The sequence below is a fragment of the Eublepharis macularius genome, chromosome 12 (assembly GCF_028583425.1).
Source record: "Eublepharis macularius isolate TG4126 chromosome 12, MPM_Emac_v1.0, whole genome shotgun sequence".
Taxonomy (NCBI): Eukaryota; Metazoa; Chordata; class Lepidosauria; order Squamata; family Eublepharidae; genus Eublepharis; species Eublepharis macularius.
Window position 1 is genome coordinate 77,714,645 of NC_072801.1, and position 107,052 is coordinate 77,821,696.

The 107,052-nt window shown below is 47.8% G+C and overlaps 11 protein-coding genes and 7 non-coding genes across 19 annotated transcripts; 8 read left to right on the plus strand and 10 right to left on the minus strand.

Moving 5' to 3' along the window:
- Window positions 1-8,547: 8,547 nt before the first annotated feature.
- On the plus strand, window positions 8,548-8,928 carry LOC129338865 (histone H2B 1/2/3/4/6-like). The gene has a single exon (XM_054993388.1). It carries the CDS (start codon window positions 8,548-8,550, stop codon window positions 8,926-8,928), a length of 381 nt encoding a protein of 126 aa, XP_054849363.1.
- A 1,909-nt stretch (window positions 8,929-10,837) lies between these two features.
- On the plus strand, window positions 10,838-11,202 carry LOC129340456 (histone H4). The gene has a single exon (XM_054995269.1). The coding sequence runs from the start codon at window positions 10,841-10,843 to the stop codon at window positions 11,150-11,152; it is 312 nt and encodes a 103-aa protein (XP_054851244.1). The 5' UTR covers window positions 10,838-10,840; the 3' UTR covers window positions 11,153-11,202.
- Window positions 11,203-11,573: 371 nt separating this feature from the next.
- On the plus strand, window positions 11,574-11,645 carry TRNAA-UGC (transfer RNA alanine (anticodon UGC)). The gene has a single exon. It is a non-coding gene; the product is annotated as a tRNA-Ala (tRNA).
- Window positions 11,646-16,473: 4,828 nt separating this feature from the next.
- LOC129340455 (histone H2B 1/2/3/4/6-like) lies at window positions 16,474-16,854 on the plus strand. Its single transcript, XM_054995268.1, has one exon. It carries the CDS (start codon window positions 16,474-16,476, stop codon window positions 16,852-16,854), a length of 381 nt encoding a protein of 126 aa, XP_054851243.1.
- A 1,261-nt stretch (window positions 16,855-18,115) lies between these two features.
- Window positions 18,116-93,509, minus strand: LOC129340448 (histone H3-like). 2 transcript variants are annotated; one of them, XM_054995261.1, is made up of 4 exons: window positions 92,947-93,509; window positions 87,233-87,247; window positions 57,460-57,485; window positions 18,116-18,529 (listed from the first exon to the last, which is right to left on the minus strand). In XM_054995261.1, the coding sequence occupies exons 1-4, from the start codon at window positions 93,230-93,232 to the stop codon at window positions 18,116-18,118; spliced, it is 741 nt and encodes a 246-aa protein (XP_054851236.1). In that variant the 5' UTR covers window positions 93,233-93,509. The 2 variants fall into 2 exon arrangements, with proteins under 2 accessions (XP_054851236.1, XP_054851237.1); XM_054995262.1 differs by lacking the exons at window positions 57,460-57,485; window positions 87,233-87,247; window positions 92,947-93,509 and adding an exon at window positions 18,843-18,866.
- TRNAL-AAG (transfer RNA leucine (anticodon AAG)) lies at window positions 19,156-19,237 on the plus strand. The gene has a single exon. It is a non-coding gene; the product is annotated as a tRNA-Leu (tRNA).
- Window positions 19,827-19,898, minus strand: TRNAD-GUC (transfer RNA aspartic acid (anticodon GUC)). Its single transcript has one exon. It is a non-coding gene; the product is annotated as a tRNA-Asp (tRNA).
- On the plus strand, window positions 20,620-21,180 carry LOC129340450 (histone H1-like). The gene has a single exon (XM_054995264.1). The coding sequence runs from the start codon at window positions 20,620-20,622 to the stop codon at window positions 21,178-21,180; it is 561 nt and encodes a 186-aa protein (XP_054851239.1).
- Window positions 22,369-22,441, minus strand: TRNAF-GAA (transfer RNA phenylalanine (anticodon GAA)). Its single transcript has one exon. It is a non-coding gene; the product is annotated as a tRNA-Phe (tRNA).
- On the minus strand, window positions 22,583-22,653 carry TRNAG-GCC (transfer RNA glycine (anticodon GCC)). Its single transcript has one exon. It is a non-coding gene; the product is annotated as a tRNA-Gly (tRNA).
- TRNAQ-UUG (transfer RNA glutamine (anticodon UUG)) lies at window positions 23,562-23,633 on the minus strand. Its single transcript has one exon. It is a non-coding gene; the product is annotated as a tRNA-Gln (tRNA).
- Window positions 25,494-30,335, minus strand: PDZD11 (PDZ domain containing 11). Its single transcript, XM_054995266.1, has 7 exons — window positions 30,260-30,335; window positions 29,761-29,911; window positions 28,592-28,675; window positions 27,772-27,828; window positions 27,259-27,357; window positions 26,978-27,038; window positions 25,494-26,431 (listed from the first exon to the last, which is right to left on the minus strand). The coding sequence occupies exons 2-7, from the start codon at window positions 29,857-29,859 to the stop codon at window positions 26,397-26,399; spliced, it is 435 nt and encodes a 144-aa protein (XP_054851241.1). The 5' UTR covers window positions 29,860-29,911; window positions 30,260-30,335; the 3' UTR covers window positions 25,494-26,396.
- KIF4A (kinesin family member 4A) lies at window positions 32,406-61,609 on the plus strand. The gene is made up of 31 exons (XM_054995258.1): window positions 32,406-32,477; window positions 34,947-35,081; window positions 35,722-35,836; window positions 38,192-38,382; window positions 38,996-39,088; window positions 41,473-41,636; window positions 41,969-42,063; window positions 42,395-42,514; window positions 42,657-42,832; window positions 43,016-43,077; window positions 43,999-44,131; window positions 44,565-44,623; window positions 44,988-45,093; window positions 45,383-45,439; window positions 47,162-47,347; window positions 48,586-48,689; window positions 48,803-48,947; window positions 50,993-51,103; window positions 51,603-51,686; window positions 52,026-52,139; window positions 52,334-52,489; window positions 52,762-52,847; window positions 53,769-53,898; window positions 54,414-54,584; window positions 57,550-57,657; window positions 58,248-58,325; window positions 58,435-58,536; window positions 59,062-59,214; window positions 59,933-60,052; window positions 60,448-60,570; window positions 61,301-61,609. Exons 2-31 carry the CDS (start codon window positions 34,959-34,961, stop codon window positions 61,487-61,489), a joined length of 3,654 nt encoding a protein of 1,217 aa, XP_054851233.1. The 5' UTR covers window positions 32,406-32,477; window positions 34,947-34,958; the 3' UTR covers window positions 61,490-61,609.
- Window positions 62,491-79,190, minus strand: LOC129340447 (transcription initiation factor TFIID subunit 9-like). Its single transcript, XM_054995259.1, has 7 exons — window positions 79,116-79,190; window positions 75,720-75,801; window positions 68,179-68,315; window positions 67,786-67,920; window positions 65,677-65,758; window positions 65,210-65,323; window positions 62,491-63,854 (listed from the first exon to the last, which is right to left on the minus strand). Exons 1-7 carry the CDS (start codon window positions 79,173-79,175, stop codon window positions 63,688-63,690), a joined length of 777 nt encoding a protein of 258 aa, XP_054851234.1. The 5' UTR covers window positions 79,176-79,190; the 3' UTR covers window positions 62,491-63,687.
- Window positions 79,838-79,908, minus strand: TRNAG-GCC (transfer RNA glycine (anticodon GCC)). Its single transcript has one exon. It is a non-coding gene; the product is annotated as a tRNA-Gly (tRNA).
- Window positions 93,510-95,030: 1,521 nt separating the features above from the next.
- On the minus strand, window positions 95,031-96,354 carry LOC129340451 (histone H4-like). Its single transcript, XM_054995265.1, has one exon. It carries the CDS (start codon window positions 96,352-96,354, stop codon window positions 95,914-95,916), a length of 441 nt encoding a protein of 146 aa, XP_054851240.1. The 3' UTR covers window positions 95,031-95,913.
- A 190-nt stretch (window positions 96,355-96,544) lies between these two features.
- On the plus strand, window positions 96,545-97,681 carry LOC129340453 (histone H3). Its single transcript, XM_054995267.1, has one exon. It carries the CDS (start codon window positions 96,559-96,561, stop codon window positions 96,967-96,969), a length of 411 nt encoding a protein of 136 aa, XP_054851242.1. The 5' UTR covers window positions 96,545-96,558; the 3' UTR covers window positions 96,970-97,681.
- Window positions 97,682-97,910: 229 nt separating this feature from the next.
- On the minus strand, window positions 97,911-98,680 carry LOC129340449 (histone H1-like). The gene has a single exon (XM_054995263.1). It carries the CDS (start codon window positions 98,660-98,662, stop codon window positions 97,982-97,984), a length of 681 nt encoding a protein of 226 aa, XP_054851238.1. The 5' UTR covers window positions 98,663-98,680; the 3' UTR covers window positions 97,911-97,981.
- Between the last annotated feature and the right edge of the window lie 8,372 nt (window positions 98,681-107,052).

A 107,052-nucleotide genomic window follows, 5' to 3' on the forward strand; every position in this document is an offset into this window, starting at 1 on the left:
GATGCTGGGGCTCTAGAACTCAGTTTCAATCAAAGCCCCACCTACCAATCAGTGAAATCCTGATAGGTCTGCTGCTTCCAGAAAAGCTGTTCTTGTCCAGGTACCGGCAGGTGTATTCTCCAGAGTTCACACCTGTGAGTGTCAGCCAGGCACTCCCGTTTAGATGAGGAACCCTGTTAGAGATCTGATTCCCTTCATGATCGAAAAACTGGTACTGCTTCACCTGGACGTCACTGGGAGCTGAGCAATGGAGGGTAACCTGCTCTCCTGGAAGAGACTCCTGAAGATCTGAGGAGAGGCTGGGAGCTGGAGGGGTGGGGGCTGAGAAATATCAAGGACAAAAAAAGAGAGAAAACATGAGGCCAGCCTCATTGGTGTGCCCAAGTTTGTGCATTTCTCATTAACCACCTTATGATGACCAAGTGCCATCTCTTTGACATGTGCCCCTGCCGGCATCCTTTTCTTTCACAAAACCCCACCTAACTGGGAAAGCTCTTCACTGTCCTTGTGGTGAGCACATCACAAGAATCTTCGGAGGAAGCTTTCCATAAGGTTTAGGAACCAAACATCTACGTTCATTTCTACTCTAAATTTCTACCTGGCTACACCACCATTATGTTGCCTTACATATTATCTATTGCTTTAAATATGTGCTCCTATACACTGTTTGTGCTTCATGTTGTCTAATGTCAGTCCTAGAATTTATGTTCTGTTTCAGCAATTCTTCAACCCCGTTTTGGATCCTTGCCAATACTATATCTTTGTAAACTTGTATTCTTTTACCCCATGACATTGTTTATGGAAATGTTCTTGACACTGTAATGGAAATACCTGCCCTTGTCCTTGCCGCTGATTGTACCAATCTCATACTATGTAATCCGCCTTGAGTCTCACCGAGAAAGGTGGACTATAAAGGACATAAATAAATAAATCAGTGCCAATGGTAAATGTGATGGCCAAATGCAGAAAAAGATTCGTTTTTAAATTAAAGAGAGAAACAATCTCCCTCCCCAAAAATACATGCTTACTGTCCTCCAGGAGCTGGGGAAAGCTGAAGGGAATCAAGAGTCAGGGTAAAAACAAAAATGGAAAACAGAGCAGGATGAGAACGTGAATCATTCTATGGGAAAGAGCTTGTACTGTTCTAGAGAGCAGGAGGCAGGCATTGCCCCCCATTTCCCACACACCCCAACTCTTCTACGCTGCACAAGGAGAAGTAGGAAATAGAATGTCATTCTCCCTGCGTTGCTTGGATCGAGGGCCAGAATGGCACCTTCCATGTTTTAACACCTGAAAGGGCATGGGGGTGGGGGAGAAGAGGTTCTGGGGCCACCGTGTGCACAATCCAGAACTGTCCCCATGCAATATTTAAAGACCCACAACCCCTTTTAAAATGGCACCGGTGGCCACGGGATGGACAAGTGTCAGCTGTCACTTGTAGTTTGGTCCTGTACAGTGTAAAAAACTGAAGTTGGGGTTTGGCGAGCAAGAAGAGAATAGAAGAGCAAGCAACAAGAAGGAGGGCAGAGAAGCCCTCAATTGTGTGTGTGTGTGTTGACCCCACCTATGTGCCCCCCCCCACTTTAAGAGTGAGTTAGCTTCGGAAAGGATGTCTTGCTTAATTCACAGCATCTCGGCATGAGGCCACTCCCTTGATATCCTTCTGAAGATACACAGATTACTATTTTGCCAATTGGTTTCCTTCCACATTTTGTTAAGAAACATGGAAGCATGAAGGATGGAAGCTCTGAGCTGAGGCTTCTGGCATCTTCCCTCTCACTTTGCCCTCACATTTATGGTCCCAGGTTCCATGATTCCCCTATGAAACAGATATGGGGGCACTGGGCACCTAACTGGTTTTGTTCCTTCCCATCCCTTTCTCCTTCCCTCTTCCTTTAGAATGAAGAGATAAACAAGGAACTAAAAGAACTGTAGGGAATGTACTTATCTGAAAGCAGGTTCTCGTTTTTCAGTATACATTGGAATTTTGTTGGCACGCTGGCTCGTGAACCAGACCAAGGTAATTTCCATACCAGCTATTTAGTCCAGACAGGGATATATTGGGAAGTAAGGGGTTTTCCTTACTTCCATCTGTCTTTGTGGGGCATCCATTCAGCTTCTGGTTTTTCCCTGGCTTTTCTGCGCAGCTGGCTGTCCCCTGCCCTTGCCAATGCAGCTGACCGGGCTGCTAGAATCTCAGTATAATTAGCACCAGATGCTAAATGGCACATCTGGCTTGGCCGCTGTTGGAAATACAATGATGCATTGGATGGATTGTTGGTGCGGCCCGGCAGAGTTCTTATTCGTGTTGTGGATATACTAAAAGGGAAGTTGGTAGCCACCCACCAGAAAGTGAATACAGGATGTGAACTCACCGTGCATGCTGATCCACACAGGATTGCTCTCTGAGAATGTGAAGTTTCGTCCATCGGGGGATTTCTTCCAGTACTTACAGCTGTACCTCCCCGAGTTCTTCACACTAAGCTGAGGCAACAGGTAACTTCTGCTTCTCTGTCCTAAAGCCTGGAAGGAGCTCAGTTCTGTCTCATCCTTGATGAAGATGAATCCATCCGCAGTGTGACTTGAAGACAAGGTGCACGTCAGAGTAACAGACTGTCCAGGGGTGTAATGGGAAGCGACTGGAGCCACAGTCAGCAGTGGAACTGGGAAGGCAGGAGTAAGGATTAGAAACATAGGGTGTTTTGGCTGGCAAGAGTGCTCTGGAAGGAAAAGTTATTAATAATTTTAAATAACAACAACAACAATATTCGATTTATATACTGCCCTTCAGGATGACTTAACACCCACTCAGAGCAGTTTACAAAGTATGTTATTATTATCCCCACAACAACAAACACCCTGTGAGGTGGGTGGGGCTGAGAGAGCTCTGAGAGAGCTGTGATGGACCCAAGGTCACCCAGCTGGATTCAAGTGGAGGAGTAGGGAATCAAACCCGGCTCTCCAGATTAGAGTCCCGCACTCTTAACCACTGCACCAAACTGGCTTCCTGCAGACCCTCTAACAGCTAACAAAGTTCTGATTGGATCTAATATACAGATAGCCCACCCAGACCAACTGCAGACCGGCATGGCTACCTACCTAATATTATACAGACCGTTGTAACTTTTTTGCTTACGCTTACAACGTTCTTACAATGTTGTGTTTTGCTTACAAACACAACATTCTGCATCAGTATCACCCCTGAATCACCCCTGGTCAAAATCTCTTTTAAAAAATCAGAAAGTGAAGGTGCAGGGGGAGACTGCATCTCTTGTTACAAGAATTGCTGCCTCATTTCTGGCTAGGTTCCTTGAGCTTTAGCTGATGAATAATAAATGAGAACCCCACAGGTAAAGATGTTCCTATTGCTGCATCTACATGCTGTGGAAAGTTTCACTTGTTACATTTCTACCTGTCGGGCAGCTGTGAAATGTGTAGGAGCCAAGCTAGGTGACCTCTGTAGCTGCACCCCCTGGAACGGGCCAGAACAATTGCATTTCAGCCTGAAGTGAGGTCCACCTTACCTGCCAAAGCTGATCGCCAGATGTGGATCTGGAGAAAGACTGAATGAATAGAATGGGGGGAAGAAAAAAGTGAGAAAGGCAGATGCTGTCTATGGCAAAAGCTGCATGAAGACTAGCCCCATGTGCAGTGGGCAGGAGGAACAAAAGAAGTCACAAACCTGTCAGCAAAACAACTGGCTGCATGCTGCGTCGGCATTCCTTGGAGGCCACAGCTTGGTCCTCAGCCCAGCCAATGATCTACGTTCTCTTCCAGGATAGGTGCTGAAGTGAAGTTCATAGTAAGGAGACTGACAGGAAGCCTGCACCACCCCCCAAACACTGCACCCACACCTCCAGCCAAGCACAATTAGAGTTTGGCAATACCACTTACTTTCTTTAAAGATACCAAAGGGCAGCTAACCACATCCGGCCTAACTGTGCCTTCTCCAGTCCGCTCTGGCAACCCAAACCTAAAGCAGTAGCAACGTGAGATGCTGGAGGCAAGACAGCAACGCAGCAAAGCAATTGTGGGCAACTGGCTGGAAGGGGCCAACTTACCTTGCCCATCATAGATTTGGTCTCGGCATAGAACACAGTCCATAGGGCTAGAAGAGGTTGTCATCAGCTCTAACATCCACCTCACAGGCCAAGTCAGGATCTACCTCAGCCCCCACAAAGTAACCCACATAGCAAAGACACAGAGGATGCCATAAATCGATTCGAATGGGGTAGACAGACTTGGTAGCTGGCATCCAGGTACTTGGAATGCAAGCGGTTCCAGATGACTAACGTGAGGTACTGACCAAGCAGCATGCACAAGGGGTGACACCGTATCTTCACCGTATCAGTGAAGATTTTCCTGTCACTGAATCTCCATGCAAACAAACCCTTCATTGGTTCTACTGCTGCCTCTCACACCTTTTAAATACACAGGAGTTGTGCACTGGAGTCATGCCTAGCTCTAGAGACCTGTTCCAAATCTATAGCATTTCAGCAAAAGTCAACTTTACCTTTAATGGAAGCACGCAACTGGAAGATCTGGAAGGAGACTGGAAGAAAAGAACAGGCGAGAAAGCCCATGAGAATTAGGAGCAGAAGATGTGGTTGCAAAAGACAGGTGGGGAGTTCATTTCCTGGAGGGGGCAGAGGTTCCTTACCTAGCAGCAAAGCCATGAGATCCATGCTGGATCCTTGAAGGTCCCGGCTGGGTTCTCAGCTGCACAGCCGTCCTGCTTTCGTGCCTGAGCGGGGTGAAGAAGTGGACCTACCAAGCTTTGTCATCTCACAACAGCAATCCAGGAAGTACAACATCAGGCTCACCGAAGATCAATCACATAAAGCACCTCTCAGGCCTTGGTGAAACCAATTGCCTTATTTAAAGCTACAAAGGGCAGCTAACCCCATCCGGCTTAGCTGCACCTTCTCCCATCCTATCAGTAACCAAAGCCTCTTACAAAACTAAAGAGCTGCAACATAGTCTTGGAGGTGAGAACGCACAGCCGCAAAGAAATTGATTGTGCCCGAGTTGGTAAATAAATCAAGTTTCCAAAGCCCACTGCAAAGGTATATCAGTATCATTATTTGGATCTTGGCTAGAACATTTTGCAGAGATCTGGAAGAGATCAGAAGTAGCCACAATGAATTTCTTTGATTTATGACTTATATCACAAAAACGATAACAGATAGAGGTGTTATGAATATTAGTTAGTTATTTGGTTTCCAACAGTGCTTTAACATTTGAAATTGGTCTCTTGGTTCATGAGTTGTAGTTTCAGTTAGAAAAGGTAGGAAAAACTGGCTTTGGCCATCTTGATGACAGTGTAAAAATCTTAAGCGACCAATCAGAATGGGTTATTACATCAAAACATAATATATAGACATACATTTTTCAGAAAAACATAAAGAGGTTTTGCCACCTTATCTGATACCACCTGGACTAGCCTATGAGCTATATATACTCTGGTTAGACCTTATCAGGGCTTTTTTCTGGGAAAAGAGGTGGTGGAACTCAGTGGGTTGCCCAGGGAGAAAATGGTCACATGGCTGGTGGCCCCACCCCCTGATCTCCAGACAGAGGGAGATCAGGGGGCGGGGCCACCAGCCATGTGACCATTTCCAAGAGGTGCCGGAACTCTGTTCCCCCGCGTTCCCCCTGAAAAAAAGCCCTGGACCTTATTTGAAGTACTGTGTTCAGTTTTGGGTACTGCAGTTTAAGAAGGATGCTGACAAGCCGGAACATGTCCAAAGGAGGGCAATAAAGATGGTAAGGGGTCTGGAAACGAAGTCCTATGAAGAAAGGTTGAAAGAGGTGCATACGCTTAGCTTGGAGAGGGGGCAACTGAGAGGTGATGTGATAGCCCTCTTCAAGCATTTGAAGAGCTGTCACGTAGAGGATGGGTTGCACCAGAACTAACATGTTAAAATTATAGCAAAAGAGTTTTCAGCTAAACTTTAAGAAGACTTTCTTGACGGTTCCAGCAGTTTCTCAGTGAAACAGGAGGGTTGGAAGGTTGTGGGCTTTCCTTCCGTGAAGGTATTTAAGAAGAGGCTAGATGGTCATCTGACAGCTATGATGATTCTCTGACTTAATGTGAATGTACACAGATCAGGAGAGGGTGGGCATGGAGGAATGTGCTGGTGCTATGCTCTCGTGGCCCTTTCTTACCTGCCCAAGGTAACACCGATCGCCACGTGGGGGTCAGGAATGAATTTTCCTCCCAGCCAGTTTGCCTGGGGATTCTGGAGGTTTTTTGCCTTCCTCTGGGCATAGAACAAGGGGCACTGGGGGAGGTGGGGGGGTAGATAGCTGTGAATTTCCTATGTTGTTCAAGGGGCTGGACTAGATGACCCTTGGGGAAAACTTCCAGCTCTGTTTTTGTTTCTATACCAGGTCCTCCACCAAAGAGCCATGGTCTCTCATAGAAGCCACAAGGTTCAGAGGGGAAGCCTTGACAATTGCACTCATGGAAGAAAGGTAACGGTTTGCAGCAGTGTTGGTTAGGTTTGCCAACCTCCAGGTGAGGCCTGGAGATCACCTAGAATTACTGCTGATCTCTAGACTACAGAGATCAGTTCCCCTGGAGGAAGTGGCTCCTTTGGAGGGTGGACTGTATGGCATTATACATCACTGAGGTCCCTCTCCAAGGCCCCACCTTCTAATCTCCCTTACCAAACTCCTCTCAGACCTTGATGAAACCAGCTGCTTTATTTAAAACTACAAAGGGCAGTTAACCCCATCCACCTTAGCTGCTCCTTCTCCCATCCTGTCAGTAACCAAAGCCTATTTACAAAACCAAAGAGCAGCAACGTGGGCCTGGAGGTGAGAATGCAGAGCCACAAAGAAATCAGGTATCCTCCAAATTGGTCAACAAATCAAGTTTCCAAAGCCCATTGCAACGTAAGTCATTATTTTGATCTTGGCTGGCTGGAACACATTTCACAGGACAGGGGTGGAAAAGTCTAGAGCTGACTATTATGGCCATCTGCTGAGAACTGCTCCAGGTGCCTCCGCCTTCTGAGATTGGGTAGGTGGCAATCCAGGAGAGTCTTCTTGGTCACGGTACCAAAAATCTAGAGTTCTGTCCCCAGAGAAACTGGCGCGTCCTCTCCCATTACCGTCTTCAGCCAGTGAGTGAGGACTTCTTTTATTTTGTCTGGAGTTCCTTCAATGGCCCCTCCCTCCTACTCTATGTTTCGTTGATTTTATGTTTCTGTATGTATATTTTAGTTTTGGTGTTTATTGGTATAATTATGTGACTGTTGGATTTAAAGATGTGTTTTTTATTATGTATTTTTTAAAATCAGCCACCTTGGTGATGGCAGAAAAGCAGGGTATAATTTTTGCAAACAAATCAATAGAGGCGGTGAAACTCCAACCCCCATCCCAAAGCAGGATCTATCTGACATCAATGGGCATTGCTTTAAAGCAACAGGCATGATCAACACGGCAACAGTGGTAATCAAATCCGGTGTCCTGTATCAAGGTTTTTGGAGGCTACATATGGCCAATGAACCAGCCATGCCAACATTGCTTGCAAGTATTTAACGTGCCACTTGAACCCTGTTTTATTTTGCAGCCACCTCTGAAATTACCCTCTCTTACTAACGTGACTGCATTATGCAGACTTTTCTCTTTCTGCAAATGGCAGAGCATTTGTCCAGCTAACCAAGAGAAGGTGGCAAACTTTTGTTTTGCTGTTATTTTTAATTCTTTTGTTTGTAGTGTATGGCCTATGGGCAGTTAAGTTGGAATAAACTGAACCAAAAAGAGATTGGAGAAGTCCCAGAGCCCTCAAAACAATACCCCTCAGAGAGCGACCCTGTTCGGTCCCATGCACGTTTACTTAGAAATAATCCTGCAACCTTCAGACTCCACCTAAACAGTCCCCTTCTGATATATGTCTTCTTCTCTCCCCTCTCTCCCCTCCTCTTCTGTATTTGACCAGTTTGTATCATGCATCTGAAGAAGAGAACTTGATTCTCGAAAGCTTATGCTACAATAAAATTGGTTAGTCTTAAAGGTGCTACTGGACTCTTTTTGATTTTGCACCTAAACAGTGATTCCCAAGGGAAGGTCAATAAAGCAAACTCCAGAGTCAGTGAACACAGCTGCCCCTGCCAGCTTGGAGGGCATTCAGCCTGGCATGGCTGCAAGAGTCATGCCAGGCGCCGAACGATTCCAAACAGGCAAACCCACAGCCGCGACGGCGAAGCAGCCCCGTAAGGGAGGGGAGATACAAACAGCTTGACTTCTTCCAACATTTCTCCTTCGGGTCTCGTAGCCGGCACTTCTGATTGGATAATTGTAGAATCCGGACCAATGAAAGCGAAGCCTCGTTTTAACCAATAAGAAGTCGACTTCACACTCTAGGGTGTCCGATTCCATCCCTTTATTTGCATATTTCCCGCCGTTTCGGGCGACCAATAGCGACTTGAGAATTTGAGTCCTCGCGCTCCTGGGGCTCCTATAAATATAAGAGCTCGCCCAGCCGCCTTTAATCGCAGTTTTGGATTCAGCGGAGAGTGATAGTTGCGACTTTTAACGATGCCGGAGCCTGCAAAGTCCGCGCCTGCTCCCAAGAAGGGTTCGAAGAAGGCGATCACCAAGACCCAGAAGAAGGGCGACAAGAAGCGCAAGAAGAGCCGCAAGGAGAGCTACTCCATCTACGTCTACAAGGTGCTGAAGCAGGTGCACCCGGACACGGGCATCTCCTCCAAGGCCATGAGCATCATGAACTCCTTCGTCAACGACATCTTCGAGCGCATCGCCGCCGAGGCTTCCCGCCTGGCCCATTACAACAAGCGCTCCACCATCACCTCCCGCGAGATCCAGACGGCCGTGCGCCTCCTGCTGCCCGGCGAGCTGGCCAAGCACGCCGTCTCCGAGGGCACCAAGGCCGTCACCAAGTACACCAGCTCCAAGTAACTGGGGCGGAATCCCCATGGAAACCCAAAGGCTCTTTTAAGAGCCGCCCACTTTGTCTCTGGAAAGAGCGTCATGCGCTTGCAATTCAATGCAATAAGTAGGGAACTATTAAATTGGGGTCGGCTCCAGGTCTTTCAATTCCCAATGTGTATGATGGAGGCCGTCATCAAGCACACCCATTCTAAGTAATCTAACCGTGAAATCCAAAAGAGTTGGCCCGTTGATTTCAAGGGTGTTAGACTGGGGGTAACTAGGGTTTCAGGAAAAAGACTCTCAAGCTATCTACTGTTTTCTTAGAGCTCTGAAGATTATGAAATTGCTTAGTTCCATTGCTTGACAGGGTTTTTTGTAATGTTGAAATTGTACACGGACAACACACTGCCTTGGTTTTATATCCACTTTAGTAATACATATAAGGCAACTCCCAAGTATTTTAGGAAGAAAGTGCTGCATTGACTTAAAAGTACAGTGAGTTAGAAACCCTGGAAATAATTCCTCATGTCTTAGTTACATAGCTTATTTATATTCCACTTATCTCATTTGTAGGGCCTCCTCTTTACCAGTGGACTGACTGCATGCTCAGAGAATTTCTGGATAATTGATTCGGTCCAGGGTTCCTTTTTAAACTGATAGGGGGTGAGGCTGAGGCCTGCCTTGGATTACCTTATTTCACTATGCTAAAGAGGAGTATCTGCATAGGACATGAATTCATTTCTGGGTTTTCCTTCTACCAAGACTGAATCCAGATTCCCCCCCCCCCCCAATGTCTTTTGCTGTGGCCTAAACTGTGAAACATTTGGGAATCCCAAAAACACTGGGCACAAGAAAAGCTGCTGTTCCATTTTGCATTTTACTGAAAACCAATTATCTTCCCAGTTTTATATTTCCTAGTGAAAAAAAGATGATGGAAAACATTGGTGGGGGGATATTTCCCCTCTTGCTGGGGAATCAAACCTAGTATTTTTGTGACAGGTGAAGATGATAAACTATCTTAAGAAAGAAGCTGTTAGATACCAATTAATACCCTTTTAAATCTTAATATAGTTAAAATGAGCAAATAACTATATGGCATGATCTTCTTTGCCCTAAATTACTACATCTGGACCCAAAAATGTTGGGTTTTTTTCAGTCAGTAGGAGTGGAAAGGATCTCAGCATCAACTGCTCTTATGTTGTGCTACTTAGTCCAGAAATAAATCCTGATATGAAGAACAGAAACCTGGTTTTAAGGGTTGCTCAAAAACTGAGCATTGCATGAAATATTACCTAAATTGCAGGGGGGGGGGAAGCCACTGGAACTAGACTTTCTGTAGCAAAAAAAAGGGGGCGGAGGGGGACTTGAATACCATCGCTCTTATATTATAGGCCACAATTAATCTAATCGTGCTTCAACCACCCCAAGAATTTGCAGTTTCTGTAAGGAGTAATCCAGTTTTAAACCAGTTTCCGGCAAACGCCTTCCAAAATCAGTAAAGGAGTAATCGCTAGCAGGTCTACTCAGAAGGAAGCTCCATATTATTCAATGGGACCTCTTTCCTGGAAAGGAGCCTTAGGATAGTTGCCTTTTGTGTCTAATTTCAGGTGACGCCGCCCCACTCCACGCTCCCCTCCTCCAGGAGTGCAGCCTTTTAAAAATACACCGAATTCATTTTTTTCTGAAACCTAGATGGACATTAACGGCCATTCGCGCGTTTTTCAAATAAATTCATTGGACAGTTCGCTCTTGTTGTTCATTGGTCCGGCCGCCCGTAGGCGTGGCATCCTGAAGAGGCGGGTTAGCTCCGGCTAGAAACGGCGGGAAACAGATACGTGCTAGTTTTCCCTGTGGTCCGCTCTACCTCTTTAAAAGCTCAGTCGCGTGGCTTTCACGTTACGTTGGTAAGGTGAAGCGCTAGTAGAATTGTCTTGCGAAAATGTCTGGCCGTGGCAAAGGCGGGAAGGGGCTCGGGAAAGGAGGCGCCAAGAGGCACCGCAAGGTGCTCCGCGACAACATCCAGGGCATCACCAAGCCCGCCATCCGCCGCCTGGCTCGCCGTGGGGGAGTCAAGCGCATTTCGGGGCTCATCTACGAGGAGACCCGCGGGGTGCTGAAGGTCTTCCTGGAGAACGTGATCCGCGACGCCGTGACCTACACCGAGCACGCCAAGAGGAAGACCGTCACCGCCATGGACGTGGTCTACGCCCTCAAGCGCCAGGGCCGCACGCTCTACGGCTTCGGCGGCTAGAAAGTCTCCCGTCGCAACACACCAAAGGCCCTTTTAAGGGCCACCCACGATTTCCGAGAAAGAGCTGTTAATCTTGTTTTCTTTCGCAGTAGAAAAAGAGTCTAGCAACATCTTTAACAAAGTTAGTGGTGGGGTATGAGCTTTCGTGAGCCACAGCTTACTTTTCCAGAATACCATAGCTTTTAAGATAGTTTTAATACACTTCAATCCTAGCGAGTTGGGTAAATTTTATGCGGCTGATACCGGAAATTTAGTAGCTTCCTTTAAGATCTTCGTTTTAGTTCCGTTTTCTAACTCTTAATGGCTGAAGCTGTTTTGGTCATAACGTGCCTTGGCTAATCGTATCTGCTGCAAAATATTTTTCGATGCTTTTTCTGCCGGTGTATGCAACAACATCTAATGAGACGGAGCTTAAACGGGCGGGGATGTAGCTCAGTGGTAGAGCGCATGCTTTGCATGTATGAGGCCCCGGGTTCGATCCCCGGCATCTCCATTAGTTTTTCCTTTTCTCTGTCAAAGTTGATTAGGGTTAAAAGCTGAGCAGCGTTATTTCCTAAAAACCTACCGCCAGAGTTTCTACAAACCCCTAATAACTTGGAAACAAGAGCATGCAGAGCCCGCTTGTCTCCGACGCTGCATTACCAGGAAATGTGATCCGTTCTTTAATAACATTTAAGCTAAAATTCCGTGCAAGTAAACAGCCGCAGAGCTCAGTGATACTTTGCCAAGTAACTGCATAGAGTTAGCGTTGAGCTAACCCGTTTCTCGACGCGGGGGCCGGGGGGTGGGGATGAGGAGAGTGAAACGTTTACAGAGAGAACCATAAGTAGGGCCCGCCAAGATCTTGTATCTTTTTGCCAGGCGTATGGTTGAGGCCAGCACGGGATCCATCTAATTAGCCGCCCTGCCGATCTCCTACCAGTGTGTGGTGGGGGGGAAGCATACTGTCCATCTGCATCCCCATGCTTGAGGATTTAGAGGTTCACCAACCCACACCTCCACCCTTTTCTTCCTTTGTGTGTGGTGGGCTGGGAGAGGGGGAAGGGTGCACCACCCGGGATGTTGAAATCCATGCTGGTACTAGTTGTATTTTATTGGTTTTATTTGTTGTAATTTATCTATGATGGTGACCCGCCCTGAGCCTGCTTAAGGGGAGGGCGGGCTAGAAATCCAATCAATCAATCAATCATAGAAAGCCAAAAGGGAGAGGGCAAAAATAAGAGCTGTGTGTAAGGGGGGGGGGGAGGCAGGGTTGGGTGCTCCTCCTCTCCCCCTCCCCTACTTTGAGAAACAGACCCACAAGAAAAAAATCAAAAAGAGTCCAGTAGCACCTTTAAGACTAACCAACTTTATTGTAGCATAAGCTTTCGAGGATCACAGTTCTCTTCCTCAGATGCATGGAGGGCAAGAAGAAGGTTGTTTTGGGTGGGTAGCCCTGTTGGTCTCCTTCAGAACAGCAAAATCTGAATCCAGTGGTATCTTAGAGAGCAACACGATTTACTTTAATCAGATACAAGTCGAAATGGAGATCCTTGGCCTCTATCCCAATCAGAAAGTGGGAGAGAGTCATGATGAAAAGGCACAATGCGAAATGTAGAACAAGATTAGAAACCAAAATGTAATCCACTTAATCAGATCAGGGAAGGAAAAGCAGAAAATATGCCTCTAAAGTGAGGGAACAGCAGGGATGGAGTCCAGTGGCGCCTTAGAGACAGACAAGATGTTCAGGGTATGAGCATTCAGGTCAGAGCTCTCTTCTCTAGATTCAGGGAAAGGGTTTTCGTTTGGACTTTTGGAAAAGGAATTTTGAATGCAGAGGTATAGCCAAACAGGGGAGAAAACAGAACACTCTGAACAGAGAAACGATCCAAACTAAAATGGCCCTCTCCCATGCTTGGTGTCTCGATCTATAACAGGAAATGTGCCTTCTAGATCTGAGAGTCTGCAGATAAAGTATCCCATTTATTAAAAGCTTGTGGCCTAGGTGGTCTTTTGGATGCTCTCTCTGGAAAGAACAGATGAGACTCAAAACTCACCCTTTCCTGTGCCCACTGGCTTATATGTACTGCTAATCTTAAAGAAAAATCTCCTAAAGAGTGACCTCCGCAAGTTTTATTGACCATTGTTTTGTAGCATCTGGAGGGGCTCATGGTTTGGGGTTGGGGGAGCGCTGAGGTTCTGATTGTTTTCTTTCCCGCTTCCCCCCTGTTTTCTTGGAAGAGCAACACAGCATACATCTTAATCTGGACACTGTAGTGAGTCTGCCCTGGATCTTAGAATCATAGAGACCATCCAATCATAGAGGCCATACAGACCATCTAGTCCAACCCCCTGCCCAGTGCAGGATCAGCCTAAAGCATCTCTGACAAGTATTCATCCAGCCTCTTCTTGAAAACTGCCAGTGAGGGGGAGCTCACCACCTCCCTAGGCAGCTGATTCCACTTTTGAACTACTCTGACCGTGAAAAAGTTTTTCCTAATATCTAGCCGGTACCTTTGTGCATGTAGTTTTAGCCCATTGCTTCGCGTCCTACCCTCTGCTGCCAACTGGAACAGCTCTTTGCCCTCCTCCAAATGACAGCCTTTCAAATATTTAAAGAGAGCAATCATGTCCCCCCTCAACCTCCTCTTCTCCAAACTAAACATTCCCAAGGCCCTCAGCCTTTCCTCGTAGGGCTCAGTCTCCAGACCCCTGATCATCCATATCACTCTCTTCTGCACCCTCTCGATTTTGTCCACATCCTTTTTGAAGTGGGGCCTCCAGAACTGCACACAATACTCCAGGTGCAGCCTGACCAAGGCAGTATAGAGAGGGGCTATGGCCTCCTGCAATTTCAACACTATGGCCCCTTTGATACAACCCAGGATTGAATTAGCCCTTTTTGCCACCGCATCACACTGACTGCTCCTATTTAGTTTATAGTCCACTGTTACCCCAAGATCCCTTTCACATATACTACTGCCCAGAAGTGTATCCCCCATCCAGTATTTGTGCTTCCCATTTTTGTGGCCCAGATGTAATACTGTGCACTTGTCTTTGTTGAATTGCATCCTATTTACAGCTGCCCACTTCTCCAGAGTATTCATGTCTTGTTGAATTTTAATTCTGTCTTCTTGGGTGTTTGCTACCCCTCCCAATTTGGTATCATCAGCAAATTTAATGAGCAGCCCTTCCACTCCTTCATCCAGATCATTGATAAAAATATTGAAAAGTACCGGGCCCAAAACTGAGCCCTGCGACACCCCACTGGACACCTCCCTCCAATCTGATGAAACGCCATTGACCACCACTCTTTGAGTGCGGTCCTCCAACCGGTTCCCTATCCAGCGAACTGTCCTATAGTCCACTCCACAGTCTTCCAGTTTGCCCATCAGAATGTCATGGGGGACCTTATCAAAAGCTTTACTGAAATCCAGATAAATCACGTCAACAGAGTTCCCCCGATCCAGTAAGCTGGTCACTCGACCAAAGAAGGAAACCAGGTTGGTCTGGCAAGATCTGTTAGGAACAAAACCATGTTGACTTCCCTGGATCACTGAGCGGTCCTTCAGATGCTTACAGATTGATCCATTTAAAATCTGTTCTAATATCTTCCCAGCAACAGAAGTCAGACTGACCGGCCTGTAGTTTCCTGGGTCATCCTTCTTCCCTTTCTTAAAGACTGGGAAAACATTTGCTCTTCTCCAATCTTGTGGCACATCCCCAGTCCTCCAGGAGGCCTTGAAGATGATGGACAGGGGTTCTGCAAGTTCTCTAGAAAGTTCTTTCAGCACTCTTGGGTGCACCCCATCTGGCCCAGGGGATTGTATTCATCCAGTGCAGCCAGATGCCTCTCCACAACCTCTCTGTCAATGCCAATTAGCCACTCAGGTGTCCTGCCACATTTTCTACTATCTCTAGATGTGCCCGAGTTCTTCAAGGAGAAAACAGAAGCAAAAAAGTCATTAAGCCTGTCTGCTTTTTCTCTGTCCTGCATCAGTTTCTCCATCTACTCCCAACAGCGGTCCAATTGCCTCCTTTACCTTGCGTTTGCTTCTCACGTATCTGTAGAAGTTTTTCTTATTGTAGCGAGCCCTCCTGGCCAGACCCAGCTTGTTCAGCTCGTCTGCCCTACAGGTAAGTGGGAAGGGCAAGTGCCTCGTTTTCCACTCCCAAATATTAATTGGTAGCACTTTCACTGAAGAAAGCAAGCCTGATATAAAATGGTGCAAGCTTTTGAGTTCTCCAGAACATTTCTTCAAGTTGGATGTTAAAAGAAAAAAAAAAGGGGGGGGATATTGATGTTTCAGTCCATGATCTTGAGGCCATACAACTGAACAAATTCTGGAAAACTCAGTCTAGCACTGTTTCTTATCATTTTACTTATCCTTAATAATAATTACTTGGATTGTCCCTCCCTTTAGACCAACCTAGCTTTACTTTCAATGTATTATATATAAGTTCTGCCCACAAAAGGGCTATCTCCTTTCCCTAAGAATTCCAGTTGGATAGTTGTAGTCTGCCGCTGGAAAATAAAACCTGGATCCAATGGCACCTTAGAGACTAACCACATTTAATCCACGATGAAAACATAAGTTAGCCTCTGAAGTGCCATTGAACACCCCCCCCCCTCTCCCCATTTTCTGACCTTATAAAGAACCTACCTGTTCTATTTAGAGCTACTGGAATAACTGCTGATTGTCAAAAGCAGAGCAGCCTTTGTTTAATTGTTCCAGTGTGGTTCGGTGTCACATGAAAAGTCCTTGTACTTAATCCGGATAGTTTAATTAGACGAATCTTTTATATTGCAGATGGGTCTGTAGGAGCATCAAGTCTCATCCCACCATTTATCATCTAACCTGAGAAAGAGTTCTGTGAAATTCGAAACTCAGCACACCAGATAATAAGAGTTGCTCTTTAGCAAGTACACATTGCAACCATTAGTTGGCCCGACCGGAAGAATCGCGCTACGGTTTCTCTGCTATTTTCTAAAAGACCCTACATTTTCTTATTAATTCAGCCGGCGGATTCAAATAGATAGTTTTGATTGGTCGATAATGAAACTATTTCTCAATATCCAATAAGATTTGAGCAGCTTGTCTAATTTAACTTCTAAACCAATGGGAAGGGTGATTTATTCTGACCAATAGAAAAATAGTATTTCAAGTCTCCTCGTTTGCATGCAGCTTTGCGGAGGAAGACGTCACTCCACTGAACAACCAATAGGTAAAGAAGCCCTCGGAGCCGCTATTTGCATATAGCTCGTATAAATAGGCGGCGGCGACGGTTGTTCTCTATTACTATTTTTGAGTGATAGTGAGTGAGTAGCTGCTTGCTTAACTATGCCGGAGCCTGCGAAGTCCGCGCCGGTGCCGAAGAAGGGCTCCAAGAAGGCGATCACCAAGACCCAGAAAAAGGGCGACAAGAAGCGCAAGAAGAGCCGCAAGGAGAGCTACTCCATCTACGTCTACAAGGTGCTGAAGCAGGTCCACCCGGACACGGGCATCTCCTCCAAGGCCATGAGCATCATGAACTCCTTCGTCAACGACATCTTCGAGCGCATCGCCGCCGAGGCTTCCCGCCTGGCCCATTACAACAAGCGCTCCACCATCACCTCCCGCGAGATCCAGACGGCCGTGCGCCTCCTGCTGCCCGGCGAGCTGGCCAAGCACGCCGTCTCCGAGGGCACCAAGGCCGTCACCAAGTACACGAGCTCCAAGTAACTGGGGCGGAATCCCCATGGAAACCCAAAGGCTCTTTTAAGAGCCGCCCACTTTGTCTCTGGAAAGAGCGTCATGCGCTTGCAACTCAACGCAATATAAAGGAAACTACGTGTTTATAGAGTTTGACTCTGGAGTTTTGCAATTTCACCGTTTAAACCCCAAATCTAGTAAAATAATCCTACTTTATGTGTTTGCAGGATCTGAGTGCAGTGGCACTTCAGAGACCAAGATTTTCAGGCTATGAGTTTAGGAGACTCTCAGCTCTCTTCAGATATGGGGAAGGGAGCTCTGACTCTCGGAAGCTTATACCTTTGGGAAAAAAATAACTCCCTGAGGTACTACTGGACTCAGATCCTGCTGTTCTGTTGCAGAGCATCACCGCTGTCTCCTCCCAAAACATTTTGTAATGTACCCTGAAGGACAAAGCTTTTTCAGAATGGCTCAGTTCTAGGTTGAGGCTATGATTATTGTCTTTAAGATTTGGAAATGTTATCTTGGTACGGGAGAAAAGAAAATTGCTCGGTTCTCTTCATATAGATAAAGCTATCGTGTACAAATTTTAATGAAAAGCTTTTCCCACTTTCAAGTTCTTGGGTAGTAAACAAATACACAAGGAATCGCACGACGCCCTGAAGTGGAGAGGGGTTGTATTCATTACCGGGAACAGCACAATGAAAGGTTAAATTTCATCAGAGTGGGTGTGGACGAAGCCCAGTTGCTGAGAGATTGGCAAAGCCGTGAACAATCTAAACCGGGGGAGTGGGTGGGTGGTGGTGAAATGAATACTTTTTGAAGTAATCCGTTGAGCCCAAATTTGCTCATGAATTCTTTTTATCGCCTTCGTTGTCTCCCTTTCGACATTTAAATCAAGCAAAATTACTAGGAAAAGATTTACACAAACACACTGGGTCTATTTATCAGGTGGGAGTGTTCCACATTGATTGAAACTGTTAGCGTTCTGCCTAGTAACAAATACCGCTTCTTGGATTGTGGGCTTTAAATCTCATTCTACACCCTCCCCTCCATTAAAAACTCTTTTACGGAATATTTTCCCTAACCTGTAAAGATTTTATGCGAGGGGATTATGATAGCACTCCCTGGCTTTATAACCAGTATCAGCTTTTCTAGTAGCAAACTAAAACAAAGTCAGCAATACTTTTGAGAACAACACGCGGAGTATGAACTTCTAGCTCTTTCCGAGAAATAGGTGGCGGCTCTTAAAAGAGCCTTTGGGATTCTAAGCGAGGGGTGAGGAGCGGCCTTAAGCCCTCTCCCCGCGGATGCGGCGGGCCAGCTGGATGTCCTTGGGCATGATGGTGACGCGCTTGGCGTGGATGGCGCACAGGTTGGTGTCCTCGAAGAGCCCCACCAGGTAGGCCTCGCTGGCCTCCTGCAGCGCCATCACGGCCGAGCTCTGGAAGCGCAGGTCGGTCTTGAAGTCCTGCGCGATCTCGCGCACCAGGCGCTGGAAGGGCAGCTTGCGGATCAGCAGCTCCGTCGACTTCTGGTAGCGGCGGATCTCCCGGAGGGCCACGGTCCCGGGCCGGTAGCGGTGGGGTTTCTTCACGCCCCCGGTGGCCGGAGCACTCTTGCGAGCGGCTTTAGTAGCCAGCTGCTTGCGAGGCGCCTTCCCGCCGGTGGACTTGCGAGCGGTCTGCTTGGTACGGGCCATGCTCTTGAGAACGCAGAACAGGAGTAACTACACTTTCCTTAACACCACTAATAACGGCTAGAGCCGGTGGAATGGGTATTTATGTTCTTTTCCCTCGGTTCTCATTGGCTGCCGGCAACAGCCAATCAATTGCCGAGTTTAAATTTGGCGCGCTGTGCAGTGATTGGATACAATTTTCCACGGAATGCAGCTGCGGACAGAATACATTCTCTGGATCAGCTGCTCGATGAATATGCAGTACTTAACGTCTCCCTCACCAAACACTTTAACCCATTTTTTTTAAAGACCTGAGCGTGTCTTCTCTCTTATAATCTACCCAGGCCATGAAGATATGACACAAGTACATTAAGGGGGTGGAGAGTTGATTCAGGGCATCATGAACAAGTCCCCGCTGCCTGTCTGATTTTCTGCCTTGCGTTTCTTAATTTTAAACATTTAATTCTGAAATGAACAAAGTGTTTTTTTTAAATGTCCCGCGCTGAGACTTGATTGGTCAGTATCGCAGACTCTCTTATTTAAATCCAATCCGTGAGAAGTAAATGTTTTCCTTTAAGAGACTACTAGGAGGTGTTTGAAAGCTAGCGAGGACATTAAAAAGAAATTGAGAAGATTTTTAAACCCTAGCAGTGGGTAGCGTGGCCGAGCGGTCTAAGGCGCTGGATTAAGGCTCCAGTCTCTTCGGGGGCGTGGGTTCGAATCCCACCGCTGCCATCTTTTAATATCACCACCAAAGTAGAAAACACTCTTTACAGTTTTTTCCTCTGGATTCTAAACACACGATAATGGCATTCTTATTGTACAAACCAGAAAGCCCAGAGGTGGTGAATTACAATGAACATAGCACAGAGACGAAGCCTTCTGTGTCAATAATCGTAGAAGAGCATAACTCTAGAAGTCTGCAATGGAGTGCAGAGACTGAAGTTGTAGACTTCATCAGGTGATGGTGCTAAATACCAGAGGATAGAGAGGCAAAATCTGGGGATCCCAAAGTGGTAGTTCGTTACACAAACGATGAAATAACTTATCTATGACAAATCTTCTGACAGTCTAGAGGAAAGGACAGATTTGGCAAACAAGCAAAAATAATAATTATGTGGGGCAGAAAACCTGAGAAGCCGGAACAGTGAACTAAAAACCGTCTATGCTTTACAACTATTCCATTTGGTATAAGTATCTTGTAGAATTTTTTGCAGTGGAAATGTTTAGATTGTCTTTATGAGAACGAAATGCAAACTGCCCAAATTTTTAGTTCAGATTCATTTTAGAAGAGATTAGGTAGATTTATACAAAAATAGACACTCTCCCCGTCGGGGAATCGAACCCCGGTCTCCCGCGTGACAGGCGGGGATACTTACCACTATACTAACGAGGATGTTGTTGGCAACGCTTTTGATTTTGGCCTATTTGTTGCTACAGTATTTCTGATATGCCATGCTCTACTTTTTAAAAATGTAACCCTTGTCCTGCGAGCTGAAATGGAACGCGCACCCCCTCTCCGCTTTATTTGGACTTCCCTTCTCCTTCCCTCTTTGCTGTGAAATTGCAACAGTAGCAATTTTGGTCAATGTGCAGACATTGTAACTTATTCCACCTCAATATCCTCAAGAATACATCGTGTAAATGAGTTTTTTTTTTAAAAAAAAACGAAGCACATAGCTTTAATAATGCGAATCATACCCAAAAATCGGATTCGTGTTTTGCTTCAAAAATAGTGACTTTGCTCCATTGTATCTCAGCATGCTGTGGGAACACCATGTCCACACCAGAGGTATTTTCGCCGTTTCTCCCCCCTTCATACACCTCCACCAGCTAGGCTGTGTTACGCATTTAAGGTCTGAATGGCTCGCTTGGCAACGTTTCTCTCATCGCAGGCTGTACATTTCCAAATTGCATGCCCCGAAAAGACAGCTCTGGCTCTTGGAGCAACGCTCCAATCAGAGCGCAGTACCCCCACTGACGCGCCAATCAGAGCGCAGTACCTCCACTGACGAGCCAATCACAGCGCAGTTCCTCTTCTATATAAATTAGCCTGCAGCTAAGCTCTGCGGTAGATGCTTGACGGGTGAGCAGCTGAGCGGGTATTTGTGTCGATGATGGCCGAGCAGGTGCCTGTTGCTCTTTCTAGGACCTCGGCAAAAGCGCCGCCTAAGAAGACCAAGAAGGTGGGCTCCGGGGCGGCCAAGGCGCGCAAGCCGGCGGGCCCCAGCGTGACGGAGCTGCTGACCCAGGCAGTGTCGGCCTCCAAGGAGCGCAGCGGCGTCTCGCTGGCCGCGCTCAAGAAGTCCCTGGCGGCCGCCGGCTACGACGTGGAGAAGAACAACAGCCGCATCAAGCTGGGCCTCAAGAGCCTGGTGACCAAGGGCACGCTGGTGCAGACCAAGGGCACGGGCGCCTCGGGCTCTTTCAAGCTCAACAAGAAGCAGGCCGAGGCCAAGGACAAGGCGGCCGCCAAGAAGAAGCCGGCCCCGGCGGCCGGCGCGGCCAAGAGCAAGAAGCCCGCCGCCAAGAAGGTCAAGCGGGCGGCCAAGAAGCCCCCCAGAGTGAAAGTGACCAAGCCCAAGAAAACGGCCAAGAGCCCCGCCAAGGCCTCCCAGCCGCGGGCTAAAGCCAAGCCGGAGGTCTCCAGAGGGAAGCGCCTTCCTAAGAAGCAGTGAATGCTCTCGGCCAAGGCTGCTTTCACGCCCCAAAGGCTCTTTTCAGAGCCACCTAAAAAGTTCATGGGAAGGGCTGGTTTTTCCCAAACTGCGCGTTCTTTTCCCTGCACGCTCCTGCAATGTAATAGCTGATGGCTGACGGCTCTTTCCCAGCCCAGGCTGTTTTCAGGGGTTGTAGGGCAAGACTCCAGTAGTACCTTAAGGCCAACTAGATTTCCAGAGTTCGAGCTTTTCAGAGTCTTGGATCTTGGAGAGAAAGGAAGATTATAAGTCATAATAGTGAAGTAGTGATGATAAAAAGTAGATCCCCATTTAGAAGAGGACAAAGAAAGAAGTTTTATTCCGCCAGAAGGTTGGGGTTCTTAAAGTAAGGGTGTAAAGTACAATTGTGTAATGAGCATGATAGAACAGGGGTGTGAAAAGCAGAAAGCAGCATCTGTAGCAAGAGAAGAATCCAATGTCCCTGTGAAGCCTTGAAGTCTACCCCTCCTGAAACTATCTTCCTGTGTGTGTAATGAGAGAAATACTATCATTATCTTATCTTGCTCATGTTTGCAATCATATCCTGTGGTTTTTTTTTTTACAAAAGGTATCTTGTCATATTTTGCAAAGAAATTAAAATTTGCCTCTTAACAAGAATGGGATTCGAACCCACGAGTGCAGAGCACAATAAATAAGCAATTCATCGTCTTAACCACTCGGCTATCTGATAAAGTAAAAGAAAAAGTGTTTTTTATTTTGCTACTGCCTAACATTATCCATGTGAAACAATTTCTATCTATATTTTCTTTAAAGAAAAGCGATAGATTTCCTAGGGGAGGGGACCTGAAACCAAACCAGGCTGTTATCAACTGTTCTTGTTTTCTACTGGAGTTTCTTCTCCACTTATGCAACTATTTCAAAGTGATCCGGATAAAAGTCAAGCAAAGATTATTTTAGGTAGATCCTCATGAAAATTGCATACACAAATCAAATGAGCAGCTCTTTCTTCCCCACCCACATATTCAGGCTTTCGTTTACTTGAAGCACGTATATTCACTATAAAAATATTCGCCCGAGGCAAAACTAATGCAGCTTCTACGTTGGACGAGGGGGAAGAGCAGAGAAACATACTGGATAGAATAACTAATTCGTTCAGTTATGTCAGTTTAACAGATTGTAACAAAACTGATCTATAAAAGACAATACTGCCGAAACCCGGGATCGAACCAGGGACCTTTAGATCTTCAGTCTAACGCTCTCCCAACTGAGCTATTTCGGCTTTTGGCTGTTTGCTTTTGATACTACTTAGCTGATCTTGCGGTTAGGATGCCAACTGTATCAGATTCATTTGTTTCTCCAAGCTCGTGAGTAGTATGGATTGTAAAAGGTACTCAAAGAAAGGCCCCCCAAAAGTCTAAGTTGCATTGGCCGGGAATCGAACCCGGGCCTCCCGCGTGGCAGGCGAGAATTCTACCACTGAACCACCAATGCGAAGTTACTTTAAGTTTTGACTCTGCTGTCTATGGACTGCCTTCCTTGAGCACTTTTTATGGGCTACAATTTGTTTTCCCCAGTTTCAGATTCCTTCCTCAGTCTCTTCCACAACATGCGTCTTGGTTTTATTTCCCGGCTTTCTGAGAACAAAAGCTGATTTCGGGAATCAAGGTCCTATGAACGATGCCTGCTTTAAGATTAAACAAAACCAAAATTAAAGGCATTCAGTACCTTTAGTATAATCATGGCCAATTCAAACATCCCGAAAACAAGCTTTGCTCACTTTTTAAAAATGCTTGGACCAGCGGCTACAACTGTCTTTAAGGCTGGATCTAACCTGTTCAATCTACTGCGCCCAGGGCGCCTGCCGGCAAGCAATGGCGAGCCGGCAGGCGTCTTGGGGCCCCCGGAAAGGACACTTCACTCTTGGAGCCTAGCAGAACCTTTCCACTCAAGCGGCCTCCAGTCACAGGAAAGTTTATGCACCAGTCAAAACTTGTGCGCCTTTCCCCTGCCAGCAACAGTAGGTTGCCAACCTCCAGGTGCTGGCTGGCCATCTGCAAACCAGAGCGGTCAGTTCCCCTGCAGAAAATGACAGCTGCGGAGGGTGGGCGTTATACCCCACAGAGGTCCCTCCCCTGCCCAAACCCAGCCCTTTTCAGGCTCCACCCTCCCCAAATCTCCAGCAATTTCCCTACCCACCCTCTGGGTGCAGAGAGCCCCCGAGTTTTCTCGTGGGCCACCCGACGCCTTGCAGATCTTCTCCACTCCCTAGCATACGCATCGTCAGCTACTTTTCTCAGCGGTGGCTTCGAAACAGAAAGTTGCCAAAGTGCTGGGGGCCTGTCCGGCCCCTTCGGAAACTTGAGCCCTCAGAGTTCTTGTTTGTCCCACCCAAAAAGACAAGGTTCCACCGAGATTTGAACTCGGATCGCTGGATTCAAAGTCCAGAGTGCTAACCATTACACCATGGAACCAATCACAAAATTCTTTCTGTGTTGTTACTATTTATCTCAGTTATGAAACATAGAGCTCTTCTAATAACACCCTACCCTGTTTCCTCCTGCTGACTAGATCTGGCAACCCAGAGAAGGAAGAGAGGAACAATCCGCACCTCTGGGACCTTGCCAAAGAGCTGGTTTATTTGGGCTTGACCCTCTTCCCAGTATGTATGAAGCAGGTTGGAAAAGAGAGCTAGTAACATGCCACTTCAGAATTTGTCAGGATGTTGGCTAGCCTCTCTGTTGCATGCAAATCCATCTTGGCTCCCTTCTTTAGTAGCTCATCAGCATTTGGGGGGGGGGGGGGGGTTGTTCACAATGCTGGCAGGAGCACTCTGCTGCCCCTCAACAGGAGGGGAGGATGTGATTGCACTCTGTCATAGGGATCTCTAGGAAAAGAGCAACATTCCAGTAGCACCTCTAAGACTAAGAAAATTGGTGGTAGCGTGTGAGCTTTTGTAAGTCACAGATATCTGAAGAAGTGAGCTGTGACTCACAAAAGCTCACACCCTACCACAAATTTTCTGGACTCTTGCTCTTTTCTACTGCTATAGACAGGCTAACACGGCTACGCATCTTGATTTAGCTATATGGATCTCTTGTCACATCCACAATCTGGAGAAGCTCTTGCTCCAGTGGCCAGTCTTTGCTCATGTTCATCCTCTCTGGCTGCACTGAGGCAGAATTATTGGCCTGACTACGATGGGGCTCCCTGCTTCCATCACAAGCAGTACACAAATGTGATAAGCAACACGTTCTTTGCTCTCAGACATCTAGGATGCTGCTTCTGAATGTGGAAGCTCTGTTTAGGGGGCTTGTGTGGCCAACAGCAAGCAACAGATTTATCAACAAACTGTTTTTGATTGAATGCCCCTCGCTTTGGGCAAGGGAGGCAAGAATACAGAGCACTTGACAATTGTTAAGGATTTATTTTGGAAGAAACTCAACTCTGATTATACAGGCAGTGGAGAAAGGGTCTTGCTAAAGATACACTCAGCATCTGCTTGAGAAGCCGCCCCCCCCCCCCCAATGGCTCTGGTATCACTTCTCCTGCATATGGCTCACCAAGAAAGAGGCAGTTTAAGGCCACGAGACACAGGAGCAGTAGACATCCACCTGCTTCCCACGCTGGAGCCCACCTCCCCATTGAATAAATACATCACCCCTATTGTAATACTCTGTGTAAAAGATGGAGGCTTCTCCAAAAGAGGGTTTCTTACAGCCAAATCTGTCCTAAATGGTGTCTCTAAGCCACCTGATTTGAGAACGAGGCAGGATCCCAACTAACAGCCTCAGTTTGCCCAGAAAGGAACAGGGACGGAAGCCTAGTTAGACGGCCTTCCCGTCTAGCCTTATGCAGATGAGCAACACCCAGCAGTCCTGAAGCAGGAGCAGCAGGTTCCTCTGGACTGGTTTCCTGGGAGGGGAGAAACCTACTTCCTTGCCTCCAGCAAGTGTGAGACTCAGACTCTTTAACCAAAGCAAGAGTGACTTCTTCCGTGGAACAGCAAGTAGAACAGGGGAATAAATCTTGCTGGGCTCAGCAGGAAAAGTAGGGGAGGTTTTGCACCAAGCTTCGGAGCAAGGACGTGGCTGGCTGAATTGCTAAGGCTTTATTTCCACCCCACCCCACCCCACCCCCCATTCTGCCCATCAAGTATTCTGGGTGCTGCAAAATCCTGACTACACTCAAGTCACAATTTTCCAGGCTAAGAAAGGAGGTTAGGATTGCGAATGTCGCCACAGCTCTGCTCGGGTGCAATCCCATCAAGGAGCAAAGCAGGTTTCTTCAAAAGTTTTCATTTAAAAAGAGTTTAATAGTAATTAGACTTTTGAGTGCGTGAAGTCTGAATTTTTATTTCGAATGGGGAGGGGGGGAGGGAAAATGTAACATTGGTAGGAAAATAAACATGGTCGAACTGGATTATTTTTTCAGAATAGATGCCTTATTCCCTGTAGAAGGTGTTTCGGATATCCAAACCTTTAGAAGAAGAGAGCCCAGTCAATTGCCTTAAGAATGAGGACTGGAAACTTCCTTCATAAAACAAACAACCCTCTCCCTGGACTCTCTGGCAGTTACTATTTCTGCCACCCCAGAGATATTCCAGGACCTGAAACTACCAATTCCAAAACTCCCAAGGTTTCATATAAATGGAGAAGGAGGGAAGTATTAAACCATCTAGAAGTTTCTCCAGCACAAGCTTCAGTAAACCGAATGTAAAAGCACCCCGTTCATTTCACTAAGCAGTGATGCAACTGTTCGCAGTAAGTTGTGTATATAAGGAACCCCAAAGACCCACTTCTTGCACAAAGGCGGTTCCAACTTAAAAACTCTGCATCGGCTTCTCCTGGTTTTTGCCTTCTGAATATTCTTCTTCTTTTAGGGGGAAAGGAAGCAGCCCTCCTTCGGCACGCAAGAAAACATCTGGATCTCTGCATTCTCGGTACATCCAAACCCTGTTCTTGGTTCCAGGAATGGCTTGAAACCTCAGTTCTGTTCCCTGTGCCACAGCACACTCACACAGCACAAAATGATGGGGGAAAGCCTGTCTCCTCGTCTGAAAGCGAGGGGCTTCAGTGCCCCCCACCCCAAGTTCAGCACCTGCTCCAAGTAGGAGCCTTGCACAGAATTAACAAAAGACAATGAGAGAGAGAGAGAGAGAGAGAGAATGTGTGTGTGTTCTGGTTGGAGGCTGGAGAACTTTATGCACAGAGAAGGCTGCTGCTGGGACGTGGCTTCTAATGAACTGTCCTTTCCTTCTGCCTCTGGTAATCTGGAAAGAGGACGGAAAAGCAGAGTGAATGGAAGAGCCCGGAGGGGTCTGCCCCAAGATCCTTCTAGCCAAACCTCCCATCCCCACAGAGGCCAGCCAGGTGCCTTTGAGAAGCCTCAACCAGGGTATGGAGGAAACAACCATCCCATTCATAGTTGTGCCACAGCAACTGGCATCCAGGGGTATACTGCCTCTGGACATAGAGGCTCAATTTAGCCATCACGGCAAAACCTTTTTAAAGGCTTCCACAAGAAACAGAGTGGCTCTTCCCCGGCATGGAAATGCATTAAGAACTCCATGTCATTATGATTACTGAGATTCATATGACAGATAAGAAAATATTGTATCATGCCTTAGCTCTGGATTTACGGCACAGCTTAGGGTACGCTATTCCCTCAGAGCCCTGAATGAATAACTGGGAACAGCAATGGCTGACCCTGCCAGGTTGTTTTAAGGGCAAACGGAGATTGTAAGCCAGTAGATGAACTGGCTAGCAAAGGGTTATAGATTTTGGAAAGATTAGCAGCAGAAGCAGAGGGTACTCACTATACGGGAAGAAACGGACTCTCATGATGATCTCCCGCGCAGTTTTCAAGATCTCCACTGCCTGGGGGAAGAAAGTACAAGGGAACCAATAAATTTCACACAGTCTCTCACTGGACCTTTAAGACCATTTCCTGAGGTTAGAGTCATGCAGGCCAGTGAATTGGTGTGTTGGCTAGAGAAATGCTTCAGACATCTGGCCAAGAGGCTTTAAAGATTTCAAATAAATAAATCCCCCACCACCACCCTGGGCAAGCTTTCCAGTAGAGGGGAGGATTCTTCACCTTGCTGTGCTCAATGTCCTGGAAGTCCACGTCATTCACCGCCAGGACCTGGTCCCCCTCCTGCAGACCTGCTCGGTGGGCGTCGGAATCTGGGATCACCTGGAAACAGGAGAGCACCGAGACCCGTCACACCAGGGCTAGCCCTGCAAACGCCACGGGTGCCATCAGTTCTCCTGGACATTGTGGGCACAGCGGTCCCATCCAGTTACACACCCCACCACCTTGCTAAGATCAGAAGCCAGATGAAGAAGAACCAAAGGAAAAGAGGCAAGAAAAGGGATGCTAACTGGGACTGGAAGGGACAGGGATACAGTTGGGCTTTGGGGGGAAAAGTTAAACCACGTGTCCATGACAGCCAGACAGGAATATGGCTAAATCCTTCATTTGTCCGGAGCTCTTGTGTCAAGGCAGGGTAGAATCATTAAAACTGAATGAATGAAACCTTCATTAATGGCTTGCTAAGGAGATAGCCGGACTAGCCAGACACATCTCTGAGTCAAGAAATCCACAAACCTTTGAGATAAATATCCCCAGCTGAGAAGCCTTTCCTCCTCGGATGTTAAAGCCCAACTAGAAAAGAATCAGAGAATAGGTGAAGCTGGCATGTAACAATTGTGGATTCTCAGTTGTGAAACTCTCATGTTTCAGAAATCTTCCAGAAGATACTCGCTGCTACTCCCCTCTCCCAATTCTTAAATCATTCAGGCCTGCTTCTCCAAGATGCACGACCTTGGGAGAGATAAGGCTAATAAAAAACCAGCTGCATTCTGGGCCATGTCAAGTTTCTAGACAATGTTCCAATGCTAGACAGAAATTTTGCCTCCCTCGGACTATTCAGGAGTACTGGGAACCAACTGGCATTCTAACCCACTAACCAAATCTGTCTTTTGGAGAAAAAATCTTTGATGTCCAGATGACCAGCCCACTTCACATACAGTGGAAAAATACAACCTCTCACTAATTGCAAAATCAAAAAGAGTCCAGTAGCACCTTTAAGACTAACCAATTTTATTGTAGCATAAGCTTTCGAGAATCAAGTTCTCTTCGTCAGATGCCTGATCCCAACTAATTGCAGTCAGTCTGATTACCCCTTTGTTTTCACTCCAGAGAACGTAACTGCTGACTAGGCCCTTCAGTCTGCCCCAGCATCTCAAGACCAGGCTGGCCAGAGGAGAAGGTGGAGAATCCAACGCTCTCAAGGGCAGACAGCATTTCTGCAGAAATGTTACTTCACTAGATAGCAGCTCAATTACATAAGCAAGTCAACAATACAGGCAGTGGCAGAGGTACAAAAGCTTTCCCCATTGCTTGAGCCCCGCTAGCCAAATCTCACCTGAGCCCCTGGGGGCTTCTTCAGCACAATCGTACGAGGCAGGAACTGGGTCAGCTCGTTGTTGTAATCCGAATGGTAGATTCTCTAGGAAAATCCAACATGAACACTACAGTGAATTCCTTCTGGGAAATCGTAAATGGACATTCTTCATCTTACCGTACCGTGACCTAATTGCACTCCACGAAAAGTGAGTGGAAATCAGAAGGACATGAGCTAGATTGTTTTTTTAAAACTGCACGTTATGAATTGTTTCGGAGTCTCTGGCTTCTAAATTCACAAGTGCAAGGTTGTTCATGACCAATGAAGATCAAAGCCACGATATTTATTCTTTGAAGCTACATTATACTGTATACCACCAATTAACTTATGAATCCTTGTCTTCAAAATTATGTGCAAAAGGTCAGTCACAACTGATGAAGATCTATACACTGAAACAGGAATTTAGCCAGCAACCTGCCTTCGTTGTGGGTCGTCTGAAGCCTGTCAATTCTCTACAGCACACGTTTAACTGCACTATGATTTTTCTATGATAATTTTTGCAAGCTTGTATTACAATATATATATTTTTCCATTTATGATTTCCTTATGTATAGTTATTACAGACTTCTGGCACTTCTGTACCCTTTCCTTGTTCTGGATCCAAAGGAGTTAGCTGTGTTAGTCTGGAGTTGCAAACTAGCAGAGTCCAGTAGCACCTTTAAGACTAACCAACTTTATTATAGCCTAAGTTTTCGAGAACCAGAGCTCTCTTCATCAGATGCATCATCAACTTTCAAGAACCACAGCTCTCTTCATCAGATGCATATGACAAAGAGAGCTGTGGTTCTCGAAAGCGGATGATGCATCTGATGAAGAGAGCTCTGGTTCTCGAAAGCTGGCGATGCATCTGATGAAGAGAGCTCTGGTTCTCGAAAGCTTATGCTACAATAAAGTTGGTTAGTCTTAAAGGTGCTACTGGACTCTTTACTATTTCCTTTTGTTTGTTATTCCTTTGGTTCCTATCCTTTTGTCTATCAGATATCAAAAGGAGCCACTGAAGAATCTGTTTAAAATGCCTTTTTAGAACCTTACTAAGTTTCAGCAGAAGGTGCAGGCAAGGATCCTGACCTTACCTTCCATGCTTATCAGACACCCATCAAAAGCAAAGCAGGCCCTGCAGCCACACACACCTCATGAGGAGGAATCCACATAGGAGGGCTCTCATAGGGAGGAAGGAACACCACTGGGTAATCATCGTAGGGGAGCCGGCTGCCTCCACCACCATCCATTCTGCAGGGCAGGGTACGCCAGGAAAGCACAGCTGCTCTTCCTAGGGATAAACTAGGGAAAGAAGACAACAAAGGAGGCTGGATTTCTCACCAAAACTTTAGCATGTTAGCAAAGCACCTCTTTTGCCTCCCAGCTGTACCCACAACCTCAGCTTGCCTTTACAGGCTGCACCCCATCCACATATTGACTTATTCTGGGTAATCCCACTTGAGACCCAGAGAGAAAGGGGGACTATAAATAATGTTCATATAACAATAACAACAACAATAATAATTACGCAGCCTCCCTGCAGACCAATTCTACCTCTTATAAAGCAAAGAGGGGAACCCACTTCGAAAGGAGAGATCCACTCACAAAAGACCCCCCCCCCCCGCCCATTCCAGCTTTCTCGACACTCACCCCGAGATCAACCAGCCGTGTTCCTTCCTTCAGTTCCTGCAGCATAAGCCACGCCTCCTCCAAACCAGAGAGGCTCCTCCCACCAAAGAACCTGTCAGATGGAAAAGCCAACCAATTTCTCTACGAATGGGAAGCATCCCTGAAGAGGCGGAGCCGCCAGTGTGGCGTGCTCATGCTACTGATTGGCTAGAAGGACGAGAGAGGGGCGGGAAAAGAATGCAAAAGGGCGGGGTATTTGAGGCTCTCACTTATGCCTAGACCAAGCGGATTCCCAGCACGCGCATGCGCTGTTAGTTAAAGGCATAAGACGCCTGGTTTGAAACCCCGGAGTGTGAAACAATTAAAATAATCTAAAATCGTTTCTGGATAGAAATGCATATGACAAAGAAATCAATATTAATTTAATCAGAAAAGGGAGAAAAATGAAAAGGCATTGTTTGAGGAGCTTTGCATTTCAATGCAAAATGAAACTTTCAGCATATTAATTTTAAAAGCAAAATCAAAAAGAGTCCAGTAGCACCTTTAAGACTAACCAATTTTATTTTAGCATAAGCTTTCGAGAATCAAGTTCTCTTCTTCAGATGCCTGATACAGAGACTGGTCTGAAGAAGAGAACTTGATTCTCGAAAGCTTATGCTAAAATAAAATTGGTTAGTCTTAAAGGTGCTACTGGACTCTTTGATTTTGCTACCACAGACTAACACGGCTAACTTCTCTGCATCTAATTTTAAAAGGCCTCCTTAGAATGAAGTCGTTTTAAAAAGTAAAAATAAACCCGTTTTCTTTACTAGTGTTTTAAGAAAGGTGATTTTGAAAATATTTGAAAGCCCACAAAACCAGAAGTTACATATATTGTAGGATTTATTTTATTATTATTATTTTATACTTATGTTTATATTTATATTATTTTATTATTATTCTCTTCTCCATTTATTTTAAATCTCGAGATTCGGGTCCAGTAGCACCTTAAACGCCAACTGGACTTCCAGGGTGCGAGCTTTCAGAGTCAAACCTCCCTTCGTCACGATACTTCGACATCCAAAAGCTCATGCCCGCCTAGTTGGTCTTTAAGGTCCTACTGGACCCGAACTTTGCACCTCCACTGCAAACCAACAGTGAAATCCCAAGAAGATACAATGATTAAAAGGTTCGGCTGCGAATCAGCACTCTACTGGTTCGAATCCTACTGCAGCCGGGAGCTCAGCAGGTGGCCTTGGGGAAGCCACACCTCTCAGCCACAGCTGCATTGTGGAGATAATAATAATAACACTATCTTGTACGCTGCTCTGGGTGGGGCATTAATCCGGCTAGAAGAGCGGTATATAAACGCAGTCTATTATTATGTTTTCTCGTGTTAGTCTGTCTCTAGTAGTAGAAAAGAGCAAGAGTCCAGTAGCAGCTATAAGACTAACAACATTTGCGGTTGGGTTTCAGCTTTCGTGAGTCACAGCTCACTTCTTCAGCCATCAGGAGCAAATTTTGAAGACAAGCTGAAGAAAATTCCGGCATCTGAAGAAAATTTGTGGTAGGGCATGAGCTTTACTGAGTCAGGAAAGCTCATCACCTACCACAAATTTTGTTAGCCGGCTTCATGCCCTTTTCTACTGCTACGGACAGACTAGCACGGCTACCCATCCTGAAGAAGCGAGCTGTGACTCACGGAAGCTCCTACCCTACCACCAATTTTGTGAGTCTTAGAAGGGCTACTGGACTCTCGCTCTTTTCTAATCCTAAACAGAGTTACTCCGGTCTAAGCCCTTTGAAATCAACGAACTTAGACTGGAGTAACTCTTATTGGGGTTTTACTGCAAAACGGCTAACCGACCTGAACGTATTTAAACTCAGTCTCCTCCCCCGCCCCGTCCTTTAAAAAAAAAATATTCCTTTGTGCGGTTGCCACGGTAACGCTTCCAGGCGGCAAGACTCCGTCACGTGACAGGGAAAAGGTCCCTCTTCCTCCCCGCTCCGCACAGGTTTACGTCACGTGATCTCCGCGGGCCCGTTAAGAGGCTCGCTTGGGCCGGACGCCCTCGTGACGTCATTTTCCCTCGCCCCTGGGCTGTTGGGCGGCCTCCCTCTTGGTGGGCGTGGCGGAGGGTTGTGACCCGGATGAGCGCGGGCTGAGTTTGAATGTGGGGAGCTGGAAGTTGAGAGCGGCGGCGACGTCGGAGGGCCGCGCGCTCGACGGAGGAGGACGCCGGGGGGGAGGGGGGCTGAGGTGAGATGTGGTGGGGACAGGTGGGGGAGGGGCGAGTTTCCTGGGGGGGGGGTTCTGGGCCTCCCCCCCATTCCCTTGTAGGCTTCCCGCCTCTTGGCTATGGAGCGCCCGGGCCTTTAAGCGCCGCTCCTTCGTGGGTGTGGGGAGAAGGGAGAGAAAGGGTGCCTAGATCTATGGAAACTAATAGTGATAAATAAGGAAGTAATCGCTATGGCCATGCAAGGCTTCTGGAGAACTTATAATTAGTAATAATAGTAATTAATAATAATAACTGCAACAATAATGTGGTACTAATAATGATAAATAAGGAAATAATCACTGTGGCCATGCACAATGAATTACAATTTATAGTTATAATTTATAAGTAATAATAATAACTGCAACAATAATCATTACAGATCCAGAGGAGTTAGCCGTGTTAGTCTGTAGTTGCAAAATAGTAGAGTCAGATGCATCTGATGAAGAGAGCTGTTGTTCTTGAAAGCATAAGCCTCAATAAAGTTGGTTAGTCTTAAACGTGCTACTGGACTTTTTACAATAATAATTATGTGATACTAATAACCGAGGTCCTGAGGGCTGGAAGAAGAAGCAACAATAATAATAATAAATAAGGAGACAATGGCTGTGCCTGTAAAAGAATCCTAGAGTTGGAAGAGACCTCCATGGTCATCTAACCCAACCCCCTGCGCACTGCTGGAAGTTCACAACTGCCATGGGGGCTTCTCGATTGTGCCAGTACAGTGGTGCCTTAGAGACTTGCTATTCAATATTCAGGGTGCTTGAGTTGTTTGTTTATTTGGGGGGAAATACTGGTGCCATTTCTCAAGACATCCCTTATTGTCATCCCTTATTCCCTGAGGGGGTGAGGTTTTTTTTTAAAAAAAAAAATTGTGCATGCTCTGCCTTTCTCTTAAAGAGATGCATTAATAAAGGAATAGGGAGTACAAAAATGAAATCCTGCCCTCAAGTCATAGTTGGTAGCCCAGGAGAGATTGATCTCAGAAGCTAAGCAAAGTCGGCCTTGGTTAGTAATTGGATGAGAGACCTCCAATGAAGACCTGGGTTGCAGAGGCAGGCAATGGCAAGCCACCTCTGAAAACCCCAGCAGCGGTCACCATAAGAACTATGACTTGAGGTCAGGATACTGCCCATTTACTTTAAACATGTGCTCACCTATGTGTGCTTTAAATATGTGCTCCCTGTTCTTCATGTTGTTTAACATCAATCCTAGAATTGCTTATCTTCTGTTACTGCATTTCTTCAATTCTGTATTGGATTCTTGCTAATGCTGTGTCTTTGTAAACTTGCATTTATTTACCCTATGGCACTGTTTATGGAAATGTCCTTGATTTTGACTGTACTAACCTCACATTGTGTAATCTACCCTGAGCCTCAGTGAGAAAGGCAGACTACAAAGGGCATAAATAAAACAAAAATAAATTTCATTTCAGGGTGTATAGAGTTTACTGCTGTGGGGTGCCTGATGCACCCCAAGAGTGCTGGTTGGTCTCTGCGTTGTTTAATAGGCCAGGCTTAGAATTGCTTATGCTCTGTTTCAGCATTTCTTCAACTCTGTATTGGATTTCTGCTGCTTTTAAATCTTTGCACATTTGCATTTCCTATTATTATTGTTTATGGAAATGTCTGTGAAATTGACTCACAGGATGTAATCCACTTTGTCTCAGCGGGAAAGGTGGACTATAATGTAAACAATCAATAATGATGAATACCACCTCATTGAGGCTGAAGGTAGATCACACAGTGTCAGTCAAGGGGATGATATGTCTGAGAAGCAGCCTAATAGGACTATGAGTTTAAACATTTTTTTTATTTTGTCCTGGTTTTCAGACCACTGCTGGTAAAATTTATGAGCAGTTACAATGCAAGATGAGTACAAATGTTTCTGGGGAGAGTATTTTCAACAGGCCTCCAGACAAGTGTGAAAACAAAGTACCTTATGGAGGCTTGCCTGAGAATACTTCTGGTCAAAGAACGGAGTTCCTGGTGAACAGATCAGTCTTCTAATGGTGATGTCAAGCAGTCCAGCTTGGTCCCCTCAAAGAACCACCTGGTCCTTCATCCTGTCTGTAATACTGGCCAGTCAAATGCCTTTGGGAAGCCCTCAAGGTGGACATTAAAACTGGGACCATCCTATGCTGCTTTCTGCCTCGCTAAACCTGTTATCATCTAAGTAGAAATAGGATGCTACTTTAATTTTTGCATAAAGATTCTTCTCTGGTCAGTGAGCTTTTCTCCCTCTTCGTTCCGTCACCCGGTTCCTTGGTCTGATCAAGCCCCTTCCACAGAGGGGCTACTCCTCAGGCCTGAGATGCTCTCCGTTATGTTGATGAGAAAAAGGGGCTTACAACTTGAAAATGAGGTTGGGTTTAGATGTTGTTCCTTGTCACAGCTGGGTTAATGCTGATGTATTTCATGTGAAATATTTTTTTACTCTCTGATTGCTTTCAGGAGGGTAATAAAATGTCAAGAGAAGAGGCCAAGGCAATCCCTGTGAGGGTGGCTCTCAGGTGCCGTCCTCTTGTTCCAAAAGAAATTGATGAGGGCTGCCAGATGTGTCTGTCTTTCGTCCCAGGAGAACATCAGGTAAGGAATAACTGGCGAATGGAGTGTTTTGATAATACAGAGATGTGAAATAGTCTTGGTGTTATAGGAGACTTATGCTGCTGTGGACAAGACCAGCGCTCTGTTCGAAATAAGTGTCTGGAGCCTGCCTCATGGTCTTGCCGATTAATGGGCTAAGCTGCCAAAAGGCAGTGGAGGCCAGCTGGAGCCTAGCACCCAGTCCAGCCTGAAGAAGTATCAGGGGGCATTGCAGGAACCAGTGGCAGTCAGGGGAGGGCAGAGACCCAGTGGGGCACTCCCACAGCAGTGAGCATGGTAACGGGGCTCCCATCAGACCCAAAGATCACTGGGAGTGGGTGGGCAGAGACTTCAGGGGCTGTCAAGAGTGCTTTAAACTTCTACAGCCAGAGGCTGAGGAGGATGACGACCTTGGGCTGGCTCTTCTCCCAGAATCCGAGTTCCAATGATAGGCAAGGGAGTGGAAGGAGCAGCCCAAAGGGTGGAGGAGGATGTGGGTAGGACAAAATCTACTCACATGTTTCAGAGGTGAGAAGTGTCCTGAGACCGTTGCTGAGACAAGCCTTCTGCCCTCATTCCTCAGAAGTGAGTTTTTAAAAGACAATTATGGAACTCTCACTCTCTCTTCCCTTCCTCGTTACAGGTCATCTTGGGTAATGACAAACCTTTCACATACGACTATGTGTTTGACCCTTTTGCTGAACAAGAGGAAGTATTCAGTACTTGCGTTGCTCCCCTTGTAAAGGGCATTTTTAAAGGTGAGCCTGTTGAGAGAGAGCATGCTGGGCCATCTTGGATGCCCTGTTCTCCCAGCACCCTCCTGCCCCCGCTTGCTAGAACTGTGTCTTAGTTGTAATGCTGGATCATTGTGCACAGTTTAAAATAGCATAATTGGCAGAGACTCCCTTAACGCCTCTGCTTTCATATGGTAAGTAACTGGGCATGTTTCTGGAGTTCTTTGTCTGCTTCACTGCTTTGTTCTTCTGTACTCTTGTTTCTAATCTCTCTATATTTGTCTTCCGTGTATGCTTTTCTATGCTCTGCCTTTTCACCTTTTTCTCTCATATGTGGTGGCTTGATTTGGTAGCCTACAGCCTTCCTTATGTGTGTATGTTAATTGTCCTTCACTGTATGGGGAAAAAATGGGAAAGGGGTGAGTATCAAAAATCTTAGTTAATATTAGTCTGCTCTTGTGAGTGTTGGACACAAATGATGTCCCAAATGTCCCTTTAGCCAATCATAATAAGAGACAGACGCGGAGTCCTGTAGATGAAGCAATCTATAATTGTTTATTAAACAATGGAGGAACGACGGTTACACCAGAGGCACAAGGTACCCTCGTGCCCAACGTTCATCAAAGCAACAATAGCGGTACAAAGCAATTAAAAACTTTTGGTTAATTATAATATTCGTTATTCCATTGGCTCAGAAAATACAGTGGCCCCCGTTGGCTTAAGTGGGTGACCACCTGTCATGATACAAATGTCTAAGGGTATTCTCATTGGAAGAAACGGCATAGTTACAGCATTACCCGATTGCAATTTCTTATCTGTCCTTGGGGTTATCTCTGGAAGGAACATCTTCCTTCCTTTCTCACCCATCTCTTTCATGGGCTTCTCATTCATGCCCACTCCTTTGGTCTAAGTAACATTTAATAGCGGTGCCCCGATGTCGCTTTCTGGCAACCTTGGGGGCTTCAAGCGGGGAATATTTCTCTGGGTTCCGTGGGAGGAGAGCTGCTCTCCTCTCCTGGAATGCGCTTGTGGTTACAATAAGTCTCCTCCTCTGCTTTTTGGTGTTCTGTCTCAGCCTTGAGAGATGTTTCTAATCTTAGCTTGCTTTCATTGCAACATTTTGCATAGACAGTTTCACAAAGGGGATTTCTGTATCAAGTAAGGAACAGGTGTCAGAAATCAAGCAGGTGCTCATTAAACTCATTAAGCGCGATCTACTTGATAGCAAGCTTTACAGTACTTTGATCTTACATTTCACAGTGATTTACATTCTGCTTTGGTCTTTTGTTTCAAGTCTCATTTTCTTGCAGTTTGCGTTACAAGTGCTACATTTGCTCCTGAGAATAGTAAAAGTGCATAACGGTGATAGAAGGCACATAAGGTTACATAAAATCTCTTTCATTAAATCCATTTCCCACATGAGGTTCTCAAATATTCCTGGTTTGGCCAGGACAGGCAAAGTGGATCCTTAGGAAAGCGTGTGTCAGTGTGATTTAAAAAAATATATTTATGGGGAAGCAGCCATGTACTGTGTATGTGGGAGCCTAGATGATGATGATGTGACTGGAGGACTCATTACGGTTATCACAGACCTATAACAAAACTGCAGGCTTAAGCCAAGTGATACAGTTCTATGCAGGTTGTGCTAGTAAAAGTCTTGGGATGTCCATCTTCCACTCAAAACACTTCCTTTGAATGAAGAATGGAAAATGGCCGCAGCTGGCTCATACATGGATGCAGGGGCCATAAAATTAAAAACAGCACTGAGAAAAGCACGAAGCCGAGCCTGAAAATGCTCACCTGATACTATACCCTTTATACCTTTGCCCTTGGTCTGAGGAAATATCCCACTTTGAAGGGGTAGAGAGGGAGATCCAGCATCCCAGGACTCTGAGGTTTGGCAAGTTGGTAAGGCCAGGTTAGCACAAAATACCTTCCCTGCGTTTACATCGTGTTTAAAGCTTAGCCATACACTTGAAAGTCATATTTGTCTGCATGAGAACCTGTTACGTGAATAAAAGCGCATGTGTGAGTGAGAATACCAGGACTCGCAAGTTTTAATTTGGAGGCTAATCAGCCGCATATTTAGCTCTAATCAGTGGGATTTTGAGTTGCGTGTATTTGAGGCTCTCTAATTATGGAGTGTTACTATGATAGAAGGTGGGAAATCCTTTCTTCTTGTAGGTGGTGGCTTTTAGCAAATATAATGCCTTAGTACCACAAAAAAGGTCCATGCAGTGAGGGTTTTTTGTTGTACACATTTTTATACAATGAATCACCCTGGAGGCATCACAGCTGTATTATTGCTCAAGTAAACAGAGTTCTTCTGTTGCGCTTTTACAAATGGCCTACCTTGTATTCTTGACCTTAATTCCCCAGGTTATAATACTACAGTTCTAGCTTATGGGCAAACAGGGTCCGGGAAGACCTATTCTATGGGAGGGGCCTACACAAGTGACCAAGGGAACGATCCCACAGTTGGAGTCATCCCCCGGGTGATCAAGTTGCTCTTTGAACAAATGGAAGAGAGGACAGAGTGGCAGTTTTCCCCAAAAGTTTCCTATTTAGAGGTAAGCATGAGCGAACTGGGTAATTCCTACGTTTAATATGTCAGTCATGAAATTGCTTGTGCTTTGTTTCAATGTTTCTTCAGCTCTATTGGATTTCAGCTGGTTTTTAAATCTTTGCAAAATTGCATGTCTGTATCACATATTTATTGAAATGTCTTTGATATTGGCTGTACTGACTCACACTGTGTAATTTGCCTTGAGTCTCAGTGTGAAAGTCAAACTATAAATGATGTAAATAAATTTAAAAAGCCATTTTTTGCTTTCAACTTCCATGCTGTTTAAGGCATTGCTGTACTGGAGTCAGCCTTTGCTCATCTGCCTCTTTGAAACCCAGGACTTGAGTCCTGAATGCTGGGATCTTGGACGAGGCTGGGATTGGGTACCTCTGAGCTACCTTTTTAAAGGGTTTAGCTCTTTTCCCCCCAGCATGATGCTCAACTGGAGAAGAACTTGCTTGCTTTTTACAGCAACCCAAACCTACTTAACCGTTGCAGCCTGACCTCCATCCTGCAAACTGAGGGAGCGTTCTGTATTCTCTAGAATTATTTGCCCCCTCACGATGCTTTGATTTCCAGAAGATCTAGATCTGAGATTATGTTCTAAAAATCTTCAGATTTACAACGAAGACATCTTGGATCTGTTGGCGCCTTCCAGAGACCGCTCGTCTCAGATCAGCATCCGTGAAGACCCCAAGGAAGGCATAAAGGTCAGCTTCTGTGTGTTTGTTCGATGTTCAGGGAGAAATTGGCAACACATCATAGAAGCGAGGCAGATGGTGCCATTCTCAGTGCAGGTGCTTGGAAACTTGATGTCTTCAGCTTGATTTGCAGTGGCGGGAATCTGATATAACAGACTTTCCTCCTCCCCACCCCAGTAATTCAGATCCTCTCTTTTGAGCCAGAAGGGGGCCTTAAAGAGAGAGAACAGGGATGTTGCTGAGGGTGGCTTAGGTTCCTCTTAATCTGAATCGCCGCCGTACCTTCCCAAAGAGGAAGATCCTCTCTGCTTCTTATATAGTTGGCATGCTGCATAGCTGACTTGGCATCGATACCCTCCTGTCCCTATCTGTAAGCTGTCAGTACTTCACAGGCATGCCAGTGTCATGGCGAGCAGAGACTGGTCTGTGATGGACGCAAACACGGTTTGCTGCTTTGCTTAGCCTTTCCCTTCTTTCATGTTGCTTGATTCTGTGATTCCTGGTCTGATCAAACTTTTCTTTGCCACGATGTCTCAATCCTGGTACCTGGGCAAAATGGAGTTTGTGCTTCAGAAAAGCAAATTCCAAATTTTGGTTTAATCCCAGCTGTGGGCTCCTTGGAGGCAAGGCACAAGAGAAATAGAATAAATAAGGCATGAGGCCATGAATGTCCAGTGTGCACTTGGGCTCAATGTGCTTGCTTGGTCTCCCGTTACAGCGACAGTGGGGTACTTCTGGCTTCCTGCTGCTGCCCAGCGCAGCAGTAGGGGGAGAATGTATCGTAATGAAACTCTAGAAAGCCCTGCAGTTTCTATGGTAAAACCATAGATTTGGGAAATTGCTAGAACACCACTGTGATGTGTGATGTCACTTCCGGTTACAGGACCAGAAGTGATATTATAGCATTATACAGCATTGCATGATGCCTTGTGACACCTAACCCTGTCCACGCCTCCCAGGAGTTGCAAACTAAGTGGTTTCAACTCTAGTGTGAATGCAGGCCTGCTAGGAGATTGTTGGGAGGATGGATCTAGGGTCTGTGGTCTGGGATATGGGGGAAAGGCTGCATTTTTGCCAATCTGGCTGAATAAATCCGAACCACTGGATAAATTCTGATTAATTTGGGTTTATCTGGGAAATGGGGCTTCAACCTCAGGCTGGCTCCTTTCTGGGCTTCCTCTGTTTTTTTCCAAGTGAGGAGGGGGACGAGGAAGTGAAGCAGAGGCAGGAGGGAGGAGGGCAGAGGAGAGTGAGCAGCCAATTTGTGCAGGAGCATTCCTTGTCTGCCTGGCTTCTGTGAGTGACCCTGGTTCAGTTGGGCTAAGTTGTAACACTGTCCTTTGCCACTGTATGGTTTTGCTGGAATTTGCTGCTTTGACGTGATTCTCTGGTTTGATGCTGGTTGTTGATCCCCTTGCTTCACTTTAGTTCTGAGGGGATTCCTTCTATTCCTTTGCTTCAGTTTGGTTCTGTGGGCTTCCTCTTGCATTTGGGAGTGTGCCTTTGGCCACTGGCAGCCTTGTCTCTGTGTGTTTCTGCCTGAGCACCTGCTTGAAAATGTTGCCTCCATAGGAAACAATGGAGAGTGGTTGCGGCACCTTCTTCAGTTGCCCATAGAACTGGACCCTAGGGTCCAATCGTCCTGAAACTCGGGAGTTCTTTAGAGGACAGTCAGGTGTAGTTTCTCTGCAAATTTGGTAGATTTTGCTTGAAAAATGCCCCTGTGATAGCCCCCAGATGTTTTTCCCCATAGGAATATTGGTAGAATAAATCTGAGATTCTCTAATTTGTCTAAACTGGATCAGAGAATCTTTACCTGATTTCAGAGATCCTGAAATTTTTGGGGATCCCTGAAACGCAGATCGAGACATCCCAGATTTTTTTGGCTGCATGCAGTCCATCTTACAGGCTTCGCCTAAAGTTACATATTGGGGAAACCTGAGCCCATGACCAATGTTTATCAATGGACAGTGGATAGATTCTCAATTATCAGGAAGTTTTGGGGAGTGTGTGGAGAACCAAATTCCAGTTTTCCCAGGTGCCTGTGTTTGAACATCATGATGAACTGGAACTTGTTCATATCAGGCAGCTTTGAATCAAGCCCTGCATGCAAAGGTACGTGGGTGCAGCAAGAAGTCCTCTTTGGGCCAGGCACAGACCAACCTCCACTTTTTGTAACACCCCAATGCTGCCGCTGTGATGGATCTTCTATCAGATGAAGGCTAGAGTGGATCGATTCAGCTTGATGCTGCAGGCCGACTAGTGACACTGCCCGTTTAAGTGGGGTGTGTCTGAGGTCATGGAGGGCACAGACAAAAATGAAGCATATAAAAGAAGAGTGAATGTTGAATGGAAAGTAGCCCTTTTTTCTCCTTCACCTCCTTTTTGTGCAGATTGTGGGACTGAGAGAACATGTGGTTACTTGTGCCCAAGACACCATCAACTGCCTGGAGCTCGGTAACAATTCGCGAACGGTAGCTGCCACAGCGATGAATACACAGTCGTCCCGGTCTCACGCAATCTTCACCATCTCCATTGAACAGAGAAGCAAGGACACGTAAGCAAGGGCAATGGTCCCCCCATCCTTCGACCAGGACGTCATGCATTGACTATGGCAAAGGAATTTTTAAATGCACCAATTTTGGGTTGAAGTATGCTGGGAGGGGGTGGGATGTCGGAGGGGCTGTGGGAGAACATCTTGTGCCACCCTAAAGATAAAAAACAACAAAGACAAAACTTTGAAAGCTGATTACGGGCAGATTTGAGCTCTCTCTTAATATCTGAAATGTTAACCAGCAAATTAGTGCCCGCCTAGGAGCTGGCTGCATCTTGGTCCTCCTCCAAACGGTTCACTGTCTTGAGTGTGACACTCGTCTCCGTCTGGCTTAGGAGAGTCAGCTTCCACTCCAAGCTGCACCTTGTGGACCTTGCTGGTTCTGAAAGACAAAAGAAGACCAAAGCAGAAGGAGATCGGCTAAGGGAAGGTGAGCAGAATGAAATTTTATGGCCACACGGACTTGTCTCTTTGATGGCTGCTGGGACAGGGGCAGCAATTCCTTGCGTGTTCAGTATTCTCACTGTGCTAAGGAATAATGCTTGCTTTTGATTCTGATAGGTCAAGAAGATAGCGTTGACATTCAAACCCCGGCCCTGTGCTTTGCCTGGCCCTTGTTAGCGCTTGAGTTAAGGCCTTTGGGGAGTTTTTAGTCGGTGCATCTTTCAAAGGGGCTTTTCTTGATGTTTTCTTCCCTCATTGTGCATGGAAAGCCCAAAGTCAGTTGTTAGAGAGGTTGTGGGTTTTTCTTTTGCTTGCAGGAATCAACATTAACAAAGGACTCCTCTGCCTGGGAAATGTCATCAGTGCTCTTGGGGATGAATCTAAGCGAGGAAACTATATCCCTTATAGGGACTCAAAGCTCACGCGTCTGTTACAGGGTAAGAGTGGAATGCAGGGCACGGGGGCAGGGAATCCCCTGGTGGCTCAGGAGCGCCTCCCCTCCTGCTTACTGTAATAAGCCGGAAAGGTCTGCTTTTCGTTGTTAGTTCCAGCAGCTGATTCTGTTTCCACCACCTCTAGATTCCTTGGGAGGAAACAGCCACACTCTCATGATTGCCTGTGTGAGCCCAGCAGATTCCAATGTGGAAGAGACTCTCAACACCCTTCGCTACGCTGACAGGGCAAGAAAAATAAAGAATAAGCCAATTGTGAACGTCGACCCCCAGGCAGCAGAGATCAACCAGTTAAGACTGCAGGTACAAAGCGCTGTGTCTGTGGAGCGGCGAAGGAAGGGCCCCCCAGGGGATTACGTGGCTGCAGCAGCCACGCCAGTGACTGGCTCCAGCCTTCCATGTTCGATGAATCCCTTCCCATAGACTCTCAGGTGGAGTCAGGTGGTAAGAGAGAATGTTGAACGGTAACCACCCACTCCTTTCCAGGTCCAACAACTTCAGGTCTTACTGCTGCAGGCTCACGGTGGGACACTTCCCGTTTCTATTGGGTAAGATCCTCCAGTCAGCATCACTTATGGGCCAATAGGGTTTTCCTTGGTTTCTTGGGACTCGCTTCTTTGTACTGTGAAGGTTTTTTCTGTTTTTCTTTTGTGAAATTTGCTTTCCATGGAACTAGCCACGGCTCATTGCTGCAAATATTTTTGAATGGCTACAGCTAAAACTGATTACATGCAACTGCTTGGTTTGTCTTTCAAGGCTGCTGGTAGAATTGAGGCAACATAGCCGGAAGCCTGTGTTCTTGATAGGAAGCAGCTTGTGTCCTTTAAAGAAAACATTTCTTTGGGCTGAAGTTAAAACAGCTATATGCAGCTTAACTTTGAATTTTGGCCATAAAGTGTGAGCCTCCCTTTAAGCAGCCCAGAATATCCAACATGTCTAAACAGCCGTGATCTCTGGGCACAAAAACATTTCTGCCTTATTTCAGCTGGTTATAGTCTTTTCTCACTTCTAGCCTGCCACTTCTTGTTTGTGGTGCATTCTGCCGCTTTGTGTCTTTTGAGCTCTCATTCTCTACTGTCTTGCTCCAGACTCCCCATTCCAAGCTGCTCTTTTTGAGTCATTACTGCCCTTCCTTCTTTGCCACCTGCTATGCTGGTTTATCCTTTTTGCTGATCTGCAGCAGTAAACAGTCCTTGCTTCCCAAGATCTGTTCTTGTGACACTGTATAGATATTGTCTCCAACATTCCTTTGGGTGAGAGATGCCTCTCTCTTGCTTTGGGTGAGAGATGCCTCTCTCTTCTAGAGACGCTGAATTGAATCTAACAGCTTCTTGCACCATAGAAAAGCTCCACTATCAGCAGAATGGAGCCTTTGCATCAAGACCTTTGTGCATCAACCGGCCTCTCCATAGCTGCAGGACTCTTGCCTCTTCTGACTTCCCCTAACAAACATTTTTGTCTGATTTCAGTGAAGAACCATCAGAAAACCTGCATTCCCTAATGGAAAGAAACCAGGCCATGGTGGAGGAAAATCAGAAACTGAGCCGTGGCTTGAGTGAGGCCGCTGGTCAGATCGCCCAGATGCTAGAAAGGATCATTATGGTGAGGCCATTCCCAAATGGGAAGTCTTCTCTTGGTGCTGTCTGTATCTTCCCACAGGACTCTGCTGTTCTTTTCCAGGAATTAAGACAGGGCTTGAAAAAAGCTTGTCTTTAGAAGTTTTAGGGGCCAGAGTGTGTTCACAGAAGGAGAATGTAAATGTTAAACTTTTTAGCTGGCTCTTCTGTGTCGCTAGGTTGCTCTCTTTCGCTGCTTCTTCACCATCGGCTTTTTCCTCTTGGTCTAGAAAGGCCTTCCAATGGAGACCTGGTCCTTTGCAAATATTTGGTAGAGTGCACTGAAGGCAACCCGCAGCCTCCTGGGTCTCAGTCCAGCATTACCTCCCAGGCACCACTTCCTTGAAGTTGGCATGTCGTCCAGTAAATGTGCAACTTAAGTAAGACCTCGCTTCATAGCCTGCTTTCGTTTTTTGCAGACGGAGCAGCAGAATGAGAAGATCAATGCTAAGCTTGAAGAAGTCCAGCAACATGAGGCGTAAGTCCCCGTTCCGTATGCTCAGAGTGGTCTTGTGCTCCGTATCATCGTAACTGTTTCTGTTGTGGAGCAACTGATGTGAAGCTGACTAGGTCTCTGAGGAGAGGAGGCAGAGAGTTCTGTGTTGCTGTCAACCGCGTCAGAGATGAGTTTTCATAGCCATAAAGGGTGACCAGGCTGAACATGTCCTGGCCTTGTTCGCTGCTCCTTAGCATTTGATCTTTGAATGGAAAGAAACCCCCTGTGAAGTATGGAATAGACAACGTGTGAAGTTCAGGGGGCAGGGTGAGGTCTCGCAGCTGAACCTCTCTGTGGCATCAGTCCAATGCAGGCTTGCCACAACGTTCTTGTGTCTGGCTTTCAGGCTGAAACTGGATCTGCAGAAGCTGATTGAGACTATGGAGGAAGATGAACTGAAGCAGCAAGTGGAATTAATTTGCAACCTGCAGCAAATGATTTCACGGTGGCAGGTGAGAGTTGGAGAGTGGGGAGGCGTTGCTGCCGCTGTGTCTCCAATCCATCCACCTGGCTGCCAACCCAACATACCTAGGGAACCTTGAGTAAGAAACGCTCAGCCATATTGTAATCTGGCACTGGGGGCCCTTGAAGTGGCTAGCGTGAAGTGTGTAGCAACTGAAGTGGCTTCTTCATGTTTGGAGCCAATCCTCTTGGGGCGCATAAGGTTTTGAATGAAGCTGAGGTGTGTTGGGTTGCAGGAGCTTGGGGAGGCAGACGCCTGAAGTGTATTTTTTTCTGCAGAATGAAAGTCCTCCTTGTGACGCTGAAATGGACACATCTGAACAGGAATCGAGCGATGTAAGTAAGAGAGCTGTTCTGGTGGAACTTGAGAGACCTCGGCCTCCGATCCAAGTTCCACTACTGACAGCTGAATGATCAAATCTCTTGGCCTTGGTTTAGAAAAGGGAATAACAGAATGTCTGAGGGAGGTATCAAGATGCGCACCTGCAGATTGTACACCTCTCTCTGCTTCAAAGAGCAAAACAGATAACCGCAGGAAAACTGCCCTGGGGATTTTGAGCGAGCTGGCCTGCAAGAATTACCTGGGCAGTAATCAGACACTGAGGCTGCACCAAGCAGTCTGGGGGGATGCAGAGATCCATCACTGCTTTTTAAGCTTTGCTGGCTGTATTCACTGAACTCGTTCCATTGGAACTTAATGGACTTGATATGTCTTGCAAACTGTATTGGTAGTTGAAGTAAGGAAGGCTGATAAAGGCAGCAAGCTTGTAGGCTCTTTCAGTAGGATTCTGTTTAATTTCTGGGAGTCCCCAGCTTTTATTTTTGGTGAATGTCTTTTTGTATTATCTTATTATCCCTATTACATACTGTACGTCAATGCAATCAATAGGATGAGACCTCTAATAAGGAGTGTAATAGGACAAGGATTACAGAAACCTGGAACTCAGCATTTTAGCTGTGGTATCACAGGTTGGCTTTCATGGTTGAGACATGAAGCACAGTAAAAGATTGATTTCCCCCTCTCCATTTTAGGAACCTGTGAATTTGCATTCCAAGATACCTTGACCAGGAGGCTTGGGTGGGGGTGGGTTTTTTGCCTTTCACATTTGCAACCAAGAATCTCTCTAGTGAGGATGAAGGAAATGTCTGCTGGCCTTATTTTTTATTTTATTCTATTTATATCCTGCCCTCCCTTGCAAGCCAGGCTCAGGGCGAGTCACAACAATATTAAACCTTACAAAGTCAAAACGCTTTAAAATCCCTTGAAACAGAAATAAATTACATAACAGCCAACAGTTGAAAGGCCTCTGCCTCAAGCGCCAGCAGCATCCACAAAAATCATGAGCTTTACACACACAATTCTAAACAGTAGTCTAATTCTACGCCTGCTTCTGCAGTTCACATGGGGCAGGGTGTTAAATTGCTGCTGTTTTCCTTTGTCCCAGGCTAAGAGGAAAGAAATAGCAGCTACCCCATCTTCCCTTTCTGTGAGTGAGGATGTGGAGGAGCAAAAGCCTCTTTGTCGGGGGTTTTCCCTGCTTCTGTCCTGCTCCAGAAGTGGGGCCTGCTGCTCTCCTGAACCATCCATTCTATTCCGTCTTCTTCCAGATGCTTTGTACATAGAGGGTGTGGTGTGCTGGAGAGACGGCCAAGTTTCAGCCAGGGAGATCTCATCAGTCATAAGACTCCTTGAGTGGTCTTGAGGCTGTCCCTCTCTCACCCTCTCCGACCGGTTTGTTTTGTCTGCAAGAAGTTTCAGGTTTGATGTGTAGTTAAAAGAATTTCAGGTGCTAGGACATTTATCCCCCCGGCCCACCTCTGCCTGAGACCCTGGAGAGGTGTTTTGAGCCAGTCGGCCATGCTGAGCTCGATGTCGCAATAGTCAGACTCTGTACTGGGTGGCTTCATGTGACAGCAGCACACTACTGCAGGGAAGACTTCAGTAGTTGACACGAGATTAGAGGTATAGGAAGAAAATGCCAGCGTGGGTAACTCCCGCGTCACTTCCCATCTCTGTGCCGCTGTTGGCATCTTCATGTTGGGCCCTCTCTCTTTCAGTCTGCAGAAGCGAGTCTTGGCGATCAGAGCTCTACAGAGGACTACGCCTCTCGGCACGCTCTCCACCAGGCTCAGATGTCCAAGGAACTGCTTGAGCTCAACAAAGCCCTGGCTCTGAAGGAAGCCCTGGCAAAGAAAGTGACTCAGAACGATAGCCAGCTGGGGCCCCTCCAGTGCCAATACGAGGTAAAGGTGCTGATCGGAACGGTGTGGGGCAAATACATATAGCCGGCTACTATACTGGGCTTCTAGTCTACATTGGGGAATCAATTTCTCTTTAGTTCACTGGAAACAATGACAGTTAAGAAATAAATAAATTGGGGGCACCTCTGGGAATCACAGAAGAAATCCTTGCAGAGGAAGTCACCATTTCCTTTTCTGGATATCACAGTCTGTTAGAGACTCAAGCAGGCTGGTTTTGCACGCACCTGCCCCATTTTCACTTTTGTTTTTTCTTTAACATCAGTTACACTGCCTTCAGTTCTCCTCAGTGGGCATGTTCAGTCTTTATCGAGTAGTTTTATTTGCAAAATAAACATTTTTTCTGTATATGCAAAAAAACTCGACCTTGACTGTAAGTGCAGTAATTACTATTTAGTGATAATTATTTACCATGCTTCTCTTTATTGAACTATAGCACATTAGAGTGTTTCTCCTGTATAAGCTGGCTACTGAAGATCATATTTTGTGTTAAAGGGAAAATCTGGGGTGGCAAAAATTAGATGCATTTTACTGACCAAAACCACGGCTTGAAGATTTGCAACATTGTGGCTGCCTGTGAACACCCACAGTGGCCGTCGCAGAGGGCACGTTTCCTTAAGATACAAAAGTTGGGTCTATTGGTTCTGTTATTTGAGGGGCTAACCCCCAGTGGGTTTTTCTTTTTAAAAAATTTTACATTTGTAAACTAAGATTTTTTCAGGTTTTGTGGAAACATCTGTCTTGTTTGTTCATAGCTTTGATCTCTGAATCTGCAGATAGTGGCATGTTGAAAATTATATACTGATGATATGAAATATGCTAAGTTATAAATGATGTATTTTATGTTCTCAGTTCCATGAAAAGCTTAGGCTTGAAAGGAAATTTGGTATTTCATATATTCCAACTTTTCCAAAAAATACTATATTTTCTTTTAAAAAAAAATGGAAGAGCCATTTCTCCATAGTAGCAGAACATTTGGAAATTTAATCTCTGCTCTCAATATTCCAGGCCTCCTGGAGTGCATTTAGTCCCCAGCAGGCATTGCTTTAGGTTTTTCTCCCCTAAAGTAAATGAGACAAGATCATGTATTTCATGAGGGTCACGAGCCACAATCTCTACTCTTAGATCTAGTAATGAAATCCTAGGACTGCTATTGCCTCCAACGTCAACTTTTTAGCCGCTTGTTTAAAAACTTGATGGGGTGTGTGTTCTAATTAATCAAGACCAGCATCAAGGACTTGGAAGTGGAAGTCACCAAGTTGCAGAAGGAGAAAGAAGACCTGGTCCTTGCCCTTCAAATGACGAAGAAGGATGTCAGTCAAGCCAAGTAAGAGCCTCAGCCCCCTGGGGGTGGGAGGGCGTCACCTGCAAAGGAAAAAAAAAACTGTTCATGGGAAAGTGCCTTCGAGGCTGTGACTGCAGGAACTCCTGTCACTTCAGACTCAGCGAGCGCCGTAGGAAACGCCTGCAGGAGCTGGAAGGGGAAATGACAGACCTGAAGAAGAAACTGAAGGAACAGTCGAAGCTTCTGAAAATGAAAGAAACAAGTGAACAGACAGTCAGTAAGCTGAACCAGGAGATTCGGGTAAATAGTGGCAGAATCTCAATTAAAATGAAGTCTTATTTCTGAAGAGATGGGATTGAATACCAGGGATTTAAATAATAATAATATTTGATTTATATACCGCCCTTCAGGACAACTTAATGCCCACTCGGAGTGATTTACAAAGTATGTCATTATTATCTTCACAACAACAAAACACCCTGTGAGGTGGGTGGGGCTGAGAGAGCTCTGAGAGAGCTGTGACTAGCCCAAGGTCACCCAGCTGGCTTCAAGTGGAGGAGTGGGGAATCAAACCCGGCTCTCCAGATGAGAGTCCCGCGCTCTTAACCACTACACCAAACTGGCTTTCTGGTGATGGTTGCGCTTTTCCTGACACAGGAGGCAGATGAAGGCACCTTGCTCTGGGTGCAAGTGCCACCGTTTGTGGATCAGACCTCCCCCCCCCCCCCCCCGAATCTAGTCCATGAAAACCAAAACGATTCCTGGGGCTTGGTATCTCTGCTGTATGTCTACAGATGTTCATAGAATATTTGGATGCTCATGAACTGGAAAGCAGCACATTCCAGCTTTGCCTACTGCGGTGGGTTTGAACTGCTGGTTGAAGAATCGTATTGTTTGAAAACCTGCTTTTTCAGTTATGAGGGCAAGAAATATGTCTGAGTTGAGGGGATTCTTTGGACCAAAGCAAGAGCCTAAACACTATGTGGCTGTACCTGCTGTGCTTTGAATGGCTGTATTTCTTAGTTCCCTGGAACACACCAAAAGTTGATAAATAGGGACAATTTCCTGAAGCTTGTATATTTACAGTACTCCTAATGTTGTTCTCTGCTCTAGCGGGACCCAAAGCCACAAACAATAAGCTTGAACTTGCCTGTGTATGCTGCGCAGGTTCTCCCTGAACACAAAGGCAGGCTGCATGTGTCAACACAACTATGATTGCCGGGCAGGCACTCTTGGTTGCAGCTCCCTCAGTTACATGCAAAGAGTTCTTTATTAAGTACTCACTGACAAAGTTGATTTCAGACGTTCTGCTTTGTCAGGGAGCTTTGCACTTGCCCATTAGCTCTACAGAGGTCAGGCCATGGCTCCTTTTCCTGCAAAAACTAAATAACCTGATTTACCAAAGAATAGGCAAGTATCCCCTGGGATCCTGGCTGGTACACTTACTTTATTTAAAATATTTTTATGTCATTTCTGTCTGCAAAGTAGGACTCAAAGCAAGTTGTGTATTAAAACAATAATGCATATCTCCCAGCTGGATATTTCGAATCAGGAAATTTGAGACTGTCAAAGCGGTCCTATTTAATTTGACTTTATGCAGCTTCTTCAATCTGTGGTCATAGATCCAGAGTAGTTAGCTGTGTTAGTCTGTAGTTGCAAAATAGTAAAAAATCCAGTAGCACTTTTAAGACTAATCAACTTTATTGAGGCATAAGCTTTCGAGAACCACAGCTCTCTTTGTCAGATGCATCTGACGAAGCGAGCTGTGGTTCTCGAAAGCTTATGCCTCAATAAAGTTGGTCAGTCTTAAAGGTGCTACTGGACTTTTTACTATTCTTTAATCTGTGGAGATGACAAACTCCTAAAGCTTGGGGCCAAGGCACGCAGTGCCAGGTAGGAGCTCCTTTTCAGGCTTGTGCACTAAACTGCTCAACTTATGTAAAGCATGGAATGGCTTGCGGCAGAATTCCTGTGCCTCTTGGCATCTACCCAATGAGATACAACTTCTGCATGAGCAACACAGGCACTGCTTGGCTTGCTTTTTGCACCTGTGCAATCAGTAGCTCTGTTTGAGAAGTGTTTGCAATATTGGTTCATCACAGAAGGCGCACGGAGACACTTAAATAAGTCTCAACACAAAAGTCTGAAGCTTAATATTTTTTTAAATCATGTGCCTTTTAACATTTGAGTCAGAAGCAAGACAAACGGCCAGGGTGGTGGCTTTGAAAATTATGTCTAATCATGCATGAAAACAGTGTATGCGTCCAACAGCCTGTGGGATTATTTGCCCCCTGCCTATGAGCATGAGGAGATTACCTAATGCCCCTTTTTTGTTGACCTTCCAGGCAATGAAAAGCCAGCGTGTCCAGCTCATACGTCAGATGAAAGATGATGCGGAGAAATTCAGGCAGTGGAAGTTACAGAAAGACAAGGAAGTTATCCAGCTGAGAGAGCGGGTCAGTAGAGTATCTACTGTTGAATGGCATCACCCTCTTCCAAACCTGCTTATTTTGTTCATACGGATGGGTACTTTTTTACTATTCCTTTTTAAGGTTTTACACCAGAAACAATTTGGGCTCCTTTCAGTAAGCTGTCTTAGCTCCTGTAGAGGTTGTTTTTCAGTCCATAGTTTATTTTCCCCAGTCAGGAAGGCGATACCGTGAACTGTTGGTGTACGGTGGGTTTGATTTCCTTCCATGCATAAGTAGGCTCTAGTGTTACCTCCTGGAATTGCATCATATGGGGTTCTAACATCCAAGAATCTTAAAGTAACTGTGCGTAATGTTGGCAATATGTACGTTCCACCAGATGTTTATATAACTAAATGGTAAGGCTTGTGTAGACTGTTATAGAGTAATACATATTTGCATCTAGCCAAAATCTTTACTGTGTTAGTTTGGAACCAGAGTCAAAGGCAGAGTTTTGAAGTTTCTACTTCTACCATTTCATTCTCAGGACCGCAAGAGGCAGTACGAACTTCTCAGGCTGGAGCAAGACTTCCAGAAGCAAGCCAATGTCCTCAGGCGGAAAGCAGAGGAGGTGAGTGGTCACAGGCTTGTCTTACGGGCTTCTTTCCCCCTCCCAGTTTCTTAAAACCATTTGATACTGGTTTTTAATGGTGCTTGCACAGAGGTGAGAAAGTGATTCTGTAGTTCTTGAGTCCCTAAACAGTAAGAAAAAATTAGGCTTGAAGTCGTCCTTCCCTCTGATTGTGCCTAGGACCCAAATGCCACGCTTGGAACAAGTTCTGTTTAAACTATGTATATTCCACTTAACTCTTCTTCCAAAATACGAGCATGTGAACCTGGTAGATAAGTGGAAGACATTCCAGTCCCTCCTTCAGTAGCCCACAGAATATTCTCTCCCTCTCGTTCATAGGCAGCTGCTGCTAACAAACGCCTGAAAGAAGCTCTTCAGAAACAGCAGGAAGTGGCTGATAAGCGGAAGGAGAATGTAAACCGTGGGAACGAGGGGCTTGCTCACCGGGTGAAGGTAGAGCAACTGAACTGCCTTTCTCTTTGAGCAGCACACGAGATTGGTGGTGGCATAGCTGGCTCATGCTGGGAGGAGGGGTGGAGGAGTCGGGCAGAGCTGGTAGGTGGGCTCTCTGACCTTGGAGGAGTATGTGGACGTGTGGAGCTGTCTGCCAGCAGAACCTCGGCCATGCCTTTTCCCGCCCCCTCCAGAGCTTGCTGGCGAATGAAGTTGAGGTCCTCGTTCGTATCGAAGAGGCTCGGCACCACCTCAACGACCTTCTGGAGGACAGGAAGACCCTGGCCCAGGAAATCGCGCAGCTTAAGGAGAAGCGGGATGCTGGAGAAAACCTTCCCTCAAAGTACAAGGTTAGCCACTCTGAAACCGGAACTGGCCCTGAGCAGAAAGTCGCGGGAGGGGATCTCCTTCGGCCCACGGCCAGCCTTATTCCTCTACAGGACCTCCTGCAGTGGGCGGCTCAGCTGCTTTTGGGCACGGCTTCTCTTTTCTCCCCTGGGATTTGGTTTGTCAGAAGAGGGGGAGCAAAAGGTGCACTGCTGGAAGCGGCCCTCCGAGGGGACCCCTTGGATAGAGTGCCCTCATTTGCCTTCCAAGGACTCAAATTCTTGCTTTCTTTCAGAGGCGCACATTCTCTCACAATGCTATAGAAGCCAACCATTCCATCACGAAGCAGATTGAGAGCCTGGAAACAGAGATGCAGCTCAGGTATGTAACCCTCCGTTTAGAGACATGACTGGTGCTGGCCTGTTTGCTTGGGACTGTCAAATGAAAGTTCGCCTGTGTCTGTTTTAAGGGAGCAAGGCAGAGAGACAGCGAGCTGGTTCTCCCAGGGGCCTGCAGGAATAGCTGAAACGTGCAGGGCTAGGAAGGGAAATAGGTGTGAGTTTCCTTTGGTACGGAGTGTGCCATGCTCTTGTGCTGCACTTATTCACTTGAATAGGGGCTTGTTGTTGTGTGTTTGTGGGAAGACAGGGTTTTGCCATAAAGAACATTTGTAGGCAACTACATTTGATTTGTTCTGTGCTGCCTTTGTACCTTACAACAGGCCTCTGAGACAACTTAGAGGAAGAGAGAAAAATCTTACAGTATAGATTTACTTTATGAATCAGCGCTGGGGAGGGAGAGGATGTCAGATGGTCACTCCCTGGGCTGCTGTTGCTTTGTTCAGATTCCATGGTGGCCTTTTTCTTCCCTGCTTCCTCTAAGCTTGCAGTCATGGTTGGAGTAGTATTTGACAGCTTTTGCCTCCAGGGTGGATGGGTTTCTCCTTCCCTGGGTTGCAGGAGTATTGCTGCTCTTCTTGGCCACACAGCAGTCATGGTGCTGATTTCTTGTCATTCTATACAGGCCGCAGTGTTCTTGGCAATTGCAAGTGATCCCCCCCCCCCTTTTCTGGCTTTTTAGATCATGGTTCCAGTTCTGAGGGTTGTAAAAACACTTGGAACCATGTGGTAAACAGCACAGCTGAGCTTCCCCCATCACCAGTTCTAAACAGGAATTCCTTTTCTGGTCAATAGCAACTCTCCGGAGAAAAGTTGCCTCTTATCTCATGCAAACGGCCTGGCCTCCAAAGCAGTGCCTCACTGGTGATTGTCCCATGACCATTCTTGAACTCTTCTTCCAAAGGAGTGCCCAGATTGCAGATCTGCAGCAAAAATTGCTAGATGCAGACAGTGGAGATCGCAAGAAACACGGCTGGGAAACCATCTCAACTATTCCAGAAGCCAAGTGTGCTGTCAAGTATCTGATTGGTGAAGTAAGTGTCCCTCTCTGAGTGGGCTGGGCTGGGGAAGAGGAAGCGAAAGCGAGAGGCCCCCTTCAGATGCTGAGATGGAGAATGGTCTTGAGCCTGAGGAGGGGAGGAAGGAAGGAGGGGTGGTGCCAGTCACCCCAGGCAAGCCTGCACCTTCAAAGGGAGCCAGTTTGGTGTAGCGGCAGGACTCTTATCTGGAGAGCCAGGTTTGATTCCCCACTGCTCTGCTTGAAGCCAACTGGCTGACCTTGGGTCAGTCACAGCTTCTAGGAGCTCTCTCAGCCCCACCCATCTCACAGGGTGATTGTTGTAAGGATAATGATAGCACACTTTGTAAACCGCTCTGAGCAGGCGTTAATCAAATGTTATTATGTTGTTAAGATGCTGCAGGCGGGGGGTGGGGGTGCGTGTGCTTCTGCAGCTTACTAGAAGCCAAGACTATGGGCTAAACTAGCTTCCAGAGCTGGTTTCATACATTCATACCTGAATGCTGCCCCCACCCTCAAATCTTTTAAAAGCTGGTCTCCTCCAAAGTAGAAGATGGGAAACTGGAGAGCCGCCTTCAGCAGAGCAAAGCCACCTGTTCGGACATCCACAAGATGCTCCTTGAGGAGCGGAAAATTGTGGCCGACATGGAAGCGGAGCACGAGGGTCAGCTGATGCTGGTGGAGCAGCAGCATCAAGAAAAGGTACGGCCTCGCCTTGGGGGAATAAAACACCCTCGAGTTGTTTCTGCGCCTGCTGGGCTCCTCAGCTGAGCCCGTGGCTGGGAAGAAAGCACGAGTCCATCTGTCTTTGCTTGCCACCTTCCCGGTCTAAATCTCGGAATATGAAACTGTTTTAGATAGCGCTAGACTGGTGACTGGCTAACTATATCCCAGAACAATCCGTTTGAACAGAGGGTATCGCATTAGCCCTGAACCGAGCCTCCGGGTTGAAGCCCTGGGCCAGGTTTGCCGGTCAGAAGACTTGTGGCTGCCTCCTTCAGTCATGGGAGGAGCCATTCAGCACACCTGGCAGGCAGTTCTCCATACAGGGCACTTGTTGCAGGGGGCTTTCTGCTGCCCTGGAGAATCAGGTTGGCAGACTTGAGAGTGGCACTTGATGTGTTTTGCCTTGGAGCTTCAAACCACGTAACAGCTGGGGACAGAGGGCATCTCACAACTGTTGTAAAAAAGTGTTAATTAAAAATCATGTTCCTTTGTAGCCTGCCTTTCCTACTGAGACTCGAGGCAACCAATGAGATTGTGGGGTTTGGAGCGCCTTTTGTATGAGGAAAGGCTAGAGTCTGGCGCTTCTTAATCTGGAAAACGATGGCCACATGGAGAGAGAGAGAGAGGGTTATAAAATTAAGCATGGGGTTGAGAAGGTACATAGGAGTTTATTCTTCCCTCCCATAATACTAACTCCAGAGCACCTAAGGAAATGGTTGAGAAGTAGGTCCCGGGAACAGGAACAGGTTGGGAAACACTTGACACAAGGCTTATACGGAGGGATTCACTGCTGGCCTTAAAGGGGCAGGTCCCTGGCGGAGCAGGTCCATCCGTGGCTCCTGGCCGCGATAACTGAAGGGAGCCTCCAGGCGCAGAGGTCTCCGAATCACCCCAGTGCTGAGCGGCAGGGCTGGGGGAGGGTCTCGGCCCCTCCGCACCTTGTTCAGCTTTCCGGAGCTGCTGGTCGACCACTGTCTGAAAGCGGATACTCGGCTACCCAGCAGGCTGTGCTTTAAACAATTCATGGCATGATGGCATCAAAAATCGCGCCAGGCAGGATGATGCCCTCGTTCCACGAGTTGTGTGCTAGGTAAAGACGTGCGGAAATGGACACAAAGTGTGTGATCCTTTGAGGAGCAAGCGCAATCGACAGTCCCTGTCTCCTGAGGCTGGCAGGTTGAAAGGGCTGGGTTTACCCACCCCCACCATTAGACAGTTTGAAATAGTAGCCTGCATCCTTTTCCTCCGTTTAAAACAGTGCCATCAGGCAGCACTGTCAGGACCTGTACTTCCTCTGCGGTGGATCGTTCTTTTAATCTCCCCCTTACGCCCTCTGGGTAGTCTGCTGCCACCAGGAATATATTGTTCCAAAATATTTTATTCAAATTTTCCCTTTTGGTAACGTTCCTAAGCGTCAGGCTCCTTCGTGGTTCTATGTGGCCCTGAGGATAGGAATGGGATATAGCAACGACAGCTACTCTGGGATATAACAAAACAAAAATAAACTTTTATTTAGTTAAGAAGCGTATCGGTTTCATAAAAGTAGTTCCTGGTTCTTAAAGTTACTTCATTTACTCTCATTCACACAGATCTCTTCTAAGGCTTCACACACAGTTAGCCTCTTTCTCTAACTCAATATTTCTCTCACAGAAATATGGAACCTGCTCAGGCCACACACAGCTGGCCTCTCTTTCTCTGACTCTCATTCACAGAAATATGAAACCTGCTCAGGCAGCACACAGTTGGCCTGCTTTCTTCTGACTCCAACCTTTCTCCCTGCACTCTCAGTCTAAACTGCATTCACTCCGCCCACAATCTCAGTCAACCAATCATATCGCTCACTCATTCCTCTCACCCCCACTCTTCACCTAGCTCAAACCAAGCATGGGTCTAGGATTGTGACAATTATAAATACAAAAAAGACCGGTCAGACAGTGTAAAAAATAGTGTTGCAAAGTGCGAATTTCTGCATCCCATCTCAGGTGTTATGCTTTGACAAAAAGAGGTCTAAGGCCCAAACCAGATGTCATGGAGGGGATCTCGTTGAATCTCCCTCCCCCCCTTTTTTCTTCAGAGTAGCTACAGTGGGTGTTGATTTGATTTTGGAAACTGCTCTGGGAATGGGGATTCTTAACTGTCCCCACCATGCCCTTTCTCAGCTCTCAATTGTTTCCTCTTTCCCCGAACCTGTCGTTAGCCTCTCTGAGAGAATACAGGGGCCTGAACTTTGGGGGGGAAACCCGCTTGAATATCTGTTTTTTTCTCCTGCATCGTCTCTATTACATTTCCATTGATATCTGCTGGTTGATTCTGAACATCGGCCGGGAATGTAACTGGCTGAACGTTAGGAGCAGCTTAATGCTTTCCTGTTCCAGGCTGTTGGAATCCATGAAGACTTTGGCCCGCCATACCCAGGCTGTTCCCCTTCCCCCTCTCGATGTGAGATGGCCTGGCTACGAATGGGAGGAGCCGTGACTCAGGAATAGCCCCCGCTTTGCATGCGGAAGGTCCCAGGTTCTGTCCCCAGCATTTCCAGTTAAAAGGATCAGAGAGGAGGTGATGTGAGAGGCCTCTGCTTGAGATCTTGGAGAACCACTGCCATTCTGAATAGACAGTACCGATCCTGATGTGCCAATGTCCTAAGCATAAGGCAGCTTCATGCGTGGCCATCTGTTTGCCAGGTTATAGTCAAGGGCATGTGGAACAGCTGGCCTCCAACTGGAACGCTCCAGGGTTGTAGAAACTGGCTGGATTCCGACTCCCTTCCCAGCAGTCTGATAGGGTCTCTGCTCTTGGCTGGCTTTTGCTCCCGTGAAACCAAGCTGTGTGCCCTTGTCCTGGTTGCAGTCACAGATCTGCCTTCTGTGGGATGAACGCCTACACTATTACTGCCTAGGAGAATCTTCCTCACCTGTGGGGGGGTCTTTTTTTCTCTTTGCAGGTTCTGTATTTGCTTAGTCAGATACAGCATAAAGAAGAAGCAGAAAAGAAGCTTGAGACCTCCATTTCGGAGCGGGAGCAACGGCTTCTCGAACGCCTCAGCTTCCAGGTAAGAGAGCGGCTGGAATATTGCGTGGGACGTGGAGGGGCAGCGGAGCCCAAAGGCAGGAACTTTCTCAGGTTCGCAGCAGCTGGGGGAAGACTTGTCTGTACAAAAGCTACCAGGGCAGCAGTTGCTGTCCCTGCAGAATTCCTTGTTGACCAAGGGCTATTACGGCTGTAGACAGGTGAGCGGTGGTCAGCGTGTTGGGCCTTGAGTGTAAGGTGGCCTAGTGTGGCCTTTGGCTAGTCACATCCCCTCAGCCAACACTAAGCTACCATATTGTGGGCAAAGAATGGGGAGGGAGGGGGGGAAATACATATAGCACTCCCAGCTCCTTGGAGGAAAGGCAGGATAAAATCTATTTAAAAACTGCCAGAAGCTGCCAGCCCCAAATTAAAAAGGTGAAGAATCTGTCCCCCTAAGAGCTTGGGCGCTTTGAACTTCAGATAGGCAGCATCTCATTCTTAGTAGCATGCTTCAGATATTTAGGCATCAAGCATTACAAATCCCTAAGTTCCTGGGTGACCCAGTGCCAAGGATTTTTCTGGCTGGAGGTAAATCCTGAATACCTTTTCACCCCTTCTTTGGGTGAACAGGATGAGGAGCTGGCAAAAATGAAGGAGGTCTTTGAGAAGAACCAGGAGCTCTGTGAAGAACTTGAAAGTGTCAAACAGGTAGGTGGTCCGAGAGCAGCAGCAGCTTCTAGCAGAGGGAAGGGGCTTTGGTCCTGCTCTGTGGCTCATCATCGTGTGTGTGTGTGTGTGTGTGTGTCTGCCTCCACAGAAACTGAGTATTCTTCAAGCTGCCAGTAACCAGAAAATCTGTGGTATTCCGCAATCAGTTGCAGACATCCCGGAGTCCCCTTTTGATTACATTCCACCCAAGGTATGGGGGGGGGTATAGAGATGGGGGGGTGTCTACTAGGAGACAGTAGTGGGCCTTCCTGGCTTGGGAGATGTCTAGTCTTTGTGCCACCACGAAGGATGCCCTAACTTGTGTGGTGAAACCACCACATCTTTAATGGGGGGAAGGAACGACGACTATGGAAGAGACCATCTGCAAACCGCCGTGTGTGGTGAGGTTGAGGATGGGTCTGTCTCCCCAAAGCCAATAACTATTAGAATCAAAATTAAAATGCTATAGATAAGTCTTTGTTATTTTAAAGAATTCTCTTCAACCCCCTGTCTCAAAATTAGTGGTTGGCCTGATCCAGGAGAGGCAGGGGGGGTGTCTTGTGATTGTCATCCCTTTTTTTTTTTAAACGCTCATGCTGAGAGGAGGAGGGGTTGGGGCCCTTCTGCGTGCCTCGGCTCTCCTAGCTGGGTGAAGCTGGGGGCCAGGAATGCCGCAATCCTTGGAAAGTTTCTGCAGCCCTTTCCCACTGGTTTGTTCTCGCTTCCTGTCGCTCAGCCCAAGCCGCGCCGGCAAACAACTGCCAGGCCCATGTCTGACTTGGCCTCAGAAGAGCCGTCATCAGAGTCAGAGGGGTCGGAAGGAGAAGCAGAAGACGCCGAGTGGATGCCGGCAAAAATAGCCAGAGGAATCAAAAAGAACTTTTTGGGGGTACGGCTGGGCAGGGAAGAGCGTGATGCGCGAGGGGCTCCTCTGGAGCGAGACAAAAACGCAGCAATTGCTCCGGTGGGTCAGGTCGGGCGTGAAACCACTCCAGCATCTTGTTTCCAGGAGTGGCAGGCCGGATGCCTTGAACTCATGAGTTGTTTTTCAAGAACCTGCTGAGTGTCCGTTGCAAATGGGAGACTGGGTGATGGGTAATAATAATCAGTAATAATCTGTGCTTCTAGACAGATTAGTGCCTCACCCAGAGCAGTAAACAAGTGTTATTATCCCCACAATACAGCTGGGGAGCTGGGCTGAGAGTAGGGGCTTCCCCAAGGCCACCTACTGAGCTCATGGCAGGAGTGGGATTCGAACCAGTAGGGTACTGATTGGCAACCCAACCACGTCACCACTGGTGTGAAGGCTTTGGGTGGGGTGTGTGCAAAGAAGGCCTTTGCTGAGCTTGGCAACTGGGAAGAGCACACAGGCGTCACTCGCCCCTTCTCTTCCCTCATGAAATGCCATTGCTCTCCCTTCTCGGGATTCTGGGAGTCCCTTGGGTCTGTGCCGGCTGGCTAAATTGCCTCCTCCTCCCCATGGCACAAGCCCTTGGAGCTGTGGCAGTCTGAAAGCGGCCAAAATGTGCCAGCTTGTGGGGATCTCTTAGATGACGAGTCCTGCACGGCACAGGCGTGTCCCTTCTCACCAAACGTGTCTCTTGTAGTGCAACTGCAAAGGCCGCTGTGGCAACAGGCTGTGCGGCTGCCGGAAGCAGAAAACAGCCTGCTCAGAGGACTGCCGTTGCGAGTCCGAGAAATGCCGCAACCGGGCCATCAGTTTCTTGGTGAGTGGCTTCCCTCGTGTGCCTTTGGGACTGAGTGGAAGAAGCGGCTCCCCCTACACAGGCCTGTTTTGAACAGAACCCTTGAGAGTTGCTTGCCAGGTCTTCTGTTTCTCCCCAGTGCAGTTTAAAAGGGGGGGGGGTTGTGCATAATTGTTAATGGATTTGATATTACCGATCTAGCTTAATTAATTGATTTTGATGGACCAACTGAAAAATGTAAAAGATCTGACATTAAGGGTGTTTCTTGCAGCGTGTGCAAGTATGAGGGTGATGGCATTGTGGGGCAGCAAATGCGTCATCCGACAGCCCCGGGTGTTAAATGTCCCATTTAACACCTGGGGCTGGGCCCTTGCCTTGACTCAAGCCTGACTCGCTTACATCCTTTCTTTCCTTAGGAGGGGATACTCACAGAAGAGCCCGTGGGAGATCCCCAGGACACAGTCTTCAGCCTCGAAGACCCCACTCTGGTGTCAGGGGACACTTTCTTTGACCCTCCAGTTGTCACTCCTACTCAAAAGGTCTGTCAGTCACAGAGAGGCAAGTGAAATTTTAGGGCGGGGCTTGCAGCATGCTGATCTTGATTGCACTGGGGTGCAACGGTGGCTGAATCTAGATGACTTTTCACCAACTGGTGACTCCCTATACTGTGAAAATGACTACTAGTTTGATAGTCTGTACTGCCCCTGCCAAGTAGGCAGGGAACTCTTACTACTTCCCTGTTGCTTCCTTGGGATTCTGATTAGGTAGAAAAATGCAGTAATTGCTTGATATGCTTGTTGTCCTATTTAAGGGGTTACTGCTAATCTGTGGTAAGGTTTCCCACGACTGAGGGTAGCACCTGTTTCTGAATGGTTCACGTGCTTTGGGCATGCCACCTGTAAACGGACAACACCTTCCTGACCCAGCCTTCAGTGCCAACCTTGCCTCCCTGAGTGTGTTTTGGCTTTCCTTTGCCAACTTGAATCCTTTGAGGGTAGAGGCAAGCTTCTCCCTTCCTGCAGCAGCGGGATGCCTTGTGTGCATTTCCTTCTGCGTAAGGCAGGCACAACTGGGTCTTGAGGCAGCATGCTGCCCACAACTGTGTTCTTCCCCCAAGGAGGGAGCCCTCCTCCGCTCTGCCTGCCTTCACTTCCTTCCTGCTGTGTCCCGGCAGGTGTACAAACATTCCCACAATGGGGGGGTTGTGCAGCTTGTGAAAGATGGCCCCGTTTTGATTTCTCGTCTCTCCTGTGTTTCCCCCACCGCCAGGTTTTGAAGGCAATCAACGAGCCCCAAGCCTTGGCCCCAGAGCAGCATGACACGACCGCCTACTTACCGCTGGGAAACCTGGACACGGAGAATCAACTGCCAGCGGTGAAGAAAAGGAGGAAAAGGATCTTGAGCAGCTCCAGGAGCTTCTTTGCAGGCTGCACCCCCATTAAAGAGGATTTTGTGTAGGGGGGGGGCAGAGCTGAGAAGTGGGAATGCCAGTGGACAGGCCGTAACGATCTGACCGCCAGGCTTCTTAGCATAGGGATTTTAACCTTTTTTTAATAGATTTATTTGCAATGAAATAAAAATTTGTGCACTTACTATGTTCCTTGTGCTCTTTGAGGACTACACACATTCAGGCCTCGGGGTTTTAAAAAAATTCAGCTATGAGACACACACACACACACACACCCCGGTGCGTGCTTTTGCATTTCTAGTCTCGGGGTTTTATGGACAATAAGGAACAGGAATTCCAACCACAAAGCAAGCATTTGGGGGAGGGGGGGAGCATTCTCTCCTCCTCTAGCATCAAGCAACACAAGGTGTGGGGACATTTTTCTACTTCATGTGGCTCCACTTTTTCTTTCTCAGGTTTTGAGCTTTTGTAAGCTACTTCACTCTTCTGTGCTGCCTAGAGCCAGCTGTCTGGTAGCAAGCATGAACTGACCAGGGTTAATGACCCCTTAGGTAGTGGGGAACTGTTGTCAATGCTGCTGGGCCACCCTTAGCAAGCAGATGCATCTTGGGAGGCTACAAGCCTGGGGCGGCATCATCATCCCAGCAGGTTTCTTGGTCTGATGCAGCACAACAGCTCTACAGGGTAGTGGAACTCCTCATCCCGCCCGCTGAGTATATGGCTGAACAGCATCTCCCTTATGAAAGACAAAGCAGGAGTCGCTGCAGCCCATCCTACGCTAATCAGTCCCACTCCACTGACAGGATCCAGGCAAAAGCTGTGGAGAAAAGGCAGGCCGAAGGCTTCTGGAAATGACCGTTCTTTGGCTGTGGCATACTTAACATGGCTATCGCTTCCTTAAGGTGCATCCCTGGGAGGGATTCAAAAATTTATTAAACCGGTTACATGGTCTCAAGTCAGGTGTACGACTGCTTCATGTTCAAACCTGTGTTCAGTCCACCCTTTCCATTGGCACCCTAGACTCATAAGTAGTAAAGGGTCCAACAGCACCTTTAAGACTCAACTAACTTTATTGTACCACAAGCTTTCGAAAACCACAGCTCTCTTCGTCAGATGCATGGAGGGATCTAGACTCGTAAGAGCACTCTTACCCCACTTCTCATAAAATGTCTTTATTCAAGAAGAATGCTGCCTTCTGAGGGGGGAAAATAGCTTAACTGTCCCAACTCCACAACTTAATACTATTGTTCTACGTTTGTCATCTGCAGAACTGCCTTTTACCCTGCAGCTACTGCTTGCGTTACAAATAACAAAGTAAAACAACAAAAAAGCACCTTGCACAACATTTCATAGCTTCATAACAAAACCTAGGATTAAAAAAAAAAAGGAGGAATTGTGATGTTATCCATATATATAACATTCCCGAGCAATGAAAATGTAGAATACCTATGTGCATTTTTAGCTTTTGCACAGCTAGGTCATACGGGGTTTCATCCCGTTTATCCTGAAGATCTGTTCTGCTAGCATTAGCAGGAGAGATCCACAACTGCGGGCCCCCACCCAAGGCAGCCCCATGGTCTTCAGGGCATGCACTCGCTGAGCTCAGACGGATCACACCCTGCTGCTGTCTGATCTTCTGCCCCAAGGAAAAGCATGCCTTTTGCCCTCCTCGCCCTCCAGACCTCTTCCTGACACGTGAGATTTCCCTAGCTGATGCTCCTGTTTGCACTCCCTCTCAGGTTTTCTTCTGTCATTGAAAGAACTAAAACAGACAAGCAGAAGCCCTCTGTGATCTCTTGGTGGCTGGGCTCTGCTGAAAATCAGACGTACCAGAATGCTCACATTTAAGAAGATCCTTTTAGGCACAAAGCTGGGGGGGAGGGGGGCTCTCCTATTCAACACCCCAGTTTTGTAGGTGGTAGAATATGAAAACGATTCCCCCACCCTTGCACTTGGAAATGAGGCAGCTCAGAAAGATCAAGAGGCGCTCCTGCTCATCTGTTTCAGAGACATGGAATTCCCTGCATCTGCCCATGCGCTTTAAACACTTCTCTAGCCAGGGAGGAAGGAAAGGGCGGCCTGAGGATTCCCCACACCTCCCGTATTCTGAGCTCCAGCAGGTGATACGGAGCGAGATGTAGCTGAGCGCCACCAATAGTTTGGGGGCCCATCGTGACCAGCCTGAACCCAGCGCCCGTCCACAGTCCTGAACGGAAAGCCTCCCTGCGGGGCTTCCTAAAACCGCCTTTCACAAGTTGTCGTAATCGTCCTCTTCGTCGTGTTTCCTTTTCAAGGGGTTCGATTCGCTGGAGGCGTTCTGCGAGGACACCATGTTGGTGGTGATGAGGATGTTTTTGGAGCCCATCAGGGAGGGATTAATGAGGACGTTCTGAACTGTTGGGGTAGCTGGAGTTGCTGTGAAGGAAAACAGGGAAGAGATTAAACTCCTGCTTCGTGCTCCACAGCGGCAGCAGACGGGTTTTCCGAAGTTTTGCCCTGCAAGGGGGTGGGAGGGCAGCCTTTGTTCTGAAGGCACTCGCTGATTGACTTCCCCCATTTCCAGGGAGTCACAAATGCTACACACTAGCGGTTGGGGGATTTGGTATCTGGCACAGCCCCCTCCTCTTCCCAATAGCAGAAAGAAGGACCCCCCAGATCTATAAAGGTAGCAAATGCATCCCGAGAAGTGTAATTTGCACACAAGGGGCAAGTCACAGTATTTGGGTCACTTCCATGCAGAACATTCAACCATCCTGTCTGTGGCACCGAAATCCTGCAGTCCTTGTTGGCTTTTCAAACAAGAAACTCAGAAGTGGTGGGGAAGAAGAGGGCAAGCACCCGAGGTTATTGGTGTCCTTCCCGCTCCTTCTCTCCCACCATTAAGGGAGGGGAACACCGCATTACCCTGGATGTGTGTGATGTAGTGTCAAGTCCACTTCGGACTTATGGCGACCCTGTGAACTAACTTGATGGCCTCGCTCAGATCTTGCAAACTGACGCTACACAAAAGCAGCAATTCTGCTTCTGCTTTCAGCTGCCCTGGCAGGGCTCTTTCTTCAGCACAGGGTGGCCTTCGGGAAGGCTCCACAAATGCCAAGGAGGTGCAAAAGTTGATCAACGTCAGTTCCTCCTCAAGAGAAAGGGAGAAACAGGCCCCCTGCGCTACTTCCTCAGACTGACAGTCACTCCCCACCAATTCCCCATTTGGAAGAAACAAGAGTGTCCTGAAGTGGGATCCAGAGGAGTTGGCCACGTTAGTCTGTGGCTGCAAAATAGCAGAGAGTCCAGTAGCACCATTAAGACGAACCAACTTTATTGTAGCATAAGGTTTCGAGAACTACAGCTCTTGTTGTCAGATGCAACCGTCAGGTTGCATCTGACAAAGAGAGCTGTGGTTCTCGAAAGCTTATGCTACAATAAAGTTGCATCTGACGAAGAGAGCTGTGGTTCTCGAAAGCTGACGATGCATCTGACGAAGAGAGCTGTGGTTCTCGAAAGCTGATGCTACAATAAAGTTGGTTAGTCTTAAAGGTGCTACTGGACTCTTTACTATTCTGAAGCTGGATGTCATCAAGGTTCCCAGCAGGATTTGGGCTCATCCTGGTGAGCAGCACATCAACAAGAGCCGAAAACACTCCAGAAGAAAAGCTGGCAAGATCCCACCTGTTGCAGAGCTCGCTCCCGAATTCACATTCCCTCTATTTCACCTTCCCATCCGAGCAAGCCTTGCTAGTTTGGGGGAAATGTTCCAGTTGCAGCTTTATTTTTACCTGACTTGACCGATGTCTGGGACGTGGGGATCTGCACGGTGAATCGCTGACCCGTCAGTGACACGGGAGTCCCAACTTTGGTCGAAACAGATACTGTCTGTGCGGAAGGAGTTCCTGAAATTTACACCATTGGCTTGTTAAGTTTAAAAATGACCACTTCTAGAATGATTTAGGGGATGGAGGATGATTCAAACACAGCAAAAGGAGATTTGAATTTTAAACATGGCCAAAAATATTCTGCCTCCAGGCAAAGAACAGAGATGCCTCAATGGAGGGGCTTGGCAATGTGAAAACACATTTGGGAGAAGAGTTTATGACTACTAAACCTGCCCCCCCCCCCCAGGAACACAAGGCTCTGCTCCCAAGCCAAAACTGCAAAGCAGCCAGCAGCATGAAGGAGCCACACGTCTATGGAAGAACCACAGAGCAAGATAGGAGCACAATTCATCTAAGCTGCAGTGTAATACCTAAAGTTGGCGTGCTGGGCCTGCTGGTAACAGCTCCAACGCTCAATCGAGGCACGGTTATCCTTCCAGCAGAGGAAGAGACCTAGAAAGAAGCAAGACTTACAACTTGGTTGCAGGTGAACTGTGGAGTGTGAATTCATAGAACACCAGTGGTGGGAGAGCAAAACTATTTCCCCACAGATCCCTTCTGCTAATCGTGGGGCTTTTCCCTGGCACAAGGAGACTTCCCTGACCCAGAGCTTCTTCTATTACGGGATGAGGGCGCTCCTTATGTGCTTGAGGTTGGTGGTGGTACAATCAGCAGAACAGACTAGCAGTCTCCAATGCTATATTTTCTTGAGCAAAATTTGCCAGATCTAAAACGGCTGTTCCTTACGATATATAAAAAATGCGTAGAATATTAACCAACTGGGGGCAGTTTCAAAGCTGTAATTACCATTTTTAAGGTAAATGTCCTCAGGACACACATTTTTTACATTTATATACTGATGTGTGCGAGTATCAGATATGCAGCGAAGCAAAACATAAGTATTAACATGGCGCATTTAACAATGCAAAAATTACAAAATAAGGACTTACTTAGAGCAACAGACAGTACAACTATATGCAGTGGTACAGCCTACAGTAAAAGTATGTTTTGTACTGGGAAATACTTAAGTAAAAATTCAGTGCTCTTTTCCTGGGGAAAGAGGTGGGAGAACTCTCACTGGGGCAACTCCCGTCAGGAGGTGGCGCCCCGTCACTACGCATGCGCGTGAGCTCCTGGGACCTCACATTGCGCATGGCATGGCTGCCCCCCCCAGGAGAAAGAGAAAGGAAGGGAAAGAGAGAAAGGAAGGAGAGAGAGAGAGAGAAAGGAAGGAAAAGAAGTAAAGAGAAAGGAAGGAAGGGAAAGAAAGAGAAAGGAAGGAGAGAGAGAAAGGAAGGGAAAGAAGACATGGAAAGAAGGAAAGACATGGAAAGAAAGAAAAGAAATGGAAACACATGGAAGGGAAGGAGGGAGGCTTCAGCTGGGATGGGGGAATCCCCCTCCTCTCAGCTGAAGTTTAAAGGCGTTTGGGGCTTCCCCCCAGCCAGCTGAAGAGCGGGGGTTAAAGAGCTCCTTTCCCTCCCAAGCTGGTCGGGGTCACCTGAACACCTGACTACTTTGGAGAGCTGCCGGAATGCTGTTCCGGTGCGTTCTGGCAGGGAAAAAAGCCTGAGTGAAATCAACATTCCCTTTAAAAAAAAAACCACACACTTGCTTTTACTAGATACAGGGAAGGGTACAGAACTAAAGCTGGGTGTGGAAGCCTGAATTCCAGTTTCTGTACTCATGCTGGATGACTGTGAAATCCTGGGACACACACAACACTCTTTGCATCATTCTGTCATTGCACAAAAGCTCCCAACAAGAAATAAGCAAGAGTTCCACCTTCTGCCAGGCCCAGAGTTCTGGACTTTAGGCCCTGTTACCAGCTTTTTAGGATGGTTTTGATAGCAGCACCACCTAATTAAGACAAGTATTTTGTTTGCAGCCTGTTAAGCACTTGATCAGTGTAGTAACAAAAGACTCTTGATCCAGAGAAGCAGCTCTCTGTTGGTTTGTTACAACAACACCCCCCTCCCTAAAAGAAACTCAAGTGCACCTAAGATGTCATTCCAATAAATCTGTCTACTTCCATGGAGCCATGAAAGACACTGGTTGCATTCAGACATCACAGCAAACTCAGGTTCAAGTACGAACATTGCAGGGTTTAGAATCCTAGTTGGGTGGAGGGCCAGAAACAAACTCCAAATTGCTCAGGCACCTGCATTCATGGCAAACAGGTGGCCAAGTCAAGACTTTAATCACACTGTATGTTTGGGACAGCAGGAGTGATTTCGGCACAGGAGCAAGCCGCGTTCACAGCCGCAACAGAAAAGCTTCCATTTGTCATGACATCTAAACAAAGCCAATTCCCTTTTGGTGCTTCTCCCTTGCCATCGTTTTCTACCCCTGCTGAGAAAATCTTTTAGTCTTGTGTTAACAGCTCGGCAGAAAGCTCCACTCAGCGCAAGGGTAATACAGTTCCTCCGATTGAGGGCATGCAGACGCGCACACACACACGCATCAGTTTCAGCACCCACCTTTTTCTGCAAAGACTTCAGCTTGTAGTTGGGTGCTGTCAGGCAATACCTATCAGGTGGCAGCCTTGGGCCCGAGTATGGCTTAATCAGCGGCAAAGGCATCTGGTTCTTTTGCCGTGCGATATCTAGCAAAAACTGGAAAAGGGCACACGGTATTAACTGACACGCCTTTCCAAAGTCGACGCCATCCTCCCCGCTCAAGGCACCTGGCTCTCCTGAATCTTCACTCCCCCTCCCCCCAATAACTGAAAGTCAGACTGTAAGCTCCTTGGAACAGGCACCTTCTCTTTCACTTCCATCACCCTAGGCTACGTGCTACGTTCCAGAGAGGAACTGTATGAATTAGACAGAACTGATCTCTTTCCCTCCGCAATAGTGGAGGGGTGAGCATACATCTCTGGGAGGGGGAGAGGTGAACGACTGGTCCGTCCGGCACTGGATAGCCAATCTCACGTCGTCCGCATCGACACTTGACTTCTTCGCGTGGCTGGAATAAATTTTGGCATCTTCCAAGATAGTTGTCACGTAGCCTTTCAAGAAACAAAACCCAGAAACATCAGGGTGGCTTATTGCAGACGGAAGACGAGGACAGTGTAATATACTGGTTAGAGGGCTCCCTGCCTGACCTTGGGCCAGTCATGCTCTGTCAGACTAGCCTACCTCACAGCATTATTGTGCAGATAAAATGGAGGAGGAGGAGAAGGAGAACACAGACCACCATTTGGAGGAAGGACAGGATAAAAGACAGTCATTCGATCAGCAAACCCCAGTGCAATCCGGGCATCCAAAGGAAAGAGCCAGTTCTGGCCTTCAGCATTTCAAGGAAAACAGGGTTAACATACCTGTAACTTATGTTCATCGAGTTCTTCTGTGCTGACACACATGGGGACTGCGCAGGCGCAGGCCAGCCGCCGGAGAATTTTCTAGAGCTTCCATGGCTCCGAAGGGGCCGTTTGTCGCGCGCCTCAGCGACCGTTTTCCCGCCCAAACGGTCACGTGATCCTCCAGCGACCAACGGCCCCTTCCCTCAGTTCTCCCTTGCCGCCGCTTGACCAACACACTTCAGCCGTAACACCTTAAAAACACCAATATCCGTTACAGCCAACACAGTATTGTGCATTGGAGTTCACAGCGGGGTAGGAGGGAGGGTTGTGTGTCAGCACAGAAGAACTCGATGAACATAAGTTACAGGTATGTTAACCCTGTTTTCATCTTCGTTCTTCTGTGCCTCCACACATGGGAGTGTACCAAGCTTTCACACAATAAGGAAGGCGGGGGTGAAGTCCAACACAATTTTATTAAGCAAACAAGAACAACAATAAATAGATCTGCATATATACATCTATGTAAAAATACTGTGTAAGGACACATAAATACTCAATATTTACATATATACACACCCCCAGGTACATATATACACACTTTCACTCAAGGGTACCCAACAGGTACGTCAAGAAAGTCATACCAAAACTCCCTCAGGAAAAGAGGGAGTGTAAGACAGCCTTGGCCACAGATACATCCTGCTCCGCATTGACATCAACGGCGTAATGCCTGACAAAGGTGTCTGCAGAGGACCATGTGGCTGCTTTACAAATGTTAACCAGGGGCACCCCCCTGAGGAGTGCCGAAGAGGATGCTTGGGACCGCGTGGAGTGGGCTCTGACATGAAGCGGGCAAGCCACCCCTGCCAGGGAATAGGCCTTGCTAATGGCCGTCACAATCCACCTAGACAGGGTCTGTGAGGAAGCCCTGTTACCCTTGTCCTTGGCCCCAAAACATACAAACAGGTGAGGACTGGAGCGGAATCCCTTCGTCCTATCCAGGTAATAGGCTAGGGCCCTCTTCAAGTCTAGGGTATGGAGGGCCTTCTCCCCCTTAGAGGAGGGTTGAGGAAAGAATGCAGGCAGTGAGATATCCTGCGAGAGGTGGAAGGCGGACACCACCTTGGGCAGGAACTCAAGGCAGGGACGCAGGACCACCTTGTTGGGATGAAACACAAGAAAGGGAGGGTCAGACCGCAGTGCAGACAGCTCACTGACCCTTCTGGCCGATGTGACGGCCACCAAGAATGCTACCTTGTAGGATAGCATATCCAAGGGGCATGTAGCCATAGGTTCAAATGGAGGCAACATGAGATGTGAGATCACCAAGGACAGCGACCACCGAGGCACTGGCGCAGACACAGGTGGGTAAAGATTGTACATGCCCTTAAGGAACTGGCGGGATTGCGAGTGAGAAAACACCGTAGCACCCTCAACTCGGGTGTGAGCAGCTGATATCGCTGCCAGGTGGACCTTGAGGGAGGAAACCTTCAAGCCCAGGCCACGCAAGTGGCACAAATACTCGAACACAACCCCCAAGGGACTGCTCTCGGGCACCACTCCTCTGGCAAGCGCCCAGAGCTCAAACCTGCGCCACTTGGCCGCATAAGCGCGCCTAGTGGATGGCCGACGAGCATTCAGGAGGACCCTCTGCACCTCGTCAGTAAAGCCTATCGGGGAGGAACGATCCGCCAAGCCGTTAGATGCAGCTTCCTGGGATCGTGGTGGACTAGGCTCCCGTTCAGGAGAAGGTCTTGCCGAGGGGGCAGACTCACATACGTCCGTTGGGACATTCGCAGGAGCTTCGGGAACCAAACCTGCCGTGGCCAGAAGGGGGCCACTAGGATGCAGTCCGTCCCGTCCTCCTCTATCTTGCACAGGACCCTGGGAATCAAGGGGAACGGAGGAAACATGTAGTGCAAGCCCTGCGTCCACGTAAACTGGAAGGCATCCCCAATAGAGAGGGGGTCGCTCCCTGCCCTGGAACAGAACGTGTGGGCCTTGGTGGTCGCCGCAGTGGCGAACACATCTATCACTGGATGACCCCACATCTGGAAGATCGGCCCAACGCACTCTACGTTCAGTTCCCACTCGTGTTCCAGCAAGGGGACCCTGCTGAGGGCATCTGCCCGGGCATTGTCCGACCCAGCCACGTGTATAGCACGGAGCGACACGCCGTTCTTGATAGCCCACTGCCAAGTGAGTGTGGCTTCCCGGCACAGGGCCATGGACACTGTGCCCCCCTGCTGATTCACGTAGTACATGGCAGTCGTGTTGTCCGTCTGCACCAAGACATGACGATTCCTCAGCAGTGCTGTAAGAGACACAAGTGCGAAACGAATGGCCCTTAGTTCAAGCACATTGATATGGAGGGTCTTTTCCCTGTCAGACCAGACATCTTGCACCGACACATCACCACAGTAAGCCCCCCATCCCAACAGAGAGGCATCAGTGGTAACCGTGATGTCATGGTGTTGATACCCGAAAGGGGTCCCTCTAAACAAGTTGTCATCAGACAGCCACCAGTCCAAGGAGGAGAGAATGACCCTCGGGATAGAGAACTTGAGGGACGGAGGGTGCAGTAGAGCATCATACCTCCGCACAAACCAGTTCTGTAGAGGGCGCATACGCAGCCTAGCGAAAGGCACCACAGAGGTGGCCGCTGCCATATGCCCTAGTAAGCACTGGATAGTGCGCACAGACTGGAACCGGTTCCTTTTAAACATGGACACTAGACCCCTTAGGGACCGAGCCCTCTCCAAGGGGAGCAGGGCCTTACCCTCCACAGAGTCTAACAGTGCACCAATGTAGGACACCTTGCAGTTGGGCACCAGTTTGGATTTCTCCAAGTTCACCAGGAGCCCCAGGCGTTGGCAAGTGCTAAGTACCAAGCCAATGTCCTGCACCAGCCTAGACTCTGATTCAGCCACGATGAGCCAGTCATCGAGGTACGGAAAGATGGTACAGCCTTCTTCCCGTAGGAAGGAAACTACAGGGGCCACACATTTAGTGAACACTCGTGGGGCAGTGGACAGGCCAAAGGGGAGCACCTTATACCGGAAAACCCGTTGCCTGTAAACAAAGCTCAGGTACTTCCTGTGCTCCTTCCGTATGCCCACGTGAAAGTATGCGTCTTTCAAGTCAAGAACCGCAAACCAATCCCCCTGTTTCAGCAAGGCGATCACAGCCGCCAACGTTACCATTTTGAATTTGGTCACCTTGAGGAAGGCATTAAGGCCCCTCAGATCCAAGATGGGACGTAAGCCCCCATCCTTCTTAGGGACCAGGAAGAACCTAGAGAAGAATCCCCTTACAGAGTCCTCATAGGGCAATTCTTCCACAGCACCTTTGGCCAAGAGCGACACGATCTCCGCATCCAGCTCGGCCATAGTGTTATTGACAGCTGTCAGGGGTGAACTGCATCTAGGCAGTTCAACGAACTCCAGCCCGTATCCCAGTTCAACAATAGTTAAGACCCATGAGTCAGATGTTATTGACTCCCACTCAGAGAGGAGTGGACTAAGTCTGTCCGAAAAGTTCGGGGATACGGCTGGCGTGACCCGTCAGTACTGCCTCCCGGTGCCCTGCTGATCCTTCTGCTGGGCCGGTTGTTGTGCCGGACGAGGCTTGAAGGGCCGACGCCTCCTCTGCTGTTGTGCGGGAGGGTAAGGCCGCTGTTGGTAGGCAGGATACTGCTGGTAGCCTGGCCGCTGTTGATGGTATCTGCCCTGGTAATGGTAAGGACCAGATCGGGGAGCGTACCGTGACCTGGAGGAGGGCTTGTCCGCTGGAGCCAGGCCCAAAGACCGCGCCGTCTGCCGGTCCTCTTTCTTTTTCTTCAGGGTCTCGTCGGTCGCTTTGGAAAAGAGCGAGTCCCCCTCAAATGGCATGCTGTCCACCCTGGAACGCACCTCTTGGGACAGGGCCGTAGACCGCAACCAGGAGTGGCGCCTGAGGACCACCGCCGAAGCCATTCCTCTAGCAGCAGTGTCAGCAGCGTGGCTTCCAGCGTTCATCTGCTGCTTAGACAGTCTCACAGCCTCTGTCTGCAGCAGGGACACCACAGCCTTCTGTTCAGGAGGGAGGTCTCGCGTATAGGATGCCAACTTCTCCCAGAGGTACAGCTGGTACCCTGCCATGATGGTCTGATAGTTGGCAATCCTCAGACCTAGGGAAGAAACAATGTATTGGCGCCTGCCCATGGCATCCAGTTTCTTGCCCTCCTTATCAGCAGGTACCGAGGAGTGACCCGATCGCCTGGGGTTGAACTCCTCTGTGACCAAGGAGGAAGGTGGAGGGTGTTTCACCAGCGCCGGCCAGGTACCCTGCTTGATCTTGTAGAGCTGCTCAATCCTCTTGGATGTTGGAGGTTGATCGCAGGGCACCTGCCACACCTTCTCCACGATTTCCTCAAGACCCTCGAGCATGGGGAAGCCAACATATGCCGGGTTGTCTCCATAAATGCGCTTGAGGAGCTTGTCCTTGGTCTGGGGAACCGCCGAGGAGATGTCCATCTCGAGAGCCTTGGCCATCCTCGCCATCTGGTCGGCGTAGATGCGGAGGTCCTCGAATGGCGAGTCCGCAGATGGTACAAGCTCTTCAGCTGGCGATGGTTCGGACCAGGACTCCGACTGGTAGCCGCCAAAGCTCTCCACATCCTCCTCATCGGAACCGAGCTGGGATTCCGGAACCTGGTGCGGAGGGGGAGCCCACGTCGACCTCGATGTCGAAGGCCTCGGTTCCGACACGGAGAAACCTGCAGGTGCCCCTTCCCACTGGCAATGGTATGGCGAGGGGAGGTAGGAGGCCTGTCGATGTCGGGACGCAGTGGACCGGACCGATCGGACACTGTCCCCAGACCGACGTCGCTCACGACCGGCAGCTGGTGGAGACGGACGGGCAGGCGACGGACGGCTCCGACGAGGAGACGGGCTCGGTTCCAGCCTCGGCGACCGAAGAGCAGGCGATGTTCGGATCCGACGGCGCGGGCTCGGCTCCGGTCCCGAAGAGAATTCTGCGGGCACCGTCTCGAAGGCCATCGGATCCGGCACCGGCACGGAGATGTCCTCTGGCTCCGGGGAATCCAGATGAGGGGAAGGCGTGTGAGGAAGCACGATGACCTCTTCCTGGGGAGCGGGATGCGGTGACCGGTGATGTTTGGTCTTCTTCTTCTTCTTCGCCGGTTCCGAAGAAGACCTCGGAACCGACGCGCTCCTCGCCTTCGAAGGGGACCTCGGCCTCGATCTCTTAGATTTTACCGGAATCGACCCGGTCGTCGGTTCCGATCGGGGACTCGGTAGACGGATCCTCGGTTCCGATGTCGGTCTCGGATCCGACCTGGTGGAAGATGCGCTACGGGGCGGCCGCACCGGTCCCTGCGCTGGAGAGGCCGCTCTCGACGCCGAGGCACTCGGGGGACGCGGTTTCGACCCCGACCTCGCGGAGGCCACTGAGCCAGCTCCGGATTGCCGTTCGGCAGAGTGGCTAGGGCCGGCCTTGGAGGAGGGCAACGGGGCGCCTCCGGACATGACCTTCTGCCACAGGGAGGAGTTAAGACGGGCCTTGCGCTCCTGTCGGGCCTTGCTGGTGAAGCCCTGGCAAATCTTACAGGCCGTTACATTATGGGTCTCCCCCAAACAGAACAGGCACAGTTCATGGCCATCGGTCTTGGCCATTTTAGTGTGGCATTGGAGGCAATGCTTGAAGAGAGCCTTTGAGGCCATCTTCAGGGGCACGCAAAAGGAAGGTCAACAAACAGTCCGAGTCAAATTACCGAGTCCACAACAAAGTCCAAACGAGATCCGAAGAATAGTCGAGGTCACGAAGTCCGAAGTCAAAAGCCAAGCAATCAGTCAGAATAAAGCACGAAGCACAAAAAAGCACAGAGCAACGAAGCTCACGTTCTCTCCAAGCGGCGGCAAGAAGAGAACTGAGGGAAGGGGCCGTTGGTCGCTGGAGGATCACGTGACCGTTTGGGCGGGAAAACGGTCGCTGAGGCGCGCGACAAACGGCCCCTTCGGAGCCATGGAAGCTCTAGAAAATTCTCCGGCGGCTGGCCTGCGCCTGCGCAGTCCCCATGTGTGGAGGCACAGAAGAACGAAGATGAACAGGAAGTACCTATTCAAGAGAGCCCAGGAGGTATCTCCTTTTGTGTCCCTGGGGAGCACACATTTGGACACAGCTGCCTCCATTATTGGAGGACGCCTAGCTTGGAACCTCCCGACGTCATTTTGTGGAACTCCCTGAAATGTTGTGATTGAAGGGTGTTGTGGCACCACCCACTCCCTCTTTGCAAAATTCCAAAAAGAGTCTACGAGATCCACAAATGTGAAGAAGCACAAGTTAATATAGGCAGAGAGAATGGGGCACCTCTGAAGATTTACAGTGCAATCCTAAAGCCTAACCCTAATCCTGAGGTCGATGGGTTTAGAAGGGTGGAACTCTTTTTAGGATTGTACAGTTTATTACTACATTTAATCAAATAATCACAAGCCCCCCAAACTCATCACTCAATACAGTTTGTGCTATAATTGCCGAGCGACAATTCAAGAAGTCCCTGGCTCAAATCCCAGCTCTGCCACGACCTCATTTAGATGGCCTTAGACAAAAGTCTTTCTCCACCCCCTGCACCAGATGGGAACAACGGCGATCCCCCATAGAGGGTTGCAAGAATCACAACAAAATGGTGTTTTGAACCCTAAATTTTGATATATAAATACAACGACAATGTGCAACTGGCCTCTATCAAGCTCAGAGTGTTAAACCTCTGCTGATTTATCGTTCTCTCAATTTTTAAGACCACTTCCTAAAGGGAGGAAGGCCACTAGGGAAAAACAATTGACCAGCATTACCTACTGAGGTGATAGTCGGAGGGTTAAGGTGGAAGAGAAAAGGTGAAGTGGGAAACAAATTGAGGGATGCATAAAAATTAGATATATTAACATAAAATATTTCTAGAGACTAAAGTGGGCTCTTCCTTCCGTAAAGAAAGGGATCTATTGTTAGCATTTCTGTAATTCTTTTCAAAGAACATTTGTTGTCCCCAAATCCTCATAAAGCGAAGCAATTGAAACATCTGCTCACACCGAGAGAAGCAGCACAAGGAAGACTTACGGTATGCGAACTCCAGCATCTGATTTATAACCCGTGGCTCGTACTCTGTAATCCCCATATCTTTCAAGATCTGGGCCATCACCTGTCCAGTCCAACAAAACAAAAGGAAAACGCTTTAAACTTCTGCATCTGTACTTTTCATGAAGTTGTCTCCAGAGAAAGAAAAAGTGACAACATCTTTTATCTACGCACTGTCACATTCTAGCTGTATCTGTAAAAGTGAGCTGTAACTCACAAAAACTCATACCCTACCACAAATTTTGTTAGTCTTATAGGTGCTACTGGACTCTTGCTCTTTTCTACTGTCCAACTTTTGAACAACCTAAAACAAGTTCAGTTTCGCCTCTCTCAGCCCCCATTCTCTGCTCCTCATACTCGGTCTAGACATTCTACTCTACTCTCCTACATACCGTGTTGGCAAGAGAACCACGATCTCACAGGGAAAATTTCTTGGGAGGCCTCAGCCCCCAGGAAGAATGATACTGTAAGCTGCATTGGGCTCCTACTAGGAAGGAAAGTGGAATACTGTTAGGGGATTTCCTCAGGAAACCCAGTTTCAAAAAATACCTGGCACGGGGGCCTATTTGGGAGAGCAATAAACCACTCAAGGCAAGTCAGTTGGCAGAAGAGGCAAAATTTACCCAATCGGATCATTGGAGATGCAAGTCAGACAAAGCAAACTACCAAGGCCAGTGTTATTAAAGTGTCAAAGGACTACGGTCCTTTATTGAGAGCAGCTGTAAATTGTGTCTTTCCTTACTTTCCTGTTATTGGTGTGTTCTTCCTAAGGGTGTCAAACTGGAGCCCCCTGCATACCATCTTTAAAGATAAGGAAAAACAACAAGGAGGAGATCTTCTGTTATAAAACACAGGCCTGCTGTTGTAAAAGCAAGGTCACAGAGGGTTGAAACACTCAAGCATATAGAAAGGTCAGTTAAGCCAATCTTGGCTCACCCATAAGCCTTTGCAATAGGCATAAAAGAACATTTTGCTAACTTAATGTTAATGTTTCTGTAACAGATGCAAGCTTTTGAAAGATCTGCAGTATCCAACCAATTGCTTCTAATTGTCAAGTCTTTAGTGATTATGTACCTAAAGGAACCTCAGTTCTCTATGTAGCTACTAAATCTATAATGAATACTCATATGACATTTTAAAAGTACAGAGCAAACACCTGAGAGCTGAGGTGGGGTTGCCAAGAAAGAATGTGTGTGTGAGCTAGTGTGCAGGTGCCGAGGTAGGAGCAATATTCCAGAAACTACCGCCAAGAATCTAGCAGGGCTTAAAGAACACCAACCTGATAGAAATGCCCCCAAAGCAGCATCCTTTGTATGCTGGCACCATGAGAGGGAGGAGTGATTAAGAGTACTGGATGCATCCAACATAACTGAACATTGGCAGGATACAAAGGCATGAAGTCTTGGCATGAAATGAAGAAGGTCCGGCTCCAATGATCAGGGGTCAGAAAAACGTCTTGTGACACTAAGATTGATTGATTGCCCAGAAGACAAGAGCTATGAAGACTGCAATATTCTAAAAGATGGAAACCTGGAAGTTTTGGCAGGCAATATTGCACCGAGGGAACGAGCAGTAGCACATGTATGCCAGAAGCCCAGCTTAGCAATCTTGTCTGTTTGAGGGACTGGTCACTTTCCAGCAGCTAAGAAGTTAGGAAATGCATACAAAGTGAACTGCGAATCAACAAAAGCTATATACAATTTGTCCGATTATTGATTTACAAACATAGAGCTGGAAGGGATCCTAAGAGTCATCTAGTCCTACCCCTGGCATAATGCAGGAACTTGACAGCTCTCACCCCTCTCACCCCCCTCAGTGTCCCCTGCTTTATGTTATAGCTTTGGAGGACAGATTTCTCTAATACAAAGCTATACTGCCCTGTACCAGTCTCTCGCTCTCTGTTCTTGGTAGGACAGTCTCAAAGAAAAGAAAAGCCCCTTTGGGGGCTTTACTGTAGAGTTCTGCAGGGGAGCAGAGATCTTGGCCTGTATCTGACTCAAGTCCTGACAATTCTCAGTTTCAAAGTAGTTTGCTAAGAAGCAAATGCATTCCTAAAAGGCCCTGGCTTGCTTCTATGTATTTAGAAGTTAAAAACATGAAAAGACTCTTTTAAAACAACAATGCTTGTTTTCAAAAATGCTTTAAAATAACAGGGCTGTACCAGAATGGAATTGTGCAGGAGGGACACTCTTTAACAGGTGTACCATAGGCAGACCTTTCCTGGTATAATGATGCAAAGACAAGGGGCGGGATAATAGCACTTGCTGAATGTCTTCATGGCTTGCACCTGGCAAACACCAGCAGGTTGCCATTTGGAGCACTTTGCATTGGTCTCATCTTCAGTCAATATATTATTATGCACAGTTATTCTACAATAGAACTAAATTAAATTAATTGCACCAGCCACCCATGTGGGTGTTTCTAACTTGGTGACTTCCATGTAGCAGCTGGAAGGGTGGTCAAGGATTGGGACCAACAAGGAATCAGGAAGGAAAGCAGTTTTATTAGCCGCCTGGGAACTCAGTGTGACTTTGTCACAAAGGACTGAGCCCCCCCCCCCTTTGAGTTCAAACTTGCTTATATACATAAGTAAAGCAGCTGGAACATCTTAATCACATGCATAAGTGCAATGCCTCTCATTGGTTACAAACAGTATTCGGATACAAAAGTATTTGGTTACTTGTTGATTACATATGTTTACTTCTGGTATTTGGCAGATACCATGCTGGCTATGATTTGACTTGGCTCTAATTTAACTATGAGCTATGAAGCTATCTTCTAAGCAGGCTATGACCGTCTGTGACTGTGCATGTCCTCCGCTTCCCCTTTACTCCCAGCTACTCCTTTCCTGTGTTGAACTGATACGCTTTGATTGAGACCAGCTATTTTGAACATCATTACAGTGACCATTTGTTTCATTGCAGACTATCTGTCATATCCACAGACAGGTCTCTGATCATTTTATTGCAAGAAATTACAGGCCAAGACCACCCTCCCCGCAAGAGGGCAACCCCGGAAAGTCGATCAAACCTTTGGGTTTTTTTCAGGTAAGAATCTGGAGCCTTTTCCCTCACTGGCCCAGGTCTGTGCTAAAGTTGGCAGCTCCAGATTAAGAAACTCCTGGAGATTGGTGTGTGTGTGTGAGGGGGGGGGGGGAAGTCTGGGGATCAGTTGTAATTCCGGGAGCTCTCCAGCTACCACCTGGAGGTTGTCAACCCCAGAGCCTGTGCAAGCCTCTGAGCCGCACAGAGCTCTGAATCACTCCACCCTGTTGTGCGTTGCTGGCGCAGCCTTTGGGGAGCCTCCCGGTCCCACGGGCCCTCCTTCCTCTCTCCCATAGCCCCCCATCCCATAATACCCCCCTACCCCCCTACCCACCTGGGCATCCTTAGGGACGCTCTTGGGCGACGCCATCTTGCCCGCCTCCATCGCCGCCATGGCCGCCAAGCCAAGAAGGAGGAAACGGCCACGGCAGCCCACTGAGCATGCGCGTCTGTCTCTCCCGGGTGGAACTGCCCTTGGGCATGTGCACCGAGGAAAGCGAAGCCGCTGCCCTTCCATCTGCCCGTCCTCTGCAGCCTGCGATAGGCGGAAAGGCTCTTTTGTAGCAAAGAAGCAGGGACTGGAGGGGGTTGGGGTGGGAAACCATTTTTGCCTTGTGCATAAGCAGTGCACCAACATAAAATTTAAAAAGCAAGAGGAGCAACAAAAAGACCCACTCAGGTGGCTGTTGTGGGGCAATTGTGGGGCTGGCCCTAGATGGGGGGAAAAGCAGGTGTGGCTTTCACAATGCAGAAGTGCTGTGCGGGAGTCTGACAAGTGTGAGCATTTCACACCCACACCACATAGAAGAGTCATCAGCCAGCCAGACCGAGGGGTCCCTTCCGTTGCTGTTTCGTGTTGAAGAGGGCAGCAGAGGGGCTGAACAGCCGGGATTGAGGGGGAGGAAGTGAATGGGTTCAAAAGCGGACTGAAAAATAGGCACATCGTTGCAGTGGGATGGGACGGACGCAAGAGAAGAGTCCGCCTCTCATTTCAAGCAAGATCAAAAGGGGCCTGGACAGGAAATTTGCAAAAAAAAAAAAAAAAAATGTTGTCGTTGCATTGGCCGGGAATCGAACCCGGGCCTCCCGCGTGGCAGGCGAGAATTCTACCACTGAACCACCAATGCACCACATAAAAAAAAGGCCTTCAGGATTTCTTTTACATACTTTTGAGCTGTCTGTGGGCTAATTTTGTCTATTATTAATTACAATATGCCGAAAATAACTCTTATGGCTGCATGTTTTGAACTTTGTAAGCGACCTGGAACCACGACTGCAGACCCTCTGTAAATATTTGCATACATATCTTCTGGATCGGACTTAGCGTCCCTTCCTCCAGAAACTGCGATTGGGCTTCGACTTAAGAACAGGAGAGCACAAGCCAGGGGGGGCTTTATTAGCCAGCAACCACCCCTCCCCCCAATTTGGAAACTATTCCTACTCCTTGCCCCCACCCCAACTCTTCCTTGCTCTGCAAGACATCTCCCCCTGACCCACATCTCTGTTGTTTGCAGCCTTTAATATAACTGCCCCAGCCTAATGGACCTATCTGATGAAGTGAGCTCTGGCTCTCAAACGCTTCTGCTGCAATAAACGTTGTTGGACTCCTATCTTATTTTAAAACTGAAAGAGAAAGATAAACTCTTGATTTAGGAGTCTGCTGCAAAGGGATCTTCTTTTTCAAGCTTCATTTTTCATAAACTAATATAAATACCATTTACACACAATGACATCATGCCAGTTGCGGGCAGAGGTTCTCTTACATCAAGCCTAAATGCTGTCATCGTCTCCCCGCTCCCCTGCCTCTTTTTAATGTGCCGCCTGTAGATCTTTCTGTAGAACTTGAAAGCCTGTGTATTATGCATTAATCAGGAGAGCTTTTTTACACAGGTAGGAGACCTATACTGTGAGAAAATGGTTCAAAGAGGCGCTTTGGTAAAGTGATAGGGGTTGTAGACTATACTACTGCGTACTATCAGTTACTGTATGTATGTATGTAAGTAAGTATGTTCTTATTGGGTAGTTTGGGCACTGTTTAGTATATCATATTTAATTGCTTACATTTTGTGTTAGCATTGTTTTCTGCTCTGCATGGGATTTCTACTTGTTTTCAAATTTCTGTAAACTTTGTATTTGCATACCCTACGGAATTACTTATTCAATATCCCAGCTGCTGATTTATTAACTGACACTGTGTAATCTGCCTTGAGTCTCGGGGAGTTTTGTGTGTTTTAAGTAGGTCCCATATTCGCTTTATTTAGGTTACTTCATCTTGTTTGAGGAATGGTGGCTAGGAGGTGCCTCGCCTTCATAAGCTTCTGCTTATTTAGTAAAGCTGCTGATTTTGCATCAGTTTGCCCAGCTGGGGGTAGGATATTGTTTGATACAGGGCGACTCTCTCTCTCCCAAAGCAGAGATAAAATTTCTGCCTGCTGGTGAATTAGTCTCTGGAGGGTGTCTGCCACCAAAGATGATTGATGAGCAAAAAGCTTGCTGAGGTTGCCAGGTCCAGGTTGGGAAATTCCTTGAGATTTTGGAGGTGGAGCCTGGAAAGAGTGGAGTTTGGGGAGGGGAGGGGCCTCAATGGGTTATTCCATAGAGTCATAGAATCATAGAGTTGGAAGGGGCCATACAGACCATCTAGTCCAACCCCCTGCCCAGTGCAGGATCAGCCTAAAGCCTACCCTCCAAAGCAGCCATTTTCTCCAGGGGAACTGATCTCTGTGGCCTGGAGATGAGTTGTAATTCCAGGAGATCTCCAGCCACCACCTGGATGCTGGCAACCCTAGATCTAGCTCTTCACTGCACCTGAACAGTTGCAAGGCCCATGGGGAGAGGGGTCATGGAGGAGAAGTTCCCACTGATATATCCTGGCTCTGATTAGGCAAATACTCCAGTTTCTCGGTGTTGTACTTCAAGCGCTCATATCTGTTCTGGAGTTTAATTGGAGCATAAAAGTCCTCCAGCTTTGATTGTTTGCTTAAAGGTAGTGCATTCTCCCCCTCAAATAGGCATGCTCTTTTTTGCCCCATATATAGGTATTTATGAGCTCGGGCCCTGTGGCTTTAAGTAACTGTGGGATGGTTTGGAAAGTCCAAGTTTTAGTTTAGATGTAAGTTTTAAAGTTCACAAGCCACCCAAACAAATCCTTAGCAGTTGTAAAGTTATTTTCTGCTTCACCCCGCAAGACAGCCAAAAAGGTCTCCTACTAGACCCAAGAGTTCGCCAGTTTCCAAGGCAGCCTTTAACCCCTTCAGATGCCGAGCAATAAATAAAGCAGATAGGCTGTTATCTTTCTACTTGGAGAGTTTCCCAGCTGAAAACGCATTCCACAAAGCTCTAAAAACAGAACATCTCTAATAACAAACACAGCCGCTGCCAGGAAAGACAGACAGAAGACTAAAATTTATCTTAAAGCGTAAAAATCTGCTGAGATTCCAACTGAACCGGCTGCAGCAGCCGTCTTCCTTCCAGTGTTGGAGCAGTATATGGAAAAGGGACTCCTGGAGAGGCCTGCGTGATGCTGGCCTGTTCTCCCGTACCACTTGAGACACTGTATGCAGCCCACCAATATGTAGAAAGGTCAGTTCTGCAAAGCAGACCACCTCAGGCAGAAATAACTAAATCTGCTCCTTGTCAGGCCTTAACTGGCCCTTCCCTGTGTCCCTGACCCATATAGAGGTGTAGGCCTCCATGGTTTTGAGAGCAAAATTATGAGCAAGAGCTCTGCCACATGAACACACCCATGTAAGGAACAGCGGAGCTTGCTTAACCTTCAAAGCAATGCTTGCATGGGCAGAAAATAGCTGAATCAGCAAAACAGCGGGGGAAGTACAAACCAGACTCAGAACGAAGCAAATAAAGAAGTAGGAAAATTCTACGTAAGGTTGAAAAGCAAACAAGGGTAAAAACACCCACCAAGGCAAGGAGATAAAAAGGTCTTCCTCACCTAACTCAGGCAAGAACGGAGCTATGTTTATGGTAGGACACTCTGTACCCGTTTATTCCTGGAATAAATCTTTCTTCTCTTATGTTCTCCAGACTGGTGTAGTTATTGGACAGACCGCACCAGATCAAGGAACGTGCAATTTCTGCAATGGCTTGCCCTCAGCTCTTCTGGTATATGCAGATTGCAATGCTAACGACTAAATTCAGCAGGTTTTCAAGCACATTTTGCAAGGGGCACTCAAATGAGTAAGCTCATTAAACAGTGGGATTTACTTCTGAGTAAATATGGATGGAGTTGCTCAGTTAGTGGGCTCCATTTCTCTTTAAAGCTCATCTCGAAATGCAGTGGTTTGATGGTTCAAATGCGAATGTGTGTGGGGGGCGGATTCTTTATGATGCATGTTTTAAAATGAAACCGTTGGTCAAGCGGATGCCAACCAGGATCTTCGAGTTTCATGAATCACAGCCCACCGGGCCTGTAAAAGACAGAGCTGTTCTGCCAGGCGTTCGGTGGTTGAAGGGGGCAGTGCCATGTCAGCCTCCCACCTTTGGGGGGGGGTGTTTCTCCCCACCTTTGCACCTTAATGTATCTGGTTGATTTATTTTATTGTTTATTGTATGTAGATTTTAAAATAACTGTTTTCTTGTTTTATTGATTTTAACTGTTGTTCATCACCACCCAGAGCCCCTTAGGATGGGTGGTTTATAAATCTAATAATGATGATGATGATGATGAATGTATCCAGAGGAGTTAGCCATGTTAGACTGTAGTTGCTTTAAGACTAACCAACTTTATTGAGGCGTAAGCTTTCAAGAACCACAGCTCTCTTCGTCAGATGCATCGTGTATCTGACGAAGAGAGCTGTGGTTCTCAAAAGCTTACACCTCAATCAAGTTGGTTAGTCTTAAAGGTGCTACTGGACTTTTTACTTCATTAGGAATGGAATCTGTCAGAAGTCACTGGAGTCAGAAATGATGGCACAATTACAATACCCCAAGACACTCTTGTTTACATTATACAGGCAAAGTGTGTGTGTGGGGGGGGGCGGGGATGCTTAAAGGTCTGTTATTTTTGTCAATACATTGTTAAAATAGCTAATACGTCTTCCCAACGTGAACTTTAAGTAGTCCTGCTCCACCCCCAATTTGTGTTTAAATTAGTTAATTCATTGCACTAATGGCATTACTCCTCCAGAGTGGGGAGGGGTTGGTGGTTCCCCCATTGTTCAATAGTTCTTGAACAGCAAGGCTATGAGATTTGGAAAGGAAGGAGAGATGGCAGGATCGTCTGTTAAGACCTTGAGCTGAGCCAAGTTGTCCTTGCTGAGAGATCCAGAGGAGTTAGCCGTGTTAGTCTGTAGTAGCAAAATCAAAAAGAGTCCAGTAGCACCTTTAAGACTAACCAATTTTATTGTAGCGTGAAGAGAACTTGCTGAGAGAGGCTGCGAGGAATTATTCCTTTGGCTCCCCACCCCCAGCCAAACTAGCCACCAAGTTAGAAAAGACAATGACTCACGGGCCTTGGGCTGATTAAACATGCAGCTCACACACCAGGTCCTTGGTCCATTTGTAGCCAGCAGTCCACTTGAAGTATGCAGAGAAATGCAAAACACTGAAATAACTCTTGGTCTGGGTGTGTGTGTGTGTGTGTCATCTTTTAATCAATCAGTTCTACTGCCTTGAAGGAAAAGGATCAATTGGATTGTCTCCAACTTTGGACCATGCTTTGGATGGGGCCAGCGAGTGTGGGGCCCGGGCGACTGCCTGCCCCTCTCGGAAGGGGATCAATGAAATCGCAGCCTTGCAACTGAAATGATGTGTGCGCTTGGAGCAGTGACAGTTCCACCCAGGACCCCCAGCTGTCTCCTTTCGCAGCTACCACTTGCTTCTTGCACCTCTCTGCATCACCCCGTTATCCTGCTTCTCCCCCCAACCAACCCCCAGCCCTGTTTTCCCCTTTCCCCCCTCAACCGGTGTCTCTGCAGCCCCTGTTAACCCCTTGACATTAACAGTCCCATCACCTGCCTTCCAGAATCACCCTGGGAAGAATCTAGCCTGCATTTTCACCAAATCTTGCTCAATTTTCCTCTTTATTACACCCCCCACATGGTTTTTGTCTGTGCAGGTCCTTGGATCCCACAGCAGAGTCCTTTTGGAGGGACAACAAGGAACCCCCCCCTCCCCTTTTGCATCAGTTGAAAAGCTGGCTGGATCCCAGCCCATGATTACTAACTCACACCTGGGATGAGTCTCGGTAACCACCTAACTTAAAACAGCAACAGTAGTAATCTTTGTTTTTTATTGATTAAGCAAACAGGCTTAAAAAGAGCCCCTTCCCCTGCTACTTAGAAATAACGTTCTTGGTGCCAGCTCTGGCACCCTCAAAGATGGCGAGCACACAGCAGACTGGATTTTCTGCGATGGGAAAGCCTAGCAGTGTGCAAAGGACTGGTGGGAAGCCTGGGCAGTGATGTGCTCAGACTTACTGGCCCTGAAAGAGATTCCACAGACTGTGTGCAAGCACAGATGGAGCTACACTGCTCTCTTCTTCAGCCCCTCTCCTTTGACGGAAGCAGCTCTGGACTGCTCGTTTTGCTGTTAAGGATTTTTTTTTTGTTAAAAAAGCACTCACTCTGCTTTAATTTCATTTCCCATCAACAAAGAATGAATGGCCATCAGTTTGACATCAGAAACCTCAACATTCAAAAAGCACTCTGTTTTAATTTCATTTTCCATAACAGCCATTACCCTCCATTAATCAGGACCCCAAACCACGGTCAAGGAAGAAATATGAGTTTTATTTCATTTACTTAATAAAAGCTCAGGCGCAGATGCCCTCGTTAGGACATATGCATAAAGATCAGCCATAGCAGAGAATCTTATATACTGATCAAGCTAATTGTTTACAGAAAAAGGTAGAATTGTTACCCAAAAAGATACAAACAATTCTTCAGGAGACATGGCACCAAATCAGACCAGATTGACAAGACAGTAAACTGTCTCTGTAATATAAACATGCTACATGTCTGGTGCCACACAGGGATTTGGGGTAAATTCCTGAGTGACTCCTCATCCAAGGTAAATTCTTGAGTACAAAGTCAAAGCAAAAGAGATAAATGTCTCCTGCAGTATTCAGTGTTTTAAACTGTGTCAGAAGTAATCTGCTTACAAAAAAAAACTTTTGCCTTCTGTGTTAGAGGGCAGTTCCAATAAACGCTCATACATCGGTCTTAAAACTAGGGGGTCATAAAAAATTCCTTATCGCTCACCAACGTTTAATTCAGAGAACGTTTCATGTTACAATGCAATAACGCAAAGCTTTTAGAGGAAAGGCTTCCAAACAAACTCTTTATCTTAGGGAAGCAAATACCTGAGATCATTTCTCATTGTTTTTACTGTGTATAAATATTGGAAAGTTTACATACCAGTGGTACGATTCCAAACAAGATGGCACAGGAGATATTTATGTATTCACAATGGTGAAGATGCAGAATGGAAAGAGCAGGCTTGGAATCACTAAAGGTGACGTTATTTTTACAAGAAATGTTGGATTGATGTAGTTAGATAGCAGAAGCATATTATGGAATACGAAAGCCCTTTAAATCCTGAAACTGTATCATTCACATTATAAAAGCAGAGGGAGCTTACATCCAGTGTGCAATGAACTGGTCATATTCCTTCAAAAATACTTCTATTTTTTTAAAAAAATAATCTTTTAAAAAGAGCATGTATTAAACAAAGGTGCATTATTGCTCATGGCGATTGCTTTACTTGATTTACAAAACGTCTCATTGGAGTGGGCTTCCCAAAGCAGTTGCGAGTGGGGCTTAAGGCAAGGTTGCCCGTCAAGGCTGGGGTTTCATTTGCGACGCACATCACTGCACTGGGCTGGGTGTTTCGGGCATCGAGAGCAGCTTGCAGCTGCAAAGTGTGCGTGAGAGTCTGAGACGGGATTGTCATAATTGCCACCACTACCTTCGGGGAGCATGGCACAGGCGTCGCTGGGCAGTCCAGCACATGGAACTCCCTTCAATGGTTCCCCGTGCCCCGTGGGTGTTTCTTCTGGTTCACGGCATCCTTGAGAGTACGTACCAAAGTCTTCCTTTCCTTCGGCGATATCAGACGTTGGGACACTTCCACACACAGCTCACCATTGTAGTAGGTCCATTGACAGCCAATGAGTTCATTGAGTTGCCGACTGGCATCTCTAGCACGGATCCACAGGGAGGTACTACCTCCACTGGTGCAATGAAACTCATTTTCCTGGGACCCGCTCAGGAACAAGGCCAGGTCTTCCTCAGAAGGCTCCTCGATGAAGCTCTTAACTGTATCACGAAGAGCACCATGAGCTACAGCTTGCACAACCTCATCCGGGCTGGTGAGCATAAGGAACGCGTGGGTGACCACTTCGATGGCCGCCCGCTCGTCCATCTTCTGTACTGCGGTGCCTCTCTGATCATAGGGGGTCCACATGGACAGGGCGTTTGCAATTATAATGTCAACCCTGCGGAGATCTTCCTTGGCTACAGCCTGTTCTCTCAGCACAGATGCAATACTGGGCAGCAGGCTCTTCTTCAGCATGTCCGCCTTCTGCCAGGGACCGAGCTGAGATCGCGCGATCTTGTTAACATTGCGCTCAAAGTCACGGATGGTGCTCTTCGCTTGGCCTTGGAAGCCAACGGGCATTCCCAGGTACTGGACATTTTCCAGTGACTCAAGGGAGGCCAGGTCCTCCGCCCGGATGGTGAACTTTGTTGCATAAACCTCCTCACCCTTGAAATGGAACGACTTGCACTTCTTCGCGTTGAAGCTCAGACCCATCCAGGCAGCCGCAGCGGCGGCATCGTCCAGCATGTTCTGAAGCGCTGGGGCATTCTCAGCCACCAGCACCAGGTCGTCAACGTAGGCCAAGATGCTTACTTTTGTGCCATGCAGGCGGAAGCCAGGGGAGCGGCTGTGGATGAATCGGAGGAGCGGTTCCATGGCCAGGGCGAACAGGATGGAGCTCAGGGGGCAGCCTTGACTCAGCCCTCTCCGGAGGGGGATCTCTGCAGTCTTCCCCGCCTTGGTCTTCACAGTCGTGGTGCAGCCACGGTAGAACTCCCGGAGCAGGCCGAGGAAGCCTGGGGGCATGCCGAACTCCTCCAGCGTCTCAAAGACGTGGCGGTGAGAGACTGAGCCGAAAGCATTGGCAAAATCGAGCCAGGCCACAGCGCACTCCCTGCCTTGGCTCCTGGCGAAGAGCCACGCCGACCGGAGGAGGAAACGGAGCTCGGAGGCCTCGAGGCCCTGCTGAGGGCTGCGGGCTTGTCCCGATTCGGCCCACCGGGCGATGCGAGCGGCCAGGCACTTGGCGTACAGCTTGGGCATGGTGTTGCCCAGGGTGATGGGCCGCCAGCTGCTCGGGTCCATTTCGTCCCCGCTCTTGTAGACGAAGATGGTGATGGCTTTCTTCCAGGCGGAGGGCGTGCGCCCGAACCTCTTGCACCCGTTGAAGATGGCAGCCAGCTCCGGGCAGCCGGGGTCACGCTTCTTCAGCAGGCCATAGGGGATCCCATCCGGCCCGGGGGCCGTGTTCCGGGCACCTTTGAGCTGGGCGGAGACCTCTCCCCGGGTGAACGGCTTCTCCAGGATCTTGTGGCAACCCACGGGCGGAAGCCGAGGCAGGCCGGCCGGCGGGGAGGTGCCCGCGGGCTGTTCTCGGGTGAAGTACTCCTGCAGCTCTCGCAGAGGGATCGGGCAGGCTCTGGAAGGCCCCTCCAGGATCTCCCGGACCGCTTTGGCTCTGTTGGCCCGGTAGAGCCTGGAGATGCGCGAAGCTCTCCCGGGCTTGGGGGGAGCGCGGGCGGGCTTGCCGCCCCGCTTCGCTTCCGCCGTCAGCGTCTTCGTGAACTCCCGGACAAGCTGCTCGAAGTCCCGGGCGGTGGCGGCGGCGCGGATCCGCTCCTCCAGCTGCCTGGCCGGGGCAGGCGCGGCGGGGCCGGGGAACTGGCGCGCGGCCGCTCGGGGCATGGCTTGGCGGCTTCCGTCCCGCTGCGCGGCTCGGCTGCGCTTCCCTGGAGCCCGATCGCCTCTCGCTGGAGGAGCCGCGGCAGAGCCAAGCCTCCGGCGTGGCAGGAAGGCTCTGCGGAAAGCCCCGGCCGGCCGCGCCCCTTCTGGGGTGCGCTCCTCGGCCGAGATTGGCCCGCGGGCGAGCCGGGAAAGTCCCCGGGCAGCGGCCCCGATCCAGGCGCCGCTCCCTCGCTCGGCGCGTTTTCTCAATGGGGCGCCGACGGGAAGAGCGCCGTCATTGGAGGACTCGTTTCGCTCCCGCCCAATCAGCGCTCTGCACGCGGAGGGGCCCTGAAACTCGAGGGGGCGGCGGCGGCTCTTTCCGAAAAGTTTCCTTCCTGAGAGCATCGGGTGGGGAGCCGGGCGGGCCTGCGGCGGCAGAGCGCGGTTGGGGTCCAGCAGCGCCTTCAAGGACACCGAGAGTCCCAGGAGATGAGCTTTCCAGAGTCAAGGCTCCCTTTTTCAGATACTTTCAGAAGCGGCAAAATAGAAAAGAGTCCAGGAGCACCTTTAACCCACTTTACTGTAGTATAAGCTTTCGAGAATCACAGTTCTCTTCGTCAGATGCATCCGATGAAGAGAACTGTGATTCTCGAAAGCTTGTGCTACAGTAAAGTGGGTTAGTCTTAAAGGTGCTCCTGGACTCTTTACTATTTTGCTACTACAGACTAATGCGGCTAACTCCTCTTGATTTCAGAAGTGGAAGTCGGGTTTTGAGAAGATGGGAGTGGTCTTTAAAGGAAGGGTGTAAGGTGTAATAATAATATAATTGGCTTCCGTGGAGTAGAAAAGAGCAAGAGTCCCACATAATTGGACTCCCATAAGACCAACAAAATTTGTGGTAGGGTATGAGCTTTGAGTCACAGCTCACTTCTTCTGGAGTGACTCAGGAAAGCTCATGCCCTACCATAAATGTTGCTAGTCTTAGAGGTGCTACTGGACTCTTGCTCTTTTCTATAATTGGTTTGGTAAGAGTTGAGGTGTGAAAAACAGCACTCTAGCAAGCTAATTGCTAACCTAAAACAACTACTCGCCTGCAACGATAAACTAGTTAACAGTAACATGGATTCTGGTGCTGTAGCCGAGGAAATTGGTAAATTGCTACACGCAGCTAGTATAGCCAATAGTTATGATCAATGGTCAATATCTAATCATTTTCAGCTTGTTTCAAACAACCTGTCCCTTGCTTAAATTTAACACTGTCCAAATGGAGTTGGGCAATGGCCAAGACTGAAGAAATGTGCCGGACATTGTCTGTTATTCTTAGCTAATGTTTTATTAACTAATAAGTGTTATAATATTGTTCTAGTAAACTAACATTTAGAAAGATTAAATAAAATCCTTCTTCAGAGTAAAATATAGCTGTCAAGCTGAAGTCAGCTAGATACTGTTGAAACAGGAAGCCTGTAGCTTGGGAAAAGAGGAAGTTACAGCATTGTGTATCTTAGAATAGACTGCTTAAAAGATAAGACTGATGATTTAAGAGAATTTGTCTGAATTTATGCCGCACTAAGAAAAGGTCATGTCTGGGGCAATGATCTTGATGATAAAGCTAAATAATGGTACACTGTAACTGTATGTTGTAAGATTGCAGCCACAGCAAATTGTAACCGTTAGCTAGTGAGTAACCACCTTCTGTGACGTAACTGTAAGCTGTGCTATATCAGAGAGGTTGCTTCCTTATACTAGAGCTCAGTTCTTTGTGGCACTAGTCACGCTGAGCTCTGCCGGCAATAAACATCATTCCTTCCTGAAGATTCTGTCTGGTCTCAATTCTTGGGAACACGATACCCTGCTACAGTGCCAAGGCCTGCAACAAGCTAAGATGCCAACTTTGCTCTCATATAGATCCTAGCAACAGGTTCCTACTCCAATGCTCTTCCTCCCTCTACATTGGACAGACTGGCCAGTCCCTTCATCAAAGAATGAATGGCCATAAGTTTGACATCAGAAACCTCAACATTCAAAAAACAGTGGGGGGGACTTTTTAACCTCCCAGGACATTCCGTTGCTGACCTAAGAGTGGCAGTTCTCCTGCAAAGGAATTTCAAGGGGAGATTAGAAGGTCAGATTGCTGAATTGCAACTAATAACCAAGCTCAAGACAATGCGTGCACCTGGACTGAATCGAGACCTAGGCTTCCTGTCTCATTACCAATGCTGATTTCTCCACACCCACTACCTCTCTGCATATCCTACCTAATCCAATCGACATCTGTAATGTATGTGTGTTCAGCTTCAATTGTGCTCACACATAGGTCATTAGGTGAGAGGTCCTTTTAAGAAATCCCTTAACAGTAATCACTTCACTCTCTTAAATATAAGGACGGAGAGACTCACTTTCTGGCTGTATCGGAAAAAGCGAGCTGTGACTCATGAAAGGTCATACCCTATCATAAATTTGTCAGTCTATAGGTGCTACTTGACTCTTGTTCTTTTCTACTGCTACAGATGATTAACCCATCTTAAGCTAATTAGTGTTGATCTTGCCCATTTAATATGGTGACCCCTACATAAGGCCCTGTTCAGATGAGTGAAGCTGTGGGGCAGGGAGGAAGTCCTGCAGATGTAAGGGGCCACGGCCATGAAGGCCTTTTTATGTGACAGCCAAAACCTTGAATTCAGCCTGACAACTGATGGGCAGCAGAATGGAAATATTATGCACGCTCCATGTCAGACATACTACATAGATGTCTGCGTTGCCTTAGCTATTTGCTAGGTCCTTGTATGCTAGATTGCTGGGAAGGGAGAGACCATGTGAACCTCCGCCTAGTTCCTACTGCCTTATCTGTCTCCTGCTGTTTTGTTTACACATGCCTTCCTGCTCTGTCTGAGAAGGGACGGCCTTGAGGAACTCTTCTCACAGGACGGGCTAACAATTCCCTGCCTAGAAGCTTTGCATCAAAACTAAGGGCCCCAGCTGGGGGAAGGGGAGGGAGTATAACTGTTGATGCTTCACTTTGTACCTGTATTCCTGTCGATGCCCTGTTGGAGTCATGAACTTGTGATCCACTAATAAAGAGCTTTAATTCATAGTTTGAGGAGAGACCAGTATGAGAGCATTGCAGTAATCACCGAGTCATGGATCCAGGTGTCCAAACCTGCCCTGTCAAGGAAGGGAGCCATCTTCCAGGCTAGACTAAGGAAGTGGTTTTTTTGCAATTGCCTTAACTTTCTTTCCTATCAACAATATTGAAGCCAGTATATCCTCTTGTATAACTGAGCCAGGCAGGATCAACCGAGCCCTATGGAAGTGCCAGCACAATGTCCTTCAAGATCTCTGCCATCCCACTCCCCATCCCATCCATCTTATCTGGGTTCAGCTTCAGTTTGTTCCATTTTCAGCTACTTAAACACAGCCGTCAAAGTACTCCGCCCAAGGCTTTTACTGCATCCTCCTCAGGAGATTTGGAGAGGAGATACAGAGCTGGTTATCACCAACATGGTGATGACAGTGAATTCCAAAGCTATAGATGATTTCCCTAAAGGCCTTACAGTAATTCAGTACTTTAATTCCAGTTGCATTCCAATGCCTATTATCTAGCTACAGTTTAATACCGCTTAAGCCACTTTAACCCCATCTTTCTCCAACATTAACACATCAGGATACGTTAAAATTCTATGGCTAAGCTAAGAAGTGGTGGCACCAAGCACCTTCATTTCTTAACTAATTTATGGCAACCCCAACCGGTTTTTCACAGGCCGTGTGCCATTGCCTGCCTCTGCAACCATTACAGACCTCTCACCCAATTTCCAACCAAGGCCAACCCTGCTTAGCTTCTAAGATCCCACAATATTGAGCTTGTTTAGTCTCTCCAGCTCACCAGCTTTAAAAAAAAACCCGTATCAGAAACACAAGTTCAGTCAACTGCCAAAAAGCCACTCATGTTTTAATAACCTTATTAAGAAAGACTTCCTCAACGTTCCTCCTATCCCTAACCCTAAAATAAACAACCAGCAACCACCCAGATACACTAAGCAAATATTCCCTTGGACAGCCATACATCAATATTAGATATAAAGGTCTAAATTTTAACATAAAACAAGCTTTTCTCACAAAAAAGAAAAGCAAAGCAGCTCTTTCTCGGAAATCGTGGGTGGCCCTTAAAAGGGCCTTTGGTGTGTTGCGACGGGAGACTTTCTAGCCGCCGAAGCCGTAGAGCGTGCGGCCCTGGCGCTTGAGGGCGTAGACCACGTCCATGGCGGTGACGGTCTTCCTCTTGGCGTGCTCGGTGTAGGTCACGGCGTCGCGGATCACGTTCTCCAGGAAGACCTTCAGCACCCCGCGGGTCTCCTCGTAGATGAGCCCCGAAATGCGCTTGACTCCCCCACGGCGAGCCAGGCGGCGGATGGCGGGCTTGGTGATGCCCTGGATGTTGTCGCGGAGGACCTTGCGGTGCCTCTTGGCGCCTCCTTTCCCGAGCCCCTTCCCGCCTTTGCCACGGCCAGACATCTCTCCGTTCTTCTACTAACAACCACAAAAGGAATTAAAACATGTGACTCCCGAGGCTTAGCGTTTTTAAATGGTTATGTCGGACCAAAGGGAAAACTAAACAACTTTACAGAGTACCGCCCACTTCCCCCAAACTATAATTTCATAGGCTCTTGTCGACTACCAATCAGTTACAGGTGTTTTTCAAACTATCCAATCAGAACGATTTTAGAAAAGTACAAGACGCCACCGTAGAATGCTTGTCCATTAAGCAAACGGGGGGGGGGGGGTCTTCTGAGCACAGTAGTTTCAGAAATACATTTCGTACTCTAATATTACGACTTCATTGGTACTTACCACCACCACCACACACGGTGCCTACTAGCAGCCAAAGCGAAAATGCTAATCGCTTTTCCACTCCGGATGGGCAAAATTGTGCCTTAAATATATTGCTTTTATTCTGTAACTCGCCTTGAGTCTCATTAAGTGGGCTATAGATGCAGAGGAGTTAGCCGTGTTAGTCTGTGGTAGCAAAATCAAAAAGAGTCCAGTAGCACCTTTAAGACTAACCAGAGCAGAAGGTCTGTTGCAGGGCCTGGTACCTGTGCTGGTGACTCTGCTGGCCGATTCATGATTGTGAGTGAATCACTCGCAACAGACCCAGATGCCAGCTCTGCCCTTATATCTACCCAGGGAATACAATTACAGGACCCAAAGGCATCAACTACACTGTCTCAGGCTCTTACAGCTGCTCATCCTCCAATCTGATACATGCCCTCATGTGTCAACAATGTCCTTCTGCTCTGTACACTGGACAAACCAGCCAACCTCTACGCAAAAGAATAAATGGACACAAATCTGACATTAGAAATGGAAACGTCCAGAAACCAGTGGGAGAACACTTCAATCTACCAGGACATTCCATCAAAGACTTAAAGGTCGCTGTAGTTCAACAGAAACCTTTCAAAAACAAAATCCAACGGGAGGCTGCTGAACTGGAATTCATATGCAAATCTGACTCTGTCAAGCTGGGACTGAATAGGGACTATGAATGGTTATCACATTATCACAGGTAATACAGATAATTACAGGTAATTACAGAGGCGGGGTCTGGGGGAGCCCAGTGACACCTGGCGTGGGCTTTCGGGTACCACAGTTCTCTTTGTCAGATGCATCTGACGGGGAGAGCTGTGGTTATCGAAGGCTTATACTGCATTGGAATTGGTTTTGCTGCTACAAACTAACAGGGCAAACTCCAACTGACCCCAACACCAAAAGGAGATGTTTACATTTACTAGCAAAGGAATGTTTTGGTTGCACCCTCCCTCTCACGCCCTAATTGCCTCTTCTCTCTCCTCCCCTCCTCTTCTATATTTGACCACTTTCTGTATCAGGCATCTGACGAAGAGAACTTGATTCTCGAAAGCTTATGCTACAATAAAATTGGTTAGTCTTAAAGGTGCTACTGGACTCTTTTTGATTAAGTGGGCTATAAACAGCATAATTTAAAAGAGGCACACACAGAAGACTTGCAGCATTTTACAGACTAACATATTCTTATTCTAGTATGAGTGAAAACTTGAGTACTAGTCCACAAAAACTATGCTGGAGTAAAATCTCGTTAGCATTTAAAGGAGCATAAAATTCTCGAAGAGATACCTCAAAATCCATTACCCAAACCTGTTTGATTTAAGCAGAACACAGCCCACCCAATACCTTTGATTAGATGAACCAAATGGCGCAAAATAGTATGCAAGCTTTCGAGTGCTCCAGCATTTAAAAAAAACTTTTTTTAAAAAAAAAGATACTAGGACCACAGATGATACTGGTATTCAGGAGAGCATAAAAGATAACATTCCACCGAAGATAAAAATATAAAACATTCCAAAGATAGTACAAATACAACATCTTTGTATTTTCAGAAGAATGCAATTGTGGGATCCTAGTGAAAAATACTGTGTGGGTTGTGTTCTGGGTTTGGATCTTTTTTTTTTCCTTTTGGACCAGCAGGCTGACAATTTATTTTTTCTTTATTTTAACAGAGCATGATGCAAGGCATGGAAGTTGGAGATTATTGCATTTTTATTGGACAACGAAAACATCTACTAAAAAGTTGTTTCGTCATTGGCTGAAAGGAACACTCATTGATTTCATTGGGTAGAAGCCTCAGTCTCTCCTCATCCAATCAGCACTAGATAATGAATGAACCCAGACTGCGTTCTTTATGGCAATTGCTGTGCCTTTGTTCTTGAGACGGTCTTCGCGGGAGTGTAGAAGCAAAATAAAGTCCAGTCGAGAAAAAGTTGGATTTGGGCAATTACTTGTGCGTTTTTGGAATAAAGGCTTGGGTTGGGTTGATCAGTAATTTCTCTGAAGAACTACCGATATTACCTCCTGTATCAGAAGTGAGCTATGGCTCCAGAAAGCTCATACCCTACCACTAATTTTGCTACTCTTATAGGTGCCACTGGACTCTTGCTCTTTTTCTTCATTAGCGGCCAAATGTCTTAAATAAACTCCTTTCTATTCCACAAGGGTTTGTTCACAAAGCCTGCAGTTTCGCTATGTAAACCATACGAAGCTAAGTTCTATCTTACTTTCACCGTGATTAACCACCCTCTCTGAAATAAAGGATCAGCTCTTTCACGGAAATCGTGGGTGGCCCTTAAAAGGGCCTTTGGTGTGTTGCGACGGGAGACTTTCTAGCCGCCGAAGCCGTAGAGCGTGCGGCCCTGGCGCTTGAGGGCGTAGACCACGTCCATGGCGGTGACGGTCTTCCTCTTGGCGTGCTCGGTGTAGGTCACGGCGTCGCGGATCACGTTCTCCAGAAAGACCTTCAGCACCCCGCGGGTCTCCTCGTAGATGAGCCCCGAGATGCGCTTGACTCCCCCACGGCGAGCCAGGCGGCGGATGGCGGGCTTGGTGATGCCTTGGATGTTGTCACGAAGCACTTTACGATGCCTCTTGGCGCCTCCTTTCCCGAGCCCCTTCCCGCCTTTGCCACGGCCAGACATGCTGTCAGCAAACAGAAACTCTACTACCGAACGAAATACGCTGTCGCTCTGTAATAACCTGCACTTATATAGAGTAGAATCCGACCAGAAGGAAAACAAGACGCAATCTCCGTTGATTTTTTCGCCCATGAAAAATTACCCAATGAGTGTCGTCTCAAAAGAAACCCGACCTAAGTAGTAGGCTCAGCCAATGGCTGCACAGCGCGGGAAATTCAAACGGGCCAACGGTCGCTGAGCAGCCTTCAGCCAATCAGAACTGGAGGAGTTGTCTATAAATAACCAGGTTTCACTTAGGGTCTTTTAGTTGCAGCTCGTGCTTATTGCAGAGAGGAGATGGCCCGTACCAAGCAGACCGCTCGCAAGTCCACCGGCGGGAAGGCGCCTCGCAAGCAGCTGGCTACTAAAGCCGCTCGCAAGAGCGCGCCGGCCACCGGGGGCGTGAAGAAGCCCCACCGCTACCGCCCTGGGACGGTGGCCCTCCGGGAGATCCGCCGCTACCAGAAGTCGACGGAGCTGCTGATCCGCAAGCTGCCCTTCCAGCGCCTGGTGCGCGAGATCGCGCAGGACTTCAAGACCGACCTGCGCTTCCAGAGCTCGGCCGTGATGGCGCTGCAGGAGGCCAGCGAGGCCTACCTGGTGGGGCTCTTCGAGGACACCAACCTGTGCGCCATCCACGCCAAGCGCGTCACCATCATGCCCAAGGACATCCAGCTGGCCCGCCGCATCCGCGGGGAGAGGGCTTAAGCGACTACCCGAAAAACTGCTAAGGGGCTCCTTGCAAGTTTAGAAACCCAAAGGCTCTTTTAAGAGCCACCACATACTCGTAAAGTGGCTGAGACATGATAGGTCTTTAAAGATACGTATGTTACATGTTTCATTATATAATCTCCCTGGCGCAGAGTGGCAAGCGGCAGTACTGCAGCTCAACCTGAGTTCGATCCTGCCGGCATCCAGGTTCAGGTAGCCGGCTCAAGGTTGACACAGCCTTCCATCCTTCCGAGGTCGGTAAAACGAGTACCCAGATTCCTGGGGATAAAAATGCCAAGAAAACGTCGGGATGCGACGTCCCCCCCCCCATGGGTCAGTAATGACTCGGTGCCGGCACAGGGGGTCTAAGAGCTCTTCCTCACTTCGCACCTCAACCAATACTTTTTTTAATTGTGAATCTTACCAGGATAATTTTTAGCAGCCTTTCGGGTAGTGGGCAGGATCAAAGCGGCTTATTTTTACAACTAATGAGAAGCTAGACTGAAGGGAGCTCTGCCTCTAAACCTTTACCATTGACATCTTGTATAGAGTAAGGGCCCAATAGCATCTTGACATTTCCAGGGTGTGAGATTTCGAGAAAACTCGACCCCGAGTCTTCCAGTCTTAACTTGCTACCACTATAGTTCTATCAAGACTACCAGTGTGAACTCGAAACCTTACACAGAACTGCTGTGTTCAGGGTGGAGTTACCCATGGGAAGCGCTGTAGCATCGGAAGGGAGCATTACATACCACTGTACTATGCATCTGACGAAGAGAACTGTGATTCTTGAAAGCTTATGCTACAATAAAATTGGTTAGTCTTAAAGGTGTTACTGGACTCTTTTTGATTTTACATACCACTTCGATCTTAGAAAAGGTTCTAAGCTACGTCCGCCTAAGCGGGCGCATTTAAGTCATATTGAGACTCGGAATTCAGCTCTTTTGAAGAAAAGGTGGGTGGCTCTTAAAAGAGCCTTTGGGGTTTGGAGCGCTCCTCTCGGAAGAGCCTATTTCTTCTTCGGCGCCGCCTTCTTGGGCTTGGCGACTTTCGCTTTGGGAGTCTTGGGCTTGGCTTTGGGCTTGGCCGTCCTGGCCTTGGCGGGGCTCTTGGCCGTTTTCTTGGGCTTGGCCACCTTCTTGGGGCTCTTGGCTGCCGCCTTCTTGGCCGCCCCTGCGGCCGCGGGCTTCTTGGCCACTTTCTTGGCGCTCTTCTTGGCCCCCGCGGCGCCCACCGCCCGCTTGACCTTCTTGGCGGCGCTGGCCGGCTTCTTGGCGGCGGGCTTCTTGCTCTTGGCCGCGCCGGCCGCCGGGGCCGGCTTCTTCTTGGCGGCCGCCTTGTCCTTGGCCTCGGCCTGCTTCTTGTTGAGCTTGAAGGAGCCCGAGGCGCCCGTGCCCTTGGTCTGCACCAGCGTGCCCTTGGTCACCAGGCTCTTGAGGCCCAGCTTGATGCGGCTGTTGTTCTTCTCCACGTCGTAGCCGGCGGCCGCCAGGGACTTCTTGAGCGCGGCCAGCGAGACGCCGCTGCGCTCCTTGGAGGCCGACACCGCCTGGGTCAGCAGCTCCGTCACGCTGGGGCCCGCCGGCTTGCGCGCCTTGGCCGCCCCGGACCCCGCCTTCTTGGTCTTCTTAGCCGGCGCCTTGGCAGGCTGGAGCGCGGCTGCGGGCGCGGCCGGAACTTCCTCGGTCATCGTGAGCCCCAAATGTGATCCCAGCAGCTCCCCTCTCAGCAAAGCAGAACAGGCGAATAAAAGCGGCCGGGGAGCCGCCTGGTATTTATAGGGGAGGAGCTGCGCGCTGATTGGTGCGTTCCTGGCACCTCGCTCTGGTCCCAGAAATGTCTCCTCGGTCGGTGCAACTTTGTGTTTCTTGAGCGCCACAAAACACCCCATTAATCAAAAGCCCGTGCGCGGATTCCGCCCATTCCCGGGGAGATCCATGGGGAGAATGTCCGCCTTCGGGGGCCAACTTTACACGGGCAGGGGAAGCGACGTCGGCCGGGAAACCAAGCCGGGACTCGGAGTCCGCCAGCTTTGGCCGTCTTCAAACGTGCAAACTTTGGCTTTTGGCTGAAAATAGCAAATGGTCCTTTTGCTAAAGGGCTGTGGCAACCCCCGGTTCCGAAAGCTTGGAGGGTCTGCAGCCGGGCCATGGAGGGAGGGGGAGATTCCGGCCGGTCCCTTCGCCGCAATCGCTTCTGGAAGCGAGTCAAGTAACACATCTGACAAGGAGCTTGGGACCAAGTTGGCATCCGCTGGCGTTTCTGTTACCCCCAGAATCTGAGCCACCGCGCAATGCCAGCGAACCGCAGTTCTTTCGGGTAGTCCAGATTCGTCTGATAAGTGAAAATGTCATCTGGATGAAACTGATTTTTTTGCGTTTGGGGGGCAAAGCGGGTGCTTTTGTCTCCCTCTGGGAGCTTGCACGGCCACGATGTTGGGGGATACTAGGGCAGCCAAACTTTGGAGGCTGGTTATTTATTCACCTGATTTTTAAAATTATGTTTAATCAAATTATGTTCGCCAAAGCTTCATCTTGTGCACAATAGTGCCCCCCCCGGACCCCTGCCGGAGACTTTACAGGAGCCAGGCAGCATTTACTGGCGTCAGCGGTACAACCAAGTTCTGCCAGCAGCAGCAGGCTCGCCCTGGGAAACGTCGCTCGCTGTTTGTTATCTAGGGTGGTTAGGATTATGATTAGAATTTACCAACCCCTCGGAATGAACGGGAGAATCTAACACAAGCCAGGGATGGCCAGCAGAGAGAACCGGTTAGCACTCCAGAGGAGGAACCAGGTTGCCCGCTGTCAGAGCCCCCCCAGGGGTCTTTGCAGTCGAACATCTGCAAGCATGGCTTGAAGGCAGTCTACTTCCCCTGCACATGGAGGTTCTAATTTGACGCAATGGCTAATATCCCTTGATACAGCCATCCCCTATGCCTTTGTCTAATCTCCCATTAAATCCCCCCATTGGCCATCTTGTGGCAGAAAATTCCACATTCGCCGTCTCACGTGTCAGCTGTGATCAGACCCAACCCCACCGTGGATTTGCTTATTTGCTCTAGACATCTTCTAAAGTAGTTACAGGAAAGGTACCCACAAAATAAAAACTTAATAGTTGTACAAATCCACCCAGGAGCCAACGGCTTAGAATTCCAAAACATTTGCTTTGTTCTTAACACTAGATAGTTTTCGCCTTGGGAAAAATACAGCTGCAGATTTATAGCACAGTAGTTAAGTGGTTTGGCTACCAATCAGCACTCCGTTGGTTCGAATCCCACCAGTGCTGTGGCCTTGGGTAAACCACCCCTCTCAGCCCTAGCTCCCCAGCTGTATTGTAGGGATAATAATAACACCAACTTGTTCACTCCTCTGGGTGGGGCACTAATCTGTCTAGAAGAGCACTGTATAAGCACAGTTATTGTTATCATCATCATGTTTACCTTCCCCCCCCCAGTTTTTTTCTGGCAATACACACTGATACAAAGTACCCTCACTTCTTTTGGCTGGCATACTTGTACACCCCCACCCCCTCTGGGTAGCAATCAAGATGAGTACTGGCACCAATTTTTTTAGGGGGGGAGAAGCACTGTTTGGTACTGTATCATTTTAGGTGGATAGCCTTGTTGGTCTGCAGTAGAAGAACAGGATTTGAGTCCAGGGGCACCTTGGAGACAAACGAGATTTTCAGAGTGTAAGCTTTCCAGAATCAGAGCTCTGGGGTGCCTGAAGAAGGGAGCTTTGACTCTCAAAAGCTTACACCCTGAAAATCTTGTTGATCTCAAAAGCACCACTGGACTCAAATCCTGTTGTATTTCCATACCATGTCTGCTGGAAAATAATCCTGATTGAATCAGTCACTACAGAGAAATGTCAGTCATCTCACTTTTGGATCCTTACATAATGGGTAGTACAATATCTTCCATGGAATATTGCCTGTGTCTGTATTATCAATGGTATTATCTATCCTTTTCAATGGCATATTTGTTCATAGTAGCTAGCTAAATAGAGCCTCCAAGTCCAGAGGTGGTGTATCTGAACACCAGTTGTATGGGAGAGGCTTTGGTTTCCATGCCCGGTTTGAGGCCTTCCTGGAGGAAATTGTAAGAATTTGATTAGCAGAATATTGCACATTAGAACATAATAAGAACAGACACCCATGTTTAGCTCTAGAAAAATACTACATATCAGGGTAAAAAGGTTACATTGGTGATAAAATAAAGAATAGCTAACTGGCTACATCTCGATGGTGAGACTTGGGACTCAGACCATCAGACTGAACAAAAAGCAATAAAACCTTAGTACATGTTTCTAGCTAGTTGCCCCCCCAATAAACTGGTTGCCCAACAGTGAATCCCAGAGAGTCTTCATCTAGCATAAAGACTCCCCTTTCTATGGCGGGAAACTGAACTGGACAGCTAAATGGTCCTGCGCAAACTAGTTCACTAACTTACCACAACAACAATTTAACACTTTAATGACCGAGCGTAGACCGCTTGCTAAAATCCCAACTCATCTAGTCAGCCACAGCTAGAAATGGGATGCTGGATTAGGGAGACCATTGGTCTGATGTTCTTAGCAAGGCTGCTTCTGTGAACCTGGGCAGACCATGAGAGGGAGGGCAAGAAGGGTGACACCGGTGCTTAGTTCTCGGGGGCCCTTCTGACACGCCCAGGGTAATGCTGATCGCTACTTCAGGATCAGGAAGCAATTTTCTCCAGGCCAGTTCAGCCAAGAATCCTGGAGATGTTTTGTCATCTTCTGGGCATGGAGTAGGAGTCACTGGGGGTGTGGAGAACAGGTAGTTGAGAATTTCCTGCATTGTGCAGGGGGTTGGACTAGATGACCCTGGAGGTCCCTTCCAACCCTGTGATTCTGGGTTATGGCTTTGCCATTCATGCATTCATGAAAGTGTCAACCAGTCCTTCTCAGAGGTCACACAACTCCTTCCAGTTTTTGTATTCAGTAATCCAAAGAGCAGTGCTCTCCCCCAGATGTGGAAATCAGCTTATGTGCAATAAATTTATCCTGTTCTAAGTTGCATTATTTATGGGGTTAGAAATAGGAAGGGAAAGTCACCCCTTGTGCTTTTGTCTGTGTACGAATAAGCATCATGACAACTGCTGCCCCATCTCTCGGTTGCGACCTCATATATAAAAAACCTGTTGCAATAAACATTTCAAGCAGCATACTAGTGTGTGTGTGAATCAGCACCCTACGTCTCAGGTCCCCCACCTGTAGCATCCCCTACAGTTGTGAGGAAGACCCGGCTTTAGTCCAGTGTGTGTGTGTGGGGGGGTATCAGTAGTGGGGCTTTGCCTGCGGAGGACAGTTTTCCCACTCGATGCAGATTTGGTTTATGGCTCAGATCCGTGGGAATAAAAGGGACAAACTGAAAGCTCGTATCCTCCTGTACCATTGCTTGAAAATCACCATCTTTCATTTTCCAGGCTCAGCAATCATCAAGCAAGAAGGGTTTTTTTTGGGGGGGGGATACAATATATTAGCACAAACCATGGAGAGAGTCAGGAAATGGAATTTTCCAGTGGCTCCAACAGGTGTTTTTCCTGCCTGCTCCAAGGTCATCGCCTGAAGGCACAGGATGTAGCCCCTTGCTGCAGCTCAGTTAGTCTAAGTCCAGTGAGTGGCTGTATGGGAACCTCCCAGCATATGCCACCTTACGTACTGGGATGAAAGAAGGGGGAGAGCTAAGCTACGCTCCTCTCGCCGAAACTCCTGGAACCTTGCCGGCAAAAAGACAGAAAGTGCCCTTATTCAGGACAGAATCAAATGAACAGAAATTGCGTGACAAATATGGACAGCAAAAATACACACGCACATCTTTCAAAGGAGGCCTCTGGATTTGTATAAAAATAAAGTCCCAATGAACGAAGGGGAGGGAGAAGCTGGCTCAAGGGGGGCATTCTCTGTCTCTTCCCCCGCACCCCACGGCTAGCGTTGAATTGTTCAAAATTGGCACTCTTTGGGAATTGCAAAGATTACACATTTGGCAGGTTTCCACAGCTTTGTGCAAGATGCCCCACCCTTCTACACCAAAATCTTTCCTCAGCGGCAAAAGGTGTGGCTGTCATCAAGGTTAAAAAGAGTCCAGTAGCACCTTTAAGACTAACCAATTTTATTGTAGCATAAGCTTTCGAGAATCAAGTTCTCTTCGTCAGACGCATGATACAGAGACTGGTCAAATACAGAAAAGGAGGGTAGAGAGGGGAGAGCAGGGGACATATATCAGAAGGGGACAGGATGCAATTAGTGGGGAGGCAACCAAAACATTCCTTTGCTAGTAAATGTAAACATCTCCTTTTGGTGTGGAGTCAGTTTGTCGTGTTAGTTTGCAGCAGTAAAAGCATCCAATTCCTATGTAGTATAAGCCTTCGATAACCACAGCTCTCCCTGCCAGCTGCATCTGACAAAGAGAACTGTGGTCCCCGAAAGCCCACACCAGGCGTCACTGGGCTCCCCCAGACCCCGCCTCTGTAAAGGAAATCTGTTACCTGTGATAATGTGATAACCATTCATAGTCCCTATTCAGTCCCAGCTTGACAGAGTCAAATTTGCATATGAATTCCAGATCAGCAGCCTCCCGTTGGATTTTGTTTTTGAAAGGTTTCTGTTGAACTACAGCGACCTTTAAGTCTTTGGTGGAATGTCCTGGTAGATTGAAGTGTTCTCCCACTGGTTTCTGGACGTTGCCATTTCTAATGTCAGATTTGTGTCCATTTATTCTTTTGCGTAGAGGTTGGCTGGTTTGTCCAATGTACAGAGCAGAAGGACATTGTTGGCACGAGGGCCTATATCAGATTGGAGGATGAGCAGCTGTAAGAGCCAGAGACAGTGTAGTTGATGCCATTGGGTCCTGTAATTGTATTCCCTGGGTAGATATAGGGGCAGAGCTGGCTCTGCTGTCATCAAGGGTGTGTGTGTGTCATCATACGCCCACAGCTACTGCTGATCAACACTCATTGTGTTTAAGAGCTAAGCCAAAATCCCCATAGAGCAGCAAGAGGTTTCTCCATGCCAGACACAGAAAAAATGGTATCCAAATAGTGGGCAAGGAAGGGCCAAAGCAGAAAGCAAGATTTAAAAAAAATATATTTCTGAGCTCCTTAAGCAGCAAGTTCTAAGGCACATGTACCCATCGCCATGCCCTTAAAGTGGATGGGAAACTGAAGCCGGGAGCCAAACCCGAGCAACGAATAAAACCCAACAACGTTTATTTTGAGAAACACGGGAGTGGCCACCGGCAAGAAAACTGGGGGGGGGGGGTGTTTTCTGCAGGCCCACACGCAAAAAGACAGCTCCACGTTTCCCCAAAGAAGCTTGCCTTCAGGTACAGGCTCCCTCCACCAGAGTTGTGAGGAAGGCCATTGGGAGTTCAGCGACTCTGTTCTCCTTTCCTCTTGCTTTCCCCCATTTGACCCATCAGTAAGACTTTTTATTGAAGTCTGAACAAAAGTGATAAGACAAAGCTTTCTTGTTCTGCAACTGGCTAATACAGCCTCTCCTCTAGATGCTTCTAAAAGGTTACCAGTTTTCTGGCTTGGCTTTGCAGCAGTGCTACAACAGGTCCTCCAAAGGAATCAGGTTTGGTTGGGCACAAATGGCTTATTCCAACAGCTTCTCTCAAATAGGCGTTGCTAGCAAGTATTTCCGAGCTGTTTCACCTGTAAGATGGCACTTATTGCAGTGGTTATTTTTGGATGGTTCAGGGGATTGTATTCGCTTCCCCCTGACGCCGGCTCCTCTAGTGCGCACCTCCCTTTGTGGGGAGAATGCCTATCAAGGGAGAGAAAACAGCACACAGACACGGTTCGTTGGTCCTGTCAGCAGTCACAGATCATGCTGGGACGCCCTGAGAAGCTCAGACTGAGAAGAGGACAGAGTTAAGGGGAGAAACATCGCACAAATGCCACGGATTCAAGACGGCTCTTACACTCACGTGGGCTGGTAATCGTGGCCCTGCCCCTCCCAACCCACATTCGAATCAAGCACAGGCTGATCAGCTCAAAGGGTTCACAGCACAGAAGCGGCTGTGTGCAATCTGCAACCATTGCACATAACCACAGTGCAGCCCCTGTAAGCGGTCATACTTGCCCTCACCATATTAAGGCTTATGAATATGGCAATATCATAGGTCCCTCTGCTCATGTGTTTAAAACACCGACAAACTGCCTGGCTAGGCAGGAGATGGAAAAGTACTGGAATGTGAGAAGCGAAGTTAACTTAGCCCCACACCCCGGAGTTTGTGCATAACCATAGAACAATGGAGGGCTCCAGAAGTACCTGAATGAATCCATTCACACCCGCTGCCAATTCTACCCTTTACCCACTCTCCTATTGATGCCTCATCCATCCAGCCATCGTGGGTCATCAAATAATCTTTTTACACCTATAGTTCCTCCCAGGAAGACCTAATAAAACCTTCCTAGTTCATTGTCCCACCTTGGAGACAGTTCGCCAGCCTTATTTTCTCACCCAGGAGACAGTTTCCCAGTCCTTTGTCCCACCCTGGGAAGAACCATTAAAGCATTGTTTTAGGGCAGAGACTCTCAGTCCTGCCTCAGGGCATGTTACACAGTATGTATGACTGTCCTGCCATGTGCTCAGCATGTGTGCACTCTGGACCCTCCACACGCCCTCAGACGGCATGTCTGAGCCCTCCTCCCTCTTGCCATGAAGTACTGGTCACTGAAGCTGCTCTCCCTCGGACACCCTCCACCTTCTGTACCTGGCTAAAATTAGTTTTCTGTCCCAAAGGGCTCACAAGTCTAATAATATTGGATCCCTTTGCCCCCCCCCCCACAGCTCAGGGCGCTGGATAAGAAGTTACTTCTACATGGTCTTTCTAAACAATACCTGTGCTCTATGGGTTACGAAAAAGCTATAGTAAAACAGAGGATATTAGATATTGCAAGGCAACATGATATAATCAGAATAGAGAAATGGCGAGATCTTTTGGAGCCCCCCAATAGGGTAACACCTATGCCTTATCTCCTCAACCTATCAAATCAGGAGTACAGACACTAATGCGACGGGATGTTTTTTCCCTCGGCTGTCCTCGAAGGGAAGTTTTAAAAAATCCCCTAGGAGGAAAGGATTTGTCCCTGCTGTGAGGAAGGGATAGAATCATTAGAACACGTCATATTTGACTGCAAGGTGTATAACAATCTTTGCAAATCTCTTCCTCTCTTTTCAACTTTGCCCCTTACCCATAGCCAAAGGATATGCACTCTGAGGGGTTTCTGTTCAGATAGACATCCTAAGATCACGCTTCAGGTGGCCAGATTTGGCTGGATTGCTTCAAGGATCAGGAAATCCTGAGTGTCTGAATGATTTTACTGTACCACTGAGAATTTTAAAGTTTATACTATTGTATCATGATTTTACCCAGGTATTTTGAATGGTTTTATTGATGTTTTATTTTCTTCTGTGGTACCTTTTATTGGTGTTTTTGTAAATTGCTGGTCACTGACCGTGGAAAATAAACTACTACTTCTGGACCTGGTAACTATAAGCCCAACTCTGCATCTCTCTCCAACTTTCCTCCCTGTTCTTTTTCTAGTTAGTTCTCTGCGTGTCCTGTGTGTTTTGCATGCAATTGATCTTAATATTTTAAATAAAAAAACCCTTTTGATTGAATATCTGCCTGCTTATTGAAAGGGTTCCTCATAGACATTGGATCCTCGTAGACATTAGCGCATAAGATCCCAGTTACCGGCCTCTTGCACAGCCATTCTCCTTGCTAGCTAATCCCCCCACAAATTATTTTATTGCAAGACCACTTCTGGTAACACCCCATCCTCACGGGGATGGACCTCTAATGGGTGTGCGGGGCAGGGGGGGGGGTTAGCACATCCTTCTGCATCCATTGAAAATAATCTAAGACACCCGGGCTCAGCAGCACATAGAAAAGTACTTTGGGGAGAATTGCTCGTCTCCGCCTTATGTTGTTAAGACACGCTTTCACCACTCCTTAAGTGTCTGGATGGGGGACCGGTGTCAGCCACGTAACTGATGCAATTTATCAAGTCCCACTTGAATCCTTCCCCCACCCCCCACCCCATGC

Excerpts from the sequence above, each read along its gene's own strand:
- KIF4A (XM_054995258.1), top strand. The coding sequence starts at position 34,959 with ATGTCAAGAGAAGAGGCCAAGGCAATCCCTGTGAGGGTGGCTCTCAGG. Across the intron at positions 45,094-45,382 it reads AAATGATTTCACGGTGGCAG|AATGAAAGTCCTCCTTGTGA; the intron begins GTGAGAGTTGGA and ends TTTTTTCTGCAG. Across the intron at positions 59,215-59,932 it reads TCAAAAAGAACTTTTTGGGG|TGCAACTGCAAAGGCCGCTG; the intron begins GTACGGCTGGGC and ends TGTCTCTTGTAG.
- LOC129340451 (XM_054995265.1), bottom strand. The coding sequence starts at position 96,354 with ATGGGCGAAAAAATCAACGGAGATTGCGTCTTGTTTTCCTTCTGGTCG.
- LOC129340449 (XM_054995263.1), bottom strand. The coding sequence starts at position 98,662 with ATGACCGAGGAAGTTCCGGCCGCGCCCGCAGCCGCGCTCCAGCCTGCC.
- LOC129340447 (XM_054995259.1), bottom strand. The coding sequence starts at position 79,175 with ATGGCGGCGATGGAGGCGGGCAAGATGGCGTCGCCCAAGAGCGTCCCT. Across the intron at positions 67,921-68,178 it reads CCTCTCCCCCTCCCAGAGAT|TTTTTGCTAGATATCGCACG; the intron begins GTATGCTCACCC and ends GCCCTTTTCCAG. Across the intron at positions 65,324-65,676 it reads GCCCAGCACGCCAACTTTAG|GAACTCCTTCCGCACAGACA; the intron begins GTATTACACTGC and ends TGTAAATTTCAG.
- PDZD11 (XM_054995266.1), bottom strand. The coding sequence starts at position 29,859 with ATGGATGGTGGTGGAGGCAGCCGGCTCCCCTACGATGATTACCCAGTG. Across the intron at positions 28,676-29,760 it reads TGTGGATTCCTCCTCATGAG|AGAATCTACCATTCGGATTA; the intron begins GTGTGTGTGGCT and ends GGATTTTCCTAG. Across the intron at positions 27,039-27,258 it reads AGGACATTGAGCACAGCAAG|GCAGTGGAGATCTTGAAAAC; the intron begins GTGAAGAATCCT and ends TTCTTCCCCCAG.
- LOC129340450 (XM_054995264.1), top strand. The coding sequence starts at position 20,620 with ATGGCCGAGCAGGTGCCTGTTGCTCTTTCTAGGACCTCGGCAAAAGCG.
- LOC129340456 (XM_054995269.1), top strand. The coding sequence starts at position 10,841 with ATGTCTGGCCGTGGCAAAGGCGGGAAGGGGCTCGGGAAAGGAGGCGCC.
- LOC129340455 (XM_054995268.1), top strand. The coding sequence starts at position 16,474 with ATGCCGGAGCCTGCGAAGTCCGCGCCGGTGCCGAAGAAGGGCTCCAAG.
- LOC129338865 (XM_054993388.1), top strand. The coding sequence starts at position 8,548 with ATGCCGGAGCCTGCAAAGTCCGCGCCTGCTCCCAAGAAGGGTTCGAAG.
- LOC129340448 (XM_054995261.1), bottom strand. The coding sequence starts at position 93,232 with ATGTCTGGCCGTGGCAAAGGCGGGAAGGGGCTCGGGAAAGGAGGCGCC. Across the intron at positions 18,530-57,459 it reads ATCCCACAGAAGGCAGATCT|AGCATGGCCCGTACCAAGCA; the intron begins GTGACTGCAACC and ends TGCGTTCTCAAG.
- LOC129340453 (XM_054995267.1), top strand. The coding sequence starts at position 96,559 with ATGGCCCGTACCAAGCAGACCGCTCGCAAGTCCACCGGCGGGAAGGCG.